The 144,179-nt window shown below is 44.2% G+C and overlaps 3 protein-coding genes across 3 annotated transcripts in view; 1 reads left to right on the forward strand and 2 right to left on the reverse strand.

The window, feature by feature from the left end:
• Positions 1 to 3,976: 3,976 nt before the first annotated feature.
• Positions 3,977 to 100,560, reverse strand: cfap46 (cilia and flagella associated protein 46; the record flags this gene model as incomplete). Its single annotated transcript, XM_080537398.1, has 59 exons — positions 3,977 to 4,107; positions 4,525 to 4,623; positions 6,608 to 6,726; positions 7,184 to 7,265; positions 10,080 to 10,192; positions 10,389 to 10,488; positions 11,317 to 11,349; positions 11,957 to 12,017; positions 12,368 to 12,447; positions 24,626 to 24,793; positions 29,291 to 29,367; positions 29,858 to 29,964; positions 30,248 to 30,405; positions 31,332 to 31,408; positions 31,694 to 31,791; positions 32,314 to 32,487; positions 33,130 to 33,312; positions 33,537 to 33,644; positions 33,829 to 34,017; positions 35,398 to 35,595; positions 46,250 to 46,385; positions 47,760 to 47,942; positions 48,039 to 48,145; positions 48,230 to 48,430; positions 49,019 to 49,171; positions 49,843 to 49,918; positions 50,021 to 50,119; positions 57,919 to 58,067; positions 59,164 to 59,310; positions 60,040 to 60,174; positions 60,888 to 61,117; positions 62,060 to 62,207; positions 62,974 to 63,160; positions 63,967 to 64,108; positions 65,138 to 65,249; positions 66,454 to 66,619; positions 67,198 to 67,329; positions 67,972 to 68,153; positions 73,054 to 73,164; positions 75,741 to 75,890; positions 77,400 to 77,631; positions 79,924 to 80,136; positions 80,563 to 80,675; positions 81,482 to 81,615; positions 82,500 to 82,624; positions 82,853 to 82,982; positions 85,909 to 86,029; positions 89,449 to 89,677; positions 90,178 to 90,368; positions 91,376 to 91,474; positions 91,995 to 92,094; positions 92,675 to 92,818; positions 93,423 to 93,511; positions 94,049 to 94,172; positions 94,315 to 94,479; positions 95,262 to 95,326; positions 96,373 to 96,504; positions 100,277 to 100,395; positions 100,512 to 100,560. 59 exons carry the CDS (start codon positions 100,558 to 100,560, stop codon positions 3,977 to 3,979), a joined length of 7,875 nt encoding a protein of 2,624 aa, XP_080393524.1.
• Positions 100,561 to 113,287: 12,727 nt separating this feature from the next.
• LOC308163315 (F-box only protein 47-like) lies at positions 113,288 to 116,556 on the forward strand (the record flags this gene model as incomplete). The annotated part of the gene is made up of 9 exons (XM_080537512.1): positions 113,288 to 113,417; positions 113,673 to 113,749; positions 113,915 to 113,992; positions 114,078 to 114,186; positions 114,361 to 114,534; positions 114,732 to 114,872; positions 115,813 to 115,955; positions 116,109 to 116,268; positions 116,447 to 116,556. The coding sequence occupies 9 exons, from the start codon at positions 113,288 to 113,290 to the stop codon at positions 116,554 to 116,556; spliced, it is 1,122 nt and encodes a 373-aa protein (XP_080393638.1).
• A 26,957-nt stretch (positions 116,557 to 143,513) lies between these two features.
• The window catches only part of LOC308163424 (double-stranded RNA-binding protein Staufen homolog 2-like), a gene marked incomplete at both ends in the record, with an annotated part of 4,348 nt that continues 3,682 nt past the window's right edge, over positions 143,514 to 144,179 (reverse strand). Inside the window, one exon of the mRNA XM_080537609.1 lies at positions 143,514 to 143,675. Coding sequence (XP_080393735.1) covers positions 143,514 to 143,675 — 162 coding nt within the window. The remainder of the gene's footprint in view (positions 143,676 to 144,179) is intronic.

Here is a 144,179-nt window from a genome sequence, read left to right on the forward strand (position 1 = left end):
AGACCACATCAATCAGCCTTGCTCTGTCAGGCTCAGTTTGGGTTACAGTCACGCTTGGCATTGGAATTCCACACGCTCAAATAATAATAATAATAATAATACACTAAGTCCAGCAGCCTTCATTGGAATTCCACAGCAGCCTTCAGCACTCACCTGAGGTGAACTCGACGACTCAGCAGAAACTAGAGTGCCTCCCGAGCCAGAACTGTTTTTCGAATCTGTATTCACTTTACATTTGACTTTTACAGTATCTCTAGCTAATGAATAATAATCAGGGTGTTGTACAGTACCTCTGTCTGCAGATCATCTCTTGGCTCTTTCTCTCCTGGGCTCTCTTCGCTGTGTCCAGTCTGAGGTAGGTGCGCTGCAGAGCAAGGACTTCACTAGCCTCACCTACACACAGGGGTCAAAGTTCAGGCCTCAGCAACATCCTGGGGCCAAGGCAGCTTTAATGATTTCTCTTGTTTGGAATAACAAAACGACAGTGGGCATCTGAGGCTAGGGGGACTCATACAAAGTCATATGTGACTTTTAACAAAGTGTGGTGTGCATCTCAACTACCAGTAGTGCGATATCTGTAAACATACTATCTGTAGACTCTCCGCTGCTTCAGACTCTTCCACTTGTTGCGCAAAATGGGCCAGGGTTTGTCAAATACTTTGTTGGGCATCTCGTTTCTTAAGTCCTGGTATATTGTGGCATTTCTTTGCTGTTTGCCATCTAAGACATGTTTAGCAGACAGACACCGTCCTGACTCCTCTGGTTGAGTGAACGCTGACGCGACTTGCTGCCGCTGCTCTCTCGCTGTTCCAACCCTTCTTCATAGTTTTTTCTTTCCATCATTCTGGTACAGGTTAATATTAGTTTCATCTGTCCAAAGAATGCTCTTCCAGAACAGGGCTGGCCTTTTTAGTTGTTTTTTGGCAAAGTCTAATTTTGCCATTCTATTCTTTGAACCCTCTGTATTTGTTCATGTGAAGTCTTCCCTTTATGGTACACTTGGATAATGATATGCCTACCTCCTGGAGACTGTTCTTCACTTGGCTGGATGTTGTGAAGGGATTTTTCTTTACCATGTAAAGGATCCTGCGATCATCCACCATTGTTGTCTTCTGTCCAGACCTTTTTGTGGTGCCGAGCTCATCAGTGCGTTCTTTTTTTCTCAGAATGTACCAAACTGTTAATTTGGCCACTGCTAATGTTCCCGCTATCTCTCTGATGGATTTTTGGTCGTTTTTGCAGCCTAAGGATGGCCTGTTTCACTTGCATTGAGAGTTCCGTTGACCGCATGTTGTGCGTATACAGCAACAGCTTTCACAAGCAAATGCCACACTTGGAATCAACTCAGTTTGAACTCAAGTTTTACCTGCTTAATTGATAAAGAAATAGTGAAGGAATAGCCCAAACTGGCCCATGAAACAGCTTTTGAGTTAATTGTCCAATTACTTTTGTGTATCTCTGACCTGGGCTTCTCATTGCTTGAACCTGAGCCTGAACATGAACAGAGCATTTATATGGCTCTAACTGTTGCTATGGAACAGGTGTATGTTTGTACTGCATAAGCAGCACTTATCAGTAAAGACTTGTCTTAGCCCTCCATTTCACTGTTATCTGACAGGCCATCAAACATTTATTACCGTAACCAGAGTTATGCAGGGACAATCTGTGGGCTTGTATGGCACATAAAACAAGCATATACACATCCTGTAATTATTAATTCAGACAATATATTGAATGGCTGAACTGTACGGTACCTTGGTTATCACATCCAGTGCCCTCCTCACTCCTATCCCGCCTGGCTCCACCAGGCTCATTCTTTGAGGGGCCTTCAACCAAGATAAAAATACAATTATCCACCCGCCTGAAGTCAACCATTTTTGGGGAGAGCAAACATGTTTACCAATTAAAGAATCCTTTGATTATAAGTCAGCAAGATATAAAAACAAATAGTTGGGAAACGGAGGATTACAAGCTTATGGGTGATATTCTGGTTGCACTGCATAATCTGAATTAGCCTGAATTAGAAATGAACAAACCCGCCCACCGACCCATTTAATTGAAAGGAAAATCAGCGTTTCTCTGAGCAGGCATGAACTGGCACAGACTTTTGCGTTGTTTAGATTGACATACTGTATGTTCAATTGAAAAGTGAACTTTACTCCTAAGAGCATGAAATCATCGTGTACATGATCATTTTGATAACATGATTGGAGGGGTGACATCAAATACAAATCTCACAAGTATAGTTCAAAGAGGCCTCCACACTTTAAACAAACAACATATCAATAACAAACCAACATCAAAGACACACAACATACCTGCTTTAAGAGACATGGACTTTGAAGAATCTTTAGACTTGACCATGGCTCCACCAAATTGGTTTTGCGTAGGTTCTCTCTCCAACGAGTCTTGATCATTCAACCCTGTAATCAGAATGATCTCCACACCACCACTGGTCTCCATGTCATATAGTTTTATTTTGGTGAGTGCCTCTTAGATACCAGATAAGAACTTTCACATCCCAACACTTATCAGCCAACCAGACTGTTAGGGTATCTCCAGTAAACACACAACCAAAGTAGTATCAGGAAGAGTGATTCTACCTAGTTGACAGCCATTACAGCCAACAGCTTGTTGAAAATGGTGGAAAAACCAAGGTGTGGTAGTGCGATGGTGGATGTTTCAGACAGCAACAGACACATCCACTTGATCAGCACCTGACGTAAAAGGGTACAAATATCAGTGTGTCTGTACCTTTCACATCAGGTGCTGATCAAGTGGATGTGTGTGTTGCTGTTGCGGTCTGAAACTTCAACAAGCTGTTGGCTGTAATGCCAATGTGTTCTGCCCTCTAGTCCAGCGTCTCGACCAGTGTTCCTAGCACCTCAGAGAGGCCTTATGGCACATTTCCACCAGTACTTAAAGCCCTAAAGTTGCAGACGTCTGTGTTTCCATCTCTGAGGACAGGACCAAAACAGTTACCAGGCATGGTCTCTGTGGACCTACCCCGATATTTTGGGACTTCATATTTGGGGGGATTTTTTGGGACCTCCCTGCTCGCCCCATGTCCTAACCCTGGGTGATGGAAACACAACTCCCCCAAAAATCACAGCAGTGCTTACACCCCAAAAAACGGATGAAAAAACCTCATCAGAGAGCTTTCAGGGGGTCCCAAGGAAAGGAAACACTAACAAAGAGAAAACCATACTATCGCAGCAGGGCCAAACGATGCAACATTTGCTATACTGTAAATTTACCTTTTTCGGGCATTGACAACATACCTAGTTTCACATGTTAAGTGTTAACAATCAACACGGTTTTACCTTCACCAGAAACTCACTGAACCAGAGCTGTCTAAGCTTGTACACTAGATCCCTGTGTTTCCACGGCATTACAACCTGCCTTGCAGACCTCCACAAGTAGGCCACCTCTCTCCTCTCTCCTTGGGGCTGGAGTGACCCGTCACTTTAAAGTCATTGTTTCTGAGTGGGGCAGTCCCACTCCTATTTGTCTTTTCTTTGTGATAGAGACAGTCGAGATTTTGACAGGAAGGATGGGTGAGAGAGAGAGAAGGGATGACATGCAGGATATATCCGTGGCCAGAATCGAACCGGGAACCCTGCGGTTACATGGTTGACGCTTCGTGTGTTGCGCCCCTGGACCATTGTTATAAAGAGTGCCCCTCTGTTAGACAACTCTGTGCCATTGCTGGTGCATTAGATGGCTTACTTAAAACAGACGGTTAACCCACCGGAGATATTTTTTATTTCACTCAAAGCAGGCAAAACATGGTGATCTGTCTCTAGTCTAGAGAACTGAAGACACTCATGGGTAAATGATGCCTTCTTTGTAATTCTTTCTAGAGTCACATTTGTATTATCATATACTGTAATGTTTGTTTTCCTCCAACAATTTCACAAATCCGTCAAAAATGATACATCAAACAACACAGGAGGAGTGACAGAAGTGGACAGTGTCATGTCACAACTAAGTTAGGCAGCCCATAGATGATGCAGTTGAAAGCCGACGGGGAAGGGGCCACTCTCTGCTGAGCATCAGCTGAACTCCCATCTCTCTTCACATCAGAATCCTCCTGGAACACAGTGCCTGTAGAATAAACACAGAGGGAATATGAGAGGTTTGATTGTAGTTTCCCTCTTTATTTCATACACAAACACACAAATATATTTTTTGAAAGTGCTCAATCTCCTATAATAATAATAACATTAATAATTCATTGTATTTATATAGCGCTTTTCCAGGGAATATGGGGAAAACAGAAGACACAGAAACAACAAGCAACAGATAACATGAGCACATAGAACACAGAGTTAACGAACAGGCACAGGGAACAATTAACACGGCAATGTCCAGGGGGGGGGGGGGGGGGTGGCAGGGTTAGGGGAGATGGTTAGGGGTAGGGAAGGTTGTATGCATGGGAGGCAGGGTCAGGGGAGATGGTTAGGGGTAGGGAAGGTTGTATGCATGGGAGAACAGGTACAATTATGTTGTAATAATGAATACCGTTCGGCCCTGCGGTGTTGACCCTGTGTGTGGCCTGGACCTCTCCCTTCCTCAAAGCGTGGACCGTCTGCCCCGAGGTCAGCCCCACTCTCAGGAGATCTACAACACAACACGTGTGGATATTCCACAGGATTATCACACGTCCTGTAATCATTATTAAAGCTGCTGGCAGAATTGAATGGTGTTCAAGCCATCATAAGGGACATCATCAAGTTCACCGAATTGCATTGAAAAGGTGCAAAGCAGTAAAGCAAGGAAAGAGAGAGGCTGTTGGTCTTGGTAAGGGTAATGGATATTGTAGTTTTTAACATGTATTGTATTGTACCAGACAGATAAGATAGCCAGACTGTGTTTACCACCTCAAATTAATGAATTAATGTCCAGCCAAATCCATGTTTAGAGGTAGCTAGCTAACATTACATTGATCACACTCGTAAGACTTTTCACTTTTCAAAAAATGCCGGTCGAGAGAGGACGCTGGCGTTGCTTGTTCTCAGATTCTCCGCCTGAAATCTAGATATACTTGAAGTAGACAGAGTAGATTGTCTTACAAAGACACTTAGATTTAGATTTAGTAATCTAAAAATTAATAAGACCCCTATACTTTCTTTTATTTCTTTTTGGGTTTCTTTTTATTATTACTACTTGATCTTTTCAGTTTGTAAAGCATCTTTGAGTGTCTAGAAAAGCGCTATATAAGTCTAAGGTATTATTATTATTATTATTATGATTATTATGATTATTATCATCATCAAGTTCACCAAATTGCATTCAAAAGGTGCAAAGCAATAAGCAAGGAAAGAGAGAGACTGTTGGTCTTGGTAAGGGTCATGGATATTGTAGTGGATGTTTAACATGTTTTCACACAGAGTGTAACAGTAGAGTTTTGGTGGGATTGTTGAATTGTTGAGAGTCTGTCTGGTTGTCCTGTTTATGAACACAGGGCCCAGGTTGAGGACCTTGTGTTCATGTACAGTGATGGAGTGCAGACTCGTTATCAATGTCAGAGGTGCAAACTGGTGATGGCCCAAAAAGGTGACACTTTTCTTTTTTTTTGGGCCTGAAAACGAAGAAAATGATTAATGAGCTGCTAACGTTAGAGGAGAATTTTTTTGACGGGGGGGTGGGGATATCGCTAGCACTAATGGTGCTAAATGGATAGCGCTAGCACTAACTGTGGTCTAACAATGATGCGTGTGTAAGTAGCGGCAGCCCTGACCTTAACACCTGCAGAATTACTTCAAAAACAGTTCACCGTGACTGTGTTCTCCACGCTGTCTGGAACTGTACCTAGCTGCCTGAAGCTAAAAGTTATTTCAACAGCAGCGGAGTTTAGCAGACAGGAAGATCAGTTAGCTCGTGCATCATGTGACTTGGATGAGACTTAAACCCCCCCCCGATGATCTACAGTCTACACGATTCACATGGATGACCTATTTTGAGTTAAAAACAGCTAATTTAGCAGAAAGGTGAAAAGTTTGCAAGCCTGAATGTTGTGACTATGTTGACAGTATACCAAGTGTACAATGTGGAAGTTTGGTGTCAGTCTCTGACAGCTTCCCATTGTGAGGCTTTTGACTGGCCAACTCACCAGTTGTTAAAGACCATTTCTTTAATAAATATTATATTTGATTTAAAGCAAGTTACTATCTTGAGTCTAATTAAAACCCACAACAGTAGCAATCATCACATTCACCAATATCAACTCCAGGCTTGGTACAGTTGTCCAGGGTGACGCCCTTGATTCCCACCACAAGTTTCAGGTGAATCGAACGAAGTGACATGGAGTTATAAGTGTTTTAATAGGGCTGTATGGAAATTGAATTTGATCACATGTGTGTGTGTGTTTGTGGGTGTGGGTGTGCATGTGTTTGTGCGTGTGTGTGTGTGTGTGTGTGTGATTGTGTGTGTGTGTTTGTGCGTGTGTGTATGTGTGTGTGTGTGTGTGTGTGCGTTTATTTGTGTGTGTGCGTGTCGGTGTGGGTGTTTGTGCGTGTGTGCGTGCGTGCGTGTGTGTGTGTGTGTGTGTGTGTGTGTGTGCGTGTGCGTGTGTGTGTGTGCGTGTGTATAACAGAACACCCACTCTCCATGATAGCCTCCATGTTGTGGGAGTTCCTCTGGGGGCTGCTGGGCCACTGGTTGAGCATGACGCAGCGCACTCCACTGAGGCTCAGGAGCACCACCGTCTCCAAGGGACTTCCACTGGCACAGGAGTGGAGGGAGGGGGGGGGGGAGAGAGAGAGAGAATCAGTTGTCTAAAATCCATGTGTTATACTGGCACAGTGGAGGGAAGGGAGGGCGAGAGAGAGAGAGAGAGAGAGAGAGAGAGAGAGAGAGAGAGAGAGAGAGAGAGAGAGAGTGAGAGAGAGATAGACAGATAGAGAGAGAGAGAGAGAGCGAGAGAGAGAGAGAGAGAGAGAGAGTGAGAGAGAGATAGACAGATAGAGAGAGAGAGAGAGCGAGAGAGAGCGAGAGAGAGAGAGAGAGAGAGAGAGAGAGAGAGAGAGAGAGAGAGAGAGAGAGAGAGAGAGAGAGAGAGAATCAATTGTCTAAAATCCATGTGTTATACTGGCATTAATGGGAAGGAAAGGTAAGAGTGGAGGTTGAGATGGTAACTTAATGAACCTCATTCAACACGTTCAGTGACAGTGGACCTTACCTCTTCTGGACCTCCAGCTCTGACGGGCGGAGCCGGCTAACACCGTTCTGGACGCGGTCAAACAGGATGGCCATCTGGCACTCTGAAGGACAACATGACACTGTCTTCATCAGCTCTGGAACTCCCTCCCCATAGTGATCCGCAACGCCCCCACCCTGGACTCCTTCAAATTAGCCCTTAAAACCTGTCTGTTCACGAAGGCCTTTGGCCCCTAGTCACTGTTTCTGTTTTGCTTTGTTTGTTTTCTGTTTTGTCTGTCCGATCATTTCCCTTAGCATTGTAAAGCGTCCTTGGGTTTTTTGAAAGGCGCTATAGAAATGAAAGTTATTATTATTATTATTATTATTATTAGCTGATGGATTGGATTGTTTTTACTTGTCGTTTCTGTTATTTTCTGTCTACTACTGAATAACACAGAGATTAATAACATAGAAATACAGTCTATGGTATTACTAGAACAGCCATGCACTCGATCAAATTTCAGGACCCTCATTTCATGACTTTTCCTAGATATGTGCGTTCTACCACCCAGTATCCTTACATTTTCAAAATCACATCAGGATAAGCTAGTATGAAGCTATTTTGCAGTTTTTCTGTGTAGGAGGCAGGCTGATTTACAAGCAGCCAACTAGTGGTGGTTGTGTGTAAATAGCAGCTTGACCATTGTAAAGAGGGGTTGTCTTTTACACATTGTCTTTTAGTAGGTAAAAAAGGCACAGCTGTTCTAGTGTTAAACTACTATGGGAGTGGGAAGGTTAAATGACATTGGCATAACTGTTGAATGTTGATATTTTATACATGTTGAGTGGCAGGAAGCCAAGGAAGGTGAGCCAGGATGGGAGTTAGTGGGCAGACTCTTTTGTTTTAGTCAGAACCCTGGCAGCACTACTTTGGAGCAAGACATAATAGATAAATGATAGCTGTAATTATGGTGTAATTAACACTACGGCAGTTCTAAGGCCAGTTCTGCCGTGTGGCGTTATAATGGCCCATGGTGATGCTTAAGGTCAGCCTGACTTCCTGTCAGTCTCATCAAATAAACTGAGCCCCCCCCCCCCCCCCCCCCCAATCTTCCTTTGTGGGTTGGAAAAAAGGAAAAAGAAAGAAAACGTGATTTTCTTTTGCGAGACGTGTTTGAAAGGTGTGAAAAGTTGAAAGGCAGTTTGGGGGAATGTGATCAAAACGAATCGAGACAGCAGTTGACGTGGAGAGGGCGGAGGATCCTTGTCCCTAAAATACCAGGGGAACTGTCAAACGGACATGATGAGAATCTAAATGTTCCAAAATGTTCTTTGAATGTCCCTCAAAATGGAAGACGGGGGGGGGGGGAGATTTCAGATTGAAATCGGTTGTAAACAACCCCTTGGTCAACATGAGTAGGGTGGTGAGACGTTGAAGGTGTTTGTTAATGGAGCTGCCAGGGTCTGACACCCAGTATCAGGCCACAGGTGGTGACTCTCTGCTGCAGGCAGACTGGTGGGCTGGACAGGAGGGGGGCGTTGTTCCTGACAGCTGAACACTTCAAAACAGGATTAATATTTATTGACAGCTTTGCTCTCTTGTATCTGCAGTAACAACTACTTCAACTTCTTCAAAAAAGGACCATTATCATCTGATTACCATACCTATTCAATGCACACTATGTTGAATTAGACTACTATCAAAACAATTGTACTACTACTACTACTAAATTCCAATTCAATTGTACTTAGTGTTTTAATTTCGTAGTTAAACTCTGTACTGGAAAATATTACAGCAAAAGGGCCATAATAAAGTCACTGGCTGCGGAGGGAATTTTAAATGAAACCACTCTGGGAATTAAAGATTGATGTGTCTCCTGCTCCATTTACTGTTTATATAAGCCACACGCAGTCCTATTTAAAATTAACATTTTTTTTTTTTTTTAAATAATATCCGAGGCACCTACATTTTGACTTGACATGGTCATTTAAAGGGATCCTTGGTTCAGAGTTGTTTTAAAAGTCAAACTAAACTAACCTTGACATATTTGGTTCTCAGTTCTAATAACAGTGCTACTGAAGGGTGCTTCAGAAAGAGTAATAAAATCATTTTCTATTTCATTTTCTTAGGTTTCAATATTTTAGTAGAAACATATGCTGTAGATGACGAGGCTCTGACAGCTGTGTCCCATGTCTCCCAATTCCCAATGCACAAGTCCATAGAGTAACTTAGGAGAAGGGCAGGGTGGAGAGATGGGAGGCAGCAGTCCATAGAGTAACTTAGGAGAAGGGCAGGGTGGAGAGATGGGAGGCAGCAGTCCATAGAGTAACTTAGGAGAAGGGCAGGGTGGAGAGATGGGAGGCAGCAGTCCACAGAGTAACTTAGGAGAAGGGCAGGGTGGAGAGATGGGAGGCAGCAGTCCATAGAGTAACTTAGGAGAAGGGCAGGGTGGAGAGATGGGAGGCAGCAAGTCCATAGAGTAACTTAGGAGAAGGGAAGGGTGGAGAGATGGGAGGCAGCAGTTCAAGTCCATAGAGTAACTTAGGAGAAGGGAAGGGTGGAGAGATGGGAGGCAGCAGTTCAAGTCCATAGAGTAACTTAGGAGAAGGGAAGGGTGGAGAGATGGGAGGCAGCAGTTCAAGTACAGTATGAGGGCTCAGAAGGTATAGACTATAAATACTGCAACACTGACATTATTTATGAGACCAGTAAAACTGTGAGAAATAGCTGACATGGCAGATTTTTTTATGTACAGTATCCATGTTCTGGTACCGTATGGCACTCTGGCTTCGGTTAAGGCCCTGCTATTATTATGATTTTTAAAAAATACTAGTAGTATTAGTAGGTTATTTGATAGGAGAGGCTGATACTATAAAATAAATCAAAAAGTCTTAGTTTGCTGCTAAAACAAACATGAAAAAAGTAGATATATTACCAGATAGGTTGAGGGAGGCGAGCTTGGCTGGTAGGATGTTTGCAAGAAAGCATTCCATTCCGTGGAAGATGAAAGCACTGCAGTTTGTTAACAGCTGTTCCACCTCGGCAAGACTGGCTCACACACACACACACACACACACACACACACACACACACACACACACACACGCACACACACACACACACACACACACACACACACATCAGCGGCCAATTGCATAAAAATAGACTTAACTTTACTTGACATGACTGGGAAATGTAAAGCGACTTCTGATCTGTGGAATGAATGTGACCCCTGAGCCCTTACCTGGGGGGGCGCTCGCTGCCCATGAAGCCCTCCCACAGAGGGGTGCACTGGCCATGGGCCTCCAGAGTCAGCTTCATCTTCTCTGCAAACACGCCCCCTTCTGACCCAGAGGAAGAGTCAACTAAACACGTTCTCTGACCCAGAGGAAGAGTCAACTCAGGAAGACTTAAGCCGGGTACACACATAAAGATAATCTGGCCGATTTTGGCCCGATTTCCCCCCTTCCGACCAAGGACAGCAAATGCCTGATTATCGGATGGCTCTAAAGATTATCCTACAGGATTATCCTGTGGTGTGAGGTGTGTTAAGAGTCCATTTCTCCCGACAATCTGCTCCGACGTCTGGGCCGACGATCGTGTAACTTGTTCAATATTTACGATCGTCGGCCCTGACCATTTTCCGAGCAGATCAAAAGTCCTCTTGTGTGTGGGCGAAACTGACAACTTGCGATCAGGGTTCCCCGATAGGATTGACAATTTCCAGCCTAACCACAGTCTAAAAACCGCTAAATCCACCAAAAACCAGCCCAAAACCTATATTGTCAGAAACCTGCTAATTACTATTGGGCAGGTGCCCATCTCGTGATTTGCAAACGAGGATAATGTCTGAAGAAAAAAAAGTACGAAAAAGGATGTGATGGGTGTTTTGGGACGTGGTAGTCGAGAGCAGGACAGTCTGCTGTTTTGACAAACAGAACTTGAATCACTGCAGAAATCTTCTAGTCCAGCACAGGGCCCACAACACCTGCCCATACAGGCACCGACTTAACACAAGGTAAAGGCTACACATTCTGTCAATAAATGGGTGTAAAAAAACAACTTAGAATCATTCATCTGCTACTACTGCAATTCTCCTAGAACTTCAAATCCCTTTGGAGAGGCTGTGGTGCCGGTCCATGAGGACAGTCACTAAGGTCACATGTACTTACCCGACTCCCCTTCGTTGTCTGGGTCGATGATATCTTAGAGGGTGCATAAGGACAATAATTCTCCTCTCTAAAATAAAAAATGTTTCCCCTCTGCTATAAGGACTCTCAACACCTGACTCACTGCGCTAACCCTGCCAGATGTACTGCACTTTATAGTTGTAAATATCTGATTTTATCTTGTGGTTATGTGTGTACATTGTCCGTTGTGATAGTGTGTATGTGTAATGTGTGTATGTTTGATGTTCTGACACTGCTGTATTGAGTTTTCTTCCATCTGTACCGACAACAAATTCCACCGACCCTGGTCGGGTGGTCATTAAACGATTAATCATTCATCATTCATTAGGTAAAAAACTCAAATCCAATTTAATAAACGGCTAACACAAAAACAATCTTCCCCACCACACCCCCTCGACGGAGGACAACTTGATCATTTGTATTTGTTTTGGCTTTCGTCATTTATTAGGAACGTTCCCCATCTGGTGAACACATCTTTCCACTTATCTATTCTCTAATCCACCCCGGCCCCCTCTTTCCCCAAGGGGCCAACAGAAGACAGCTACTGTAGTATCCCTAATGGCAACATACGGAACATTATCTAACCATTAATAATCCAAAACGTTTAGGTGTAAAAGGATACATTTGAAGTTGTGTGTGTCTACTGGGAGGGCATTTGGAGGTAGGACACGATTTAAGGGGACCTAAGGAACAAAATCCAGAAGAACATATGGACGCAGACTTCCACATAAACTAAAAGCATGCAAAAAGAGAGAGAGAGAGAGAGAGAGAGAGAGAGAGAGAGAGAGAGAGAGAGAGAGAGAGAGAGAGAGAGAGAGAGAGAGAGAGGTGGAGGGGACTAGCTCATGTCAAAGGGAGAAATACTTAGAACCCCTGAAACAGAATCATTACAAAAAACACATTACTGTAATTGATTGAGACGCTACACTTAAAAGCGGCAAGGGGACCTAAGTAATTGCCTGTGCTGACAGGTAGGTAAACGTAATATGTGGCGTCTCTGTCTGGCGAGCCCAGATTAATTTACTGAACTCACCACTTTGATGGCTTTGCTTTGATCCCCCTTCCCCTTGGCTCCCTTGCCACCTTTGGGCTCCTTCTTGTTGTCACTTTCAACTGCAACAAACAAGATGCAGAATTAATACAGGAAGCAGTTGTCTGGCTGGAAGTTGAAAATACACATACGCATTCTGACAGTGTGCAAAGTCATTTCCAAGAAGGTTGACTTCAGATATATTTGCATACTCAGTGACATTTTAGTATCATCGACTGGCAGAAAGTTCTATTGCAAGCCTACAGCCATTGCCCTAGTAGTGACCATTTGCAAACCTACTGTAGTGAAAGCATTGAACTTCAAGGCATAGCTTCTAAAATGACATTTGAGTAGACATAGGTTGTGATGGAATTAAATGTCGTAACAGGAACCCAAAAACATGACCATTTCCTTCATAAATGGTATTTGATTTATTTATTTATTGTACTCGAATTCATCCTGTGCATGTTTCATGCAAAGTACTAAGAAGCATAACAAATAGCCCTTTCCAAAGGTGGCGTTGGGCACTACATCTTCTTGACACAATGGTAAACTGTAGATGTCAAAATGATGGTAATGTTGGTCCTAGGTGAGGAAAGTGAAAAAGTCACTTTTTCTTTCTAAATTCAAGCCATACAGTATATCCAGTAGCACCCGCATCCCAACCGTGCACCCCCAACTTCCCCAGACATATGTACATGCATGTGTGTACACAACAAATCAAACACCACACATGCAAGCACACACACACACAGGCAAGCGCACAAACATTGCCTGTGGACTACAATAATATGAGCTGGGAAAATAAGCTTTCTCGCCCCCCCCCTGTGTGTGTGTGTGTGTGTGTGTTCAGTAATATCCCTTGGCAGGCTGGTGATAGGACGACATACTCAAATGGGCAGCCTCACTACAGGCCAGAGGGCTGACTGGCTGCAGCACCTGGAGAGTAGCCTCAGCAGGTCAAAGGTCAACTCAGCCCACCAGATGTCTCAGTCTCACGCACGCACGCACACAGAAGCATTGATGAATTCAACTCATGAACACTGATATAGGCTACGCATGGTTTACACACCTCACATCCCATCTGTAACCCAATGAAGAGCAACAGACAACGAAGAGCAACTGGGGCGGCTGTGTCTCAGGAGGTAGAGCCGGCATCTAATGATCGCAAGGTTGGCAGGTCGGCGGTTCGAGCCCCGGCAGGCCACATGTCGAAGTGTCCTTGGGCAAGACACCGAACCCCAAATTGCTCCCAATAAGCGGGCCGCCGCCTTGCATGGTAGCTTGCCGCTATTGGTGTGTGAATGTGTGTGTGAATGGGTGAATGAGAGGCCGTTGTAAAGTGCTTTGGAATATGGCGCTATATAACTCAGTCCATTTAACTGGAGTAGCCTACTCTACAGAAGATTTGATGGAGATGCTACATTTGTCGTTGATGCTCTCAAATACTGGGTTGTGTGCTACAGGAGATTGGAAACACACCGTTTGTCAGCCTTGACTTGTTTGAAGGAAACACTTCTCTCTCGTCAAAGCTGTTTGGAAACCTCTCCACAAAGCTTTTTAGATTAGTATTCACTATGTGTTTGTGCGTGTGTCCTGTAACACACATTCATATTAAGTTCTAAGTTCTGGGCCCAGGACAGTCCGGACGGATTGTATGGCAGCTAGTGCTGAGGCACAAACATGTACATTTTCAAGCCTGCAAACTGTGACACTTTAAAATAATGTGAAAAAATACTTTTTGTGCAATATGACAACCCTAGTTGACTATCTGTGCAGTATAGTACAGTGGATTGTGTACATAGCCTTTATTGATGTAAACCAGCTCCTTACCTTCTTGTGATTTTATGCATCTATGCTCTTTCTAAAATGTGTTTTCTTTTTCCTTTCCTAAACACCAGGGGAGCCACCCCTCCTAAATTTCGTTGTTTGGTACCTGTACTGTAGCAATGACAAATAAAGTCCATTCCATTCCATTCCATTCCATTCCATTATGTTAATTACACTCTCTAATCTACCCCTTGCCAGTAGCATATAGCAGGCTAATTAAATGAATTAAGGGTCTTCTTTTTTTTTTTTACGTCTGTAATTGATTTGATTGATGGCCCATGTGTCTCAGCTCCTTTATTGAGCATGGGGATGACACACTTGTCTTATTCAAATTGGATTCAGCAGGAAAACGGTCTCTTGTCAATTATGAAAGGGGCAATACAAGGGCGAAAGAGAACTTGCTTCAGACACCATTGAATTTCGAGATCAGGAAAATTAAAGTAACTACAAAGGTAAGTTTCAACAAGCTATAGGCACTAGGCTATAGGCTTAATGGTAATGGAAGACAATGAGATTTTAATGGTAATGGGATTTAGTGACATCAGTGTAGCAAACAGCGAACTCTCTCCTTTCCGTTTAGAAAACCGACCATGCTAGCTACCTGATGAAGGGTATCGCTGGATTATCGCTGTAAAACATTTAGATTTGGTTAAATTTGGTTTCCTTTAACACTAGAACAGCCATGCCTTTTGTATCTACTATGAGAGCCACCTCTGTGATCAAATGACCATAGTCTTTACAATGGAAAGCTGCTATTTACACACAACGACCACTAGTTGGCCGCTTGTAAATTAGCCTGCCTCCTACACAGAAAAACAGCAAAATAGCTTTATACTACCTTATCCTGATGTGATTTAGAACATGTAAGCATACTGGGTGGTAGAACGCACATATCTAGGAAAAGTAGGGTCCTGAAATGTTAGCGAGTCCCATTTGTTTTACTCACAGGGTCAAATTACCCCACTCATGGCTGTTCTAGTGTTCCAGTGGCCAAGCATACTGCAATAGCTGTCTGCACAAGCAAAAGAACAATGAATGATACAATCCTGCAATGCATACAATCCTGTCGTCATTATACAACATCTCATTATACATCTCATATCTCATTTTGGAAGTATAAATCGTCCTGTTTGCACTGACAGACGGATGAAAAGTCATTACCTCATGTCACTTTTACAGTGGTATTACATTGTTATAAATTGAACACTTTGCACTTCACAAGTGAGGCTACAAGGCTCAGTAGAGGCTGCTTGTCATTGAGACACTTGGCTAGGCTCTACCCATGGACAGGTCCTGTCTGACCACACACCACCTGTTCCAGTTCATGGGGCAACAGCGACCGGTGGTTCCAACAACAGGAACCACCCCCCCCCGAGGCCCTGGAGTCCAGTGCACCTTAACTGAGCTCCAATGACTCCCACCGCCCTTCAAATCCACTTTTCTCAATATCTGATTGGTATTACGACCTGACAGTCATTTCATGTTGAACATCTACAGCGCACCCACATTTGACTTAAATTGCAATTGAACACAGTGACCTTACTAGACTCGTCTGGACATGGGGTTTCCTCTGTCAGTACAGTGCATGCATACATACAGATAGCCCCTACCTCTTACCTCTACCTCTTGACCATGGTCAAAATATTTCAAAACATAAAGAAAACTCTGATTTCTTTAACCCAACTTGTTATGTGAACAGTTTGGTGTTTCTGGTCCTTCTTCCTTATCTTGCCCATGTTTCCTCTATTGATTCTGCACATGAAACTTGGCCTGGAGTGTCAGATAGATGGATCACTGTTAGCCCAAGCTGGCGTAGCTCTGCGCCAGCGACAGATGGCAGAATTCTGGGTGGAACAAATAAATACAGATGCGAAGTAATTAGTTGTGCTCCCAAGGAGCCCGTCGACAACACACTTAAGACGGGACGGATTGGCTAGCCATCAAGCTATAGCAGCTTGTATCAACCTACAAAGGAAACAGGAACTCAATCTGGTCTCAATCCATGTGACTGTTAGTTGTCGTATGTACAAGATAATAGATTACACACCCTGTCTACCACCCTGAATAATCTATTATTTTGTACATACAACTAGGTTTGGGAAAGGACAACTACAGTGCCCTCCTTAAGTATTGGAAAGAGGAATACTATGCAAAAAACTGGTCTTCTTTTATATCTATACTCCTAACAGTTTGTTTTGAAATCAAATAAAGGATTCATGTTTAGTAGTTTCTAGACAATCCTTTGCATGCAATAACTGAAGCATGTTCAATTGGATCTACAGTGGGGGAAATAAGTATTGAACACTGTGGGGAGCATGGCGCGTTCTGGCCTGCAGAGGGAGCCAGACTGTTGGTGGGGGATGGATGACGGTCTGATTACGGACAGGTGTCAGTTATCAGTTAACAGGTATCCAACTGGGGCCCGTTCCACTAAGCGTGATTAACTCTGATCAAGGCGATTAACTCTGATCCAGGTTTAAATAAGCTTGCGGTCGGTTCCATCAACGTGGCTCAAATAATTCGCAGCTTGGTTGCTATGCAGTAATTCTGGTCCCGAGCAGACTTACAGGCTGGTTTAGGTAATGCGTGCGTCAAAAAAGGCTCACAGGCGGAAACTCTATCCCGAACGACAGTTCCTCAAGTGTCTTTTAGGAAATATTAGTTCCCACTTCACACGAGATAGATAGATAGTTTGACTGTGTGATAGATAGATAATTTGATATTTTGAAAGTGTGATCGATCGATAGGTAGATAGTTTGATTGTGTGATAGATAACTTGATATTTTGAAAGTGTGATAGATAGATAGATCGATAGATAAATACATTAAAAAGTGTAAAAATAATAATAAAATAGGTATGTCTATCAACTTGCATTGCCTTCATTACAGCGGTGTGGCTGGCTGGCGCAGGGGTTAAGGCAGCCAGCTAGAGTTCCGAAGGCTGCGGGTTCGAGACTTGATTTAACTTAACGTTTTTTTTTTTTTACATTTAACCGAAGCCTTCATGCAAATCGATTTACAATATATATATATCTGTCTAAGTGAATCATCTATCCATCAGTAATCATAAGAAAAAATAATCTATGCCAAATCCAGGGTCCAGTTAGAAGAACATAATTTACTCAGAAAGGCTTCAAACACCATTGTAATCGTGTCAGTTCTTGTAAATTAGCCTGCACCATCATTGTATAGCCTATATACTTTTTAGATTAGATTTTAGATTAGAATCAGACAACGAAATGCAAAAAAAAGTGTGTCTGAAGAGGGATTTGAACCACCGTCTTAAAATGACGAATAAATACCATGGCAGCGGCCAATACCACTAGGCCATCATGGCGATATGACGGTTTGTAGCCTGCTGCTGATATCACCACAGTAGTAAATATTAATTTATTAAAATATGAACATATAACAATAACTGGGGCTAGTATGACCTACGCATTTAATCGGTCTGCAATATCTTGCCAAACCATTTCCCTCGCCTTGTTAATTGCAGCAGTATTGCACTATTTTACATCTTATTTTTGGTCTTCATAAAGTTCAATAATTAGGAGTGCTGCGCAAAAAGAGTGCAGTATCTTTTCGACAGTTTGACTCTTCAGGGCTCTTTATGTCTGCGTGCACGCACCCATATCGAGGATTTCGAAGCCGGTGTTCTGTGAACACTCATGACACAAGCCTGATCCTCGTTCGAGGAATCACCTGAGGCTTGAATTCCAATCCCGAGTTGCCTGATCGCAGGATTTATTTTTATCGCCGATATACTAATCAACGTTCGTGGAATAGCCCCCTGGTCTATTTAACCTGTGTGTGTTTGTTCCCCCGGGAGAGTGAAGGAGGCGGGGAAAACCTGCCTAGGTGGTGGAGAGAGAGAGAACAAGTGAGAGAGAGCCAGAATGACGGCAGAGCAGCGGCAGAGCAAGCTGAGACCCGAAAGGGGAATCAGCGCAGTGTGCAGTGGATCCTGAGCGGGTAAACCGGTGGGCGTGACGGCCGCACACCGTGGTTATTCGTTGTTCTTTATTGTTTAAAAGACTCGCTCAGCACGTCAGTGACGTTGCTGAGCTGTGCAGGACGTAATAAATACGTGTTCTACAACCGTTCCTCTGTGTCGACCTCCCTCTGTGCCTTGAGACTCTTACAAACACATCAACATTTTGTCCAGTAAATGCCAATTCCAATAAGCCTATTCAAGTGAAAGTGAATATTAAGTGAGTATTAACTCAAACAACAAAAACATCTAAACATTAAAGTGTAAATAAAGTTATGTGTAATAAAGTGGAATGAAACAGGAAAACATAGCAGTTTGCATGCATTGTTTTAACACAAAAGTGACCAGGTTTCTTATGTCTATTTATCCCACCCGAACACTTTCCTAAAGATCTCTCTTTCAACTGGATCATTTGGTACTATTTGGTCATTATTTATCCACCTGATTCTACTTACCTACTTGATTTAACCAAGGCAACTTGGGGTTCACTTATTTTTGCACCTGCACTCATTTCTTTATAATTTAGTTTTCCTACTATACGCATGATTCCCTTTAAACCAACATATGGAATTGGTAAATATAAACCTGTTATGTCAGATAAGATTAGTTGGTTCTGAATAGATAAAGATTTCATGGTAAAAACAAAAATAATCTATAATTGCACAAGGGGTTCACATACTTTCAAGCAGCACTGTATATGTTATCTTGTATATCTTGTATATCTTGTGGTAATCTCTCATGCTCTTGTGGTAATCTCTCATGCTCTTGTGGTAATCTCTCATGCTCTTGTGGGTCACCCTCTGAAGAACCCTTTTGGCTTCATCATGGAACCCAAGATATACACTCACTGAACACTTTATTAGGAACACTTGTACACCTTCTCATTCATTCAGGTGGTGCTTCTCACTATTAATTGATTTATCATGCCATTGAATTAGTAGGGATGCACCGATACCCATACCAGTACTCGTACCCGATACCATGCTCCACAAACTCGTACATAGTACGGTAGTTTTTTGGACAAGAAACCAATCAAAGTGACTATTTCACTGGAAATGACCTTCCACTACAGTATCAGAAATAAATATACAGTATTTAGTATGAAACATCTAAACAAGTTTTCTTACTAGCAAACTACTCTGTTACTAGCATATACATGGCCATGAAGTCTGTGTGAGCATAATCACTAAAAAAGAAGCAAATACTCCCCGTAGTTGCTTCTTTTTTAGCGATTATGCTCACACGGACTTCATGGCCATGTACAGTATATGCTAGTAACAGAGTAGGAGTAGGAGAGTAGGAGAGGAGAATGGCACACCGTCACCACTTCACAGAACCGGTATTACCAAAGCTGTATGACTTCGTGGAAGAAGCACATCAACAGCCTGTTGCAGGACATTTCGGCGTTCAGCTTATTTGGACTAGCAACGTCAGCTCAATGTCTGTCATCAGTTTAACTGCGCAGTGGATTGACAAGGATTTGACTCCCCAGAGAGTCCTTCTACAAGCAAAGCAGTTTTGCGGTGGGCACACTGGCCAAGTCATAGCAGGTGCGTTTGATATAATAATAATAATAATAATAATAATAATAACAACTTTATTTGCATAGCGCTTTTCCTGCAAACGTTGCAGCTCAAAGTGCTTTAATCATTATATAATCTTAATTTAATTATTTGGGTAAAAAATGTTATACGGTGCCAGTACAAATCATGTTGTATTTTGTCTAAATTTGGACAAATACTAATTCCATTAGGTTTTTCATGTATAGTCAATTGTTATTTATTATGAATACAATGATATGGGCTTCTAAGTTGTTGTTTTCTACATTTTAAAAGCTTTGGTTAAAGATGTAAATGGGATTTTGCATGGGATTTGGGATGTCCCCAGTGTTGTTCATTCAACTTCAATCCAAAAAATAACTATTAAAAACATACACATTTCCAAATATGTTATTATTATTTCATTTTCCTGATCAATATCTATTGAAATCAAATATAGTTTTTCTAAAAAATATATACATTTTGTACAAAACATTAAGGTTGTATGCTTGTCCCTGCGATCACTGTCCACCCTGTTATGCTGTGTTAATGTCGCTTTTAAAAGAAAACCATATTTCTCAATCACATCACTCTCATGAGGTGACATCACATCAGTGGAGGGGATTTCAAATGTTGTAAGCTGTGTGATTTTCTACCTCTTTTACCATCTGATTTTTATGTTTTTATCCAGTGAGTTTAATGTGGTTGACCATAACGTGTCCACCCTGTTATGCCTAAATATTGAGGAGATCAAATTGAATAATTTCAAAAAAAGTATATAGTGCAAATTAGATTCCTCATCAAGTATTCATGGTCATTCTAGGCATTATGCTAACACGGGCAGGCTAAAGGCTAACTTTAACTCAAAATGTCCACCCTGTTAGTGTCAACCCTGTTATGTGTCCACTCTGTTCTGGAGACACTCGCCCTATTCAACTACAGAGGGTATTCTAAATAAAATACAATTTAGCTGCCTGAGCTCGACCACTATGTTTTTCAGCAAGCTAGATATGTCCTTTATATAATAGAACATTAAAATATAGATAAATCAAGTTTTTCACAAGTTATGAAGTCCAAATGGCACCGTATTTTTTTTAACCCATTTAGTAATTTAAATGCAATATTAAAACGATGGGTTTTTATAATCTTAATTTAATTATTTAGTCATTTAAAGGCAATATTAAAAATATATCTTTTGTACATGTGGTACACAGAGAAAACCAGCATCAATAGACCTGAGAGCTCTATTGGGCTGATATGCTAGCAAAAGGTCTTTCAAATATTCTGGTGCTGTGCCAGTGAGAGCTTTATAAACAAGCAGAAGGATCTTGAAATCTATTGTGAACTATTGATGATGTGCTTCAGACATGGGGCAGGTGTAGAACCTTAGCTGCAGCCGTCAAGAGACGCTTCACTAACACAGAGAAAAGCTCACTCTACTGCATTGCAACTGTACTCAATCTGAGGTAAAGCGTGTGTGTGTGTGTGTTTGCTGAGCATGTGAGAAAGATAGAGAGAATGATGAAAACAAAACTTTGTCATGATGACCAACCTAAAACCTTTTACTATTTAACTTTTACATCAATCAATTTACTTTATTATGTGATTTGAAGGCAATATACTGACATTCATTCTGATTATTTAATAATAATAATAATAATAATAATAATAATAATAACTTTAATTTCTATAGCGCCTTTCAAGAAACCCAATGACGCTTTACAAGGGAATGATCAGACAGACAAAACTGAAACGATGACTAAGGGCCAAAGGCCTTGGAGAACAGATGGGTTTTGAGGGCTAGTTTGAAGGAGTCCAGGGTGGGGGCGTTGCGGATCACTATGGGGAGGGAGTTCCAGGTTCCGGGAAGGGGTATGCTGGGGGAGGAGGTCAGTTAGGTACTGGGGGGCGCAGGCGTGGAGGGATTTGTAGGTGAGGAGGAGGATTTTGTATGTGATGCGGGACTTGACCGGGAGCCAGTGGAGGTGAATGAGGGTGGGGGAGATGCGCTGCCAGGGCTTGGTGTGGGTGAGGACCCTGGCAGCTGAGTTCTGCACGTACTGGAGCCTGTCCAGGGCTTTGTTGGGAACCCCAAACAGGACTCCATTACAATAGTCCAGACGGGAGGTGACGAAGGCGTGGATGAGAGTTTCGGCAACGGAGACAGTGAGGGAAGGTCGCAATCTGGCAATGTTTCTGAGGTGGAAGAAGGCAGATTTAGTGATGGATTTTATGTGGGACAGGAAGGAGAGGGTGGAGCAGCCGTCGACCTCGAGGATGAAGTCCCCAACCTTCCAGAGCAGCGCCTTGGGTGCTACAACCATGAGCTCTGTTTTCTTGGTGTTGAGTTTGAGAAGGTTAGATGTCATCCAGGTTTTTATTTCGAGCATGCAGTTGATGAGGGACTGGGGGGAGAGCGGAGAGGATGGGGTGGAGCTGAGGTAGATTTGGGTATCATCGGCGTAGCAGTGGTAGTTAAGGCCGTGACGACGGAGGATCTGGCCGAGGGGGAGCATGTAAATGGTGAAGAGGAGGGGTCCGAGTACAGAGCCTTGGGGGACGCCTCGGTTGACTGGGGCTGGGGGGGAGCTTGAGCCGTGGATGGAGACAAACTGTTCCCTGTTTGAGAGGTATGATGTGAACCAGGAGAGGGCTGAACCAGTGACACCCAGGTGGGTGGAGAGGCGGTTGAGGAGGATGGTGTGGGAGACAGTGTCGAAATCAGCAGAGAGGTCCAAGAGGATGAGGATACTGAAACGTCCCGAGTCAGCAGCAATGAGGAGATCATTGGTGATTTTAATGAGGGCGGTTTCCGTGCTGAGCCCCTACAATCTGAAGCCGGATTGTAGGGGCTCATAGAGCTCATGGTTGGACATATACTGATGGATTTGACCGGCGGCTGCTCTTTCCAGGGTTTTACTCAGGAAGGGAAGGTTGGAGATCGGCCGGTGGTTGTGATCAGGGTCCAGACCAGGTTTCTTGAGGATGGGGGTGACTGAGGCAGTTTTGAAGCTGGTGTGAACTATGCCAGATAGCAGGGAGGTATTAATAATATCCACCATGTAGGGGCAGAGGGTGGGTAAGCAGTCCTTGACCAAGGCAGTGGGCATGGGGTCCAGTGAGCAGGTTGAGGTCTTGGCCAGGGTGACCAGCCTGGCGAACTGGGCAGCATCCACTGGAGAGTAGGAGGAAAAGCAGCATTGGGGGGGGCACGGCGCTGGGGCGGGGTCGTCGTGTGGCTGGGGTGCAGGAGGAGCGGGAGGGATTGGTGCCCGGAGCTGCTGGTGGATGGAGTCAACCTTTGAGTGAAAGAAGTCCAGGAATTTGGAGCAGCGGTCGGGAGCACCAGGACGGTGGGGGGCGTTGGGGGGGCGGAGTAGACGGTTGATGGTGGTGAATAGTGTTCTGGGGTTTCAGACTAGCTTGTCTGTTACCATACAAGGGCCTATCTTCTGCAGAAGGACCTAGAGAAGGTGATCCACGCCTTCATTACAACCCAGCTGGATTACTGCAACTCATTGTATGTTGGCATCGACCAGTCCCTGCTCCGTCGGCTGCAGCTAGTTCAAAATGCTGCAGCTCGACTACTCACCGAAAGCCAAGAAGCGTGACCATATTACCCCAATCCTGGCATCACTCCCCGTATTGATTTTAAATTACTTTTGATTTTTTTTAAAGCACTGAACGGGCAGGCACCCCCATACTTGGCTGACCTATTGCGCCACCACACTCCATCCAGAGCCCTTAGGTCAGCTGACCAACTGCTTCTGGAGGTCCCTAGGACCAAACTAAAAACAAGAGGGGACAGAGCCTTCTCCAAAGCAGCCCCTAGGCTCTGGAATAGTCTCCCCCTCCACATCAGATCCGCCCAGAGCATTGGGACTTTTAAAAAACTAGCTAAAACACATCTCTTCTCCCTGGCCTTTGACCTGAGGTGAGCCTGCCTCCCATCGGGAGGCTCCCGACACTGCACTTTTTGCACTTCTATTCGTATTGCACCTTGTTTTTAGTGTATTTTATAATCAGTTTTTGTATCTGTATTTTATCTATTTTATATCTGTATTTTATCTTGCTTTTCTCTTTCACCAGTGTTTTCTCTTTCTATCTGTTAAGCACTTTGGGCGGCTGCTAAAGAATCCTGCGGAGAATCCTGCGGAGGTAAAAAACTATTGAGTTTAGACTTCTGTTTTTCACAGATGTTCAAATTAAAAGGACAAAAGTATACACAAATTCAAATAACAAGTGACAAAATGTGCCCCAATAAGCCATACAAATATGTGTCATTTTACCTTAAGTTAAAACAGATTATAGAAGCAATGTAAGGTAAATCTGAACTTTATAAGCCTTATGTCATTAAAACAGCATTAGTATTCAATGCTTTGGATGAAGGAGTAAAAATAGAATCAATGTAGAACAAAAACCCTCTGGATGGTCCACCTACCCTCTGGAACTCCCTCCCCACAGTGATCCGCAACCCACCCTGGACTCCTTCAAACTAGCCCTCAAAACTCATCTGTTCTCTAAGGCCTTTGGCCCCTAGTCATTGTTTCAGTTTTGTTTTGTTTGTTTTCTGTTTTGTCTGTCCGATCATTCCCCTGTAAAGCGTCCTTGGGCTTTTTGAAAGGCGCTATATAAATTAAAGTTATTATTATTATTATTATTATTATTATTATTATTATTATTAGGCCTAAAATATCTGACTTGACTTCCATGGCCACAAGCAAACAGTCGGGATGCTCATTTGCACTTGAAAGTTTGAAAGTTCCTGGGGTTTTTATAAACTTCTTTAAATCATTGATGTATTTTGTTCACACTGCTACAGTAGTAAGGGCATGCAAATGAAATGTAGTGGGTTCAATTTAGATGGAAAAGTGTATTTGCAGAGTTTGTGAGGGTGTTTTACCTGGTTCTTCCCTCTGCAGGCGGGAGTGGAGGAGCTGCAGTGAAAGGTCCCGGGACACTGAGCTGAGCCCTGTCTCCTGCATCACAGCCAAGGCTTCCAATGGTAGTTCCAATAGCATCCGATCCGCCAGTATCACTACACACTCCCCGAGCTCTGCAGGAGAACCCACTGCAAACATTCACGCACGCACGCACGCACGCACGCACGCACGCACGCACGCACGCACGCACGCACGCACGCACGCACACACGCACGCACGCACGCACACACACACACACACACACACACACACACACACACACACAATCCTATTATCCCATTATCCATTATTAACATTTTTATTGCCAATATGCTGTTTGTGAAGTGAAGTGAAGTGAAGTGAAGCGCCTTTCGTACATGAATGCAACTCAAAGCCCTTTTTTTGTTGTGCCAAACTGTCTCTTTACAGAGTGAATGCTGAGTCAGTGGATGTTTGCCACTTTCTTATCTACAGTAGATTACAGTGAAAATACATTGTATATCATTTAGTCAAAAGAGAAATCAGAAAAATGAGAGAGGGCTTCTGGTTTGTCTAATAATACAGTAATAATAATAATAATAATAATAATAATAACTTTATTTGTATAGCGCTTTTCCTGCAAACGTTGCAGCTCAAAGTGCTTTAATCTTAATTTAATTATTTTGTAATTTAAAGGCAATATTAAAAGGATGGGTTTTTATCATCTTAATTAATGGCGGAGTAGGTTGCATTCTGGTAGATCTCTGTTGAAATCCTTTCTAAAATCGATACATATTTTCTTTATTGCTACCAGTAACCTGTGCAAACCTGTACTAGAGGCTAATAATCATGGGAAATGTTCTAAAAAGCAACCCCAGAATCCAGATGAACAGTCTTCTGAAGGTGATCAATACACCACACGCTTGCTAGCCAGAATGAACAACAGGCAGCTAGCAGCGCCGCTAACTCATGGCTGACCCAGCGACCATTGACAGACATGACCAGACAATTCAACATGAGGAACCGTCACTTAGCGACATGGAGACCAGACTGGCTACCCTCGAATCCACCTGCTCAGCCCTGGCCAGAGAAAACCAGGGCCTAAAATTAAAGACGGATGAGCTGTAAAATAGGTCGAGGCGCAACAATATTCGGATAACCGGCTTACCTGAAAAAATTGAGGGCCCGCAGCCTTTATGCCAGGTTTATGAGGGGATTCCTGAAGGAAACTTTCTGTATCGAGGCCTTCCCTACTCCTCCAGTAGTCGACAGGGCACATAGAAGCACCATTCCCCGTAAGAAACACGACAACCCACCCATGTCCCTTCGTTGCACAAATCCACCATTACCAGACCAAGTAGCGTATCCTGAAGCTAGCCAGAGAGGCCGGCCTCTTGACATGAAAAGGTTGCGTACGTACGAACCCCAGAAAGTTTACGAACAAAAATATTCAGATTTATAACTAAGGAGAACCGGTTCCAATTGAGAACTGGTAAAAATGTTTTGATGTATCGGAATCGTATGCCTCTGAGGTTATCGATTCCTCTTATTGATGCCGGCAGGTTTTGCGCATGCGCTGACAGTTGTCTGAGCGTCTGGACATTCCAATCTAAAAATGGCGGAGCAAGTCGTTACAAAATGTTATGGTTACGGCTTGATTGGTACTCTAGAGAGTATTTATCGATCTTGGGATTTATGAATCGATAATCGCTCATTCAAATTAAGATCGATTTTTTTCGAAATAGGTGTGTTACGGTACATGTGGGAATACGGTACATGTGGGAAAACTAGGATTAGGGTTAGGTGCTACGTCCACTTGGTACATGCTGGCATGTCTAACCCTACCCCTAACCCTAATCCTACCCCTAACCCTAACCCTAACCTTAACCGTAGCACCCTAGCACCTAACCCTAACCCTAGTTTTCCCACATGTAACATTTTCTCACATGTACCGTAACATATATATATATACATTGATCCAACACCGGCCTAAATAATCTCATTAAAATGATTGTATTGCCGTCTTGTCTTTTTCAAAACATCCATAACATCCAAACATCCATCGTTTTTCCATAACTTTCCACCCTGTCTCCGTTTCTACCTTCGGGTTTGGTCCTCAAAGGGTATTAAATCCATTTCTAATTTATATGTTGTGGCAAGTTTGGATCGTTTGCACAACTCTCTCAATTATTTGAATTACATCACTTTTTCAGATGCCTCCAAATCAGATATTTTATCCAGAAAAGTCATGTTTCATTCCCCGTCTTCCTGAAAAACAACACGGTAGTTCACATTCTCTCACTATCTCCAAATAGCAAGGGTCTAATTTCTGTTATCTATAACAATATGTGATATCACCCCGCCCGCACTCACTGCAAGATGTTAGGAGACTCTGGGAGAAAGACCTTGGAGAACAACTGACAGATGATCAATGGGGGTTGTGCCTGACTTAATACACACATCTTCCCCTTGTACCAGGCACAGCTTGATACAACAACAACATATTTTGAGAGCACACCTGACCAAGGCAAAACTGGCAAAAATGTTCCCTAATGTAAACCCTTCATGCCCCCGCTGTAAAGGTCAACCAGCTGACTACATACATACTTTTTTTTCTCTTTTTTTCTCCCTGCTCTTTTCTTTTCTTTATATTGAATGTGCTTCTTTTCTACTCCTTGGTTAGACAAATGTCTCAATGGACAATCATTCTGGTGAATATTTGGACGCAAACGGACAACGAGGGTTGAGAGGATCAGGGAGGGATGGGATGGGAGGGTTAGGGAGGGATGAGAGGGTTGGGGTAAGATGGGATACCCTTCATAAATGTAATTATTTTGACAGTGTAGCTGACCAACAGTCATGGGAAAAAGTTACAATCTTTCTCTTAGATTAGATTAGATTCAACCTTATTGTCATTGACAAGTACTAAGACAACACAGTTCATCATCTAACCAGTGCATTATTGAAAAGCCATGAATGTTTCAAGTTTATTGTTTTTGAGAGTAATATTCTTAGGATATTGATATTGAGAGTAATCTTAGGCTTCGGTTCCTGACATTGCAGCACAAGACATAAGCCAATAGGCATAATACAAGATAAAGGTGACAATATTACAGGTAAGACAGGATACACTAGTGGTGCAACTATTAAAAATTGATAGTTCAGTAATAAAGTGTCTGGTCGCTTAAGGTTTTCGTAGTCCATATACATGGGGTGTGCTTGGGGATGATAGTCAATTGTCTACAGTGGGCTTGTTCATGTTCTTTAATGTATGGACATTGCAATCATTGGACTTATGGGGAACGTTACCCTTATGAAGACGTTCATTACTGTGAAGTCAACTTGTTCATGTCTAGCCTCACACTACGTGCAATGAATAGGAATGTAAAAAGTAAATATATTGTATTGCCTACAGAACAAGGGCGAATAACATATGGGCAGTGTGCACGTACAGGCTATTCTTTGTGTGCACTCATAAGAGGTAATAAAACGTGAGAGGTAATATTTTGATTTATGTTGGTGGAAATGGTATCCATTTCAAAGCCTTTCTCCAGTTTCATCCTTCTGCTAGCGAGTTGCAGTTGCTCAATTGGGTCTCAGTGTGCGTAGAGGTGCGCACAGTTTCACACCGAGCTCTCTTTTTATACATTTTTATAAATCCCAAAATTGCGGGAAAATATATATTGTATAAATAAGGCCCCAGGACTTCTTTGGCCTCAGGACTTCTGACATGTTTGGGGCAAACCAAAGGCAGCATTTGAGCATGAGAACCTCATACCAGCTGGGGAGCATGGGAGGGGAAACATCATGGTTTGAAGCTGCTTTGCTGCAGCAATGCCTGGCCAGCTCACCATCATAGGATCCACTATGAATGATTTAGTGTATGAGAGGGCGCTTGAGGAAAATGTGAGACCATCTGTCCAAAACTCGAAGCAGAAGCTGATGTGGACCATGCAACATGAAAATGACCCAACACATTGCAGTAAATCCACCAAGAAGTGGCAATTTGTTTTTTTGAGATTCTATAGGGTGATTTGAATGGGCTGTGTATGCAAGACTCCCCTCAAACAGCACACAGGTGAAAGAATTCTGCATACGGGAGTGGGAAAAATCTTCTCCCAGTTGATGTCAGACACTGGTAGACAGTTGGGGAACAATTAGGGAACATCTAATTGAAGTTATTTCAGCCAAAGGCAATATCAGTTATTAGGGCATAAGGTGTCCTAACTTCCTCAGTAGGAATTGGCATCTTTGTTCATTTCAATTCAAGTTACATTTGTATTGCTTTTGGTTCAATTACATCACCTTTATCTATGGATATTGTTTGAAAGAAGATGATGTCCACATTTGATGTCCACATTTGAATCATTTGATGTCCACATTTCTTAAAAAAGAACTAAATATGTTATGGGGTGTCCTAGTTGTTTTTGTTACAATGTCATCTCAACTATATGCTGCAAATGAATGTGTGTTTAAAAACCAATAAAAACTGTAAAAAAATGGAGATGGTAGGGGGAAAGCGTCATTTGTGTCGATCATGTTGATACAATATAACAGTGGTGGCTGTGCTGTTCTGAACATCAGTCCCCTACTCCAGATACTGTAGAGACCTTCCACTGGCTACAGGGGCGGCCTGACCAATAGGTGGTTGAGGATGAGCATCCAACCTTTGTCTGGGCCTGTTTTCTCTTCCTTCTGTTTGGGCTTGGTGGACTCTGGGATGGGGATGGATGGTGTCTGGAGCCTGAGTACAGAAGATAAGCCCAGGATCAGTAGGCAGTAGACAGAGGGATCCTGGTCTAGACATGAGAGAACCAACCAGAAACATGAGGAAAACATGATGTGGTGTGTGTGTGTGTGTGGGGAGGGGGGGGTGACAGACCGGCACTCTCTCTCACACACGCACACACACACACACACACACACACACACACACACACACACACACACACACACACACACACACACACACAATGAGTAACTTGAAAAAAAACAATTATAGGTTATCACTTTTATCACTTTTAAATATCTTTCTGAGATATGATTGGTTTAAAGACATTCATAATTACTGTCAACGTCAAAACGTCATGCAATACATATCACTTAACTATCTAATATGAGGCACCACAAATGTTTGCGTCAAAGTGAAAAAAAAACGGGATATAACATTTAACTTCTCAAAAAAAAAAAAATGCACAAAAAAGGGGCAATATGCTGACCAGGTGCTAACTTACCTGCGGCAGGAGAAGTCAAACTGAGAGAGGATTGGATGCAGGTAGTTCTCCATCTCCTGTACGACGTCCTGGAAATGAGATTCCATTTTCTGTTCCGAGTCAGATTTCTTTACAGGGATAAAAAAAGAAAGAAAAAGAAAAAAAGAAGCCAGGAAGCTTAAAATATAATTGGAACAACATTTCTCTTGAAACCCTGTGTCAAGCCGTTGAACACACACAGCTCTAGCACTAGAACAACGTTAAGACATCAAAATATCCCCCAAGAGTGAGAATGAGACCTGAGCTGAGGATTATTGCTCCAGACGTATGTGTTTATTTACAGTACCAGGACCAGTAGACTGTGTCAACAGCGAAGGAAAGACAAGGGCTCTCAGGGAGTTCGGGACCTACGTGCCCACACTCGTCCCTGGCTCCGTCGCCATGCCAACGTGCCTCCTTCAGGAGGGCGTGTCTGCTCTCATGGCCCAAGGCTCGTGTCTTGTCCCTCAGCCGGAGCAGAGCCCTGGGGTGGACCGAGACCTTGGCGACCCTGGTGCAGACCAGCGTACCTACGAGCAGAGCAAAAGCTCATGTAATTGGTCCCCCTGAGCCACCGTATTCCTTTATTCTCCCTTTGACTCTCTTTCTGTGATTCATTTATTCGCTCTTATTTTCTCCATTCTCCCGGACCTCTGCAGTCCAGAAGTCCAGATGCTAGCCGGGGTTCTGCTTTGAAGACGGTCCCCAGAAAGGTAATTTGAGGAACTAAAATATGCAAATGCCTAGTTTGTTGTTTTGGACTAGTGCAGGCTGGGTATTCCCTCCTGGGCTGGAGCTGAGAGGTCACGGGGTCAGACCAGGCTCTCATCTCTCCTTCTGTCCCGCTTTGTCTTCATTAGCAACTCAACTATTGATAGGCTGTTGTTATGTGAATACATCTGTCTCAATAAAACATAGTTCAAATTTGAATGCTGACAACTTACAAGGTTGTATGGTCGTATGTCATACCCTTTCTTTGTACTATGGAATATTTATCCAGTATCCAGTATGGAGAAATGAATTGCATTTTTTAAAACCCTAACCTCAAAAAAGTCTACATTGCTGTGACCAACCATCCTCTTCTCCCATAAAATAATGGTTATATTGGTTAATACCACACACAAAAATACTTATAACATATCTACATTTTTGTCAAAATTTAGTTTTTTTTACATAATCTGATCCATTAGGTGTTTATTAATGCCTGTGTGGTGTAATTTTTAAAAATGTTGACATTTTTGAGTTAGTAATTCATCAAATACAAAGGTTCCATCTCACAAAACATAATGGAATATAAAAACTTTGACGCTCAATTATCTCTGAACTACCCTAAACGGAGATAGAACCTTCAACATTCTAAACTCACGATATGCTGAACAGATATGAGAGTAAATATGTCAGATATCAGATATAGAGCATATGCTAAACAGATAGAGAAGTTCAATAGAAAGCTCACCAGGAACCTGCATGGCCTTCCCTTTCTGGCTCTCTGTAGGTTTACTCCCCTCATAGAAGGCTCCATACAGAGCTGACCTAAAAACAGACAAACACACAGTACGTACGGGTGGCAGTTGGATAAGAGAATGACTTCAGTTATTTGAAGTCATCGGCCCTCTAGTGGCATCTTCACACATTGCAGGGACTTGTGCTGGAGAGCGATGCATGCATACTAAACCTAATGTGACATGTGACCCCCCCACGGCCATGTACTCAGAGACTAGGAGACGCGGTAACAGATGAGGCCAGAGAGAACACACACACACACACACACACACACACACACACACACACACACACACACACACACATTGACAGTACCCCTCATCTGTGTGCTGCAGCAGCAGGATTCTCAGGTGAAAGGGCAGCTCTCCCAGGAAGTCCAGGTGGTTGGGTTCGATGGTCAGGTAGTTGTAGGCCTGGGCGAACAATAAATATGCCTGCTTATGAATGTCTGTATGATTTCAAGCTCTAGGCACCCCAGGGCATACATTAGGCCATGCAATGAAGGAATTTAAAATGAATATATCGCTAGCCTCATAGCATGTAGCCTCTTAGCATAATTGCCTAAGTCATGCTTCACTTGTGGTCAGCCGAGCCATCTTTGTATGTAGTGTCAAAAATGCCTATGTCAAAGAGATGACATAGTGATTTTGGAATGTAAACAAGCATTCTGATATGCAATAATTTTCACAGTGAATCAGCAGTGTTAGGAGAGTAGAGTTAAAGTAAGAGTTAGGCTCAATTCAGCCAAAATATGACTCAGGCAATTATGCTATCAGGCTAACGATATAAAAAACCTGTGTTCCATACAGACATCACGACCCGAATGTAGACAATCTGAACCCTATTCAGAGGAAGAAACAGAACCAAACGATGTACGCCTGGGACATCCTTGGGGCTGATGGAAAACATCTGGTAACAGTTTGGAGGAAGGGTACCTTGGAGAGGCTGTTGAGGGAGTCCTCCACCCCCCCCAGGATGCTACTGGGCCTGTCCTCCTGTCCAGGCAGCAGGGTTCTGTGCAGACTGAGCAGAGCCGAGAGCTGGGACGACCCGGCGTCAGAGCAGGAGGACCTCAGGACGTCAGCCATCATCGCCACGCAGGAACAACTCTGTGATCAGAGGTGAACGCAAGATGACGCGGAACTGCGTTCGTCTCCAGGGGAATAATAATAATAATAATAATAATAATTCATTGTATTTATATAGCGCTTTTCCGGGGGCTCAAAGACGCTGAAAATGTTTCGTTGTTTGGTACCTGTACTATAGCAATGACAAATAAAAAAAAGACCATTCCAATATGGGAAGAACAGAAAACACAGAAACAACAAGCAACAGATAACATGAGCACATAGAACACAGAGTTAACGAACAGGCACAGGGAACAATTAACACGGCAATGTCCAGGGGGACGGGGGGGTGGCAGGGTTAGGGGAGGTGGCTAGGGGTAAGGAAGGTTGTATGCAGGGGAGAACAGGTAGGTTTTGAGGTGGCAAGGGACGTTCGGACTGAAACACGTCACCAACAATGGATTCTTGTCAACAAATATTCTTGTCATCATGTCTATTACTTGCTGTGGTAAATCAGAAATTTGCCAACTCCCGCCATTGTAAGTCATAGAATGTCATTCAGTCACGGTCGGTCAGTCAGTCACTGTCAGTGAAGCGTTGTTTGTTTGTCCGAGTTTTCAAAGGGGGCGTGGCTTAGCGATAGGTCAATTGAGTAATCACACGCACGCACGCACGCACACATACCTGGAGCAGGGCGAGGTATTGGCCGACAGCGGCGGGGTCGAATCGCCCGTGACACTCCAGCATATTGAGACAAGCCTCTGAGAGGATGTGGCCAGGGAGCTTGTGTTGGAGGCAGAGACTGATGGCCTGGGCCAGAGTCTCACTGGCTTGGGCCAACAGCAGCCGGGACGAACCCCTCTTCCTCTGCAGAGCAAGAAGAGTTCACGCTGATATAGGGGAGCTACAGAAGACATACGCTTATTCATCTATGACACGTGACATCAACATGTCCTGGATAGATTTGTGATTCTTCGCTCTCAGTGCTTTAACACTCGAACAGCCGTGCCTTTTTTACCTACTAAAAGAACCGCCTCGCTTTACAATGGTCAAGCTGCTATTTACACACAATGATAAGGTATGAGGTATACCTGCAGCTCGCTTGACTTTCCGCTATTCTCTTCGCATAAATCTTCCTCCTCCTCCTCCTCCTCCTCGCCTGGTGCAGCTTTAGTTTCCAGCCAGCCCTCCTTCTCATCCTGCTCAAGAGTTCAGTTCAAGACTACGTCAATATTGGTGTAACAATCTGGTCACGAACACTGACAATCAAAACCGGAGCTCCTCGGTTTAAATTAAGTGAGTTGATAAACCCCCTCCTGGTGGTGCTCTAGATAGTGTGTGTGCGTGTGTGTGTGTGTGTGTGTGTGTGCGTGCGTACTATACCATGCTACAGCCGTCCCACAGGGTGGAGGGGTAGAGGGGGTCTCTCTGCAGGGCCAGCAGTCTCAGGCTCTTCCCTGCCAGACACAGAGAGCGGGCTCTGGCCTCCACACTGTCCAGGGACAGGGAGTTGACTATAGCCAGCTGGCCCAGGGCCACCTGACCCAGAGTCTGACCCACGCACACCCACTCCTGGAGAGACAGGTAGAGAGAGGAGAGGATGGTTAGAGGGGGACTGCCAGAAAGTCACTGGATAATAAAGTGTTCTTAATTGACCTGCCTGGTTAAATAAATGTTAAATAAAATAATAATAATAAAAAAAAGAAAGGTGATGGTTAAATGAATGTTAAAAAAAGGGAAAAAAAGGTGATGATGGAGGATTGGGGAAAGGAGGGAGGAGGACATGTACCAGGTGGAAGCAGATGGGGAAATGGAGAAGGAGAGGAGTGGAAACAGAACGGTCAATGCCTTCGACTTCTTCTAACTTTGAGTTTATCCTAATACCGTTTTGAGAGGTTCATGAGAAACGCCTCGTGACGTTTTCCCACAATTGAAAGCACATTTCAGAAGATTCGTGTTTCAGTCTTGCCTACCGCATACTATATTTCATTTAATATATATATCATATTTGTCAAGTAAAGCCTCTTACAGGTTGTGCAGAACAGAACGAGACCTCCCATCTCCAAAAACAACATTTCATTACTCACAGGAGAGCCCCTTGTTCATGAGATAGGACCAACAGAGAGAGAGAGAAAAACACAACGTAACGAGTCGAGTCCGCTCGCAAGTGTGTCATCATCGCCACTATTGGTCCTGCTGTGGTATATATGATTTCACTATTGGTCCTGCTGTGGTATATATGATTTCACTACTGGTCCTGCTGTGGTATATATGATTTCACTTGGGAGAAAAGCCCGTTACTATCAGCCAGACATGATTACTAGTGTGAAATCATGTTCTGTCAGTATGCCCATGTCCCCCACCATGCCCCATCATATACGCAAATGAATATTAGACAAATTCCCAAATCCAGTGCTGCTAGTTGATAATCGGCTCACCCAAACATGGCACTGACTTCTAATGAGCCGGTTTCAAAGAAATGGCTAAATAACTACTGAATGTAGTGTAGTGTATGGTAGCTCTAGTAAAGGATGTCTACTCTACAGGATGTGTATCTGTGAAACGTTCTAGTCTTTTGGTCCCCATATCGGCAACCATTCAAAATGTTCAGACTTTTCTGACACGGAACTACGTTTCAACGTTGTTGAGAATCACGACACAAACTCGCTAGTCAAGCCAAAATACTGCAACGCAATGGATTGGGTGAGTAACCCCCGCCGCTACCTAGTTAACTAGAACACTACTTTACATTGTTAGCAGGCTCACAAAACAAGCTGTGTCAGTTGACTAGCGATGTCATTGATTTTCAACAATGCGGAAATGTGTTCACATTTTTCGAAAGAAAAGTCCGATCATTACATCGGATCCCGACATGAGGACCAAAGCATTAGAACGTGTCACATACAGTATACTGTAGTAATGAACATTAGAACGTGTCACATATGCCTTTACCTGTTCCGCTGAGGTGAGGTCCGGTGTGGCCCGTACAAACTCTTCCAGGGTTCTTTCCACAGATGCCTTCCTGTCCTGGGCCAGGGCCTGTGTCTTCTCCTCAGCACACACCTGCTCCAGCATGGCCAGGGACACGTCTGCCAGGGTCAGTCGGAGACGCAGCAGCTTCCTCATGGCTGGCAGAGTCAGGGGCCGACACTGGCAAGGGCCAAGCAGACAGACACAAGCAGACAGACACACACCAACATTTATACCAAGCATACGCCATAGACCAACCAGTGTACTGGCTGATTTCATTTGGGGCTTTAGTGTTGTTTCTATCTTATTTCTATCTTTAGTGTTAGTTCTATCTTATGTGCTATTTCTATCTTTAGTGTTAGTTCTATCTTATTTCTATCTTTAGTGTTAGTTCTATCTTATTTCTATCTGTAGTGTTAGTTCTATCTTATTTCTAACTTATGTTGGGACACCAGCACCATCTACAGGCCAAAGTGCCTCTCTGAGGCAGAATGGAAGGAGAATCTCCATAACTGGATATCAACATGGGATTTACAGCCAGGTGGCTCATTAAAGTTCTATTTCAAAACAAATCAAATGTCTTTTCAAGATTCGATTTCAAGATGGCAGTGCCCGTCATGCCCCATGCTCCCATCTCTGACATGGCTGTACCATCTGGTGCTGCTGACAAACTACCAAACACATCTGTTTGTCTGTCTGTCTGTCTGTTTGTCTATCTGTTTGTCTGTTTGTCTATCTGTTTGTCTTATTTGTCTGTTTGTCTGTCTTATCTGTCTGTCTGTTTGTCTTATCTGTCTGTTTGTCTTATTTGTCTGTCTGTTTGTCTTATCTGTCTGTCTGTTTGTCTTACAAACGGGTTATGGCCTGAGATCTGGAGCCAACAGGTGGGTCCCCACATGGTAAAGATTTGGCTGAGATGCCGTGCACAATAAGTCCAGATTAGGAGGTTATTGGGGGACATGAACAGACAGAGACAGTTGATAGGCGTCCTACACGCTGTGCAATAAAATAACCCAGTTGTGAAATGCAAATCTGTAATGAAACGAAGAACGAAAATGAATTCAATAAATAATTTAGCAGAGCATGCACACACCGGCAGGCCAGGATAGTACAGGAGGCCAAGATAGCAAAAAAAATAATAATTTGTTTTCCATCTATGGGCCGGTTTCACAGACAAGGCTTAAGCCTAATCCTGGACTAAAAAGCATCTTCAATGGAGATTTTACATTGAAAGTGTGATTTAGTCCAGGACTAGGCTTAAGCCTTGTCTGTGAAACCGGCCCTATATGTCCTCCTTTGAGAGCCAAGAGAGACAGCCATAACTCCAGAGTTGTATTCACTTTAACAACTCATTTATATTCCAATGACATGTCATTCCAAGACCAGGATCTCAGGATATAACAGCATTTTGAGTCAGGTTTCTTATGGAGCTTTTCCACTACCGTGCCGTACCGAGCCGGGCTGCGTGAACCCGGTTTGTTTTCCTTTCTCCACCTCCAACCGAGCCGGGCCGAGCCGGGCCGTTTTAGCTACCCTTCCTGACTAGGAACAACTAGGAGCTAACGGTACTTTCGGGCCAGGCTGTGTGTGACGTGCGACGCTGCAGACCGTTGATTGGTCAATGAAAATCGTCATCCCATGTTCATAGACTTCTTCGCTAGCTGCCATTTTTAAATACCACAACAGATTTCTCTCTCGGAAAACGTATTAATAAAGATTTGAAAAATGATGATAACCATCTTATTATGTTAGTTTAATGTCATTTCAATGCATTATAGAACTTTTATTTACAACAAGCATAAAAATAAAAAAAACGCTATTATGGCGATGTGCTGTGCCTATGCTAGACCGTTCCTCAGTCCAGCGCGCTTCATCATCCCCCTTCTAAAACTGCCATCTCCCCTTTTCATCCCTTATGCCATTTTATCATAATCATGATATAATTTCCATGGAATCCCAAGCTGTGCCGTCCAGGCATTTTCGCCGTTCACTCATGAGCCAAATGCCGGTAGATTCGTGTCTTGCTCCCTTTAACACATGTCGGCATTTCCCTGGTTGCGCAATCTACTAGAACTACTACAGGGTATATACAGGAATCTTGAGGTTAATTTCAATACCTTTCTAAGACTTTTTAAAGACCTTGTCTATCTTTTTCCAGACCTCACCGCCACTTCAAGCTGTAACCGTTTACATAAGTGACACCTTTAATAACAGTTTTAGTTTGCAATAGACTAGACCACTATCATACTGTCGTGTTTTGTCCGTCTGATGTGCGTGGGTATAATGACTCACACGACAAGGGATTCTCCGTTTCTGGTTCTTTAGTGAACTTCTTCAAAACACAATACACAATACAAGATACAACTAATTGTGTCCCAGATGGCAGGTTAATAGATGACGGGAAAACTAGCTCTGGCACAGAACAGCAGCTTTGCTGTCCATACCGATGAGCGTTGTTCCCTTCACTGACTGTTTACGTAACCAAGGTAACGAGCTATCTCTCTCTCTGGGTGATCATGTGACATACAGTAACCAATCAACAATAACGGTAACATAAACACAACAACAACAACAGGGAAAGCCACCCATGGTGGACTGTCTCACACTATCCCCCTCCAAGAGTACTGAGTCCCTTCAGTACAGGTGACTTAACATTAACATGTCTAGGAATAGAACAGTTGACTCAATGAACATGTCTAAATTATTTGATTACTTACATCACATTCTTTGCAAACTCGTAGGCCCTATAGCTAAACAGCAGTGAAACAATTAAAACACTTAACTACTTGTAAACAGTTTTTACAGTAAAACAATTTATTTTATTTTTTTATAATGCAAAACTTCTTGGATGAAGTAACCAATCTGCCGATAAACTAAACAGTCTCTCTTTCAATAACTAGTTCCTGAATCTCTCTGGCTTATTAACCATGCGTCCCTTAGATGTTTTAACAGTATTTTTTGGAGTGTCCTCTTGTCTTTTTTCCTGCTGACACCTTGGAGCTTTGAGATGAGGTTTCTCCTCTTGATCACATGACTCTCGAGAAGCTCCTTCCCCTGCTGGATCTTTATCATTGTCTTTCTGTAGTGGCAGCTCTGGTACCAACGGGACATCCTCTTCAGGTAGCTGTGTAGCTGGGTCTTGGCACTGCTGCAGCACTTGACTCCTTTGACGTTTAATCCCAGCAGGGACCACCTCACTATTGTATGGTTTAAGCCGATCATGGTGCATTATCTTTCTGCGCTTCAACCCTTGAATATCGTAGAGGACAGGACCACGGCATCCAGCCACAATCAAGGGGCCCTTCCAAGGTGCTTGAAGCTTGGGGCTTAATCCCTTCTTTTTCGTGTCATCCTTTACATACACCAAATCTCCAACGCTGTAAGAATGTTCTCGTGCTCGGACATCATACATCTTCTTCTGACGTTCTTGTGCAGTGCGGAGGTGCTCCCTCGCTGTGCTTTGTGCCTCCTTAAGTCCTTCTCCCAGGTTATGAAGGAAATCTGCTACCTCCATTCGGTCAGATTTGAGTTCTGCAGCCCCAGACTGGATATCCTGTGGTTGATGAACTTCTCGGCCAAACATGAGCCTGTTAGGTGTGAACCCTGTGATTGCATGGCGTGAGCTGCGGTAGGCTGAGGTGAGTAGTGACAGATGCTCATCCCAGTTCTTTTGGTTCTGGTCCACGTAGCACCGGATCATCTGGAGTAAAGTTCTGTTGAACCTTTCCACCTGTCCGTTAGAGGCAGGGTGGTAGGGGGTGGTCCTTGTCTTTGTGATCTGTAGGAGCTTGCATACATTCTGGAACAGGGAACTCTCAAAATTGCGACCTTGGTCAGTGTGCAACTCGAGGGGGGCTCCAAATCGGGCGATAAAGTCATACACAAGCCTCCTTGCTGTTGTTTCCGCCCCTTGGTCAGGAACAGCAAAGGCTTCGACCCATCGAGTAAACTGGTCAATTATGACGAGAATGTACTTGTTTCCAGAGCTGGATACAGGGAATGGCCCGAGGATGTCTACGTGGAGACGGTCCATGGTGCTCCAGCTTGGTAGCTTTGCAACTTGGCTCGTTTCACTGGTCCCGTAGTTTTGCATGCATTGCAGTGCTGGCATCTCTTCACAAACAGATGGACTTCTTCACCCATTCCATACCAGTGATAGCTCTGGCGTAAGCGCTCCAGTGTTTTTGCTTCCCCAAGATGACCAGATTGAGGAGGATTATGGCAAGCCTGCAGGACCTCTCTTTGCATGGAAGCTGGAACTAGTAGCAACACGGTTGGTTGTTGGGCTCCTACTCTCTCCCAGGAGTAGTAGAGAACTCCTTGCTGCAGCATGACCTGAGGCCAGCAGAGCCAGAACTTCCTCACTGCAGGGCTCTCAAGCATCACCTGATCTTTAGTAGGGAGTGTTCCTGATTCTTTCCATGTGTGGAGGGTGGAGAGGACAGGATCAGCTTTCTGAAGTTTGGCAAGCTCTTCCAATCTGACTGACTGCAGCCAGTTAACTACTGGAGTCTCCAGCATGGTTGTATGTGGTGGATCTGTTTCCATCGACTGAGTGTTATCACCACTGGTCTCACCAGACTCAATACTCCTAACTGCCAGCGGCACAACATCATCAACATCGTCTTCAAATCTTGTCCACTGCTCATGAAGTCTTCGGCAGTACTTACATCCTTGACGGTAGATTGATGGTAGATCAGACAAGTTCTTTCCAGCTTGGTAACAGTCACATTTGTCTGAATGTTCTCTGGTTTGCCTTGACATGGCATCAGCATTGCAGTGTTGCCGGCCCGCTCGATGCTCTATGTCAAAGTCATATTGGCTCAACTCTTCCAGCCAGCGAGCCAACTGACCTTCAGGGTTTTTGAACCGAAACAGCCAGGTGAGACTGCCATGATCTGTTCGTAGCAGAAACTTCTTGCCCAGTAGGTAGTGGCGGAACTGACGAGTGTAGCGGACGACAGCAAGTAACTCACGTCTGGTAACACAGTACCTCTGCTGAGCTGGTGTAAGATGGCTGCTGGCGTATGTTAGGACTCGCTCTTCTCCCCACTGGAGTTGTGACAGAACAGCTCCAATACTGTGGTTCGAGGCATCAGTGTCTAGAATGTACTTGCCTCCAACAGTGGGGTATCCCAGCACTGGTGTAGTTGTCAGTTTTTCTTTCAGCTTTGTAAAAGCATCTTGGTGCTCATTTGTCCACAGGAATGTAGCCCCCTTCTTTGAAAGGCTGTGGAGAGGGCTTGCCAGTTCTGCAAAAGCTGGAACAAACTTGCGGTAGTAGTTACACAGTCCAAGAAAAGCTTGCAGCTCCTTCAGGTTGTTGGGTGGCTCCCAGCGCTGTACATCCTTGACCAGAGCTGGGTTTGGACAGATCCCATCTCCACTCACAATGTGGCCCAGGAAGAGAACTTCCTCTTGAAGCAAGTGACATTTAGAAGGCTTCAGCTTCAACCCATAGCTGTGGAGACACTTGAAGACCTGTGCGAGCCGGTCCAGGCTTTCATCCACTCCCCTGCCAATGACAATGACGTCGTCAAGGTAGATCAGCAATGTTTCCCATTGGAGTCCCCTGAGGACGAGCTCCATTGCCCTCTGAAAGGTGCTTGGGGCATTGCAGAGCCCAAATGGCATGCGGGTGTATTCATAGAGGCCCCATTTGGTGATGAATGCTGTCTTCCCGCGGTCTTGGTCATCCACTGCTATCTGCCAATAGCCAGACTGAAGGTCAAGTGTTGAGAACATTGTAGCTTCCCCAAGAACATCAAGACACTCTTCAATCTTGGGCAAAGGATATGCGTCCTTTACCGCCAGACTGTTCAAGCCGCGGTAATCTATGCACCACCGTACTCCTCCATCCTTCTTGCGTACTAAGACGACCGGAGAGGCCCACTCCGATGATGATGGTGTAACGACACCGGCTTTAAGCATGTCTTGAAGATGTGTTTGCTCTTCACTTTGAAATCCAAGAGGTGCCCTTCTCACTCGCTGGCGCACAGGCTTAGCCGATCCTGTGTCAATCTTGTGTGTGACAGCAGACATGTAACCCAGGTCGGAATCACTTTTGGCAAAGAGGGATTGGTAGGTCACTAGCAGTTGGATAAATTGTTCTTGTTGCTCCTCACTGAGTGCCTCACTAGTAGCACCAACCAGGCTTTGAAGATGTTCAGGTAGCTCAGAGATTGCTGCTACTCTTCCAACCACCAGTGATGGCACACTCTCTGACTCTGACTCTATGATGGGCTCTACACTTTGCTCAGGTGAACATGATGGCTCCTCAGGATAAGCTTCAACTAAGAGTCCAAGGCATGCTCCTCTTGGCAGGGCCGCTTTGCTGGTCGAGAAGTTGCATAGCCGGACTGGCACCCGCTTCTCCATAGTGGTAACAACACTCCCGGAGACTACATTTTCTGTGATGTTCAAAGGCTCTAGTACAGCTGGAACACCTGGCCTTGGTTCTTCCACCTCGCCCCAGACCACACATTCAGATGTAGGTGGTATGGTGGTGGTCTCTCCTAGGGTCACTCTGGCAACATGATAGTCTGATCCATCCCCTCGTACTATTTTGGAGGGCACAAGTTCGTTACCGATGAACACCTTACCACGGGTGTGGATGACAACATCATGAGTCTTCATCAGATCCAATCCTATGAGGACAGAGTCACGTATGGGGGCTACGTGTACGTCCCAGTCGATTGTTTTGGCTGCAATTTTAAAGGTGACGTTCAGTCCACGTTTTGCTTCCATGCCATCTCCAACTCCCGCATTTAGAAGGTAGGTCTTACGTAGGCTTGTCGGATCACCTCCAGAGAAACTCCTATACAGCTCCTCTGAGATTACTGTTGTCTGGGCTCCCGTGTCCACCACAGCCTGTGTTGGAATGCCGTTTACTGTCACCGGAATCTGTAGACTCTCACCCTTGTTTTTGGTGCAGCCAATCTGTAGCCCTTGTGGTTTGTGATCTGCATGTAGTCTCCCTTCTGACTGCCCCCGTTGGTCTGGGCCTTTGTCACCGCGGTTACGTGCAGCTGTTGGGCTCGGCGATCGACTGCAGTCCCTCCTGAAGTGTCCTTGTTCTCCACATTTATAACATGGGCCAGCTGCTCCCCGGGTTGGGCTTGGTGACTGGGAGCGCATCCGGCCGGGCTGCACCTGATAATGGTTCTGTGTCCTCTCTAGTGACAGGGGACGTTGTGTTGTTGCTCTAGTTTTATGATGTTCAAACTGCAGCTGTAGATTCCCTACTGTATGTACGAGGGTCTTGACTTGGTCCGTTAGTGTAGCAAACTGTTCAGCAGTTACATACTGAGGGGTCTGTACCCTACGAGAGGTAGGAGTAAAGTCCTCACAGATGTCTCCATCATCAGCCAAAGAAATGCGTCGTGTTCTGTTCTTTATTTCTGTTTCACGTCCCACCGTAGCTTTGAAGTTGTGTTCATGAGCCTCTACACACTTTTGAGCCTCTGCAAGGGAGCATGGATCTCGGTTCATAACTTCATAGGCCACTTTTTGATTTTTTAGACCTTTAAGAAAGGCATCAGTTGCAAGTTGATCTTGCAGCTGGAGATCCACTCCTGGATATGCAAGTGTGACGAGGCGTCTCACCTCTTCTGCAAATTCAGCTGACGCCTCTCTACCTTGCCGAAGTTCTCCCAACTTTCTCCTTACTGTGGTAGGGGGGTCTCTTTTCCCAAAGCGCTGAGTAAGCTCCTCCACTAAGAGAGCATAATCCTCCCGTGTACGTTCTGGCAGTGAGCAGACATATCGTATTGCAGCTCCTCTTAAGCATTCATGCAGCCTGTCCACTCTTTCTGTAGTACTCCATCCATACTTCCTGGCCTGGCGCTCAAATGGCAACAAGAAAGAGTCCCAGTCATCATTTCCTTCAAATGTGGCAAGTTTAGGTCTACGCACTTCTTGCAGAGTGTGCTGACTGTTGTGACCAGAACTATTCAGTCTCTGCTCACCATAGGGAAATGAGCGTTGGGTTTCATTCTCAGAGTCTCTAGTGTCTCTCCATCTACTGTCAGGTTCAGCATTGCCGCCCCTCCTGGTGGGACCAAAGTTGCGAGTGCGCTGATTGATGACATCCAACTCAGCTGCAAAGGGGGCACCAACACGAGTTTTTGGTCTTACTGGTATATCCCAAGAGGCTGAAGGTATAGCTTCAGGCTCAGAAGCATGCCTGTCCAATGTGGGACGCTGTAAGATCTTATCCCCATTCCGACTGGAAGCAGCAAGTGGTGGTGAGGCTTGCTGTGTAACGGGATTTCCTCCTGTTATGTGTGTTAGTACGGGGGCTAGCATCATTTGCAGGTGTTTTGTCTGCTGATTTTGGCTATCCAACAAAGCTTGTAGCCATGTTGGGGCTCTATCAGGCTCAGTAGGTCCTACTGTAGCTCCTTGTTCCTCTGTCATTTTATTGAGTTTTCTGTTCATGTAATTGTCCTTTTATTTTCGGTGGATTGTCTGTTCCACTTGTCTTGTTCTCATTCATGTAGTTGTCTCTTTGTATTATTTAGTTGTTTATTTATATAATTGTCTCTTTGATTTTGTTGAGTTGTTTATTAATGGAATTGTCCGCTTAATTTAGTTGAGTCTAACGGGAGTACAGTCTGCCCAAACACCACCAGGTGGCAGTACTCAACCAGTTGTTGTAGTAACTCCTGAATCCAGTCAGCTGGCTAGCTAGCTGTCTCCTGTTAGCCCCTATTAGCTCCCGTTAGCTTTGGCTCTTATAACTTTATTATCTTCCGTTAGCTTCTGTTAGCTTTTCCTCTGTCAGGTGGATGTACTCACGGATGATCGCTACTTCTGATACCAGTTGTCGTGTTTTGTCCGTCTGATGTGCGTGGGTATAATGACTCACACGACAAGGGATTCTCCGTTTCTGGTTCTTTAGTGAACTTCTTCAAAACACAATACACAATACAAGATACAACTAATTGTGTCCCAGATGGCAGGTTAATAGATGACGGGAAAACTAGCTCTGGCACAGAACAGCAGCTTTGCTGTCCATACCGATGAGCGTTGTTCCCTTCACTGACTGTTTACGTAACCAAGGTAACGAGCTATCTCTCTCTCTGGGTGATCATGTGACATACAGTAACCAATCAACAATAACGGTAACATAAACACAACAACAACAACAGGGAAAGCCACCCATGGTGGACTGTCTCACAATACAACAGAATTTCCGGTTCATCTTTGTTTTTTAATAAAACTAATAAATTCACGAACTTTTACAAAACAAAATTAGGACTCAACCTCTTTGGACAGAGTCCAAATTGTGTAGGTAATTCAGAAAAATACCTACAAAATTCAAGACCTCATAAAATCATGATAAGACTTTTTAATATTTATTAAGGGTCTTGATTTTCCCAAAATGTATTTATCAACTTTTAACACTTTTCAAGACACCGCGGATACCCTGACATACACACACATGCACACACACACACACACACACACACACACACACACACACACACACACACACACACACACACACACACACTGTAGATTTGATGCCATCACAATCATTTAGAATCTCTGAATTTAGAATTAGAATGTTTGGTTGCTGAGTGCAAAATATGATTTGAAAATATTCAAATTTGACAAACCGTATTTGCCATAGAAACTAAGAATTATAAAGATGCAATTACTTTTGAATATGTTGATGTCACAATCAATCCTAGCAACTTCAGCAGAATGTTTGAGATTAGAATGTTGGTGGCTACAACCCCAAGACTAGACGTGTGACTTATTTCTACAAGCTAAAATTAAAAAACTATCTAAAATGAGCGTCCATACTCAACAAGTTGACCGTTCTGCCACACTCCAGGTGCTCTCTGCTGCAGGGGAGGGAGGCAGGTGTGCAACCAAGCCTCGGCTCACATCTCCAGTGAGTACCTCTCTCTCGCCCAAAACTCTCTACAACTCTCTAAGTATTTGTAAAACTGCATCATTTGTGAAGAAATGACATTGTAACAAGAATTATTCAGAAATGTATCATGACTTCTTCTACAGCCTCCCTCTCCTCAGCCTCACACACCTGTGCAGGCAGCCGCCCCTGGTCTCCCACCCTGGGACACCTGGCTGAACTGGGAGCAGCGGTTCAGACACAACATGACCGTGCTCCAGCACCACTGCTACCAGACCATGCACGACCACAACATGTGGTCCACACACACACACACACACACACACACACACACACACACACACACACACAAACTGTGTGGGCATGATGACACACACACAGTACACGCATGCACGCACACACGCACGCTACACATACACATCTACTAGAACTGAAAGCGGCAAGTAACAGGCATGTAACATCCATATGCTGTATAAATAAATATATTTGACTACCAGAAAGACAGCACAGCACTCGTATCTATAACAAACGCAGAGATTGTATGAGCCCCGCATCAGTCCAATGGAAGCGTCAAGCACAGCCTTTCCGTAGAAATACATTGCTCCCTGTCTAACGTTACATATCTAACGTTACATGTTTTAAGGCTGATCTGTGCATGATAGTGCTGCATTTTGACATAATTCTTAGCGCATTTCCCGCCGTTGAGCTGTATAGCGGCACTTATTAAAGTGAAGTGCTCTTATGACACTTAACTCCTCCTACTGTCTCGACTCGCTCCGGGTCTGTTGTGTATAATGGAGAAGCGTTTCTGAAACTACAGCACGGGTAGGATACAAATGCGTGCCGTACCGAGCCGTACCGGTCTGGTCAATGGAAAAGCGCCATTAGTGAAATGTCTGCATGCAATGGAAGAACCATAGCCAGTGGAGGGGTGGGGGTGGGGGGGATTACCTCTAGAGATGGGAACAGACTTTGGGCATTCAACACCACATGTTCTTGCTCAGATACAGCTTGCTGCGTAAGGGAGTAAGCATCCAGCAGGTGGCGCTGTTTCCCCTTCTGGTTGTCAGTGTGTTTGGCCAGGATTCTGAAGGGGATGACACAAGAACAGTTAACAGGCTGGGACAAACATACGTTATACACCTTGATGTTAGGTGTCATATGAATAGAATTGAGGGGAAGAGGTCTCATTGGTTCTCCTTGCAAACAGCTCTTCATTTAAATACTATGGTGGGAAGCCAGATATAACAAACAGAAGGTGAAAAGTGTGTAGCTGTTCTGTGAGTACAGTAACAGATCAAGTGGTCTGTCTTTGTTTCTCTCTCTCCCTCCCATCTCTCTCTCTTTCTACCATTTACCATGAGAGTAGAATGTCAAATGTTTCTATGATGTATTTGCCTGAGATAATTAGAATTAATTAAGTCTACTGTATTGTTAAAGCCTCATTTGATTCATTCTAACGTGGCCATTCTTGCACTAATCAACACAAACAGAGTCAGATTATTTATATTAATTAATTAATATTATGAATATTAACTAATATTAGTATTAATAATTAACATATGCTTTGCTATTAACAGTACATAGCCACATTTCCTTGCCAACCCTTGGTATTGTAACTATTGTAAGGCCCTACAACAGTGTGAAGTGTCCTAGAAGGTGGGAATGTTTTGCAAGTCTGACAGTCCTAGGCATAGGCGCCAGATTCGTCTGAAACGGTGAAGATTTGATATCGTTTGCACCTCACGGCTACATGACTCCGCCGAATTCGTGAGCTGAGACGATAACGCTGGGAGGGTGTTTTCATTTCGTTTTCTGAATCGTGTGGTCGGCAATTGGGTGCGTTTTTGGATAACGATGTGGTAGTGTAGCCTAGGCCCTAGTTGAGCACCTTTTTCCCCCTTTCCATTCTTCAAGCTGGGCTGTAGTGTGTTGGGGAAATGCTTTCTTCCAGAGGTAATAAACCCACAGAATGAAAGCTAGAAAGAGAGAGGCCCTGGCCCTTTGAGTAGATCACTCAGGTTTGGATAGGTATAAGCAAAGATGGCGAAGACTGATCAGAAGACAATGTGGAGCCATGACCATCTATACCTATCCAATCCTTTTAATATCTTCACAATTGTCAAGGGGCGGTAGGGGCTAGGGGTTGTTTCTGGACAGGGCCAGAGTATAAAGACGGGCCTAAAGACAGGCCTCTGTTAAGACAGGCCTAAAAACCTTTTTATTCAAAAAGGCCTTTGACTGTTGAACCTGTGTTCATTCTTGTGATTTATTTTGTGTTTTTAACTTATTATGTTTTTAGGCATTTTTTTCCCCTCTGTAGCACTCTGAGATTCTTTTGAATGAAAAGTGCAATACAAATAAAATGCATTATTATTATTATTATTATTATTATTATTATTATTATTTTTTAAAGACATACAAGTGTGTGGTGTGTAATGGGTATGGATGTGTGTCTGACCTCAGTGCGTGTGCGTGCTCCAGGAGAGCCTCGGCCGCCTGCTCTCTGTGGCCCAGCTCAAGGAACTCCGTCGCTGTTTCTCTCAGGGTGTCACAGGCAGCCAGTAGCCTCGGCACTGCCCGTGTGCACAGGGTCTCCCCAGGCTCCGCAGGGTTGGCTAAACGCACACGCTCCACCGCCCCTCTGGAAAACACACCACAGCGACATCTAAAGGTGGTGCCACAGCCGAGACCTGGCAGAGAAGCGCCGTGCTCACGTTTGACCTCAGGAGAACCTTACCTGGTCTCCAGACGCGCCATCAGGAACCTGAGGGCCGGGGCACGATTCGGCCTCTGTTCTAGAACGATCTTCAGGGCTCCGCAGCCTTGCTTTATGATTTGGTCCACCTTCAGAAGAAGGGAACGGTCGTTATAGGTATCGGCAGGTTTGGTTGGTTGAGGCTTTGCAGGGGGGGGGGGGGGGGTCCTGACCTTGGTGTCTGTATCCTGGCCCCTCAGGGCCACCGTAGTTTGGACCAGGGTCATGGTCAGGTGGTACCAGAACTCCTCGTCTCCGCCCACATCCTGGGCCTTCTCCAGCAGTGCCAGGGCCTGGGGATGGTTCTGCTCCATGTTGGCCAGGACTGCAAGACTATGCAAACTTCTGGCCATTGCAGCCTGGTCACCCAGTTCCTGACGAAGACAAAACCAGAGGGAATGCTCTAGTCTAGGGAGAATTACTGCTTAGGTTAACCTAGCAGTTAGAACCATTTATTAGTGTTAAAGAACATGTATAGAAATTATGAAGTAGAACAGAGGAGGAGATATTTTGGGCATCTGTCTCTGTCTCTGTGTTGCTTCTCACCTTGTTCAGAACCTGTGTTAGCTAGGGACACATAGAACGTGCCAGACACACTCCCAACCAGCCAATAGGCAGCAAGAAACGCAACAGCCAATCAATTCACGGATCCCCACATGGGTAGTGTTCCAACAACCGATTATAATCGCAGGAAAAAGAAAACCACTTCAATGCCCATTTAAAAAGATATATATCTCTATCTTGCTAGCAATGTTAGCTAAGTTTATTGGCTAACACTGACTAGTTTGCTCTTTTCAAGAGCAACGTAAAGTCAGAACGTGACCATCAAAATGTGATCTCTCGCAGCCGGTGCTCCGTTCAAACCCGATTGGCTGAGAACAATGTCTCCAGACGTCCTGGAGAGTGAAAAGCCAGCGTGTTGACAAACTTGCACTAACACAGTCAGGCTATCTGCCACTCACCTCTGCCACCAGACGAGCCTCTGCCAATAGCTGTCGAGCTGGTTGGAACAGACCCATATCCAGGCAGATTTCTGCTTTGTCAAGCCAGATATCCTGAGCACACAGATCACCGCCCTGCCTCACAGACAGACCGATGTGATCGACCGCAGACTTCTGCAAAACACAAAGACCCCAAAAAAAGAGACCATTGTCAGAATTTTTGAATCAAGTGCACCTCCTGCACCACATCATGGAAAATATATCATGGCATAAACTCAATAGATTTCCTCATAAATCTGAGGCTGTTCATAGATGAAGGTAGCTGGGTATGAAAAGAATAATTACAACCATTAATAATGATCATAAGAAATAATGATCATCATTATGCAAGATTGACATAAGCGATTCGAAATGGTAAAATGAATTAAACCCACATGAATGAACCTGTGATAATGACACCAGTGTCACATTATGAAAGTGCAGTTAGGATATAAATCCCTGTCGGCATCGTAACTCAACCTGCACCATTTGCCAACGATCTTCTCTACCACAATAAAACTAAGAACTAGTAAAAAGGTATTAATTTCATGGATAATTTCCCTCCTCTGTAACTCTCGGTCTATAAACCCTTACAACAGTAATACACCTTGAGGTCTCGTACAGGGATTCTGTCTTTTCTGCTCAGATTCCTTCTCTATTGCCGGCTCCCATTTGACCACCCTTCCCCTGATTGGTGCACTTCCAATCCATTTCCATATAAATCCATGTGCAAAAGTGCACAAGAGCATACAGTACTTCAGTAAAAGGGTAGAGAGGTGGGGACGCAGTATGAGAGCTCAACCAACCTCGTTGGCTCTGTTGCCGTTAGAATCCATTCGAAGGCTGCTTCTTTCCCGTTGCAGGGCTATAGCTTTGCGACACCTGCAAATCAAATACTGGTTATCAATTTGTTCTAACATAGCACTTAATATCTTAAGAGGACCCATACACACATCTTTATGGAAACGTTTGCGGCACACATACTCCATTTGTTCGTTCTCGTGGACGACAGTCAGGCCCAGCAGTTTCTCCCTGTATGCTGCAGACGCCTCCATATCCAGCTGACAACAACACTGCACGATTCTAAAGAGATAAAATAAGGAAGTGGGAACACTGTGAGGACAACAATCGTAAATGGACTGACTTACATAGCGCCTTTATCCAAAGCGATTTACAACGGCCTCTCATTCACCCATTCACACACACATTCACACACCAATGGCGGCAAGCTACCATGCAGGGCGCCGGCCCCGCTCACTGGGAGCAATTTGGGGTTCAGTGTCTTGCTCGAACCACCGATCTGCCAACCTTGCGATCATTAGACGGCGGCTCTACCTCCTGCGCCATAGCCGCCCCAATGCAATGCAATTGCAATGATTAATTATTTAACATTTATATTTACATTTTTGGCATTTAGCGGACGTCTTATTCCAAAGCGACTTACAATCGATACATTCGACTAAGCAAGTAAACCATCAATTCACCAGTTGTAGCAAGAAGAAGAGTAATCTAGCTCAGGAGCCCAGCCAGGAGTGTGTTGCAGTAGTCAAGGCGGGAGATGACCAGTGACTAGGGTCAAGAGTTGCGCTGCTTCTCTGGTGAGGAATGGTCGTATACTTCTGATGTTGTAAAGTAAGAATCTGCAGGAGCGTGCTGTCGCTGCGATGTTCTCCGCACAGGATAGGCGGTTGTCCAGGATCACTTCAAGGTTCTTAGCTGTCAGGGAGGGGGTTACAGTAGAGCTCTCCACTGTGAGGGAGAAGTCTTGGAGAGGGCAGGCTTTCCCAGGGATGAAGAGTAGCTCAGTCTTGTTAAGGTTGAGCTTGAGATGGTGGGCTGACATCCATGTAGAGACACGTGTTGCCACATGTTGGTCAGAGGGGGGGAAGGACAGGAAGAGTTGAGTGTCATCTGCGTAGCTGTGGTAGGAGAACCCGTGTGAGGAGATTACCGAGCCAAGAGACTTAGGTATAGATGTTTGGCTAATCCATGGGAGGGTATTTGATTGGGAGTTTATTTTATTGTTTGATTCATTTGATTGGGTAAAAGTATGCATGCAGAGAGTGATTGGCTTAGATAGAAATGGGGGCGGGCTTAATGGAGGTAATCTGGGTGGCAGGGAATCGGAATGACAGTGTGAAGAGAGATGGGAGTTGGTAAGGAGTTCTGTATGATTGTGTAGCTTGTTAAATCTTTTTCTGGTAGTTTGTTCACTGTTTATTTACATGTACTGATATCAATGTGTTGTGTTTAGTTTTACAATCTGTTTAATAGATGAAGAAGGAAATCAAACCGAATTGTGTCAGTCTCATCATTTCACCCGTACTGCCGGAGCAAGCAGAGGATTCGCCATCAGCTAACTAGAGGGAGAGCTGAACAATTGTAAAACACCCGCTGACGACCGCAGGAGGACGGACCGTCAGTTAGCTAAGGAATACAAGCCCGGTTGGACGCAACAGAAGCTCCGGGAGGACAAGGATCCATTCACCGGAGATAAGAGCAAGCTAAAGCCTGGTCAGGTTAGTGACGGAGCCGCGGCGCCCGCAACTGTAGCTAACTAGCCACTTGCTAGCCAGCGTAGCATTAGCAAACTAAGCTAGCGTTAGCCCTGTTGTTGCAATAGCGCAGCAGGCACGCGGTAGAGCTTATAGCACTCAAAGCTACAGCTAACTAGGCCGGCAACGGAGCCGGGGCGCCCGCGACCGTAGCTAACTAGCCACTTGCTAGCCAGCGTAGCATTAGCAAACTAAGCTAGCGTTAGCCTTGTTGTCGCAATAGCGCACAGGCACGCGGTAGAGCTTATAGCACTCAAAGCTACAGCTAGCTAGGCAGGCAAGGAGTGAAACAATCCACGGCTAGCTTCAACTGGTTAACCTAACTGCAAGAATCCACAGCCAGCTAGGCTAACCTACAAGACCCACCAAGAAAGGAATTGCGAGCTAATAGCAGCTACCCAGAGAGCTACCCACACCCAGCACTCTTCTCTGTGACTCTATTGACTGTTTGCATTAAAATAGGTTTGTGTGTACCTGGGTATTAAGTCGTCGGGGGGAGGAAAATCCTCTCCCACTTTATTATTTTATTTTTAGCAGTATCCCTGGGATGACCTCACGGTGAACCTGGTTCCGCTGCCGAAGACTAGTTAAGGAAGTGCAGGGACCAGCGCAAATCAGCTCAGGGAGTCAGAGAGGGCTGAAGATATAAGATAGAAAGACGAAACAGGTACACACAAGTTATTTCTGAGTCACAGGCAGAATGGAGGCACTAAGGACCGAAAGGGAAAAGTTGGCAGTCACTTTTGAGAGAGGATACCGCCACATCATCAGGTCAGTGGCATTGATGGGCGAAGATGACATGAAACGCGAGTGGATAGCGCTCCTGTCAAACGCGAAAGACCTAAACTCTGCAGACGACAATTATGAGGAAGGTTTGCAGGCCAAAGCAAGTCAGGAACCTGAGACAGGTAACAGTCAGCTTCTTCAAGACATCACCAATGCCGCTGAGGAGAGAGCTCAGAAGGTTGAACAGGTCGGTCACGTTTTAAAGGCCAACATGTGGACAAGGTTCGCGGGGGTCGAACTTTCATCCACAATTAGACGAGCAGAAAGGAGTCACGAAGGCGCGAAGAGGATCAGTCTAGGGGAGGCAACCTACGACGTTTGTAAAGAACGAAGCACACTCACAGATAACCTCATCATCAAAGCGCGAAGTCTGCTATCAAGCTGGGGGGAGTGGATCCCTGTAGTTGAGGCGTGCAACACGAGAAAGTCACTAGAGGAGCTGGAGGACAAAAGGGATGAACTTTGGGAAACGTTTGTGACTGAATTTGGAAGAGTTGAGAAGGAGAATACTGACAAAATGGCCGACAAGGCCGCCGCAGCAAAGCAAATGGCCACCGACGCTCTCGCCGAAGATGAGAGGAAAAGGGCCGACGTTCTCGCCGAAGAAGAGGCCAAAGATCGAGCGACGAATAGAGAGAGGGCCGACGCTCTCGCCGAAGATGAGAGGAAAAGGGCCGACGTTCTCGCCGAAGATGAGAGGAAAAGGGCCGACGTTCTCGCCGAAGAAGAGGCCAAAGATCGAGCGACGAATAGAGAAAGGGCCGACGTTCTCGCCGAAGAAGAGGCCAAAGATCGAGCGGCAAATAGAGAAAATAAAGAAGCCATTGCCAAGCTGGAAAGGAAAGCCGCTGAGGCAAGACTGAAGTCAGCTGATAGCGTGGCCGAGTTTGAGAAGGAGACAGCGAAGGTGAAATTGGGGGCCGAAGAAGAGATCGCTGAGGCAAGGCAGAAGGCGGCCGTGATTGAGTTGAAGGCAGCAGAAATAGCCGCTCAAGAGCGCGCCAAACTACTGGAGGCTCAGCGGGAAGCATGGGAACAAGCCCGGGAGGCAGGGCTGGAGAGCGCCACATATGGAGGCAACCGCTCTAGAGCCAAGATCAAACTCCCTCCAACAAGGCTGCCCGTGTTCAGCGGGTGTATGAGAGATTTTCATCGCTGGCGGAAAGATTGGGAAAGCCTGCAGCGGCAGGGAGACCCATCGGGGTCGCCAGAGGTGAAGAAACTCCACCTCCTCGAGAGCATAGACCGAAAGGTTTTCGAGGAGCTCAAACTCTCGAGCTACCGCTCAGCGGAAGACGTATTCACAGCTTTGGAGAATCGGTTTGGAGACAAGGCAACCATCGCGCTGCAAATTATTGAGGAATTGGAAAGAATACCAGCGGTAAAAGGAAACCAGCCGAGGAAAGCGATCGACCTTATTCAGGCAGTGGAAAGAGCCCTCATGGACCTGACTGACTTAGGAGAAGTGGGCGCTATGAAGAACCCACTTGTAATTAAGGCCATCGAGAGCAAACTGCCAGATCGCGTGCAGGAAGGCTGGTTTACCTTTGTAACCGAACCCGAAAACCAAGTCACCCCAGACAAGCAATTCGATGCTCTTCTTCTGTTTCTGAAAAGGCAGGAAGTAATCCTCGAAAGGATGGCGCGAATCCGAGGCTCCACAGAAACCTCTGGGGGAACACCGGAGAGGCCAGTCAGATGGGAGAAGAGGGCATTCACGAGGGCCACGGAGAAAGACTCACCGGTAGATGAAGAAGAGGAGGAACATCGAGGTGAAACCAGAGTCACAGGCAGGAACTCGGAAAGAAGAGAAGAGTGTGACATCTGTGGAAGCGACCAGCACGGTGGCAAAATATTCTTCTGCCGTAAGTTCAAGAGTCTCAGTCTGGCAGAGAAGCGAGCCACAGCAAAGCAAAGCAAAGCCTGTCAGAAATGTTTGGGCATGCACGGTGCCGACGGAGAGTGTAGTAACCGGTACCTGTGCAGAAATATGTGCAAGCAGAATGAAGGAAGGGCAAGTCATCACTACCTTCTGTGTCCCGAGTGGAGTGAGGGAAAGAAGACAGGGCCAGGGTTCGCTGACAAGCAACGAGAATTCCTGTATTCTTTGGGACTCAACCCTGAACAGGAAAGGAGGGCGAACGCATTCACCAGTAAGGCTTCGATGACGCTGAGCACGGGCGCAGAAGGCGGGGGTCTCTTCGCGGAGAATGGGCCAGAGGAACATCCAGTACTAATGATGACATTGATAGTCAAAACAGAAGCAGGAAATGCCCTGGGAACCCTCATAGACCTCGCCTCCGACACAAATTATATCACCAACCGGGCCGCCGATCGTCTCCAACTGGAGCGGAGGCAAGTAACACTGACCGTGCAGGGGGTCGGTGGAATGAAGGTCAGGGTCAAGACTAACAAATACCTGCTAAAGGTCAGGGCGTGGAGCAACAACAGATGGAGTCCCCACGAGATGGTATGCTACGGGCTCGACACAATCGCTCGTGCAGACAAGGTCATCAGTCCAGAGCGACTCTGTAAGTTCTTCCCTGGGGTCGAGAAGGAAGAGCTGGTCCGACCTAAGGAAATCGAGCTTTTGATCAGCCACCGAGAGGGACGACTCGCTCCACGGTGGAGAAGAGGGACGGGAGACTTGGTGCTGTGGGACGGGCCTCTGGGGAAGACCGTGGGAGGAACGCACCCAGACCTGTTTGAAAGTTGGGAAAGATCCGCACACAACTCCCAGACGCACTTTGCGCGTTCTCTGAGAACGGAGGCAGTAAGATTTGAGGAGATCCCCTGCAAGACGCCCAGCGCAAAAGAAGAGGATGGAGACCAGAAGCCGCAAGGTCATGAAAAGACCGGGAGAACAGCTGCAAGCAGCAAAGAGGTCCTCGAGTGGTGGAGCTGGGATAGCATCAGCGCCGCGTGCGAGCCAAAGTGTGGAGGGTGTCGCTGCGGAAATTGTCAGCCGGGCGGGAAAGAGATGACTCTCGCAGAGGAAAAGAAGATCAAAACCTACGCAATTACCCGCGTCAACATCGGGGACAAGCCAGCCGGATGCATCGCCCAGCTGGCCATGAGGAAGACGGCAAGGCTGCCAGAGGTCGCCCACCTAAAAGAAGAGCGGAGAGCACTTGAGGAGGACACCTATGTAGACGACATTCTAGCGTCTCATGGCGACAGGAGAGAGCTGAGGAGCATCACGGAGGGAATCGAGAGGACGCTCAACGCTGGAGGTTTCGCTTCGGAACCACGGATCCAGTCGGGTCAAAGTGGGAGGAGCAAAGAGGGCCAGCCTGCAGAAACGAGGGCCAATGTGGAGCCAGAGTCAGAGGTGTTGGTGCTGGCTGATCAGCTGAGCGAGGAAACATCCAGGGGAGTGGCTGTAAGTGCTCGAGACAGCGTGAGCATGCTGCAACGGAAAGCGTTCACTGCAGCTGTAACACGCGCTCAGGCGAGGAAGGGGCTGGACCCGAAATGCGGCATTGAGGAGGAAGCAAATGCAAAGGGGACATCCACACCGGTTGGGAGTTCCAGGGACCCCGAGCATGAGAGGGAGAGGCTCTGGGGCGCTGCTCTCATGGACCTGATTGAGCCAGAACGCTTCAGTGAGATAGGCAGGCTCATTCGGGTAGTTGGGTGGGTCCGGCGAGCTGTTAGGCAGTGGTTGGTTTGCAGGAGGGCTCCAGAAGACGCAAAGTGGGAGGCTACACGCCCGAGGGAGACAAGAAGCGGAGTTAGCCTCGGCGTCCAGGAGCTGAACGCAGCTTTCCGCGACCTGTGTCTGGCTGCACAGGATGGAACAGAGTTTCCTAAAACGACTTGGGACAGACTGGTAGTTGAGAGGGTCGAAGGGCCGGGGCTGCTGGTGTGCTCCGGAGGAATCCAGGAGGCGAAGGAGGTGGGAATCCCACTTGTCCCCTACACTGCATGGATCAGCACTCTGTTGGCAGGGGAGGCCCATGGGGCGAGCCACGAGGGGTTGGCTGGCACCCTATTGAAGATGCGCAAGAAGGCGTGGGTGATTCAGGACGAGGAAGGAGCGAGGGCCACGATCTCTTCCCAACGCTCGACCGAGACGTTGGGCGGGTGGTCGTGCTGCTTCCCGTGGAGGAGCAGTAGAAAATAACTGTATTAAAGAGAGGGAAAGTTGTGGTCCATTTAGGCACAAAGGACCAATGGACCAAGTGGGAGGTGTTTGGCTAATCCATGGGAGGGTATTTGATTGGGAGTTTATTTTATTGTTTGATTCATTTGATTGGGTAAAAGTATGCATGCAGAGAGTGATTGGCTTAGATAGAAATGGGGGCGGGCTTAATGGAGGTAATCTGGGTGGCAGGGAATCGGAATGACAGTGTGAAGAGAGATGGGAGTTGGTAAGGAGTTCTGTATGATTGTGTAGCTTGTTAAATCTTTTTCTGGTAGTTTGTTCACTGTTTATTTACATGTACTGATATCAATGTGTTGTGTTTAGTTTTACAATCTGTTTAATAGATGAAGAAGGAAATCAAACCGAATTGTGTCAGTCTCATCATTTCACCCGTACTGCCGGAGCAAGCAGAGGATTCGCCATCAGCTAACTAGAGGGAGAGCTGAACAATAGAGGTATAGAAGGAGAACAGTAGGGGCCCTAGGACAGAGCCCTGGGGTACCTCAGTGGTGAGGGTTCATAGAGAAGACAAAGATTCTCTCCAAGTCACCTGGTAGGAGTGACCCGCCAGGTAGGAAGCAAACCAGGGGTGTGTGGTGCCAGAGATGCCCAGTTCTGAGAGGATAGAGAGAAGGATCTAGTGGTTGACTGTGTCGATGGCAGAAAACAGGTCCAGGAGAATGAGAACAGAGAGGGAGGAAGCTTGAGCAGAGTGGAGGGCCTCCGTGACAGCAAGGAGAGCAGTCTCGGTGGAGTGCCCAGCCTTGAAGGTGGATTGGTGGGGATCCCAGTGTTCCATCTTACGGAGATAGTCAGTCACTTGTTTAGATGCAGCACAGTCAAGGGTTTTGGAAGGGAAGGAGAGTAGGGATACCGGACAGGTCAAGAGTTGGTTTCTTTTTTTATTATGACAATGTTATGATTCTGCAATGGGTATGCTTTGGACAGTACATTTGGACATCCTTTCTTATGACACATACATCTAACCCATATTCAGTGTTTGACCAGATAGAGAAGAGGAGCCTAAAATAATACATCTTCCCAGTTAAAGTACAGGGTTCGACATTAACGCTTGCCCGCTTGCCCGGAGCAAGTAAAAAAGTCGCCGGGTTTGTTTGATCGTGGAGCGTGGAGTTATACGCTTTAATAATAATTATCTTCACTCCACGATCATCTAGTCTGGTCTGGTGCCTGCGCCGTCTGTTGTTCTTCCTGCACACCGATAAACATATCCAGGATCCAGCAGTGTCGTCGGGCTCGCGCAAACAAACCCGGCAAATGTTTTACTTGCTCCGGGCAAGCGTTAATGTGGAACCCTGAAGTAGCTGTCATAAACATTGGCATTTCCATGTGCAAGGCAACCACACATAGTATCAAACCTAAACATGTTCTACCTGAGACGATAGAGAGCAGAGAGGCTCCTTCTGTCCAGCAGGTCGTGGGCAATGACCTCAGCCAGGTGCATTATGGGTAAGGTCAGGTGCGTGAGGGAGAGGGACTGCAATTCCTTCACCAACAGGTCCAGGAAGAATAGGCTCTGAGTCTGCCAGCAGCCAATCACAGGAGAGGAACAGAGGGAACAACAACACCTTACACTTAGGGTCTTTTCACACGACAGGGCTGACCCGAACCAAAGTGTACCAGCTCGGATATCTTTTCACTTTCTTGCATTTTTTCAGCAACTACGGCGGGTAGGTAACAGCTAAATTTGACCCAGTACAGCTAAATTTGAAATTCGAGTTCAGCTCTGTAGTGTGAATTATGGTTTACTGTTTGTTTGTGGAACAGGCAGGAGTCATTTAATGTTTTTTTTTTCTCTCTGAAAGACTTCAGGCCATTTAGTTTACACATGAGGGTCTATGAGTGTGAGACAAGCGCATCCCTTGGCACATTTGACGCTACGAAAGGCTGAAACCGACCATTAACCCACCGGGTTTACTTTTTCATTCGCGTAAATATCAAAACACGCAAATTCCACCGAAATGCAACGAACTGAATCAATCACTACGGCTCATTCATGAATAATCAAACTGTGCCTTCTGTCAACATTCACATTTCTCCCCGTAATGAGTCAACGCTGCCAAGCTGCAGAGCCTTCCCCCCTCCTCAGCCACGGCCAGCAGACAGACACCACGTCCTGCTCTGCAGGGCTCGACATTAACAGCGTTTTACTTGTCCGGAGCAAGTAAAACTTTCACTTTCAGCGTCGTCGTGCTCGCGCAAACAAACCCGGCAAGTTTTTCTTGCTCCGGACAAGTAAAACGGCGTTAAGTGGCTCAGTGGCTCGTCTGGCTCTGGGCTTCATGACAGAGGTGGTCTGAGATGCTTGTGTTGTAAGTCTGTATCTCTACATTCTGGGAAATTGTAGCTAACAATTCAGTCTGCCTGGGGACAGTGCCGATGACTTGTTGAGAAATAACTCTCTGTGTCGCGCCGACTAAAGTCGAGCCTTTCCTGTCACCACGTTTGTTTGCCAAGATTAGTGATCTCAGAGAAGGAGGGGGCTCGGGTTTTGCAAACTCTAGACTGAGCTCATGTGACTTTATGAATAAAAGGCTTCAAGCTAAGATGATCAATCTCCTCCTGTTCAATATTCAATATCAATAGAGAAGAAACCAGATGAAATCCACTACACTTGCCTGTTGGTTGATGCTCTGTGTGGCGTGCCGTCTGAAGGCCTGGCGTAGATCCTCTGGACAGCGGTACTGAGCCCAGTCCTCTGGGCTGGAGGGACAGACGACCTCCTCCTGGAGCCTCCGCCTGGGCTTCTCCTCCACAGGAGGCGGCTGCTCAATCACATTACAAAGTCGTGACGTTAGCATTATAAGGTTCTATCTCCATTTTTGTCAAAATTGAGTTTTTTACATAATCTGATCCATTAGGTGTTTATTAATGCCTGTGTGGTGTTATTTTAAAAATGTTGACATTTTTTAGTTAGTAATTAATCAAATACAAAGGTTCCATCTCACAAAACATAATGGAATGTAAAAACTTTGACGCTCAATATCTCTGAACTACCCTAAACGGAGATAGAACCTTATCATTCTAAGCTCACGAAGTGTTGCCGCGGTTACTCCTTAACACTAGAACCGCCGTGCCTTTTTTTGCCTACTAAAAGCGCCGCCTCTTTTCAATGCTACTAGCTGGCCGCTTGTAAATTGGCCTGCTTCCTACACAGAAAAACTGCAAAATATTTTCATACTAGCTTATCCTGATGTGATTTAGAAAATGTAAGGATACTGGGTGGTAGAACGCACATATCTAGGAAAAGTCATGAAAGGAGGGTCCTGAAATTTGATAGAGTGCAAAGATATTTTTAAAAACTCACAAATGACCCCTCATGGCTGATTAAGTGTTAAAATGCCATCATGATGATGAATCATGGTGGATGCGTTATATTTCATTGCCGTTGTTACGCAATCGAATAATCCACTGTCCCAACAATCCACTCAGTCTGAGCATGAACAACGCTGGCCAACATGTCTAGTAGAAGAAGGCTGTCAGAACAGACGCACCTCTTTCGACTTTTTGCCTTTGTCCTTCTCCTTGTCTTTCCCCTTCCTGGACGTAGCAGAGAGGGAGGGCTCGGTAGGGATAGGGGGATTATTAACCGTCTCCCTGATCGCCTCACGCGCAGTTTCCATGGACACCTGTGATCAGAGAACGCTGCTATCACCTTGTCTGGGCTAGCTAACACGCTCCTAATCGCTTATGCAATACGTGGAGATTACATGTCTGACATTTCAAAGCAAGGCTTGGATTTGGAGCCTACAGAACATGTACAGTACCAGTCTAAAGTTTGGTCTGTATGTGACAGAGCAGGGTGAAATAGTATTTGAAACACCTCTCAAATAACAGGGTATATACAGGAATCTTGAGGTTAATTTCAATACCTTTCTAAGACTTTTTTAAAGACCTTGTCAATACTTTTCCAGACCTCACCGCCACTTCGAGCTGTAACTGTTTACATCAGTGACACCTTCATCTTAACAGTTTGAGTTTGCAATAGACTAGACCACTATCATACAACAGAACTTCCGGTTCATCTTCGTTTTTTAATAAAACTAATACATTCACGAACTTTTACTAAACGTTTTTAGGACTCAAACTCTTTGGACAGAGTCTAATTCAGAAAAATACCTACAAAATTCAAGACCTCATAAAATCGTGATAAGACATTTTAATACTTATTAAGGGTCTTGATTTTCCCAAAATGTATTTATCAACTTGTAATACTTTTCAAGACACCGCGGATACCCTGAATAAGCAGAGGTCCGTATTTGACTATTTGAACTAGCTGTGTGTACCAGGCCCACTGCATGGCCGGGTCATACGGGTGCTGGAGACCGAGAGAAATCCCTACCTGCCAGATCTGTAGTACCAGGCTATAGGCCCTGATTAAGTTCTGTTGGTGCTGGGGGGATGCCCTGCCCACCATGGCGGCCAGCAGAGTGTGTGCTCGGACCAGGCCGTACAGGCGCTTCACCTCCCTCAGGTCGGTGAGAGAGGGCGCGGGTTTCACCCCCTCCGCCTTCACCCCGATGTGGGACTGACGCTTCACTGGGACCAGGGCTGGCCCCGACGCACACGCCTCTGGAGGGAGGGAACACATTATCACAGACACACACACACACACACACACAGACACAGACACAGACACACACACACACACACACACACACAGACACAGACATAGACATAGACATAGACACAGACACAGACAGAGACAGAGACAGAGACAGACACACACACACACATACACACATACACACACAGAAACAGACACAGACACAGACACACATACACACACACACACACATTATCACAGACACACAAACACACACACAGACAGAGACACACACACACACAGACACAGACACACAGACACACACACAGAGACAGAGACAGAGACAGAGACAGACACAGACACAGACACAGACACAGACACACACACAGACACACACACACACACACACACACACGCACACACACACACATACTGTAAGATAAGTAAGACAAGAAGACTTAACTGTCATTACATTTTCATCAAATGTCTTTGGTACAATGGAATATGAATATGAATATGGTACAATGGAATATGAATGTACAAACTGACAGACAAACAAAACACAGCACAGAAACACAGGGAAAGGCACATGCACACCCACACCCACACCCACACGCACACACACGCACACGCACACGCACACCCACACCCACTCACACTCACACACACAACCACACACCCACCCACACCCACACCCACACCCACACCCACACACACACCTCACACCCACCCACACCCACACCCACACCCACGCCCACGCCCACGCCCACGCCCACGCCCACACCCACGCCCGCACCCACACCCACACACACACACATACACACACACATTGAAACCAATACCTCCTGTGGAGTTCTCTCTCACTTCCATCTTTTACAGTTTAGTCAAGTTTGAAAAACGAGTGTGAAAACCGTTAATGGGTTGAACACACTGTAGGGATGTGTGAGGACTGAGGATGTGTACAGTACCATCGCCCTCTCCCTGGACAACGTCCATGAGCAGGAGGATATCTATGGCCCACTGGACCTGGCCCAGGGTTTGAGGGAAGTGATGACAGTAGAGCCACTCCGCAAACTCCAACAGGTAATCCACCTTCTGCCACTGACCCTCCACACTCTAAACAACACAACAACCAACAATACAACCAGCTTAATAATCATAATAATAATAATAATAATAATAATAATCATACGTTAGACTTATATAGTGCTTTTCTAGACACTCAAATTGGGCGGGTGGGTTGGAGGTATTTGGCGGGAGGGACATTTGTGGGAGGGGGTGGGGGGAGTTTTATGGGAATTTTGTATTTCGACTGGATTTGTGTTATTCTATTTCTCTTCTGTTCATTTATTTGTTACCACTCCCTTGTACCATTCCCTGAAGAATTTATAATAAAAAATGTATCACAAAAAAATAATAATATAAGAACAGATAGCAGTGTGGTGGACTCTAACTCCACTAGATGATGCTAGAGTCCTTCAGGAACTCAACATTTCCACTGTGATGGAGACCTCCAGCAAATCCTTAACCCAACAGATTTATAAGAATAATTTACTCATAATATACTATTTATAAGGATATCACTATGATCTCTGTGGTTTATACCTTACATTGCTGTACACGTTGCACATTTATGATCAAATGTGTGGACTCTAGAGCAGTGGTTCTCAAACCTCTCCTCTGGGACCCCCAGCCGCTCCACATATCTCATCTGTTCCACCACCAGCACACCTGATTCAACAAATCAAGTACTTGATGCTGGTGGTGGAACAGATCAAATATGTGGAGCGGCTGGGGGTCCACGAGGAGAGGTTTGAGAACCACTGCTCCAGAATGCTTGAGGCCCAAAGGTGACAATGTGAGACGTTTCCGCCAGCCTTACCAGTAGAGAGGTGATTGAGTTCTGGTAGCAGGTCAGCTGTTGGATGGTGTCCCCAGTGTCACACAGCGCTACCCGGCGCCACATGCGGGAGCAGCAGAGCTCTCCTTCATCTGTGAACTTCTGCATGTCCATCAGGACGCTTTCCCCCAGCCTGGCTCTCACCAGCACCCGCTGCGTAAACAGCAGCCTGGGCCCCACAGGGAGTGGACAGATTGTTAACACTTCATCAGCCATGAGGGGTCATTTGACCCCAGTGAGTAAAAATACATGTTCTATCTTTGCACTCGATCCAATTTCAGGACCCTCCTTTCATGACTTTTCCTAGATATGTGCGTTCTACCACTCAGTATCCTTACATTTTCTAAATCACATCAGGACAAGCTATTTATATAAAGCTTTTTTGCAGTTTTTCTGTGTAGGAAGCAGACTCATTTACAAGCGGCCAACTAGTGGTCGTTGTGTGTAAGTAGCAGCTTAGCATTGTAAAGAGGCGGCTCTTTTAGTAGGTAAAAAAGGCACGGCTGTTCTAGTGTTAATGACCATGACCACAGTTTGTTTGTTTGTTTATTAGGATCTATTTTAGTCTACAATTACTATCAGTATTAGTCAAATATCTTCAGGGCCTCCAGCCTTTTAGTTTTACAGTCTCATGTATTTTGATGGTGTTTTTAGTTGCCCTGTTAACATTATAATAATGATAATTTCAAAATCAGGCGATAGATGACGTACATGCGTTTGGTACGTGCATGCATACAGGCATATGATCTCCACAGAAATGTGATCCTGACAGTCCACGATCACTGCATTACTCTATGACATGATGAGGAAATTGTTTTATTAGGAATAATCCCTTGAGATATGATATCTCGTTTTCGAGCGGGGTCCTAAATCTTCACCTAAATCGACATCTTCTTCCTGTTATCTTTTCTCCTTTTCCTCCTCTCTGCTCTAGCTGCTTGACCTCCTGACCTCTGAGCTGCGTGCGGTACTCACAGTCTATGTCTGGTGTGGGGCATGTCTCTGATAGCCTGGTCCAGCACCTGCAGTGCGCTCTTCCAGTCGCAGCGGTCTGCGTGGATGTGGAACAGCAGGCCGTGCATGGCTGCTCTCAGGGCCAGGTCATCCTCAGGGCCTCCTGTGCCTCCACACACAGCCAAGCAGGAAATAACACAAAACCACATTCACAACTTATATGGAGTCCATGGGGACAATCAATAGAGTGCATAGAGTAGGTTAGCTACCCAAGGAAACAAAAATGCTTGATGCATTGCTTGAATGTTAATACCAAAAACCGAATGGGCTATACATTCATAAGACTATGACCTCTGCTATCCTCTATGGTAGAGCTCAGAGCCATGTTAGAAATGATCAGGGTTCCCACACCTTTTGGGGTTGTCGGCCTTTTCGGTTCATTTCTTTTTTTTTTTCCTTCCTTCCTTTTTTTTTTTTTTAAATCACTCACTCAAACTGTTAAAACAGTGCCTCTTGCTTTTTGCTGCTATGCCCCTTCATTTGTGTTTCAGTTCATTCACTTTTCTGTTGAGTAGTGTTTCTATTTCAGCTCTTTGTGTTCTTTTATCTTTAGCACCCTTTCTCAGGCTATTGGACTTGGCAATAAGAGTAAGGTTGCCTGTGCTCTCCGCTTTGAGTGCAAATTTGAATTGACATTTTCCAGGCATAGCTGAAGGTTCGCTTAACATTAGCTTTCTCACTTGCTTGTCGCAGTTTAACCTGCATCATTCCACTTGGATCACTTATGCACGCACGTGACTGTCGCACTTTCTTGAGGCAGGTGGCGCGTGAAACAAGGATGCACAGATGGTGGGAGACACATATGCAGACAGCAGAACGTAGTCTGTTAAAAATAAACTAAACATTTTTTTTCAGAAGAACTGCAATTTCTATTCTTGCACAAAATATATAAATTCAAGCACTCTCAATGTCTATTTATGTCTATTTTCAAAACCTTTTTTTTTCTCAGAAATTCACATACTTTCAAGGATTTCAAGGACCAGTGGGAACTGTGTTCTAAAATGATAAGTATGGCTCTGGTAGAGCTGTACATGAGAACCATACAGGTCTACCTTTTGGATTCAAGTGAGGTGAAACAGCAATCAAAGGTGTATGTGGAATGAACCTTAAAAGGTTTGAGTTGGGGACTCACTTGAGACTTCCAGCTGTGGGGCCACAGAGGGCATGTCATTCAGGGTAACGCCTCTCAGCTGTGGGGCCACAGAGGGCATGTCATTCAGGGTAACACCTCTCTTCCCTTTGCCCTGTTCAAACCACCAAAGACAAAAACAAAGAGGGTCAATACCCAGCTGACATGGGCCAAATACCTATTTGAAATATTTGAAAAACTTCTGTGCTTGATTCAGTTTGCTTTGCATGCCGTGCCGACTATTCTGAGACTATTCCGTTGCTTCCATGGTGCCAAACAAGTTAAATCAAGCACATTTCAAATGAATATTTTGCCTATGCCTGATACCCAGATTGCTGATTTGATGAGACGATGGTAAAGTAAGAGCACTGTCTGTGACAGCATCAATGACATACAGAACATAACCATGCAGAGTGGGCAGTGCTGAGAGGGGTCTAACAGAACATAACCATGCAGAGTGGGCAGTGCTGAGAGGGGTCTAACAGAACATAACCATGCAGAGTGGGCAGTGCTAAGAGGGGTCTAACAGAACATAACCATGCAGAGTGGGCAGTGCTGAGAGGGGTCTAACAGAACATAACCATGCAGAGTGGGCAGTGCTAAGAGGGGTCTAACAGAACATAACCATGCAGAGTGGGCAGTGCTAAGAGGGGTCTAACAGAACATAACCATGCAGAGTGGGCAGTGCTGAGAGGGGTCTAACAGAACATAACCATGCAGAGTGGGCAGTGCTGAGAGGGGTCTAACAGAACATAACCATGCAGAGTGGGCAGTGCTAAGAGGGGTCTAACAGAACATAACCATGCAGAGTGGGCAGTGCTGAGAGGGGTCTAACAGAACATAACCATGCAGAGTGGGCAGTGCTAAGAGGGGTCTAACAGAACATAACCATGCAGAGTGGGCAGTGCTGAGAGGGGTCTAACAGAACATAACCATGCAGAGTGGGCAGTGCTAAGAGGGGTCTAACAGAACATAACCATGCAGAGTGGGCAGTGCTGAGAGGGGTCTAACAGAACATAACCATGCAGAGTGGGCAGTGCTAAGAGGGGTCTAACAGAACATAACCATGCAGAGTGGGCAGTGCTGAGAGGGGTCTAACAGAACATAACCATGCAGAGTGGGCAGTGCTAAGAGGGGTCTAACAGAACATAACCATGCAGAGTGGGCAGTGCTGAGAGGGGTCTAACAGAACATAACCATGCAGAGTGGGCAGTGCTAAGAGGGGTCTAACAGAACATAACCATGCAGAGTGGGCAGTGCTGAGAGGGGTCTTACAGAACATAAACATGCAGAGTGGGCAGTGCTGAGAGGGGTCTTACAGTTGGGGGTTTGGTACAGGTTTGGGCGCAGGCCCTCAGGATCCTCTCTAGGGGTTCTCTGAGGTGCTGTCTCTCCAGCGGGGTCTCTGTCAGCGGCAGACAGCTGTTCCAGTAGTGCCGTGCTGCAGCCATACATAAGACAGGGTCCCCAGCACACGCTGCATAACTGTAGAGGAGATCAAGCATTAGTCAGGGTTCCCACACCTTCTGAAACATCAAATTCAAGCACCTTTCAAGGACTTTCAAGACTCAATTCCCTCAAATTCAAGGACCGAACACGACATTTGAGACAGATCTAGATGAGAATTTATATAATATGAACTATCCGGTCACAGACAACAATTATACTACTGTATTTTCCGGGGGCATTGAATCGCCCTCGTGGTCATTGCTAGCATTAGGAGAGTTGCTATGACTTTTTTCGTTTGGTAACTGTAGCTGTAGTTGCTGAAATTCTAAGATTGAGGGACTTTCAAACTGTATTTGAACAGGAGAGCCTTCTTTATGCTGCCATCTTGTCCGTGTCTCAACCGGAAGCCGACCCATGTCTATTTTCAAAAATGTGTAAGACTTTTTTTCTCAAATTCACAAACTTTCAAGGACCCGTGGAAGCCCTGATTAGTAGTAGTGACTCCTCCGGTAGCATTAAGCATGACAAGGATTGACGTGCAGACATAAAAGGATTAGAGGTGAAGAGAACGATACCTGAGGTGGAGAAAGAAAAGTTCCAGAAAGCCAACCAACCTCACACTGGACTGGAGCATGTTCAGGGCTTCTCTGTAGCTGTGAGGGTGACCACTCGACTTGTGGACCATGCTCAGTCCCCTTAAACACGCTACGCTGCTTAACATCTCCTGCACCGCTGAGGGGCTGTACCTTGGAAGGATGAAGAAAAATCAGTCAACAAGACGGCAATCCAAAACATGACTTCCACAGGATGACAGTGACACACCTTCATTCCACATTTAGACAGAAACATAAGCAAGACTAATCTGATGTCAACATATCATGACGTTAGAATTATAAGGTTCTGTCTCAATTTTTGGTCGAAATTGAGTTTTTTACATCATCTGATCCATTAGGTGTTTATTAATGCCTGTGTGGTGTTATTTTTAAATTTGTTGACGTTCTTTTAGTTAGTAATTCATAAAATACTAAGGTTCCATCTCACAAAACATAATGGAATGTAAAAACGTTGACGCTCAATATCTCTGAACTACCCTAAACGGAGATAGAACCTGATAATTCTAAGCTCACAATATGCTAAACACACTACAAAGTTGGTGCAGGACAGGTAAATAAAAAAAATGATCCATGTCATTCTATGTTGTCATGTTTTCTCCAAAACACTAGGTGTCACTGGCACTTCATCTTCCTCTGTAATCACACCTCACATCCATCTATTGACACCATATTTCCAGCAGCACTATCCACAAAGATCACCCAAAACTGCAGGTGGGACCAAACGTTCCAGCTTTTAACTGGCAGTTTTGATTCACCGCAGTAAGGGACACTTACAGAGCGTAGGCCGTGACCTTCAACCTCTGGCTAGCGGGGCCTTCCAGCTGCAGTGCATTGTGGGTGCAGGTCATGACTAGGTTGTGATCCTGGGCCTGCTGGGAGAAGCAGGCCAGGTGGGTCCAGACGTGTAGCTCCACCACCGGGTCGCTCCATCTGCAGTCTGACGCCATGCGGACCAGCTGGAAGAGAGCAGGGAGCCAAGCCAGCCGTGAATGACTTACCTCTGGACCCATCCAACGCCTGCTCCCCCGTGTCGCTAATGTAAAGCAGGACTAAAACGTTCCAGGGCATCATAACAAGTAAAGCACAATGGTGTACTCTATCCTCTAACCCTAACCTTAACACTAACCCTCATCCTAACCTTAACACTAACCCTCATCCTAATCTCAACACTAACCCTCATCCTAACCTTAACAATAACCCTCATCCTAACCTTAACACTAACCCTCATCCTAACCTTAACACTAACCCTCATCCTAACCTTAACACTGCTTAACACTGCTGGGATTCACTGCTGAACCCTCTGGAGGTGTCGTGGGCTTATCAGCGAAACATTCATGAAGGAGGGCGCCCACTTGACAACCCAAAGGATGCCATCGCTCATTTGAACACCACAGAGTCTTATCGGTGCCTTAAGTATGTATGTATCGAGGGATATCAACATCTAGTCCTACATAACAGATCTGATCATCTGGTGAACCAGTGACTGCTGTGAAAGTGCAGCTGGCAACAAGGGAAAGACCTTGCGACAGCATGGAAAGACAGCTGACAGGAGGGAATAGACCCCAACGGGGCCGCCATGGGCTAGCTACCCGTGGCGGCGGGATCCAGCACGAACAGTGTATGGGTCCCACCCAAACTTGGCTACGAAAAATTCTAAGAAGAAAATACCCCCTGAGCCTGCGAGAGCGGGGGCGGAAGATGGCTCATCGGCAGACTACCCGGTAACGAACACAGGAACGGAACAGACTACGAGATTGATGAACAGCATACCTGAGGCGCCGACAGCTACAGCAGGACACACGCTCCAGAACTGCGTATGTGGTTGGACAAAGGTTACTTCCACCCATGGCCTGAAGATACACCAGGGCAAGAAAGGGTGCCTAAAGAAGGGTCAACAGGGAAGTCGCATCGACAGCTACTTTTTGAGAAGCAGGCCGAGTCAGTCGACTGAAGTTCAGCAGCAGGACACACACCACAGTCTGCAGGACATCAACACCCCTGTCCCAGAGGAGGAAGAACAAGGCACAGGAGAGCAACCTGAATCCAACACATCACGACCACCAGCAGAGAAGAAGATCCAGGGGCGAAGGCCATTAGTCAAGTGGCCAAAGTCCTGCAACAAGACGCTGTGGAAGGAGGTCAACACTGATCTCTGCAACATCCTAGAAGGGATCAGAGGCACCACCATGAAGAAGTTGGAGAGAATGGGCAACCTCATCTATGCCTATGGAGTGGAACAGTTCGGAGTGGTCGAAGGCAAACGATCTACTCAGTCAATTCCCACCAAGTCCAGAAGGCAGACAGAAATAGACCGACTAGTCAAGGAGAGGAGGCAGCTGAAGAAGCAATGGAGGAAGGCCACAGAGGAGGAGAAGGAGGGAATAAACCTGCTGCAGGAAGAGATTAAGAGCAGGCTTGCAACACTGAGGAGAGCTGAAAACCTCCTGAAGAGGCGCAGAAGGAAGGAGCAAACAAGATCACGCTTCTACAAAGATCCTTTCAAATTTGTGAAGACTCTCTTCACAAAGGAGAAGAGCGGAAGTCTCTCTGTGGCAAAGGCCCACCTGGAAGAACATCTGAAAAAGGGCTGCACAGATGACCGACACCAGGAAGAGGTCACGCTCCCACCTGACATGCCACCAGTCAATCCACCAGAGCACGAACTAGATATCAGTCCACCCAGGTGGAGTGAAGTAGACAACACTGTGCGTAGAGCAAGGGCCGCGTCAGCTCCAGGTCCCAACGGAGTTCCATACAGGCTCTACAAAAACGCACCAGATGTCCTGAGATTCCTCTGGAAGCTGATGAAAGTTGTGTGGCAAAAGAAGGCGATACCAACGTCCTGGCGGAGAGCCGGAGGGATCCTTATCCCCAAGGAAAAGGACTCAACAGAAATCGGACAGTTCCGGCAGATCAGCCTTCTAAATGTCGAGGGAAAAATCTTCTTCAGCGTGGTCGCTCATAGGCTGGCAGGATACCTGCAAAGAAACAACCTGATTGACACGTCAATCCAGAAAGCAGGCATCTCAGGCTTCTCAGGGTGTGTCGAACATGCTAGTGTCATCTGGCATCAGATCCAGGTCGCCAAGAAGGAGGGAACGGACCTCCACGTGGTGTTCCTGGATCTTGCGAATGCCTTTGGCTCAGTCCCTCACAACCTCCTGTGGACAGCCTTCGACTACTTCAGGATCCCACCAGCTCTCACAACCCTTGTCAAGGCCTACTTCCAGGACGTCCAGCTCTGCGTGACCACAGCAGAGTACACCACAGCATGGCAACATCTGGAAGTGGGAATCATGGCCGGCTGCACCATCTCCCCGCTGGCCTTCACCATGGCCATGGAGGTCATTATTCGGGCCTCTCGATGGGTGGTTGGCGGACAGCGAATAAGACCTGGGCTGAGGTTGCCGCCGATCAGAGCCTACATGGATGACCTCACAACACTCACCACGACCAAGGCTTGCACAGTACGGCTACTAAGAAAGCTCCAGGAAAACATTCAGTTGGCTCGCATGAAGATCAAGCCGAGCAAGTCCAGAAGCATCTCCATTGTCAAGGGGAAGCTGTCAGACCACCGCTTCCACATTGGCAAAGAACCCATTCCAACGGTCTCCGAGAAGCCTGTGAAGAGCCTAGGTCGTTGGTATGATGCCTCCCTCAAAGATAAAGAGCAAGTAGAGCAGCTCAGGAAGGAGGTAGCCAGCGGCCTGGAGAACATCGACAGAACCCTGCTTCCTGGCAAGCTGAAGCTCTGGTGCATGCAGTATGGACTACTTCCACGTCTCCTGTGGCCACTAACCCTCTATGAAGTTCCTCTCTCAAAGGTGGAAAAGCTGGAGAGACTGGTCAACTCATATGCAAGGAAGTGGCTTGGCCTTCCCAGGTGCCTCAGCAGCATTGGGCTCTACGGCAAAGGGATGTTACACCTGCCCATTTCCAGTCTGACAGAGGAGTACAAGTGTGCCAAAGTCAGACTGGAGATGATGCTTCTGGATTCGAATGATCCATTTGTAGCCCAAGCTGCCCCCATCCTGGCCACTGGGAGGAAGTGGACCCCATTGGCTGCAACTGAGCAGGCAAAGGCAGCACTCAGACACAGGGACATTGTGGGCCGAGTGCAGGAGGGGAGGAGTGGTCTTGGCCTCGGGATTAGTACACCGGCCTGGAGCAAGGCCAATCCATCTCAGAGACGCAAGCTGGTGGTCCAGGAGGTACGTCGGGAAGAGGAAGCAGGAAGGCGCGCACAAGCTGTGGCGCAGGCAAAGCAAGGGCAGTGGATGGCATGGGAAGGAGTGGAAAAGAGGAAGATCTCCTGGAAAGATCTGTGGGAGATGGAGGCATTCAGAGCGAGCTTCACCATCAGGGCTGCCTACGATGTCCTGCCTTCTCCTGTAAACCTAAGCCAGTGGTATGGCGAAGACCCCACGTGCCCTCTATGTCAAAGTCCAGCAACACTGAAGCACATCTTAGTGGGATGCAAGACCAGCCTCACCCAAGGCCGTTACACCTGGCGGCACGACCAGGTGCTAAGGTGTCTTGCAGCAGTGCTGGAAAGTCAACGGACAAGTGTGAACGCCCTTCCTCCCCCATCATCCCGGTGGCAGCCAGCACCATTTGTTCGGGAGGGCGAGGGTCAAGCCTGCCTCACCACCATAAGACCAGACACTGGGCAGCTGGGCAGAGCACGGGACTGGAAGCTGCTGGCAGACTTGGACAAAAAACTCTGCTTCCCAGCTGAGATCGCAGCCACCAACCTGCGACCAGACCTTGTGCTGTGGTCAGCCTCGCTCAAGCTCGTTTACATCATCGAGCTCACTGTGCCCTGGGAGGGTGCAGTGGAGGAGGCCTACGAGCGGAAGAGGCTGAGGTACACTGAACTTGCAGCAGATGCCCAACAACAAGGCTGGACAGCGAAGGTACGCCCAGTGGAAGTAGGCTGCAGAGGGTTCGTAGCCACCTCAACATCCAGGCTACTCAGGGAGATGGGAGTGCGAGGGAAGACCCACCGGCACGCAATCAAGGACCTCTCCAGGGCTGCTGAAAAGGGGAGCCAGTGGCTGTGGATGAAGAGAAAGGACTCGACCCGGGCGTTCAAATGAGCTGATCGCATCTAGGGAGTGAACCTGGGACGCTGGGATTCACTGCTGAACCCTCTGGAGGTGTCGTGGGCTTATCAGCGAAACATTCATGAAGGAGGGCGCCCACTTGACAACCCAAAGGATGCCATCGCTCATTTGAACACCACAGAGTCTTATCGGTGCCTTAAGTATGTATGTATCGAGGGATATCAACATCTAGTCCTACATAACAGATCTAGAACAGACGTGCCTTTTTTACCTACTAAAAGAGCCGCCTCGGCCTCTTTACAATGCTCAAGCTGCTACTTACACACAACGACCACTAGTTGGCTGCTTGTCAATTGCCTGCTGCTGCTTGCCTGCTTCCAACACAGAAAAAAAAACTGCTAAATAGCTTCACACTAGCTTATCCTGATGTGATTTTGAAAATGTAAGGATACTGGGTGGTAGAACGCACATATCTAGGAAAAGCCATGAAAGGAGGTTCCTGAAATTTGCTCGAGTGCAAAGATATACATTTTTTCTTTCCTCACATGGCTGCTCTAGTGTTAACTGTTATAAAGCTCAACTTCAATGGGGTGACGTCAGAGTAGGGCCATCCCAAGGATCCTGGTTAGTGCTTAGATACTTCAAAGACATGGAGACAGACGCCAGACATGGAGACAGACGCCAGACATGGACAGATGCCAGACAGTCACGGCTCTGAGGGCTCGTGTGTTCCTGAGACATCTGCCGCCGCCTGGCCGACAAAACAGGAAGCGACGGCCCTCTGACTTACGGTAGAAAGAGCGGGGACAGAGAACTCCATCTGCCCAGGGTCACTGTTGCACCGGAGCATCTCAACCCCGACGAGAACACGCGTCATGGCCGACACTGACTCATTCTTACACTGGAGAGACAAATGAAGAAGAATGAAGAATGAAGAATGAAGAATGAAGAATGAAGAAGAAGAATGAAGAAGAAGAATGGACTTTATTGTCATTGCTACAGTACAGGTACCAAACAACGAAATTAAGGAGGGGTGGCTCCCCTGGTGTTAGGAAAGGAAAAAAAAAAAAAAAAAAAAAAACTTTTAGAAAAAAAAAATCACAAGAAGGGAAGGAGCTGGTTTACATAAATAAAGGCTATGTACACTATCCACTGTACTATACTGTACAGACAGACGACTAGGGTTGTCATATTGCACAATAGTATTATTCCACATTTATTTAAAGTGTCGCAGTTTGCAGGCTTGAAATATACATGTTTGTGCCTCAGCACTACACCTGATTTTTTCATGTGAATAAGTAAATATAGAGAAAAGCATGTTTGCGCACAGCTACGATCAGGCACTCTTCCCTTGGCCCTTGAAACTGAAAATGAAACTGAAAATCCTATTAGAATGTATAGATACAGATACAGATACAGAATACTTTTTATCCCTGAAGGGCAGTTCATGGCCACAAACACAATGCACAATCACACAACAAAATCATTCATCACTGGAGCTCAGCACCCAGTCCACGGTTCACAAGTGACAGTCCGACAGTTCAAGCTTAAGAACAGTTCAATAAATACATCAAAAGTGCATACGTTTACAATTCAAGTTTAAGAACAGATTCAAGGATGCAAAAAAGAAGTGCATAAAGTACATAAACAAGTCAAAAGTGCATAGGAGATGGTAGGACCCCCTCTTTCCCTGCTGGGTCTGCTCATTTAGCAGCCGAATGGTTGAAGGAATAAAATATTTGGCGTAACGGAGTGTAGACTGTTTATCATGTGATCTTGGGGAAGTTGAAAAATGTCCTTCTGTGACTTAAGAAGCAACTACCAGCACTCCTTTAGGGAAGGGCACACAACCTGCACAGCACTCACTCAAATGACAGATGATTGGCTAAAAGATATTGAGCAACAGATTATTGTAGGAGTAGGATTTGTAGGGATTTGTACTATTGTAGGATTGTTCTATTAGACTTCAGTGCTGCCTTTGATGTCATGGATCATCATTTACTATTAAGGAAACTTAAGTGTTATGGCTTTACTCCATCTGCCTCAGCATGGATGGAACGCTACCTGACTAACAGAACACAGAAGGTTCTCTTTAACGGAAGCCTCTCAAATGCCAGACAGGGTCAAACCAAGACTGAGCACCAACAGTGGAGAGGCAGCATTTATTGATTGATTGGACTTTTAAATTGTTATTGTATTGCAGTTCTTTTGTTTAGCTTTTAACTTCAAAATGTTGACCATTTAGGCTCGGTTTTTAACAGACTAATTTGTTTTTAACTTTTTAATTGTTATAACTCAGGTAAGTTCAATCGTTCAAGAAAGATTTCTGGGGAAGACCAAACTCTTTAAACTTTAGATTTCTGATAAAGAGTTTTATAGTATTCTGCAAATGTGCTGTTCACTTTGTTGGGGCAAGATGTAACTAGGCCTTGAACATTTCTAATAGCTGCACTTCTTTTCAGTTGTAAAGCAATGAGTTTACTAAGTATGAGTATAATACTTATTTCTAGCAAATCTAATAGAACCTTCAGACTCACAGGTAAGTAGTGTTAAACTTGTCCTTTGCTGCTGTCAGCTGAAATAATACAGCTTCACCTTTACATTCTTTATGTTTGGCTTCTAAAAGGGCAAGCTTGACCTCCCTCCTAACTTAATTTGACCCCTAAAGCAGTATGTTGCACTCTCCCATAATAGCTTTGGGCTGGTCCCTTCGCTGGAATTAAATTCTAAAAACGTTGTAATCTCAGTCTTGATACATTGCTGAAAGGGTTCATGATGATCCAATCTCTAGGTGGACCAATGATCCATTTAGAAGATCTGAAAGATGTTGCTTCTGCAACTATGGTTCTCAAGCTGGTCCACTTTATCTTGCATTATTTTCACCTGTTTGACAATAATATTATTATTATTATTATTATTATTATTATTATTATTATTATTAATAATAATAATAGTTTAGTTTATTTATTGCCATGCAATCAACTTATCAGTAAATTGTTGGTATTTGGTATTTTATGCTCTAGGCAAGGGGTCTGCCATAGACGGCGACCCTGGAGCAATTAGGGGTTCAGTGCCTTGCTCAAGGACACCTCGACACGTGGTCAGCCAGAGTTTGACCCGCCGAGGTGCCGACCTTGCGTTCATTAGACGCCGACTCCACCTCCTGAGTCACAGCTGGTCCAGACACTGGAATTCCAAACCGGACGTCCATATAAGCTAGTTTGACTCCATGGTTTGTAAATAATGTAACTGAGCAATTATTAAAACTATCATTTTCATCTCATGGATGGTCAGTCCTTGCATCCACACCTCAGTCTATCAGTCTAAGAGTGAATACATTTCTCCAGCCCCATCCCTAAGCTGTTTACCAAAGAGAATGGCAGCGATTTGTCAGATTGCCCCGTTAGAAACAAGCCCCTTGTTTGTATTCATAAGCAGCTCATCAGAGTGACTAATTGGACTGAGCTGGCATGTTACCTCATCATCAATGTCCAGCTTCTGCCCGACCTGCTGCTGCAGCAGCCTCTTGGTCCACAACCATGTGGCGATGACTCGTCTCCTCGCCGCGACGGGGACACTGTCTCCTGGAGTGTTTCCATTAGACTGGTGGAGCGCATAATCACACAGCTATATTCAACAAAGAGATAAAACAGTTAGCATATTAGAGGCATTACAATACAAACTCAGCATGGCAAAATCTATCTATGGCTCTCAAATCAACATACACCCACAAACATAAGGTTTTGTAAAGACAATCTAAGCCACGGGGCATGCACGCTTTTAGACTTAACGACGGACCGTAGCAAACATCCGTCCAGCTTTTTTATTTATTCTTAGCCAGCCCTTTGAGCCTCTGAAGCATCAGCAAATCAAGTGAACCGACTGAAACAAAACCCTGTGCACTGGAGTCCATGGCCTGAGGGTTTCCAGCTCAGAGTTGCAGACTATAACAGCATCTCAAGAACAGTCAGAGCCTTATCTGAGTTGGTTGAAATGAGCTATCTTAGTTTTACACAGAATTAAGGAAAGGAGAACAGTGTGTTTTATCTTGTGTCCTAAAAGAGAACCATTAAGTAGACACTTAGTTAATAATTCACTGATACATCGCCTTTCATCCAGACTTTGTGCTGATGTACACGGCGGACCCTTTAAAACAGGGTGGAGATTGGAAATTGCATTTAATTGGACACAAATGCAGCGGAGAGAACAGAGAAGATATAAGACTTTCTGGAGTGTGTGCCTGTGTGTGTGTGTGTGTGTGTGTGTGTGTGTGTGTGTGTGTGTGCGTGTTCTGTTTTAACAATAGAACAGCCATGGGTGGGGGGCATTTCACCAAGTGAGTAAAAAAACAATTATACCTTGGCACTCGATCAAATTTCAGGATAAGCTAGTATACAACTATTTTGCAGTTTTTCTGTGTAGGAGGCAGGCTAATTTACAAGACGGACAACTAGTGGGCTTTGTGTGTAAGTAGCAGCTTCCCATTGTAAAGGCTCTTATAGTAGGTACAATGGGCACGGCTGTTCTAGTGTTAACAGAAAACAAATGGATCCCCTTCGGAGGAAGACTCTTGACAGCTCCGCTACCAATCACCAGGGTTCCCACACCTTCTGAAATATCAAATTCAAGCACCTTTCAAGGACTTTCAAGACTCAATTCCCTCAAATTCAAGGACCCAACATGGCATAGTTTAAGACAGATCTAGATGAGAATGTATATAATAGGAACTATCCGGTCACAGACAACAATTAAAAAGATTAAAAAGACTCTTGCCTTCTCTACCACAGCACTAGCAAAACAATATATGTGTAAAGTTAAGCAATACAGAGACTTATTTACTAGTTGACGAGCGAAGTAAAACATTTTTGAATATATATTTTTTTTTAGAGAGAGAGAGAGGGGAATTCAAGCACTTTCAATGACCTATGTCTATTTTCAAAAACTTTTAAGACCTTGATTTTTTTTCTCTCAAATTCACAAACTTTCAAGGATTTCAAGGACCCGTGGGAACCCTGAATCAAATACACCACGGTAGGGCTGCCGACAAACTAAATCAACTCAGTCAAATTGCCTGTGCTCCCCACAGTTTCAATCAATATCTGACCACCAACCCCCAGCCCACCAACACACACCCACCTCCAGAGCCTTCCGTACATCCGGGAGGGCCGCCGGGTCCAGGGGAAGGACCTGGATGCTGCCTGTCCTCTCTATTCCCTTCCCAGCTCCTCTCTTGGGCTTCTCTCCAGGTGGAGCTCCCCTGGCACCGCTGTCCAGCCTCTCCTGGCTGGCCTTGGTGGCCATCTCACACCAGGGCTGGATCAGGCCCTGGGCCACGGCCTCACACAGCAGCACCAATAGCACCGGCTCTCTGAAAGCACAACAAGATTGCAAACTGGACCCAGCTAATGAAATAGCCCCAGCCTCCGACTGGAGTGTGTGTGTGTGTGTGTGAGGTAGGTAGGGGAAGACAGAAAATAGTAGGACCCTCATCCATCCACACTGATGTCAATCAAGCGAAGCGGCGTTGTGCTAGAATGATGATACGTCAGGTAAGACGACGGTAGGCCCCTAATTTTAATTTTAATTTAATAATAATTTTGCCATTTAGCAGACGCTTTTATCCAAAGCGACTTACAATTACAAATTACAGGGACATTCCCCCTGGAGTAACTGAGGGCTAAGTGCCTTACCCAAGGGCACACTAGTAGTGGTGTGGCTTCAGGCGGGATTTGAACTCACAACCTTCCGATCCCAAGTCCAACTATCCACTAGACCACCACTACCCCCAAGTAGTGGCCTAGAAGGCGCTACACTCTGCATGTCACATCTCATACTACAGGAGGCATTACACTCTGCATGTCACATCTCATACTACAGGAGGCTACACTCTGCATGTCACATCTCATACTACAGGAGGCGCTACACTCTGCATGTCACATCTCATACTACAGGAGGAGCTACACTCTGCATGTCACATCTCATACTACAGGAGGCGCTACACTCTGCATGTCACATCTCATACTACAGGAGGAGCTACACTCTGCATGTCACATCTCATACTACAGGAGGCGTTACACTCTGCATGTCACATCTCATACTACAGGAGGCGCTACACTCTGCATGTCACATCTCATACTACAGGAGGCGCTACACTCTGCATGTCACATCTCATACTACAGGAGGAGCTCCACTCTGCATGTCACATCTCATACTACAGGAGGTGCTACACTCTGCATGTCACATCTCATACTACAGGAGGAGCTCCACTCTGCATGTCACATCTCATACTACAGGAGGCGCTACACTCTGCATGTCACATCTCATACTACAGGAGGAGCTACACTCTGCATGTCACATCTCATACTACAGGAGGAGCTACACTCTGCATGTCACATCTCATACTACAGGAGGCATTACACTCTGCATGTCACATCTCATACTACAGGAGGAGCTACACTCTGCATGTCACATCTCATACTACAGGAGGAGCTACACTCTGCATGTCACATCTCATACCACAGGAGGCGCTACACTCTGCATGTCACATCTCATACTACAGGAGGCGCTACACTCTGCATGTCACATCTCATACTACAGGAGGCATTACACTCTGCATGTCACATCTCATACTACAGGAGGCGCTACACTCTGCATGTCACATCTCATACTACAGGAGGCGCTACACTCTGCATGTCACATCTCATACTACAGGAGGCATTACACTCTGCATGTCACATCTCATACTACAGGAGGCTACACTCTGCATGTCACATCTCATACTACAGGAGGCGCTACACTCTGCATGTCACATCTCATACTACAGGAGGCGCTCACAGAGGTGGCCACTGGCGGGAGACACAAGAAAAGCAGGGTGGCGTACTTGTATGGAAACTTCCGCCAATGAAATGCGTACTTCCTTCTCACCGTTTGGCTCTGTCCATCCACAGAACATGAAGGGGAGCTACTCTGCCCTCCTACATTGAGAGCCCCTTCCCCTGAGGAGACAAACGGCTGTGAGCTCTGTGGGATGTCTTGAGAGGTGTCTGAGCTGTGGCGTCATCAGTATAGAATATAGTGATAAGATGAACTCTGGTTGGATCTCCTTGCCAACAGCTCCTAATTTAAACACTGTGGTAGCAGAGTGATATAAAAGCAGAGGTCCTCTTTTCTTTGTCCTGTTTTTTCGTTCTCGTCATAAGCTGTGAGTAGCATTCTGTCTCTGTCTCTCTCTCTCTCTCTCTTTCTCTCTCTCTCTCTCTCTCTCTCTCTCTCTCTCTCTCTCTCTCATTTATCATTAAGGGTAGAATGTAACATCTTCCTATTTGCCTTGTAATAATGTATAAGTATACAGTATTATTAAAGCCTCATTAGATTAATTATATTTGACCATTCTTGCACTAAGTCAGCACAAACTCAACAATTCTTTGCACTCTTTGATAATTACATTACTTGGACAGGGTTCCCACACCTTTTGAAACATCAAATTCAAGCACCTTTCAAGTACTTTCAAGACTCAATTCCCTCAAATTCAAGGACCCAACACGGCATGGTTTTGCAGCGTTCCCGCCAGACAGGTGACTGGTCACCTGGTTGCGTAATTTGTGTGTGAGTGTGTTGTGTGTGTATCACCCTGTAGTGATTGCCAGCTGCTCACACCCACCCTGCGTGTCCCGTCTGCCTCAGCAGCTCCACCAGCCTGTGGAAGGTGGGCAGTAGGCGCTGCTGCCCCCCGGAGGTGAGAAGGTGGCTGTTGTAGTTCCAGATGTACACCGCTGCGTTGGCCGCCAGCCAGGCCTCCCCGATCTCCGCTCCCAGCTCAGCTGCCCGCAGGAAGTTGGAGGTGGCGTGAGCAGACAATTCCTGAATCCAATCTCTGTAAGAGGAGGTAGCACAATAGTTGTTTTGTAATGATTTATGGTAATATGATTAATTCATTTTTTGGGGGGGGTTTCCAAATGAACCACGGTCGTTAACACGTTAACATTGACAGCCCTAGTTTAATTGCACTGCCAGTTTACATTAGGGATGCAACCTCAACAAATATGTTCAAGTCAAGACTAAAAACCCATCTTTTTAATATTGCCTTTAAATGACTAAATAATTAAATTAAGATTATAAAAACCCATCCTTTTAATATTGCCTTTAAATTACAAAATAATTAAATTAAGATTATATAATGATTAAAGCACTTTGAGCTGCAACGTTTGCAGGAAAAGCGCTATACAAATAAAGTTATTATTATTATTATTATTATTATTATTATTATTATTATTATTATTATTATTATTTGCTTCCTCACCTGTAGACGGCCCAGTGTGGGTTGTCCTCAGTGAGGCGGACACCTCTCTCCTCAGGAGGGACAGCCGGGCTGTTGAGCTGGACTCCCTCAGAGCGCAGCTTGTGTATGGTGGCCTGAGAGGCACAGGAAAGCACAAGTACCGTAACCATCTCAGATGGATATCCAAGGTGACTTCTACGCTCCTGGTAACACTGTCTCAAAGGAGACAGTTCCCTTCCAACTCAATATCAAAGAGTGAAAATGGCAGCCACAGTCATCGGAGCTCTGGGAGTGGATCAAAGGTACCTAAAATGATTGGTGAACTATGAGAACAATGTTTTTGAATCCCGTAGCTGGCAACTGAGGTGACAGCAAAATGAGAACATTTAAGGGGTACCTTTTGAACAATCAACCCCTCAAAAACAAAAAGGAACCCATTCCTTTTATTCGAGCAAAGAGCTGGATATCACAAACGTGACTGCATTTCAGATTTGGTTACAGTCATCTTTTCCCCTAGATTGTTATGTCTTGCCTTTTCTTCAAAGACCTGTCAAGTTCATATCTCTTAAGGCTAAATCAAGACTCTGTGCCGAAGGTCGGCCTTTGAATCAGTGTGCCGAGGGAAAATGTGAACATTGCTAGTAAGCAATGCTGTGTCTGGCAAGAGTGAATGTCTGTACTTGCATCTCTGGAATGTTAGTCTAGACAATTCCTACACACACACACACACACACACACACACACACACACACACAGACACAGACAGACACAGACACAGACACAGACACAGACACAGACACAGACACAGACACAGACACAGACACAGACACACACACACACACACACACACACACACACACACACACACACACACACACACACACACACACACCCCTAACCCTAACCCTAGTGCATATTCAGGGGGGTCAGAGATGCTCACCTCTGCATTGATAAAGCAGACTTCAGCCAGGAGGCCAAGCAGGTCCTTCTCCGTGCTTTGGGCCAGTCGCCCTGCCAACAGACGGCCATCACCATGGAGACCTTCCACAGGGCTCTCGTCTTCCTTGCTTTCACCTGCAGGGTCGGGCGGTACAAAGTGGTTGTCACAATTAGCCATGCTGGCTAAGCAGGAAGTAGAAAATTTTCTCTCAGTATGATTTGAAACACTTCTCACTAACCCCTCACTCTAACCTTAATCTCACTCCTAATCTTATGCATAATCCTAACCCCAAAGTCAAACTAAAATATATCTACATCTAATTTATTATGATATACTGAAGACCATTTTCACTTGGCCATATAAGGAGGGGGGTGAGGACAAAGGATAGAGTGCAGTTGCGGATCATTAACAGCTCTCTCCTCACCCTCCCATTACATTTTCTTACCTTCCATTTATCAATGAAAAATAACTAATTTGAATCACCTGAATAACCAGGTAAGATGATTTTATATCACTGTAATGACTTCAGTTTAAGTATTTAAGTGCTGTGGATGGACTGAATCTTTAAGCAGATTTAAGCAAGTTACATGTCAAAAGTGCTACAGTACAACTGGTTCCTCTTTGGACATTTCTGTAACAACGTTCTTGTTGGATACATTTGCCCTCCCACCCTGCTCACCACCTGTTACAACTGTTGCCTTCTGGACGGCGCTACCGATCCCTGGCCACCAAAACATCCCGTTTCAAAAACAGTGTTTTCCCCTCTGCTATAAGGACTCTCAACACCTGACTCACTGCACTAACCCTGCCAGATGTACTGCACTTTATAAGTTGTAAATATTGACTATGTTCTTGTCTTGTGGTTATGTGTGTACATGTCCATGTGATAGTTATGTGTAATGTGTGTATGTTTTTGATACTGCTGTATTGAGCTTTTCCACCTGTACCGAAAACAAATTCCACCGACCTAGGTCGTGTGGTCATTAAACGATTCATTCATTCATTCAAAGTTCCTCACAGTGGGTTTTGGGTGTTGTCCAGCGTCCGTCATCATACAGCAGGCAGAAGCGGCAGGCAGCGCGACACACATCCCACACCTCCTGCTTCCTGGCTGTCTTTGCTAGCGCTGCCCACAACCTCACTCTGAACAGGAAAAGACAAAACACACCATTACTGATAGGTTGGGAGCATGAATTGCCAACAGAATTGTGCATGTGTCATACCCTCTAACTTTCCTTCAAGCTTGTAAGTAAAATGGTTTAAAACGTTATATATATATTTTTATTTTTATTTTTTATAGATCGTGGCTTTAAAATCCCATAAAACCTTGGCATCCTTTGATAATTCCCAGCACGCGCACACAATTCCCACCTCTCTCTGTCGTTGTTGCCGTCCCCCTGTCTGGCCAGGTGTCCCTCTACCTTCTGCACACATGCAGCGTGGTGCTGCGCCTTAGCAGAGAGCTGAGCCACAGGACCCGTTCCACTGGCGCCTGTGGGGACTGAGACAACAAGCATCGTTTTTTAATACGCATTGGACATGGTGATGGCCCTCCCTCCATCATTGTTATTCTGTACAGCCGTTATCGTCAGCTAACTACACTGAACACAACATAGAAACGCAACACTTTTGTTTTTGCTCCGATTTTTCAGGAGTTGAAATCAAAGACCTAAGACACTTTTTCTATGTACACAAAAGGCCAATTTCTCTCAAATTGTGTTCACAGATTTGTTTAAATCTGTGTTAGTGAGCACTTCTTCTTTGCTGAAATAATCCATCCACCTGACAGGTGTGGCATATCCAGATGCTGATTAGACAGTCTTTGATTTCAACTCAGTCAAGAAGGCCACTCTAGAATTAGCAGTTTTATCACACAGCACAATGCCACAGATGTCGCAAGTTTTGAGAGAGCGTGCAATTGGCAGGAATGTCCACCAGAGCTAATGCCCGTGAATTGAATGTTAATTTCTCTACCATAAGCCGTCTCCAAAGTTGTTTCTAATTCCAATTCCAATTATCGGAAACGCCTTTGGCGAGAAATGAACTTTTGACATTCCTGCCAATTGCACGCTGTGAACACAATTTGAGAGAAATAGGCCTTTTGTGTCCATAATGAAAAACTCATTAAAAATGTTAGCAAAAACAAGTGTTGCATTTATATTTTTGTTCAGTGCACTTATGAAACCATAATAATGCATTACACCCTATCAAACAAGTATGAAAATGAGCACACATTCAATAGGAGAAATTTGAAGAATATGAAATAAAAGATAAAACATAAGACATACATTTATTCCCAATAATGACTTCTAACAGTGGACATGATGAATCCAACTCAACACATGTGGTCACATGATCAACTAACACAAGTTAACACGTAATATCTGACTCCAAAATACATTTCATGGTTAATAATGATTGACAATGTTTTGCTAATCCCTGTGTGACAGACAATCCATCATATTGGATCCTAGATTAATTAAGAATACCAAAAATGCTATTTCACCATGCCCTCAAGTTAAGATAAATCGTCTGCAATTACTTTATGCTCAGGTCAATATCTGAAGCTGATGACTCACTCTCCGTCTTGTTTAACCATGCATGTGAACATTAGACATTAAATGAGAGAACCTGGTCACGATTATGTCACGCTGTACTAACAGAACCTCTCTCGCCCGCACAACGTCACATTAATGCACACAGGAATAATGATAATAGAGTATCAACATAATAACCAACAGTTTCAAAGCAACATAAACTCCTCAGAAAAAGTTCGGAAACGTTATTTCGCTCGATTAGTCCTCCCCTTTAATAATACCAATTGGCATTGTATTTGATATTGTTGGAATGCCTGATTGGTCACCTTTACAACGAGGGACAACTTGTAAGGATCATGCATTTGTGGCAATACCAACAGAAGAATATTGCTGGGGATTTGGGGAAAAAATGTTGGGTCGCTACCCACACGTTTAGCTGTGTTGCTCATTCCACGAATGCATGATCCTTACAAGTTTTAACCAGGCGTTAACATGTGTCACAGACAACACAGGAGACCTGGCAATGGGCCTAACCCAGTAACTCAATGTACATGTTCTCTTTAAGTATCATTCCATTCCCAACAAAGGACAAGGTGCGAGATACATTACAATCGCAAAGGAATTGACAAATGGTGAGGGTGCGATTCCTTCAGGATGTCCGCCAAGCGCGCTCATTGAACTGTAAATAGGTACAGGTGTACACATTTAAGTCAAGGCTGGTGCCACCAAAATGTGTCGACACCAGATCTACTACTTCCTTACCAGCCACTTAGGTACAATCAGGGTGTGATTAGCACAACATCTTGAAAATGTGTCAATTGTAGATGCTAAGATTTTGATGATGATGACTTGGGTAACAGTGACGGCATCTTAGCGTTTGTTTGTGTTAGGGCTTAAATAATGAAAATGGGTCTATGCCTGCAGCCTTTTAAAATGCTGGTGCTCTGGAGGTTGGCCCCTCTGCTCACACACACAAGCACGCACACACTCACTCACACACACGCACACACACACACACACACACACACACACACGCACACACACACACACACACACTTACACACACACACACACACACACACACGTCTCTCCATTACTTATGCTTTATTTTATCTTGTTTTTCTCTTTTACCAGTGTTTTCTCTTTTTATCTGTTAAGCGCTTTAGGCGGCTGTTTGTCGTTGTAAAATTGTGCTATATAAATAAACGTTACTTACTTACTGACTATGACAGTCTGGGGGCAAATAAGGGATGGCAGGGAACATTGCCTGCTATGACTTATTAATTTCTTCTGCACAGATTGCTGTAGCTCTGAGAGGTCACTTAGTTTGCTTTGAAGTTCAAACACCATAGTGTTCCTCAGTCTCCACTTCTGTTCTTGAGGTAGATACTGTATCGCCAGGGAACAGAAGTTCAGGCAGGCAGTTCAGGCAGTTGCCCCATATATCTGTGTCTGGTGTAAGTAGCTCTGATCAGACGAGGCCTGTCAGGGACTAGTCAACCCCTTGCCTGGGTCATTAGGCAGGGCTTATTTGATCCTGGGCACCAGGGAGCCGAGAGGGGAGAGAGATCAAACAGTCCTATCTACCAAGCCCTGGGGTGATAGATCCATGGTGCATCAAGGTGATGGGAGTTTGGTGTGACTGACAGACAGCCAAGTGAGACATGTAGAACCGCTTCCTCGTCAGAGCTGGCTCTGTTAGCTGGTCTTTTCAAATCACCCGACCAACTGCCTCCTTCCCTCCCCAAAAAAGCTGCAAGGCTTTTGCCCTGAGGTTACTGTACCTTTCCAAATCATTGTGAACCTCAGAAAACCTTGAGTGGGTCAAGTAAGGTCAAACATAAATGGTATGCATTACAAGAAACCAAAGTGAGGGGGAATAGTTGGTACTTTTCACTGTGCTGTCTGCATCCAGCACCGCCTGGAAGGTGTCGGGGGCCAGGAGGAGGCCTGCGTCCACCAGCATGGGACGTCTCGCTGTCACCTCTTCCTGCGGCTGCCCGTTCTTAGCCTTTCAAAGAAAGACAGAGTGGGAGAGAGAGAGACAGAGAGAGAGAGAGACAGAGACAGAGACAGAGAGAGAGAGAGAGAGAGAGAGAGAGAGAGACAGAGACAGTGAGAGAGACAGAGACAAGAGAGACAGACAGACAGAGAGAGAGAGACAGAGACAGAGACAGTGAGAGACAGAGAGACAGAGACAGAGAGAGGGAGAGAGAGAGACAGAGAGAGAGAGAGACAGAGAGAGAGAGAAAGAGAGAGAGGCAGAGACAGAGAGAGAGAGAGAGACAGACAGACAGACAGAGACAGAGACAGTGAGAGAGACAGAGACAGAAAGAGAGACAGAGAGAGAGAGACAGAGACAGTGAGAGAGACAGAGACAGAGAGAGAGAGACAGAGAGAGAGAGAGAGAGACAGAGAGAGAGAGAGACAGAGAGAGACAGAGAGAGAGAGAGAGACAGACAGAGACAGACAGCGACAGAGAGAGAGAGAGAGAGAGACAGAGACAGAGACAGTGAGAGAGAGAGACAGAGAGAGAGAGACAAAGAGAGGGAGAGAGAGAGAGAGACAGAGAGAGAGAGAGAGAAAGAGAGAGAGAGAGAGAGAGAGAGAGAGAGAGAGAGAGAGAGAGAGAGAGAGAGAGAGAGAGAGAGAGAGACTTTAAGCCACCAACTTTTCACCTATTATGATCTACTCTTAGCAGACCCACTCTGCTGCTCCTCAAAGCCATCACTGGCTGATCATCACATAGACAACAACTACAAATATGTCTTTCAAAAACTGTAATGGTATAGTTTACTTCTGGAATACAGCAGAGTTTACAGTAAAACTCTAATTGCTGAGCACCACTCATATCTCATATGTATACACACATAAAGTATATATTAAATTGGTATATATTGCTATATATTAGGGATGAAGATAATATATTTTTTTTTTTTTTTTTTTTTTTGCAAAAACAAAAGTGTTGCATTTATATTTTTGTAAATGCAACACTTTTGTTTTTGTTTTTGCTAAAATCTTCTCTAAGGTCATGTTCTCACATGAAAATCTGAAACATGACCCGGAGCAAGTGGATGAGATTGCAACATTGTTGCATAAATTATTTCTCTGATTTGCGTTCTCACAGCCCTTTATGTAAACAAAGTAATCGAATACGCAATCGAAGCATCAGACGTGGTAGTTGATTGGTCAGACATTTTTTAAATTGCCCGTTCGCCCTGCTCTTATCCAGATCAACACACATGTGCTGTTGTTTTCCTATGGACAGCCTCGAGCAGTGCTCTCACCAAAAGCGAAGCGAAGCGAAGTGATGCATGCGCCGTTTCTAACCGGAGCGAAACCACCCTTTTCAAGCGGAGCATGTGTCGGTTGTTTGCTCCGGGAGTGACTTCGAATGCGTGTTCTCACAGCTCCAAACGACGCAGAGCAAAGCAAATTTTATCCAAAACTCAGATTCCAAGTGAAGCAAATGTTCTAGTGAGAACACACCCTCAGTTGAAATCAAAGACCTAAGACTTTTTCTATGCACACAAAAGGCCTATTTCTCTCAAATTGTGTTCACTTGTTTGTTTAAATCTGTGTAAGTGAGCACTTCTCCTTTGCCGAACCTGACAGTTGTGGCATATCTAGATGCTGAATAGACAGCATGATTATTGCACAGATGTGCCTTAGGCTGGTCACAATAAAAGGCCACTCTAAAAAATGTTTTTTGTTTTGTCACACAGCACAATGCCACAGATGTCGCAAGTTTTGAGGGAGCGTGCAATTACAAATTCACAGCAATTCACAGCGTGCAATTGGCAGGAATGTCCACCAGAGCTGTTGCCCGTGAATTTAAAGTTAATTTCTCTGCAAAGGCGTTTCCGAGAATTGGCATTGGAATTGGAAACGACTTTGGAGACGGCTTATGGTAGAGAAATTAACATTCAATTCACAAGCAACAGCTTTGGTGGACATTCCTGCCAATTGCACGCTGTGAACACAATTTGAGAGAAATAGGCCTTTTGTGTTCATAGAAAAAGTCTTAGGTCTTCAACTCGTGAAAAACTCATTACATTTTTTTGCAAAAACAAGTGTTGCATTTTATTAAAACATATTCGAGTTACAGTTATAGAATGAATATGGGATTCATGGGAAAATGCGGACTGTCAGCTTCAATTCAAGGTTATTCATATCCAAATTGGAGGAAGAATTACAGTTCTTTAATATGTAGCTCCCTCTTTTTCAAGGGACCAAAAGTAATTGGACAATTAACTCAAAAGCTGTTTCATGGGCCAGTGTGGGCTATTCCTTCATTATTTCTTTATCAATTAAGCAGGTAAAAGTCTGAGTTGATTCCAAGTGTGGCATTTGTATTTGGAAGCTGTTGGAACCCTAACCCTAACCCAATGACTTTCAAGACTCAATTCCCTCAAATTCAAGGACCCAACACGGCACGGCATCGTTTGAAACAGATCTAGATAAGAATTTATATAATAGGAACTAGCTGCTCACAGACAACAATTAAAAAGAGAGGCTTGAATGACTAGATGGTCTAGATGAAACACTAGATGGTCTCTTGCATTCTCTACCACAGCACAGCACAACAATATATTGTGAAATATGTGTAAAGTTAAGCAATAGAGAGACTTATTCACTAGTTGACGAGCTAAGTAAAACATTTTTGAATATATACATGTTTTTTTTAGAGACAGACAGAGAGAGAGAGAGAGAGAGAGAGAGAGAGAGAGAGAGAGAGAGAGAGAGAGAGAGAGAGAGAGAGAGAGAGAGAGCGGGGGAATTCAAGCACTTTCAATGACCCATGTCTATTTTCAAAAACTTTTAAGGCCTTGATTTTTCTTTTCTCAAATTCACAAACTTTCAAGGATTTCAAGGACCCGTGGAAGCCCTGAGTATTAGGGTGTGTTCTCACTAGAACATTTGCTTCACTTGAAACAGAGTTTAGCATAAAGTTCGCTTTGCTCTGTGTCGTTTGGAGCTGTGTGAACGCGCATTCGAAGTCGCTCCCGCAGCAAACACCCCTCGGATGCTCCGCTTGAAAGGGGTGGTTTCGCTTCGGTTAGAAACGACGCATCCATCACTTTGCTTCGCTTTCGCTTTTGGTGAGAACGCTGCTCGAGGCAGTCCATAGGAAAACAACAGCGCACGCGTGTTGCTCTGGATAAGAGCGGGACGAACAGGCAATTCTCAATTTTTCTGACCAATCAACTACCACGTCTGTTGCTTCGATTGCGTATGTTACTTCGTTTACATGAAGGGCTGTGAGAACGCAAATCAGAGAAATAATGTATGCAACAATGTTGCGAACTCATCTACTTGCTCCGGGTCTCGATTCGGACTTTCATGTGAGAACATGACCTTACTCTACTAAAATGAGTCCCCCAGGATCCCCTCCTCCCTCCTGCGGCGTGGTGTGGTGATGCAGCAGACCTGTTGGATGAGCATGGCAGCCTTGTCCTCTGTCCCAGCGGGGGTCTGGTAGAGGGTGGCGCGGAGCTGCAGGAGGTTGGCGGCGGAGGCCAGGCGCTGGCGGTGCGCCCCCTTCTGGTCCAGCAGCAGGGCCGTCTGCAGCTGCAGCAGAGCCGCCTGCAGCCTCCCCTCCTCCTCCTCCACGGCCGCCAGCTCTGTGTGGATCTGACACCGCATCTCCAGCTGCACGCTGAGACCCACACATACATACACACATTTACTGTCATGTAGATTACACACACACACACCATACACACACACACACACACACCATACACACTATACACACACACACACACACACACCACACACACACATACACACACACACACACACACACACACACCGTACACACACACACACACACACACACCGTACACACACCGTGTACACACACATACATACACACACACACACACACCATCACACCCACACCACACACACATTAATCGGTATATCATGCTCCATTTGCCAGGGATAATTGAAATGAACAGACTGCACTTATATAGCGCCTTATTCCAAAGACGCTTTACAACAGCCTCTCATTCACCCATTCACACACCAATGGCGGCAAGCTCCCATGCAAGGCGCCGGCCCGATCTGCCGACCTTGCGTTCATTAGGCGCCGGCTCTACCTCCTGCTCCACAGCCGCCGACAAATGCCACAAATGCCGCCCATAAATGAGTCACCTGTGTGTGTCCTCCAGTACTTTGGCCACTCTGAAAAGCGTCCCCTTGACTTTCTTCCTGAGGTTGTGCTGGAGGAGGGGCAGACAGGCGTTCCACTGGATGGCACACACGGCCTGCGTCACCTGGGCGTCCCCCTCCTTCACTGCACTCTGCAGCCACTGGTCCAGCCTGCCTATCACCTTCAGCCGAGCCTGTCAGACATCAAGCACAGTGGATGGATGAGTGTCTCTCTCTGTCATTTATGTGTCATATACGTATGTGTGTCTGTATGTTGTCTGAAACATTGTATCCCGTCTGTACCTGACCAGGTTTTTCTTGAAAAGGATATCTCAACGAGACTACAGTAGATAAGGGATGAAGGGGAAATGAAAGATGGAATAAGGCTTCAATGAGTCCAGTTAACACTACATGTACAGCATTGGGGTGATGTGACTATTGTTGGAGAAAAATATGGTTGCTGTATGGTCAATTAAAAGATCTGACTGCGTATGGACATTGTTGAGAATAATGAGTGTTGTGTCCATTTAGACGTCTCTCTACAATCTGGGGAATTGAGCACTAAAGGAAGGCCTTTCCCTTCCTGTAAGAGATGTGCCAAGAACTGTGGCGCAGATGATTATGATTGGTTAAGCAAGAGTAGTGACCTCATCAGGGAGGAAACTTCTATAAATGTGTCCCGCCCCACGTGGGAAGCTTTTTGACGCTGCTATTTTCCCTCTGTGCTCATGTAACTTTGCTTAATAAAAGGCCTAATTTGAGCCAATTGATTTAAGCTCTCTGTGCTTTACTCCCTGAAGAAATCAAACAGGCCCAAACCCTTAAAATATTTAAATCTAAGCTAAAAACATTCATGTTTTGCACCAGTTATGATTAAACACAAACACTTCTATCAATGTCTTTTTTTTTTAAACTATTGTCTTTTTAAATGTTTTATCTATTTACTTCTTATATTTGCTTTTATTCATTGTAATTTGTATTTTCTTACTATGCTCCTCTTGCTGTATTTTTAAATAATGTATGTAAAGCACTTTGAATGTTGTATGTAAAGCACTTTGCCCCTGTTGTATGAAATGTGCTATACAAATAAACTTGCCTTGCCTTTATAATTTCTACTCAATCTACTAAGAATCAATTAAATCCACTACACTATACTCTGTTTTCGATGGGCCAACGGAAGCTTATGCACTGTAGAGGGCACCTCAACATTGGCTTTGGAGTAGTCCTTCATCTTCCCCTCTTGCATTTGAAGGGCCAGGTCACACTGGACACATTCCATCATGATGCCCTGTCCAACACTCTGCAAAGAGAGCACCAGAAAATGGCACAAAAGAAAGTCAATACATTGTCCTTAATGTGTAATAGTAGATATGGCATGTTACTAATGATCTTCTTCTGTCAAGTATCATTATTTTCCTGCAAGCATTGTGTATATATATACTGTATATATATATATATGACTATATAAATACTAAGCTTGGATGGTTAATTATCTCTTGCTGAGTGCAACTGGGAGAGGGGGTCCCCATGTCAATGCAGATTTGCATAATTTGTTTAAATATCGATGCATGTTAATAGAATTGAGAATGTTCCATTTAGCAGACGCTTTTTTAAACCAAATTCCCCCTGGTGTAACTGAGGGCTAAGTGCCTTACTCAAGGGCACACTAGCGGTGGTATAGTTTCAGGCGGGATTTGAACTCACAACCTTCCGGTCACTAGTCCAACTCACTATCCACTGGAGCACCACTACCCCTGTTAATTACCACTACTCCCTGTTAATACATAGGTTATTAAGTTAAATGATTATCAGTCGCTCACAGTCACTCCCGCAGTCTTCAGCTCTCTCAGACAGTTAGCTGCAATATGGTGATGCTTGAGCTGCAAAGCCAACAGAGATAGCTCCAGGAGGAAGGCAGCTCTGTAAAGACAGGTTAAAGTGGATTTGGAAGGCATTCACAACCCTTAAGAACAGCCATGAGGGATCATTTGACCCCTGTGAGTAAAGAAAAATGTTATATCTTTGCACTCGATCAAATTTCAGGACCCTCCTTTCATGACTTTTCCTAGATATGTGCGTTCTACCACCCAGTATCCTTACATTTTCAAAACCAGGATAAGGCTAATAGGCTAATATAAAGCTATTTTGCTGTTTTTCTGTGTAGGAAGCAGGCTAATTTACAAGCTGCCAACTAGTGGTTGTGTGTAAATAGCAGGTTGAGCATTGTAATGAGGCGGCTCTTTTAGTAGGTAAAAAAGGCACGGCTGTTCTAGTGTTAAATAATCTGTATTGTAAATTGAAAAACCATACTGTACTGGCCCGGTATAGCTCAGCTCGGCTTAGTTCAGCTCTGTAGTGTAAATTAGCTATTAGAAGAGCGTCAGTCTATGAGATATACATTGAATAATAGGTTAGTAGAGAGGTATTAAAGAATGACTAGGACTAGCTCTAACAGCCTATTTGTAGCTATAATGAGTAAAGATGAGTTGGTGTGGCAGACCTCTCCACTGAAGGGATGAGTGCAGTGCTCTCTGCAAGGCGAGGGCTGGAGGGGGACTGGGCTGAGGCAGACGTTGTGAGGAGAAGGAAAATCTCTTTCAGTTTGGCAGCATCCTCCTTTCTGGTCTCGCAAAGTTCAACCCTACTGTGGTCCACAAAACGAACACAAACACAGACACACACACACACACAGACACAGACACACACACACACACACACACACACACACACACACACACACACACACACACACACACACACACACACACACACACTCAGAAACCTCAGGCATGATAATGCTAGGGCCTGGGTGAGTCACGTTGTCAATGCCTATGGCTCTGCTTTTAAACAACGAGGAGCTGATATATACACGGTATATACCGTCTGTTTTAACCAGGGCCAGGCAACTGCCTATTAAATCAAATTGATCCCAATGAGTTTGTGTGTCCACAAACAGTACATGTGATGTTTGTGTAATTCTTACATTTCATCATACATTTTCAAGGCTAAATTGATTAAATAGCAAAACCGTATACCAAATGACCACTTTTAAAACAGCTCCACTACAGTAGCTCCAGTGTTACTTGTTACTTCTTGGAACATAAACTGCATGATGGTTGATCTCTGAGAGGAAACTTGCAGCAACAAACACATTTAGGCTACCAAGAAGCACCATAAGGTATGTTAAACATTTTGTGATAAATGTATAACACTAGATAATAATGGTAGATAGAAAAATAAATACTTACTGTTTAAGTTGCTGCATTTTGTAAATAACAGATAAAATAGGGTTTGCTTCAGTTTTCTTTTTAGAGAAATCAGACAGCTTGTGTCGTACCTATGGGGAACAGAATTCCATTATTAGATAATCCAACTATGGCAGTAAGATTTGTAGGACCAAAGATTGAGAGCAAAAGTATTTACCCACAAGATATTCCACTTCCCTACAGAGTTCTATAAGAATTTCCCCCCAAAATTAAGTCCCTTACTTGCAGCCGTGTTTGAAGACAGTTTAAATTACTTCTTTAAAATGGCTTTGTATTATATATGAGAAGTACTCTGTGAACTGTTATTTATTATTTATTATATTTTTTTGGTTTCTGTTTTTGTCTGTGTGCTTATGTCTGTTGTGTACTGTAATGTCTCTGAAAACTAAATTAAAAACACATTGAGTAAAATAAATAAAACAAACCATATTCCACTCAACAACAAAAAAAACAATGGAGAACATAGTTGTATTTTATCTGAACTGTGAACCACATTGGATAAGCAGTTCATGAACTTAGCCATCTAAACACATTCATGAACTTAGCCATCTAAACACATTCATGAACTTAGCCATCTAAACACATTCCTAAAGAGGTCAAGGCTTTACCTGCAGGGAGAAGATTTGGGGATAAAGATCTGGAGTCTGTAACTCCATGAAGTCTGATGTTGCCTTGGCAACACTGGAAGCCTCTTGTCCTCTCCCAGCATCCACAAGACATTCTACAAGGTGTCTGCATACACAAATATAATCACAGATACAAAACATTAACTGATACACGGATCCTCAACACATGCAATCGTTATTAAATGGCCAATGAGTCTGAATAAGAGTCTGAGACTACCAGATGATGACATTAGGGCTGTGCCACCTACAACATGAGCTGAGCCCTCCATCTGTAGTCTGGGTCGCCAACCTCTTCCAGGGCCTTGACCACCTGTGTGAGGGTGGGCACCAGGTGCTGCCGAGCTCCAGGCTGAAGGAGAGGCCGCACGGTCTGGAAGTAGAGCACTGAGGCATTGAACACTAAAAAGTGGTATCTGATAGAAAATATAGAAGAGGGGGGGAACAAATGATTATTCACACTGCCACATAATCTATCTATCTGATCTTTTAGTATATCTCAATTTAGACCAAGTGTCGACTTCAAACCTTGAAAATGAACATACTGTAACAAATTACTGACCAGAGAGTTAGTCCTATGGTAAATCTCAATAGAGATTTGAAATAAAGCATTTATTGGGCTACAGGCACAAGAGGCACACCATTACTAAAAGGGGTTGATGGGTTGGGGGTTGAGTCTGTTTGTTGCTAATTTATCCACAAGAGAGCATGTCATACATTATTGTAGTCACATACAGTATGGATTCCCTTTAGTGTCAATTGGGATCAATTAGAATATAATCTTTAATCTACCGTATTATCTACTATCATTTGCCCTTAAAAAGTGAAAAATATATTTTCCACTTCATTAGTAGAGATAATTATGCTATGGTGAACGAAACACAATTATTTTGTGATATATTTTGTGATATATATCAGTACACCGAATCACAGTATTCCGAAGCCAGCGGATAATTCAATTTTATGTTTCTACTGTATTGTATATCATTGCTATGTGCTTAGCTAGCCTTTTCACCTTAGCTTAGCCTGATATCCCTATACTATAACTCAGTACCAGAACCATTGTGAGCATCTATCCCCAACTCCCCATCTAAACCAATACACATCATACTCATTATTCATCTTTTCCAAAGCTCACCTGGTCAAGAAGGTAGACAGAAGAATTAGAAACATGTTCCCATTACTATAGATTACATACCTTGGTTTGTCCTTTGAAATTTCAATAGCCTTCAGATAATAAATCACAGCCTTCTCAATGTCTTCCTGAGGAAATTGAAATATTTTCATGAAATAATGAGTTTCAGAGAGGCAGAAAAGCAATAAAAGCACTAGCTTAATGGCTACTTATTTTAACGATGTAGAATACATTATTAATGTATAGTGTAACAAAACTCAGGGGAACATAGGAAGCCAGTAGACACATCCGCCACTTCGCAGACCACGTGAGCCAGTCCATGAGGAAGTCTCTTTAGTGGGCCAGAGGACCCTCTGGCTGGACAAGTCCAAGATTACAGACAGTCGACCTGGTTGGGCTGTTTGGGGCTTTCGAGGACCTGAAGGTGAGAGTCGAGTCGAGACGCAAAGACAAGGAGGTGTACACCACCTTCCTCCCGCTCAAGGACTAATCGAGTCGAAACACCTCGATCATGAGACCTCCTCCTCTGCACTTCAAGGTCCCGAAGTCGCCCTTGGCAGCCCAGTTTCCCCAGGCCAAGGACCGGTTCAGCCCAGACCAGCAAGCCCAGCTGAGATAGCGTCCACAGCCTCACAGCCTCCCCTAGCCACTCCAAACAGGCCCCTCCTGGAATCGGGAGGTGGAGCCAGAAGGTAGCAGGTGCATGGACCTGGGGGACACCTGCACCCACACCTACAGCTGCACCTACACCTGCACCCACACCTACAGCTGCACCTACACCTGCACCCACACCTACAGCTGCACCCACACCTACACCTGCACCCACACCTACAGCTGCACCCACACCTACACCCACACCTACACCTGCACCCACACCTACACCTGCACCCACACCTACAGCTGCACCTACACAAACCTGCACCTACACCTACAGGTTGGTGGTGTCCTGGGCCCTGTTCAAAGGTGTCTTTTGGGAGATAAGTGCTGCTGCCAGCAGCTTTAGTTCTACCTAGCACCAAAGACGGTAGCCCTATGGGGACAAACCTAAGGACTCTATATGGTTCTACTTAGCACCTTTTTTTCTAAGAGTGTAGAGTCAGAGAGAGGTTGTTCTTGTTCTTCATAATTATGAACAACCACAAATAAGCAGACTTTTTTAGCAGTTGATCCTCACCACACTTCCAGCGGTCTGTGGAGATGTCAGCTGGCCTTGGCAGAGGTACGCTCGGCATAGGAACTGATTAACGGGCGGTTTCCCTTCAAAGTACATCACTAAGCAGTCGCTGCTCATCTCAACGCATCCCAGCTGAAACACAAAACACAACAATCATGCACAGTATTAACATATACATATTTTTTATTTTGCCTTTATTTAACCAGGGTCGGTCCCATTGAGATACAATGATCTCTTTTTCAAGGGAAGCCTGGCCAAGACAGCAGCTTACAAACATAAAGTTTCAACAGTTAAAACAAACAGCACAATTACACAATAAAACAACACCAGATCAACAATAAATAGACAAAATACAATTCGATCAGAGCAATAGGATAAAAATAATGGGACTTTCATATCAAATATAAAACAGGAGCAAGAACGATATGAATAAATAGAATAAAATAATGGGACTTTCATATAAAACAGGGGCAAGAACGATATTTCAGAACCTACCCTCAAATACTGTATCTAACATGCTGTAACATTTAGACTGTTAGGAGACAGGAGCTACACAGACCCACCATTTGGAATTGTTTTTCAATGATCAGGGTGGTATGAAGATGTTAATGCTTTGTATACTGCTTCAGACTGGGTGATAGGTCAAAGGGCAATACACTACAAGAGCTGAGGGAAAACTCAGTTCTTGGCTAAGATCACACAGTTGGACCCAGAGTATGGACTTGCTTTGCTGCCTGATATCCAAGTAAAAGATTCCTTAAACACAGAAGTTGTCACTGCCCTTTCATTTTCTTACAACGTCTATACATTGGTCTGCTTTAAATGTATAATTAGTGGCCTTGCTTCAGCAAGGCATTAGACAAGTAGGCTCTGCTCGAAGTCAGTTTCACTGTCTTTTTCCTTGTACGTCTTTTTACTGTTTGGACAGACTTCTCCACTAGTCCATTGGATTGTTGGAAGAGTGGACTTGATGTTGTGTGAATGAAGTCCCATTCCTTGCCAAGGTTGTGGGATATTACAATGGCAAATTGTGGGCCGTTATCCGAGAAGACCTTGCTTGCCACGCCATGTCTGGAGAAGATGGCTTTCATCCACGTTATCACGGGGTCTGCATTGGTGGTAATCAGTCTCCAGACTTCCTGACCGACCGCCCCCAGAGGGTGCGGGTGGGCCCCCACACCTCCACAGCCCTCAGCCTCAGCACTGGGTCCCCCCAGGGCTGCGTGCTAAGCCCCATCCTCTACAACCTCTACACCCACGACTTCACCCCCGTCCACCCCAGCAACTACATCGTAAAGTTTGCAGAAGACACCACCGTGGTGGGATGTATCTCGGGGGGGGGACGAGGCGGCGTACAGGGATGAGGTAGAGCAACTGAGCAAGCTGTGCAAGGTTAACAACCTGCTGCTAAACAAGTCAAAGACCCAGGAATTCATCGTAGACTTCAGGAGGAAAAAGTCCGAGATCCAGCCCCTGCTCATCGACGGAGAGAGCGTGGAGAGAGTCTCAACCCTCCGATTCCTGGGACATCACATGCGGGATGACCTGGCCTGGAAGGACAACACAAAAGGCACCATCAAGAGGGCACAACAGCGGCTATACACCCTGAGATGCCTCAGGAAAGAACACAACAAGCAGGAGATACTGGTGGCCTTCTACCACGGCGCAGTGGAGAGCATCCTCACCTACGGCATCTGCAACTGGTTCCACAGCTGCACAACAGCGGAGAGAAACGCGCTACAGAGAGTCGTGAGAACAGCACAGAAGATCACCGGCGCCCCCCTCCCCTCTCTGGAGGAGCTGTACAACACACGCTGTCTCAGGAGGGCCTCCAAGATCTCCAGGGACCCGACCCACCCTGGGCACGTACACTTTGTCAGGCTGCCCTCGAACAGGAGGTACAGGACCCCGGCCGCTAAGACAAACAGACTGAAGAACTGCTTCTACCACAGGGCCGTCAAGGCCCTGAACACAGAAAAGGCCTAAGTTCTGGGCCCAGGACAGTCCGGACGGATTGTATGGCAGCTAGTGCTGAGGCACAAACATGTACATTTTCAAGCCTGCAAACTGTGACACTTTAAAATAACGTGAAAAAATACTTTTGTGCAATATGACAACCCTAGTTGACTATCTGTGCAGTATAGTACAGTGGATTGTGTACATAGCCTTTATTGATGTAAACCAGCTCCTTACCTTCTTGTGATTTTATGCTTTTATGCTTTTTCTAAAATGTGTTTCTTTTTTCCCTTTCCTAACACCAGGGGAGCCACCCCTCCTAAATTTCGTTGTTTGGTACCTGTACTGTAGCAATGACAAATAAAGTCCATTCCATTCCATTCCATTCCATTCCATATTGGAAGTAGTAGTCTGTGACTATGAGATTAGACTTGAGTTGAGTCTTTCCCCCTCAACATGTAAATAGGTTAGCTCCAACCTTCTACAGTAAGGTACAGTATGTTTGGTGATGGATACTGCTTTTGTGGTTCCAATTGCAATTTGATACTTTTGTTCCATCCTGATTGATTCTTGGCCAGAACACCACCTCAGGTGCTCTTTTCCTACACTTCCCAGGTGTCCTTGGTGGATATCTTAGCATCTCTTTTCTCCCTCTAGTTTGCTTCCTTTGTAGATGACTACAATCTCTGGTGAGCAGTCTTGCTTCATGTTAGGCCATCCATCAAATATGGTTTTCCTCAGTTTTCTTATTGTTTCACCTTTGTTTCCCTCAGTATGATTTCCATTTTGGAGTCTGCTACATGCAGTGCAATTGTTATCATTGTCCACATTTGTCCACAGCCTCATTTAGTGGAACAATGGAATCAAAGGCTTGTGATCAGTCTCTACGCTGACTGTCCTGATACGCACTGATGAAATCTATCACAGGCGTATGTGATGCTATTGGTTGCCAGTCCTGGAAGAGCAAGTTAAGCTTTGGTGCTCAGAAATAGATACTCGTCAACTGCTTGCTACATACACTGTAGCCTTATTCTTCAATCATAGATATTACAATTCACTCTAAAAGTTAGAAACTAGATGTGTTCAGTTAATCGTTTTATGCATATGGTGATTCATAGATGGAACGAGAGAGAGAGAGAGATCTGACATATTTATTTTTTCATAGGTGTCCTGACTTTCCTCTGAAAGCAGAGTTAAGGGAGCTCTATGTAGCTGAAGAGCCATTTGAAATACCCTATTTGATTTTATTTAGTACATCAAATAGCGTACTTATTTTTTTAAATCTAAATCTAAATATTAAACTTGTTTTCTTTTGTAGTTGAATGTATTATGATACAGGATGTACATTGGTATTATGTACACTACAGCATATACAGTACATCATAATCATCATTCATGTGCTTCAGGAACCAGCTATAGAACGAGTTTTAAAATTATGCTTTACTCTGTTTCTTTACAGTTGAGGAGAGCAGTGACTGTCATGTCAGGGGACGTGGTTGCTGAGCCCTCGTCTGCCACCAGAGACACTGAGCTACATATGGCCTGACAACACCAAGGTGGAGCTGGAACCGCTCCTTCAGAAGACTGCCCAGGTGGAGGTGAGCAGGTCTATCCAGCACAAGGAATGACATTGCATGAAGACTGCATGACTGTTTTCAAACATGATTTGAAGCTAGGCCACCTGCATAATTTGCAGCCTTTGACAACAAGATCATGATGCGATACGACAGTTGTTCTAACAAACTGATACATTTATTTATGAGCCATATTATTAATCACGATCAAGGAGGAGTATTTCAATATTTGAAATTGCTCAATGACTGACAGTGGCTTTGAGGTCAACTGGTTTGCCCATGACATGATTTTAATACAGATAAATGGTAGAACTAAATATGTCTTTTAATTATGAATCTCGACCAAAATGTGTCGTCTTGGTTCGTGACCTTACCTCGAGGGCTTGTTCTGCGCATAGAACATACAGGTCCGGGCAGAAGCATCGTGGTGATGAAGCCTCTTCAGGTGTTCCCTCTCTGATCAGGTCATAGGCAGCCCGGAGCGCATCGGTGTCTAGAGAAACCACAATGTTAGAAAACAAGGTTAGATTCATTCAACTTGCAAGCAAAACAATGTCAACCAAATTGCAGGTTGTACTGTAAGTAACTTATCTGACACTGCATCATCACCTTTGTCTTTCTGCGCCTTGGTTAAAGACTGACGAATGTGAAGATCCATAATAGCGAATCCCTTGACAGCCTGTCAGCTGCAGTAAGAGAGTTAGCGAGCTACGCTAGCAAATTAGAACTATCAGGAAACAACTTTACGTTAACCTGTTTAACATAGTAAACTGCCACAACTACAAGCTACCTATTACTTCTAAATGACAGAGGGGCTGTCTACTTTTTAGTGTCCTCCGACGTGTCTTCGCACAAAGCTTGCGTTCGTTTGTATGAGTTTGAAGCGTATCTTAGCAACAAGAAGCGGAAACGCCTCCACGGTAGCCACAGAGGACCAAAAGTCATTTTGAAATTGGCTCTGACAAGCACATCGCTCCTGACATTGACATCCATCCCAGATGGAAGCAACATGTTAAAACAACTGGAAGAATCTTGATAGTGGTGAAGGTAAGATCATGTAATTAGGTGGGCTTGGACATTCATTCAGTCATCTAACGGTTTTGCATCAATCACAATTTATTTGACACCAATCAATCTATATACCGCCTAAACCTCTTTTAATAGCACTTTCTGTTTTTAAGTAGCTCATTATTACAATATTAAAGTGATCATTTATTGTTCTTTGTCATGTAGGTACATATTCTCACATTACTAAAGCTGGCTTTTACTTAATTATTTCTGTGTAGAATTATGTTCGAGCTAAATCACTCTTATTCTCTAGGACTTGTTTTGTTTAATCATTCAATGAAATATATGTGTGCCAATATCAACAGTATGTGTTCAGTTAATCGTTTTATGCATATGGTGATTCATAGATGGAACGAGAGAGAGAGATCTGACATATTTATTTTTTCATAGGTGTCCTGACTTTCCTCTGAAAGCAGAGTTAAGGGAGCTCTATGTAGCTGAAGAGCCATTATATCTGGTTGTATTTAGTGGTGGTCCATTTGGTATTGATTTTTAAAACCATTCTAAAATCAAAATCTTAAACTTGTTTTCTTTTGCAGTTGAATGTCTTATTATACAGGATGTATACAGGATGTATATTTGTATTATTATGTAATTATGAATAATAATTAATAAAAATATTATTAATACATATTTGGAGGATTCTTGTACAGATGCGAAAAAAGGAATCAAAAGATTAATAAATTATTTATAAAATGTTAATTATAGGACAATTATAGGAAATCTGGTAATTATGCAGGACCTTGTTAGGGAGCCTAATCCGGTTAGCAACCTGTTTCTCAACGGTATGGCAGCTCACACTGGTATGGGTGGAGAGATCACACAAACCTTCTTTCTTATCTTATTCTAATCTTATTATAAGTTAGTGATAAGATATGGACATCTTTAGGGCAACAAACCTTCTCTATGTAAGGGGGTTTTGAATGTGAAATAATGATCGCCTGATGAAGATGAGCTCCAATGACTAGTCCTGAAGCTAGGAATCATATTCAATGAACTCTTATCAGTGTAAACACATGAACCAAGTGAAGACTAATGTTAGCTATGAATCAATTACCACCATAGGGTTATGGTTCCATAATTGTCTTCATCTTTTCAGAATTAGAGCTCAATTGAATACTTTGGCAGTAAGAGGTAGGCCTATCCAGTGGGGGACAAGGGATTTGGAGCTGCTATTTGCACATCACATGCGACCAGAGGTCCTTAAGAATTGGGATCTTGATGACATCATCCTGGAGTTTTGCAACCTTGCTCTGATGAAAAACAACCAGCCTGATATGTGGTCTCTCTCTAACATCATCCCAGTGCCTACATCTGGAGATCTCTTGAAACCAGACAACTACAGAGGCATCAGTCTGACATGTATCATTGCGAAGATGTACAATCGCATGATTCTGTGCACCATCGACCCTCACCTGAGGGAAAACCACCTGGAGACGAGAGGACCACCGTGGCCCAGATCTATTAGCCTAACAAATATGATGTTCACGTAACGTAATGTTCACATGATTGTTTTTTGCCTGAAAACATTCTGCACATTCAAATTCATAATTCCCCCATAATAATAAGCTATACTGTACATATAGGGGAGGAGCAATTAGTAGTGTGAATCATTCTCTTGGCACATTGCTTGCATTTGTTATGCATCATTTACCAGCCTTTGTGAATGATGTCCCTTCTCACCCATCAGCCCTCTGTGGAGACCAATCTTTCTGCTGACTCATTGTGAGCAATTGTAAAAGAAAAAAAAAGAATTCCATTTATTTAGGGTTAGGGTTATTATCATAACACTTAAGTTACCGTCTTATTGTTTTTAGTCAGGTATGTATTTTGCTGCAGCACCCCAATATATCAAAAACTAATAAAAAAAAATATATAATAATAATAATAACATAATAGGCTACTCTTTTAGTATGCTGTTTGGAACACTCAGCCGAGGCTAGTAATGTCGGGACAGTTTTCAGGTGTTCAGGCGAGACTGAAAGAACTATGCCCGGAGTCTCTGTTCGTCCACTTTGCTAACCACTCACTTGACTTAGTTCTTCAAGAGGCCGCCCGTGAGGTGAGACGTAAGCCTGATTTATACTCCTGCGTCGAATTTACGCGCGTCTACGCCATATCCTACGCGTGGGCTCTCCAAGTTTATAGTTCTACGTTTGTCCGCGGACCGCGGACCGCGTCGCGTTGGTCGGTGTACTCATAGCGGCATAATAGCGATCAAAAAACTTATTTTTGTTATGCTTGTTGTAAAGAAAATGTCTATAATGCATTGAAATTACAGTAAACTAAGATAATAAGATGGTTATCATACATTTTCAAATCTTTATTAATAAGTAATTACAGAAAAAGTAAATGACATTTCTGTCATGACTTCCGCATTCCTACGAGAGTCGGAATGTGACGCTACCAAGCGGACCAATCACAGTTCTTATAGATAACTTAACATTAAATATGTCTAGCATAAATATAATTTAAACCCAACGAACAGCCATGGGGCTCCCTGTAACTAATCATTTATTTCTAAATAAACAGGATTGTACATCTCGTAAATGTGAATCGCGCTCCTTATAGGAAGGCTGTGCCTGACGCTTCCATAGGGCGCTCTACTCAAAGCGGCATAATAGCGATTTTTTTTTGTTATGCTTGTTGTAAATAAAAGTTCTATGATGCATTGAAATGACATTAAACTAAGATAATACGATGGTTATCATAATTTTTCAAATCTTTATTAATAAGTAATTACAGACAAAGTTAATGACATTATTGTCATGGCTTCCGCATTTTGGTGGACGAGAGAGTCGGAATCTTTTAGTTTTTTTTCTTTTAGTGTATGGGTATGTCTAATAGGCTCTATACGTCTGGGTTACACCGTGCCCAGGATCAGTCTGTAGCCCTTGCTTCAGGCCCAGAACCCAGCACGGTCTATAAGGCCGCATTTACACTGCCAGGGACGTCATTGAAAATGTGACGGTCTTCGAATTTGATGACGTTTGACGTTAGTTTCACTCACAGCAGCTGTTCAAAGTGAAGTCCTCTTTCTTCTCCGCCTTAAAATGTGTCCAATATTTTGCGGACCTCTAAACACACTTCGGAAAACAAAGGCTTGGATTATAATTTCAGTCTCGCTTGTGTCCATTGCAAGTGCCGACTGTCTGTATACTTTTGTTTCCGGTAACCAATCCCTCATGTACGCATGCGGGTTGTTTCAAGTGAATGTAAGCACAGGTATCAGATATGGGTCATTTTTAAAAGTGTCAGCAGGCGTAATTTTTTTGGGGATATAGACAAAAAAAACGGAACTAGGCATTACGACCTGCAGTGTAAATGCGGCCTAACAGAACATGCACCTTATCTTCGGCTCACACCAAACTAGTTTGTATCCAACCACGCCCAGGTCCTTCTTCAGGCAAGGCCCCCGGTCTCAGTCTATAATAGTGGAATGCGATTTCTTCAGATCGTAATCTTAACTGAGTTAATAAATAAGCTCAAGTCCTCTTCAGGCTGAATGTTAATGTTCGTTTGCACACAGTCACACACAACAGAGTCTTCAGATCTTTAGACCTAGACCTAGAACTAGACATATTGTGTATGTGTCACCAGAGGGAGTTGAGAGAGCGACACGACCAGACTATAACTAGGTGCCGAACACCGGCTCAGTCCCTCTCTCTCGCCCTCAGGGCCTTGTGATCCCCCACGTTCACAAACAAGACACAAACAGACAGGGGTACAAATAAAACACAAACTTTATTCCAGATTCTAGTTCAAAACAGTTCACGTCAGGGGGGTGCTGTTAGGAATACAGGAGTGGAATAGGGCTTCTCCATCAACTAAATTGGCATTCCCCAGAGCAGACCACCCACCTCTGTCCTCTGTCAACCCAAACCCCAATCCCTTCAATGATTAAGCTACCACTCTAAAAAGCACTGCAGGCGTGACTAGGAAAACTCAAACGGAGCACACTCAAGCTCAACAGTAGACAGCAAAGGCCCCCCTTTCACACTCAGGGCAACCTGGCAAGCACCCACACAATTGCATTCAGCAAATTAGATAAAAGCAATGGTGGTGGCGGCAACAAGACAGTTTAGGTTCCCGTCCTGGGGCTAAGCCAAATGTTCATGCACAGCCCTCCTATCTCCCACCCGGTCCCTACACAGTCCCCAATCAAATACTATTTAGCCAATAGTATGGCAGTCACAAAATCCCCCCCCCCAAAAAATAAAGCAAGAAGGCGTTGCGAAACCCTCTTCTCTGCCATAGCTCTTCGTCTCTCACGGTGGGGGAGGGGGAAGGAGACAATGATGATGATGATGATGAAAACCTTTATTGTCCCCAATGGGGAAATGTTGTCGTCAAACAGCTTAGTAGGGCAGACAGAAAACATTCAATAAATAAATAAATAAAACAGTGCAGGCTCAAGAACATGAACATGTATCAGGAACAGAGACAAGAACATGTATCAGGAACAGAGACTAAATACGGCCCCAGCTCACATATATAGAACCCCTTCATAGGGTGAGGTGTCGACCGGCCCGTCTGTCTCTGCTAGCGAGCGTGGTTAGGAAGTCAACAGCGATCTGCGTTCCGGCGGCGTTATGTTCAGCGGGCTGCTCCCCTTTCTCTGGGTCTGCTCTCTGAGCGTCCACTTCCTGGTTCTCTCTCCCATCCACCTGACACGTGTCCCACTCTTATACACCTGAAAAGGTCGTCTCTCCGACTCCTCCACCAACCAGCATCTCCCCTCGCCTGCCTATTATGGGAAAGAAGCGCGCTCCCACACATGCTCGCGCCTCATTCATTCTCACACACCCTCATCATTCATTCATTCATTCCCACACACACTCCTGTCTGTGCACCTCGTTCACACGTGACATACGCCCAAAACAGTAACACGTACAACATATCGACTGAAAATCTGTCTGAATAATCTGTTTTGAAAGCAGTTGTGGGACTACATCAGGGGTGTAGAAGGTCCAAAAACTGCTCAAGGAGAGGGACAACGCCTTCTCAGCGAAGGACACACTGCTGTACAGCACCACCAGGGCTAACCTAAAGCGTGGCATCCGGGAGGCCAAGGCAGACCACAGAGAGAAGATTGAGGAATGCTTCCTGAGCAAGGACTCCAGGCGGGTGTGGCAGGGGGTTCAGCACATGACAAACTTCAGAGCCAACAGGCTCACAGCCGCGGAGGACGACCCCCTGCTGGCGGAAAAGCTGAACTCCTTCTACGCCCGGTTCGACGAGGGGCGAACGGAGGTAACCACAACACAAACACCACTCTCTCCAGCTCTCAGCAGCCTCACCCTCACAGAGCATGAAGTGAGACGCGTGCTGAAGGCGGACCCCAGGAAAGCCTCAGGGCCGGATGGCGTCCTGGGACGGGTGCTGAGGGACTGCGCCGACCAGCTGGCCGGGGTTTTCACCAACATCCCAGTCCCTGTCCCAGGCCACCATCCCACCCTGCCTGAAAACCTCAACTATCATCCCAGTCCCGAAGAAAAGCACGGTGAGCTGCCTAAACGACTACCGCCCGGTGGCACTCACACCAATCATCATGAAGTGCTTCGAGAAACTAGTCCGGGCCCACATAGTCACACGCCTCCCGCCCAACCTGGATCCATACCAGTTCGCCTACAGAGCCCACAGGTCCACAGAGGACGCCATCGCGACGACTCTCCACTCCACTCTATCCCACCTGGAGAGGGGAAACAGCTACGCGAGACTGCTCTTTGTGGACTTCAGCTCTGCCTTCAACACCATCCTTCCAGACAGGCTAGTGACCAAACTACTAGACCTGGGACTATCACACTCTATATGTGCATGGATCAAGGACTTCCTGTCTGACCGCCCCCAGAGGCCTGTAAAACAGGTTTAGACACAGACCGCATCTATCTGGGTTAAAGGACAGCGACGTATAGACGCAATTTAAACCACCACTTCTGCTAGGATAACTATGCTAGACTATATTAATCTCATACTACATGACGTCTGGGACGTATTCTGACAGTTTAGAGGGGTTTAATAACGGTTTTCATGCATTTAAGATAAGTAGAAAATATAGCCGTAATATAGCTGGTTTATATGATGGCCAAGCGTAGACGCGAGGTTGAAAAGACGTCTATTGCTCAGAGGGTTGTTATCGTGTAACATTGTGGGAACATTTTATAATCTGTTACCTAAACAATGTCCCCAAAACATCCTCAGAATGTTGCACCTAAAACGTTCTTACTTTGTTAACATTTAACGTTATAGGAACATTATTTTAAATGGTAAACATCCTTAAAATGCTCTTTGAACATTAGATGAAAACGTTTTCTAACATTAGCAGAACTTGTAGGGAATGTTAGCCAATGTTGTGGGAACATTCCCTGCTAGCTGGGAATAAGCCACGGCTTCAGCCTACACCTTTTTGGTCCTAGTGTTATAAATTGTGACTGTGTACATTTTTTTTTATTTTTTATATCTGTATTGTGAATTGCATAGGGCAGTGGTTCCCAACCTTTTTTGTCTTGTGTACCCCTTGAGCTGTTTTGCCATGCCAGAAGTACCCCCTCACTCATGCGTGTTGATTATTTCCAAAAATGTTCAATTAAACACTAACTTGCAAATATAACATTTATTATACAACAGTTAGTTCCGACCAAGTCATTTGATTGGACAAGAGGCATTCCATGAGTGCCGATATACAGTATAACAGCACTGGGACTTTTAACTATATGTATCTGTATCTGTCCACCGCACATGTGTTCTATTACAGTTTTTTCCAATTGCTAACACAATAAAATGACATGCATAGCACAATTATTTAAACTGACACACAGAGAGCAAAACCTCTTCTCGAGTCTCCAAAACTCTAAACACATTTTCTGCTTTACACACATTTTGCTATTCAAAATGGCACTTTTTAAATGCACTAAACATGGTTCTCTGCCTAAGACACAACAATCTGACATAAAGTCACATGTTTGCCATTTCAAAACACTGCCATTCAAAATTAGACTACATGAGCTAATTGGCCAATACATGTGCCACCTGGCCACCTCAATGTTTAATTCATTCATCACACACACACACACACACACTGCCTCGAGACAGCCAGCGAACGTCTGTGTGAAGCAGTAGCTGCTCATGCTCTGACCCGCTGCCATGACAAAGAGTTTGAAACAGTCTGTGGTTCATTGGCCGGGACTGAATGAAGTTAATCACCTTAACTGCGTCGTCCATAACTGCACTTAACTCGGGGCTCATCCTTTTGCTGGCGAGTGCCTCCCGGTGAATAATACAGTGTATCCACTTAATTTGGGGGTTCACCTTCATCACACGCCCAAGCAGCCCACGCACCTTATCCGTCATTGCTGCCGCTCCATCGGTACAGATGTGACTGCAGGATTTCCACTCCAGATCGTTGTCTTTGAAGAAGCTGTCAATAATCAGAAATATTTCCTCGCCAGTTGTCTTTTCTGGCAGCGTCTTGCAAAACAAGATATGCTCATTTATGTCCGACTCTACTTTATAACGCACAAAGCAGCTGAGCCTCCTCACTAACGTCGGTCATTTCATCTAATTGCAAAGCGAACTGACCTGCTTGCTTCATTTGATCCACCACTTGTCCGACAATATTTATGGACATATCATCAATCCGACGGGAGACGGTATTGTTTGATAATGGTACCAACTTGAGCGCGTCAGCTGCTTTCTTGTCCAGCATAGTTTTAGCCAAAATCATAGCGGCAGGCAAAATCAGATCTTCGGCGATTGAAATTTTTTTTTTTACTTAGCCACCAGTAATGAAACAGCATAGGACGCCTCCAGTGCTTTGCTTGACACACTCGCCGCTTTCTTCAGTGTAGCCTGACTTGACTTGAACTCTGACAGTTTTCGCTTGAAAAAGTTTGTTTGGTGCTCTGGTGTCGCTGTAAATGGGATGGCTTCATTGAATTATTAGCCAGGACTTCGCCGCAGAAAAAGCACTGTGGCTGTGGTGGATCAGCCGATGTACATGTAAATCCCCACAAAACATATGTTTCCAAATAATAGCGGGGTCCTTTTTTTTTTTTTTTCTCTGATCTAACCGTCTGATCTGCCTCTGATCTGACCGTTACTGTAGCTGGTCGTCTTTGCGGTATACTGACAGGCAGTGGTGTAGTCTAGTTTTTTCTAGTGGGTATACTGTGATTTTGCCCTCCCAGTCAGAGCGACACCTGTCCCGTAGCGACACCCCATAAGCACCACCACAGCCACACTCACTTATGCATACAGTATGCATCTACACCGGTGTTTGCTGCCTTGGGGGGGGGGGGGGGTGGCATGGACTGTACTTGTACATCAAGCTGCCTCACGCTACAGAAACAGGAGATAGGCTCCTGCCCCCTAAGGGCCGTTAGGCTCGAGAACCATCGGTTCTCAAGGCTACTTACTTATCCTATCTAGATCCAAGATGGCGGCGCGCTTAGACGCGAGGCTCGGAGTGGCTTCCACGCTGGTGTTTTTTAGTGTTTTTAAGAATATTTGTATGTACATTTTTATTTTAATACTTATTAAAATAACGTGAAAAAATACTTTTGTGCAATATGACAACCCTAGTTGACTATCTGTGCAGTATAGTACAGTGGATTGTGTACATAGCCTTTATTTATGTAAACCAGCTCCTTACCTTACCTTGTGATTTTGTGCTTTTTCTAAAAAAATAAAAATAAAATCCCTTTCCTAACACCAGGGGAGCCACCCCTCCTAAATTTCGTTGTTTGGTACCTGTACTGTAGCAATGACAAATAAAGTCCATTCCATTCCATTCCATTATGTGGTCTTGACTACCTGTCCACTTTCTCACCTGGTTCTTGCTCTCTCTCTCTCTCTCTCTCTCTGGTGTGCCGACACCATCCTGCTCTCTCTCCTTCTCTCCCTCTCTATCCTCCTCTCTCCCTCTTTTGCTGTCAACCAAAAGGCAAATATAACAACCAAAGTATTTATAATTTAATAAGAGGTATACATTGAATTCATATCAAATCATAACATCATTCTAATTGAATATTGGGTTGCTGTGGGCAATGCAGTCAGATACTGTCTTTACTTACTCTCTCACCTGTAAGAAAATCGTATGTCCAACTACAAAAAACAGACATTTCCAATGAGTGAGGGTTTGTTCCAATGCTTCAATCCACTGTCCATGTACTGTAAATATACCATTATGGTATTACCATAAAGCCCAATTCTAGCAGAATAAGAAAGATTGTATATCTACTTTAAGTAAAATAATAAAGTGCCTCCAGTTAGCTCTTTAGCTGGCAAGTGTGCAGCAGACTAGCTCATCTCATCACCTCTGAGCACGCTAGCTAGCTTGCTAGTTCTTTGACACTATTATTCACACCATGAAACTATAATCAGACACTTTCTAATCACAATAATAACGACTCATTTGAACCAACTTTCTCTGTCAGAACACAGTAATTATATTTGCTAACGTTTCAACTTGCTTACTTTCTTCTGCAGAGCTTTCACCCTGCAAAAACTCTCTCGCGTCGCACGCGCACACAAAACAAAAACAAACCATTCTCCCGCGGCACGAAGCTGTGTGTGGAGGTCTGGCCCGCCCGCGGATTTGCGAAACCTAGGATGGTAAGGGGAGGCAGGGCAATACCGCTACCTGATTGGTTGGCGAAGCACTCCCTCATTGCCCGGCGAGATCCTACCATCCTAGGTTTCGCAAATTCGCGGCCCGCCCACCCCAAGGCTCTGTAGGGGAAATACTGAGACATTCTGAACGACTGGTTATGCGATAACAAACATGTCAGAAAGTTCGAAGTAAGTGCTTCGTAACACAGACGGGGTGAATTTTATGAATGAAAGTGAAAGTTCTGTCACAAAACGCCGTTACGTATTCTCGCGCATTTTTTTGTGGGTGACACGCAAATCCTTGGCCGTTCCTAGTGGGTATACGCAAATCCTTGGCCTTTCCTAGTGGGTATACGGCGTAGTCCTGCGTATCACGTACACTACACCAGTGACAGGCCTAGCTGACTTGCGTGCGAAAATGATCGTGAACATGATTTAAATGTGACGTGACTACCACTTGTGTTACAGTCCTCACCTGTCGGGGAGGAACTTAAGTTGCAGCGTACCATTTTAACAACAGGTTTATGAAATTACTTGTATATTTATTTATTTTTTTGGAAGGGGAAATAAATTATAATTCCAAATCTTTCCACGTACCCCCTGCAATCCCCTCACGTACCCCTAGGGGTCCGCGTACCCCCGGTTGGGAACCACTGGGGACCAAAATAAACATTCTCAATCAAGATGACGGCGCGAGCTGATCGTATTTCGCGGTAGCGCTCCTTGGGTGCGTTCGTACATTTACTCTGAGAGCGCCGGAACGCACACTGGGTTCAACGTCATAAACGGACCAAGTAATTTGATTGGACAACAGGCATTCCATGAGTGCTGATCAGATTTCCAGAGCGTATTTACCAACGCACCCCTTGTTGTTCAGCGAGTGTCCTCGCGAGGGAGCAGGAACTGTGCAGCACACAAGCTCAATAGCAGCTCGCTGGCTGAGGTAAAACTGTCGGTGACTTTAGTTTAGATATATTATAGTTTATTATTATATTGTCTCATGTCAGTGGTGTCAATATTTACCAGAACACATAACAGCATGTGAAGGAGCATTTAAAGCTCAGTAAGGCAACAATTTCAAAGGTTTATTGACAAGTGCCATTCTCCTCAGCTGGGTAAGTTCATGCAGCTAGCCTAGCCAGCAACTTTTCAGTTTGTGGCTAACCACCAAGTTTAACTAACTAACTAGCTATTTCCTTTCGCTTCTAGATCATTTGTGGGACAATAAAGGCTTGACAGTATTCCAGTTATTATGGCGAAAGTGACAAGGAAATTCACGGTGACGGCGGCCGTATCCCCCAGACGCCGGTAAGTATCACCGCAGACGCCGGCCGTATCCCGTCAGGACCATCACGACCCGCAGTCAGTGTCATCAGGTTCGGGCCAGCGACTGTTTCTTTGAGCGGCTGGCCCCCGAGGTCTTTGACATGATCCTGGACAGACTCTCTGGTGGGTTCTGTTTGCTTTGGACATTTTTCAGGATGGGTGAATTATGATTATTTAGATGAGACATATCTATGAGGCTGAACTATTCTGATTGAAGCCGTTACCAGGGGCAGGGTACTAAATGGTCTTACATATGTATAGCTCCAATGACGTGCATCTGAATTACAGTTTTTCCCAATTGCTAAAACACAAAAGCCAATTCTCTAAACCAAATCACCAGTTCTCTAAACACATTTAATAAAACTAGCTCCCATTTGCCAAAACCATAAACACATTTCACATGAAGACACAATTCACAAAACACAATCCTCCTTTTCTCATAAATCTAAACACATTTTGTCTTGCTAAAACACAAGTTGCAAAAAACTCTGCTCAAATTCTCAAATTAAAGCTCATGTGATGCAAAATGCTTGCCACAGTCAGCAAAATTTGAACACAATGAACACACCTAGCTTCATTCATTAAACATAACGACTCAAAATTTAAGACACTTGTTGCAAATGATTGTGGTGTGTGTGTGTGTGTGTGTGTGTGGTATAGTTCCATAAATAAATAAATAAACATCACACCCTGAACATTGTTTTCAGTGAGTATTGTTGTGTGTAATGGATCCTCTGTAGTGTTTGCATTGAGTTGTGATACAGTACAGTAGTGTACATGTTACGGTACATGTGGGAATACGGTACATGTGGGAAAACTAGGGTTAGGATTAGGGGTATGGTTAGGGTTAGGATTAAGGTTAGGGTTAGACATGCCAGCATGTACCAAGTCACCCTAGCACCTAACCCTAACCCTAGTTTTCCCACATGTACCGTAACATACTGTATTTTCTGTAGATTTACATACTGTTCATATGAAACACACAAACCCATGAATGCCCAATACTCTACAGTGATATATTCTGAGAACAGATACTGTAAGGTTTCTAAAAATGTGCTTTGGCAGTTGTGGAAAAAAAAGAACATTCTCACACACTGAACATTGTGTTTTCAGTTGTTTTGTTGTAGTCTGTAATGATGCTTATAGTGTTTACATTTTTGCAGGCTTTGAGCAGCTGTTTTGGTGTGAAAGTTTGAGTTTTGAAGAGAGAAGGTGTGGTTTTGATTATGTAGCTTTAGAAAAGTGTGTTGTGTTTAGAGTTTTGGGAAAATGGAGGAAAGTTTTGTGAAATGTGTTTTAGCAATTGAGAAAAACTGTAATGAGATGTTTCTCCCTGCCTCGTTGTTTGTTGTGGTAAAGTGTTGCAGATCAGTGTGTTGAGCATGGTGTCCAAGGCCATCAGTCGCTACATCATGGGCTATGTCTCCACTCAGACCTGGAGGAAGAGGATCATCGTACAGGGGTGTCATCTATCCACCGAGGTGTACTCACTAGAACACTACACATCGCTGGGTGAGAGGCTCCTCAACAGCTTTATTTGATTAATTTACCTTTATTTTACTTAGTTGGTTGGCCAAGAACACACATGTTTATAATAAACTAATATTCAGAGCCACATTATTTCTGCTGTAATTCTTTATCAGGTAGATAGACCAAAGTATTATTTCTATCTCCTTTCATAGGGGGTCCGATGAGGAAAGCAAGTGGTCCTGGTTGGCAAATATAGTCACTATGTTACATTCTTGTGGTTTTTGCTTATCGTTTCAGGTTTATTGTTCAAGAGATGTACCCTCTTGCTGCCAACAAAGGATAGGCTAACGTTCATATATAGCAAGTTTTCACAGGTAAGACAGAGAGGTGAGGGAGGACAGATGAGGCAATGTTTAGCTGTGTGTGCTCTACAAACATTCTCACATTTCTAAACAAACCAAACAGTTGACAACATTGAATAGATTGTTATTTTCTAGTTAACCTTACTTAGACTAACACAGTTGTTACCTCCCACTCAGGTTCCTTGCTTCATGATGGAAGAGTGCATTAAATCAGTGCAATGCCAAGGCTTCTCCAGCTATGGAGCGTTTCTACAGGTGAGAGCCTAGTTACAAAGAACATCAGACAATTTAATATCAAAGGCTGAATCCTGTATTGAGATGGTTAATGTTTGACTGACAGACATTGATAGCCGGCTGGGATGAGCTGGAGTGGCCCAGAGTTTTCAACTTCCTGTGCGACTTCACAAATCTACCCCAGAAAATCATGTCAGTGGTCACAGGAAAGCCAGGTGAGTGTCTGTCCCTATAAGAGAGAGAGAGAGAAAGAGAGAGAGAGAGAGGGAGAGAGAGAGAGAGAGAGAGAGAGAGAGAGAGAGAGAGAGAGAGAGAGAGAAACAAACAAAAAGGCTAATTGAAAGAGTGTGAGAGACGTAAGTGATCCGTATGTCTTTTTTCTCCCTCAGGTTCATGTCAGCTGTTGGAGCAACAGATCCGTCTGTTCTGCAGACAGGTTCTGTTGGACCCCTGGAAGAACAGCAAGGACACTCTGTTCTGGCTGACCCGCATCCTGAAACCCTGGCCCATTGTCAGCCAAGCCCGGCTGCTGTTCATCCTCTACGGACCACTGCTACCAGACGGTGAGAGGGACAACATGGGCCTTCTCGGTTTCTACCTTAAAAAAACTGGTTGCACTTTTGTACAGTATATAAATCACTTGTTAGTAATTACATGGTGAAATTCTAATGTTAATAATAACAAATGAAATGCTTGTTTTTTGGTTGGCCAGAGTTGCAAGGCAAAGTGTATGTGTAGTGTAAGGGAATGTTCTTTCCAGGTTCGCTAGGCTGGCAGGAGCAGCTGCGTGCTGGGGTGGCCCAGTCCGACCTGGCCAAGGCTCTCATCCTGCTACACAGCGACCTGGAAGCCAAAGATTGGACCACCGACACCATAATGGCCATCCTGGAGGAGCTCATAGGTAACTGCAGTAGCCCAGAGGACTTGGCAACTTTGAATGATTATATTTTACACACCCAGGAATGGTAGACAAACCTTTTACACTCTTTTGTCTGTATACTGTATATACTGTATGTCTGGTCAGTCCACACGTACAGTATGTACCATTACCATAGGATTATAGATTTCACTAAGCAAATGGTGAGTGCACCATCATGTGCGATGATGACTGATGTATAGATGATTCACTTACCTTAAGCCTGGTACACATATAAGGATTTTCTGATTATCTGAGAGAGACCCCACACATGAAGATAAAAAATCATGGATTGAACAGTCTTGATCGTATTGTGTGTGGTGTGCTCCAATATACAACCACATGCATAAAGATCTGTCCTCCGACAGTCTGGAGTCTCGCGTGAACAGGGTAGTAGTACCCTGACTGACCTGTAGAGGCAGCCATGTGCTACAGGGAAAATAAAGTGCAGAAGAACGAAAAGAAGAAGACGCGTCAGTCAGCTGGCTTCTTGAGTGGCTACATTCCATTCCACGTCACAATCGGACTTGGGAGTTGTCAGTTTTGACCACAGACAAGAAGACTTTTGATCGTAAATATTGAACACGTCTAATATTTATGATCGTCGGCCCCGACCATTTTCCGAGCAGATTGTCGGGAGAAATTGACTCTTAACACACCTCACACCACAGGATAATCTTGTAGGATAATCTTTAGAGCCATCCGATAATCGGGCGTTTGCTGTCCTTGGTCGGAAGGGGGGAAATTGGGCCAAAATCGGCCAGATTATCTTTATGTGTGTACCGGGCTGCGATAAATGTACTGCGCTTGTAAGTCGCTTTGGATAAAGGCGTCTGCTAAATGTCAAAAATGTTAATGTAAAGTGTGAATGCTGTGTGTATGAATGACAGTTGTTTTGTTTTGTGCTGGTTCTGTTGGCCTCCAGTCCTTCCCCAGGCATGGCACATGGAGAATGTGGCTCGTCTGTTGTTCCTGTGTGGGAACAGCGTGTGCTACAGCGTGCTGGCCAGCAAGGCCCTCAATGGACGCCTGTTTGAGAGCTCACGACTCATTGTGTACCTCGTACTGGTCAGTCACTGCTGCTAAATAACTTTATTATCTGCTCTAGGGTTCCGGTATCTTTTAACCTAAGAGACACATTTCCCCCATTTTGTGCCCACTTAACGGAAGGTACTGCCTGAACCGGCCTGAGCTACTGACATTTCTGGTTACCCCTCTCAGGTGTGTGAGAAGGACGGGTACTCCATGAACTGGTCCGTCAAGATGGTGCAGCAGGTGTGTGAGGTGTTCTCCTCCTCTGCTTACAAGTGGTCCTTCATCCAGGCCGTGGAAAACATGTTCTCAGACGTTGTCATGGAGATGTACGAGATTATGGTGGCTGGTGAGTTGTTATAGGCACTTAGACTATCGTATCAGATCAGGGTCCAGATTCCTTCAAGCTTTGTAGCACTAAAATAATCTTAAAGTTAAGGGCATATTATTTGGGAACACATTAATAGAAAAACAGTTAAAATAAGTAGACATATGCGGATTTCTAACTGTCAACGATCTTGTCACAGATAACCATCAAGAAGACTTTGAGATCTTCCAGAGCCAGATCTGCAGCCTCCTCAACGCCAGTGCTCACTTCCACACTGTGATTCTCGACATGTTCCTCACAAAAGAGTGAGATCGAGGAGAGGAGTAGTGTGTATATAGCTTACAGCTCCTGTCAGAAGAGACTTTGATTTGGGAAAACGAGTCTGTGTTTTGACCGCGCCTGTTCATTTAATGTAAAATACTTTATCTACCTCTCCGTACGTACGGGGGTAGAATGGGGAAAAAAAGACACATTTGTTTTGCTTTGTGTAATATTAAACTTCTGTGTATTTCTCTATTACCTGTGTACTTTATGAAGGTTCAACAAATACAAATAATAAAGGCCATTTTAAGGTATAAATAATTGGGGCAAAGGGGACATGGGACCTTGAATGGGTCCTAAACATTGTTACCAAATTTAAAGTTTGTACAATTTTGGTGAATGTACAGTTTTTACAAAAAATTAGGCAAAACATACTATAAAGGTACAATCTAAAGTGATTGCCCCATGAAGTGGCAGTCTTGTTGTGTACACTATGTACAACCATTTCATATTCTAAACAGGTCAGAAGAACAAATTGTGATTTTTAGTCTTGCTAAATTGTATGTAGTTAGATGATGTGACATTCTAATATTTATCTAATACATATGTATTCAGATTAAACACATGCATTGTGGTCTTGATGTCCTTTAATGTATTTGTATCTATGACTTCAACCACCAGACCGACCCATGGTAGGTACAGTACAAGAATGGATCCATGTAAACAGAGACCTAAGCATCGTTAGCATCAAGAAGACGTTAGCATTGAGCAACTTTCAGGTTGGGTGGCACCAACAAGGATTCACAAATCAAGTTGTATCCATTAATCCTTTTGTACCCAACTTTAAACCTAGTTTAAGACTGACCAGGATTAATTTAAACATTCATTTAATCTCTGATTAAATGTCTATAATAACTTAAATTACGATTTAATTTTAAACTGACACTTGAGGTGGTTTAAGTTATCAAAATAGCACAAACATATTCTGCACTCACTAAGTCCATTGGGGAATGCAAGAAAGCAATCACTCCAACACTTTCTTTGGTAAACAGCAGAGAGATTAGGCTGGAGAAATGTAACCACTCATAAACTGAATACACAGCTATATGCAAGCGAATCAGATTTCAGATCTACTATGCCCATCCTTTGCAATTATAGCTTTTGGTTGTTTCCTTCACAAAGCATACAAACAGTAAACAATAAAAAAGGACAACTGGTTAAAAAATAAATCAAAGCAAACAAACAAGACATGTTGGGTTGTATTCATTAAACTGTTACAGATAATATAGAATAACAAAATAAAATAAAAACAGAACAAAGAAGCAACCCAACACATCAAACAAACCATAAGACCTTATTGGAAAAGCTAGTGTCACCATGCCTAAAAGCTGCTGCGTAGTATTTTGTACGTCAAATATATTTTAAAAAGTCCCAGTTTACGATTTTCTTTACTTCCCCAAAGAGCAAAGGACAGTAGATCTGTGGCTTCAGGCCATCCACAGAGAGTGGGACCCCTTCCAGTCAAGTTGCAGACTTGCCGTGTCCCTAAATGAGTGTTACATACGGTAGAATAATGAATATTTTTTTTCAATGGGCATAGATGATGCATTTGCCAATGTGATGAATTGTTAATAAGTATATAGCATGCATAGTATATGAAGAGGTTGCAAAAGCTAGAGACTTTTTTGACTAGTTGAGCAAACTCAACATTCTGAATTGAGTGCACTACTTTAATTTGACAGACAGACAAATAACATCGCTTGTTCACTAGAACTACAAGCATGTGCTTTCCATCAGTGGTATAACTACTACTATGCAGGCAATGCAGCTGCATTAGGGCCCAGAGTCATGTGGGGCCCACAGCCCTCGGCTCGAAGTCGGAACTATCTGCAGATCTGCCTGAATGACACCTCATGGCAGGAATATGAGCATGAGGACCTGGAACAGTTCACGTCGTCGGTTCTGAACCACATAGTGAACTGCACCAACTCAGCCACCGTGGACAAACGTGTCCGGGTCTACCCCAACACGAAGCCATGGATGACTGTGCTACCCCTGTGATCTGATTGCCATCCCAACGCCATTAGGTGTTGAGAGCTGTCAATCAGTAAGACGTTCACATTTTGCGATATTTGTGCTTTGCAAAGTTTCCATAAGTGATGCGACGGAGAAACGATGCGATATGCAATGTTGGTTCTCCATTACTTGGTTTGAGATGTACCAACATTCAAATAAGCACATCTTCAATTATTTTCTGGTTTCAATGTGACATCATATAATGCAACATTAAAAGTCAAGGAAAGTATCATTTTCAACCACTCAAATTGAAGTTACTTTGTAATTGTTCTCAAGGTAGACTTGAAGGGGAGATATTCAAGAATTCTTCAGACACAGAACAGTGAAATATCAGTTTCAGAAAATGTCAGTTTTCAAAAACAAAGTCAACATCAGCAGATATGTCTGTGATCTGAAAAATGTTCACGAGTTGATTATCATTATTTAAAAAGAATAGTAATACATATTGCTATATTTATTGACAGTGCTGTAAATAGTGCTATTCTTGCACAATACATTAAACCCACCTCATCTGACTTAGGCTACTGTTGGTGAGTTTACTAATTGCACATAAGAGCCAGATGCTGATCAGAATCATAAACATGGGGGCATCAATCAGAATGTCTATGTTGACCGTGCAAAATTAAAACGTCATATGCACCTTCCTTACACGGTGTAGCCAACATCAACAGGATGAAGACATAAATACACTGTGTAGCCTAAGAAAAGTTTTGTTTCCACTCAGTAGCCTAAGTGTTTTAATTGTTGTCCCCCCCTGTGCCATCCTCCTGAAAATGATCTGACTCCGCCCCTGGACTGCACAAGAACAAGTCTAAAAGGAGATCCTCCACACTGTGAACTCATTTGCTGCTCCAGCTGCACTGTCGCTTTCATTACCATCAACCCCCCTCCAGCTAACAGTCTATTATAGGAAATAATGTTGGGACATTTGGAGCAGGAGAGGAATGTCTTGCTCCTTGTGTTTTGCCTGTTTTACTATTTGTTTCCAGATATTCTATCATTGGTTGTTTCTTTTGGAACGAAAGCAAAGAATGTATTTAAAAGGCAAGCCCCACCCCTGAAGACAGCCAAAACAACGTCGATCAATTAAGAAAGATCGACACATAGATCGACACATTATTTCGATGATAAAGTTTACTTGCAATATTAAGCTTCAGTCAGCGTTTTTATTTATCAAAAAGCATGTACTATACTTTTGTCTTGAAAGAACTAAAGATGATATCTTGTCCTCTAACTGACTGAAGGTCATTTGAAGTTCTTCAGTTAGAACAGTTAGAATTGTCATTTGGGTCTGTCCTTAATTATGTGGCTTTGTTAACTCAAAAGAGCTGCCTCCAAATAGCTTTTGTTCACTAACTATGATTGCGTTAAGCAAAATGTGACAGGATTTGATGAAAAAGTCTGCAAGTCTGGAAACGTACTTTTTCAGTTTTTCTGGCCTCCAAATCACTCTGATAATAGCTGTCTATATTCAAATGAATTCAGTGATGGACCAGTGTCTCGTCTTTCCTGCTATTTAAATGTTGTAACTGACAATTATGTTTTACAGGCTTGGAATGCAGAGACGTCTACCAAGGATGGCGAGCCACTGAGCCAGATGAATTGCATACGAAGACATCCCTGTTTTTTTTACTTGAAGCCTCAATTCACGCGCACACACACACACACCTGTACTATACCTTGCAGTGTAGTTTCAGATACTTTCAGTATCTCACAAATTTAAAATACTGATTGGGGTTATTGTGGATTGATGTTTGTTATTTTCTATAGAAGATTTGATTCTGTTGATTGTGACTGTAAATTGTATTTGGTAGTTTTCAGTATACAGATAACCCAGGGTGCAACCATAGAATCTTAAAGGTATATTAACCAAATAATTGTAATAGTATTTTGATTTCACCATTGTATGGTACCATTAACTTTTTGTATTTCAATACATGACTGCTTTACTTTACCTTTTTGCATTGGAGTCTGGTCTCATCATGTATCCCTCTGCTCCAGTAGTGGACCTAGTCTGGTCCATCCCTTTATGCTATATTGATATATCAAGAAATAAGTGCTCAAGCAGCATTGCAGAGGTAGCTGGTTTCTGCAGCAGAGAGGCAGCAGCAATCCGAGTGGCAGCTGGATGCAGTAGCAGTGAATACTTTGTGATGATGAACTTGGATTCATATATCATGATGAGAAAATAGTCTTATATGACTCACTTTTCAACAGATTTGATCTTATCAAACACAACGTTTCTTTGATGGATAGACACAGATTCTAGTTTTCAGATGATGGGGATAACATGTTCATTATGAAGAAGAAGAAGAAGAAGAAGAAGAAAAAGAAAAAGAAGAGTAGGAAGTTGGGGGTTCTTCCAACTCCTTGGGATGTTCTTGACCTGCTCCACTGACCTCCCCAAAGAACAGTGAAATGAGCCTCACCCCCAGCACAGCAGTAGAAAAGTAACGAATGTAGTTTTCAACAGTCAAATTCATCACAAAATCTTTCTGGATCAGGAGAGGCTGGGAGAGACTAAATGAGTGTATGTAATGTCATGTGGTCCTGAGTTGATAGGCTATACTGTTTCCATGTTAGGCAGCTCGTTGATGAGCTACTGTTGCCTGAGGCTGTTTGGTTACTGTTTCCAGGTCTGCCATATCTTTACTATTGCTTTCCCAAAGGGTCTGCTGCATGTATATTGGACTCCTTCAATATATGTTTTATCTTAATCCTAAAATCTATTCTGCTAATAGGCTATGTCTTGATGTAGGCTACAGTATATCCAACTGCCTTTATGATGGGTCATGTGTTTGGTTCCACTGTGGTTCCACTGGCATGCATCTGAGCATTTTTGTGGACTCGCCAACATTTTGGGGGTTAAAAACACCACTGGATAGCACCAACTGATCATAAAAAGGGCAGACTATTTCCCAGTCCTTCTCACCTTATGTTTGCTGATTTGCATCTCCAATGTTAGAGTTATCTTTATTGATGTATGGCAAGGTGACATGATGTAGGCAAGGTGACATGCTGTAGGCAAGGTGACATGATGTAGGCAAGGTGACATGATGGCGGAATGTTCTTGATCATGGATTTGGTCTTGGCTTGGCTTTATTGTTGTCTTTAAAACATATCAGCACTGTGTAAATATTACTACACTGTTTGTCCAGTAATGCTTCACTCAAAGTGGCATTTAACACTTAATCAGCCGTGAGTCAAAAAATATGTTATAAGTTTGCGCTCAATCAAATCTCATGACTTTTCCTAGATATGTGCATTCTACCACCCAGTATCCTTACATTTTCCAAATCACATCAGGATAAGCTAATATAAAGCTATTTTGCAGTTGTTCTGTGTAGGAAGCAGGCTAATTTACAAGTGGCTAACTAGTGGTCGTTGTGTGTAAATAGCAGCTTAGCATTGTAAAGAGGCATTTGACCCCTGAGGCGGCTCTTTTAGTAGGTAAAAAAGGCACCGTTGACACATTTCAATCAGCACTAGACAGCTCAAGTGCGTATTCAGTGTTAATTCCTCAATATCCTGTGATTAAAGAACCCTAGTGTCTCTGACGGCCAGTGACTGAGGCTCCATTGGGCATCTATTCATCATCTATTCATCATCTATTCATCAGCTGCCAGGTCAAGTGCTGCAATGATAAACGAGTGTGGTCGTCGGTGCATTTCATTCAGAATCCCCAGAGATGAGGCGCATTTGATTGATATGCTCGTTAAAGTAGTTCACCAAACACCTTCTGCTCAGTCCTTGGCTCTCAGTACGCTCACACGTTGTCAGTGGTGATTAACCAGTGAACTACCCACTACCACTCTTCCACATACAGGAGCACCTCTCTTTTTCATTCTTATCCGTCTCTCACTCTTCTTTTATTCTCTCTACCCATCTGCATGATCTGTACAGATGAAAGAGTTGAAAGTCATGTGCTACTGTGATGTTTGTTTTGTAAGTGAGCACACTCATCGGATGATGTTCAAACCTGTATGTAGGCCTTTGTATGATTCCTGACACCCTACTGCACTCCTAATTGGGTTTAGATCAAGGCACCATGTATGTACATACATTGTATGTAATGTTCTCAAAAATGGAAACAGAAAGACATGAGAGTAAACGTCAAATATGAATGAAGGAAATGGGGTCTGACTGTATCTACCTTTCCTGACTTGCTTTTATCAAATCACAGTATTTTGATCCTCTCCATCTATTGATAACATTTCATATCTATTTCAGGAACAGCTTGTAAATCATAATGGGTTAGGGTTTGAAGTCTGTCTGAAGGATGATAAATACATGCGGCAGATGTGCGTTCATTTTAGAAGTATCTCTCTTTTTTGGCTGTTCTGTTCTGACGGCAGTGTCAGTCCTTGCCAGGCTGGGGAGGAGGAGCAGGCTGCGTCTTGAGGAGCCGGATCAAAAGCATCAGGATCTAGAGCGATCTTTAAACCCCTGAAACAGGCTGAGCTCAAGCTCCATGGTAACGGGCAAGGCCGGCGGTAGCTATGGGCAGGGGTGGAATCAGCCCACCCAAACGTGCGTCTTGCCCACCCCATCAAAAGTGAATAATTTTTTTCGGAATTGTTGATATTCCGGGGGCGTATTTGAATGTTTAATCTCATATTTGTATTTACTGTAGGACCATCAATTTAGCGCTGCCAATAGCCACCGCCGGCCTTGCTATGGCTAGCGCCCCCCCCTCTCCCCAGTCAGCTCATCAGCCTTGCTACCGCTAGCAACCAACCCCCCACCCCCCCAGCCTCTGCCCACCCATGGTGTTGGTTTTGGGGCCGGGCCCTGCTCTCCACTCCATGTAAAGTTTGCTGTCTCTACTGTCTGCTATTACATAATGACTGCAGGCCTACACACAGTCTCCCTGTGTCTCTGCTTAGTTATACGGTTATACAGAAACAAATGGGCCATATCAGCAACTTGACATCAAACTGTCTTAGTTTGAGCGTTTCACACTAATTGAGGGGAAAAGAGACAACGTCATGTCCATATCCAGCAGTCAAGTTCACACCACGGTCACACTATCAAAGCAAAGCAGAGAGGCTGCTAGCTTTCTTTTTTCTTTGATCATATGGAAAATAACCTGCTCATGGGGAAATGTTAATGATGTTATGTCAACTAATTACCATGCAACTCCTGAATATGTATGAAGGGGATTTGAAATATAATAAGAACTTACCAGTTATGTACAGTATATTGTCAAGATATATGGATAATTATTTTGCAGCTGTTTGTTTTACAATGGTCAATACTGTATACAGTGCCCTGCATAAGTCATGGGACAATGAAACATTTTTTGTTATTTTGGCACTTTTACGGTAAACCAAACAGTTACTATGACGTTAAAGTAAGGATTCTCAAGCTTTTATTTGAGGGCATTTGTGTACATATTGGTTTCACCATTTAGAAATGACAACATTTTTATACAGTATATAGTCGCCCTATTTCAGCACCAAAAGCAATGGGAAAAAAGCAATGTTGGCTTGACAGGTGTTTCTGATAAGTCAGATGTGTTCTGCCACATAATTTGTGCAGAATTTGTGTAAGAAATCTGTCAATGTCTAGTATTGATTCTAGATTCTTCATTTGCCTTTGAAGTCTGTTATCAGTGTCTGTCAACATGAGGACCATAGGTTTGCTAAACAGTTTGGAATATTATTAAAAAGAAAGAAAAGCACCGGTGAGCTCAAGAAGATGCATCTTGTTAGCTGAATTGGCATGGTTTTGTTTGTTGTGTACGAAGGTACACACGGTATTTTGTGTGTGTGTGTGTGTGTGTGTTTACTATGCTAGCCAAACAAGTGTTCGCTTGCTAGCTAGCTAGGGTTAGGGTTAGGGTTAGAGATATATTATAGAAAAGGTAAATGCTTTATAAATTAACGGTAATATTGTGTGGAATCAAAAATAATGATTCATTCACGAACAGCACATCACTCATATTTGTAGATTTGCTGTAGAATAATAGTGTGGATTGAAATGATTTCACTAGCCTATTTATTTCTGTGCAGTATGTAGGACGACTTCAACAAGTACAGTAGACTATGTTCATGAGAGTCTATGGAAAGCATGCAAGCCTACACTATAGAAGTGTCTGACCTGACATTTGTCTTACAGAATGACGAGGTGAGAGGTTCTGAGATATGAGACCTTGATGTGAGTCACCAGCACTTCAGGTATTTGTCATTGTATTAGCAATTCTATGTTATGAACATAGTAGTATTTTGTAAAAATGGTATGTTGATAACAGTGGGCAATCATTTTAAATGTACTGTCTTCTATTTTTATTACAGCTTTGGTGCCCAGATGGGATGGGAAGGAACTACACAAGTCCCACTAGATGCTTTATGGACTATAATGATAAATGCATACACTGTGGTGACCACCACGTAGGACCAGGTATAATGAGCACAAGGTAGGAACAGACACCGACGACAGGGAGCAGTTTAGCCTCGATGGGCACATTTACTAAAGAAGAATCAACACAGGGAAATAAAAGTCCAACTCAGGTCTCTGCCTGGCCCTTTAAGGGTCCAGGGAATATAAGTCACTAAGGTCTCTGGGCACGGATCAGAGGGAGCTTCCACTCTATGGGCTGTGGGGGGGGGCTCTTTCCCCCTTCTCTCCGAAGGCTAGACCCAGACCGGCCTGGCAACAGACAAAACACACGTCAATATCTTCTACTATACATTTGCTGTGCCGGAATGAATGAATGAATGAATGAATGAATCGTTTAATGACCACACAACCACACAATTTGTTGTCGGTACAGGTGGAAAAGCTCAATACAGCAGTGTCAGTTACATCAAACATACACACATTACACACATTGCACATGACTATCACAATAGACATGTACACACATTACCACAAGACAAATAGACAAAAACATAAATATTTACAACTTATAAAGTGCAGTACATCTGGCAGGGTTAGTGCAGTGGGTCAGGTGTTGAGAGTCCTTATAGCAGAGGGGAAAACTTTTTTTTTGAAACGGGATGTTTTGGTGGCCAGGGATCTGTAGCGCCGTCCAGAGGGCAACAGTTGAAACAGGTGGTGAGCAGGGTGGGAGGGGTCAGAGGTACTTTGTGGGGGTCACTACAACACAGACACAACATTATTATTGTTTCCTTTTGCCATTTTTTCCATTGCCATTTAGTTTTTCTCTTGCTGCTGCAATGTTGACTGAAACTGAAGCCATAAGAATTGTACTCTCTTGTACTTGTATAATGAGATGTAATAAACTTTTGTTACACATGGCAATAAAAAAATCATGAATCTTGAATTAGTAGTATTATTGAGCAATTTAAACATGTCAGCCCTGTAAGTTTGTTAACCAGTTAACCAGCTATTGTTCCCACCCATTACCTGCTGGTGAAAAGTGTCTGTGAAAATGTTGAGGCTGAGTTTCTCGATTTGTTGATTTGGGGGGCATCAACATTAAAATATGCATGACTTCTTCAACTTGTTTCAGATTTCAATGTATGACACATCATTTGAAATAATAATAATAATAATAATACATTAGACTTATATAGCGCTTTTCTAGACACTCAAAGATGCTTTACAAACTGAAAAGAAAACCCTAACCCTAACCCTATCACATATAGCACTAGTGATGTGTACAGTATACTGTATGAAATAGCACTAGTGATGTGTACAGTATACTGTATGAAATAGCACTAGTGGTGTACAGTACATATACTGTATGAAATAGCACCAGTGATGTGTACAGTATAAATATATACTGTATGAAATAGCACTAGTGATGTGTACAGTACATATACTGTATGAAATAGCACCAGTGATGTGTACAGTACATATACTGTATGAAATAGCACCAGTGATGTGTACTATACATATACTGTATGAAATAGCAGTGATGTGTACAGTATATATACCAGTGATCCTGTACACTACAGTACTGTATGAAATAGCACCAGTGATGTACATATACTGTATGAAATAGCACCAGTGATGTACATATACTGTATGAAATAGCACCAGTTATGTACACTAGTATACTGTATGAAATAGCACCAGTGATGTACATATACTGTATGAAATAGCACCAGTTATGTACAGTATACTGTATGAAATAGCACCAGTGATGTGTACAGTATGTATACTGTATGAAATAGCACCAGTGATGTTCAGTATACTGTATGGCATTAGGAGGGCAGGGCCTCCAGCCTGTCACCACTGTTAGCCATTGGCCTGTTGAGACATGATGTAAGGGCCTGCAGCTGGTCTCACAAGGGTGTCTCCTGACCTGCAGTATCTGTTGACTCATCACTTTTGATTACATGCTAAAATAAGGATAAAAGAGTGAGAGAACATTCTTAATTAGCAATTGCAGTAGAAGGTAATTAGCTCAGCTATTAGCTTTGGCTGGGGCTGGAGGGAATGTTGCACATGTGTGTGTGTATGTGTGTGTGTGTGTGTGTGTGAGTGTGTATACAGTTAGGTCCATATATATTTGGACACAGACAGACTTTTTGTAATTTTAGCTGTTTACCAAAACATCTTCAATTTACAGTTATATAATGAATATGAGCTTAAAGTGCAGACTCTCAGCTTTAGGGTAAGGGTATTCACATCCAAAATGAAGGAATGGTTTAGGAATTACAGCTCTTTAATATGTAGCTCCCTCTTTTTCAAGGGACCAAAAGTAATTGGACAGTTGACTCAAAAGCTGTTTCATGGGCCAGTGTGGGCTATTCCTTCATTATTTCTTTATCAATTAAGCAGGTAAAAGGTCTGAGTTGATTCCAAGTGTGGCATTTGCATTTGGTAGCTGTTGCTGTATACGTACAACATGCAGTCAACGGAGCTCTCAATGCAAGTGAAACAGGCCATCCTTAGGCTACAAAAACAACCAAAAGATCAATCAGAGAGATAGCAGGAACATTAGGAGTGGCCAAATTAACTGTTTGGTACACTCTGAGAAAAAAAGAACTCACTGGTGAGCTCTGCAGCACAAAAAGATCTGGACGTCCATGGAAGACAAGAGTGGTGGATGATCACAGATCATCCTTGACATGGTAAAGAAAAACCCTTTTACAACATCCAGCCAAGTGAAGAACAGTCTCCAGGAGGTAGGCATATCATTATCCAAGTGTACCATAAATGGAAGACTTCGCATGAACAAATACAGAGGGTTCACCACAAGGTGCAATTCATAAGCCTCAAGAATAGAAAGGCCAGATTAGACTTTGCCAAAAAACATCTAACAAAGCTAGCCCTGTTCTGGAAGAGCATTCTTTGGACAGATGAAACTCTGAAAAAGTATGAAAGTATGAAAACAGATGAAAAAGTATGGATAAGGCTTGGAATGACTCATGATCCGACGCATACCACATCATCTGTAAAACACATACGGATGACTTCTGAAGAGTTTAGGGATATTCTGTCTGCTCAGATTCAGACAAATTCAGCAAAGTTGATTGAATGAATGAATGAATGACTGGTCTTTATTGTCATTGATATAGTACAGGTACCAAACAACGACATTTGGGAGGGGGGGCTCCCCTGGTGCTAGAAAAGAAAAAAAAAACTAAAAAAAACAAGAAGGGAAAGGAGCTGGTTTACATAAATAAAGGCTATGTACACTATCCACTATACTATACTGTACAAATAAAACACTGTGCTGTACTCTATGCTATGCTATACCTATTCTAACATTTCCTATTCTCTGCAACCTTGTGTACCCTAGGGTTGTCATATTGCACATAGTGTTATTGCACATTCATTTAAAGTGTCGCAGTTTGCAGGCTTGAAATGTACACATGTGTGTCTCAGCACTACACCTGATTTTCAATCCAGCAGCTGCCATCAATCCGTCCAGACTGTCCAGGGCCCAGAACCTAGGTCTTTGCTGTGTTCAGGGCCTGGATGGCCCTGGGGTAGAAGCTGAGCTTCAGTCTGTTTGTCCTTGCGAACATGGTCCTGTACCGCCTGTTCGAGGGCAGCCGAGCAAAGTGTTCGTACCCAGGGTGGGATGGGTCTCTGGAGATCTTGGAGGCCTTCCTGAGGCAGCGTGTGTTGTACAGCTCTTCCAGAGAGGGGAGGGGGGCGCCGGTGATCTTCTGGGCCGTTCTCACGACTCTCTGTAGCGCATTCCTCTCTGCGGCTGTGCAGCTGGAGAACCAGTTGCAGATGCAGTAGGTGAGGATGCTCTCCACTGCGCAGCGGTAGAAGGCCACCAGCATCTCCTGTCTGATGTGGTCTTTCCTGAGGACTCTCAGGAAGAAGAGCCGCTGTTGTGCCTTCTTGATGATGGCTGCTGTGTTGTTCTTCCAGGACAGGTCATCCTGTATGTGCACCCCCAGGAATCGGAGGGTTGAGACTCTCTCCACGCTCCCTCCGTCGATGAGCAGGGGCTGGACCTCAGATGTTTTCCTCCTGAAGTCCACGATGATTTCCTGGGTCTTTGACTGGTTCAGCAGCAGGTTGTTAACCTTGCACAGCTTGCTCAGCTGCTCTACCTCATCCCTGTACGCCGCCTCGCCCCCCCCCCCCCCGAGATGCAGCCCACCACGGTGGTGTCGTCTGCAAACTTTACGATGGAGTTGCTGGGGTGGACGGGGGTGAAGTCGTAGGTGTAGAGGTTGTAGAGGATGGGGCTTAGCACGCAGCCCTGGGGGGACCCAGTGCTGAGTCTGAGGGCTGTGGAGGTGTGGGAGCCCACCCGCACCCTCTGGGGGCGGTCGGACAGGAAGTCCTTGATCCATGCACATATAGAGTGTGATAGTCCCAGGTCTAGTAGTTTGGTCACTAGCCTGTCTGGAAGGATGGTGTTGAAGGCAGAGCTGAAGTCCACAAAGAGCAGTTTGAATGGCGCTTCACAATACAGATGGACAATGACCCAAAACATACTGCGTAAGCAACCCAGGAGTTTTTTAAGGCAAAGAATTTGAATATTCTGCAATGGCTGAGTCAATCCCTTGATCTGAACCCGATGGAGCATGCATTTCACTTGCTGAAGACAAAACTAAAGGCAGAAAGACCCACAAACAAACAACAACTGAAGACTGCTGCAGTAAAGGCCTGGCAAAGCATCACAAAGGAGGAAACCCAGCATTTGGTGATGTCCATGGGTTCCAGACTTCAGGCAGTCATTGCCTGCAAAGGATTTTCAACTATTAGTATTACAAATGTACATTTTATTTATGATTGTGTTAATTTGTCCAATTACTTTTGAACTCCTGAAAATAGGGGACTGTGTATAAAAATGGTTGCAATTCCTAATCATTTCATACAATATTTTTGTTCAACCCCTTGAATTAAAGCTGAAAGTCTGCACTTCAATTACATCTCGATTGTTTCATTTCAAGTCCATTGTGGTGGCATACAGAGACAAAATTATGGAAATTGTGTCACTGTCCAAATATTTACGGACCTAACTGTATATGTGCATGTATGTGTGTGTGCCACATTCCTGTATTCCATGCTGTACTGTACTATTGAATGGGGAGAATTTATTTTGTCCTTTTGGTCTCCTTGCAAAACAGCTAATTTAAATACTTAAGTCTATATAACAGGGCCAAAGGGATAGATTCTTTCTATTTCCTGTTGTGAGGTTCTCATGTTGTGAGTAGCATCGTTTTGAATGTGGTCATCTCTCTATCTCTCTACTCTTTCTCTTTTATAATGTAACATTTCTCTATAAAGAGCCTTATATATAGCTTTAATAATAATAATAATAATAATAATAGTTGTATAAGTATATAGTATTATGACTTGAATCGCACATTTTAGGACTTGCTTAACTAACATTGATAGAAGACTCGACTTTGACTTGAGAAAGATGACATTTTTTCTTATTACCGGTAACTCTATTGAAATGTTTGAACTTGCATTGATTACTGTGATGCAGCAAAAGATTTTGGAGTTGGTCGATATAGTATCCAAGTTACTGCAGAGGAAGGATATGGACCTTTTTCCATGCAGCAGGCCTACTGGGCCCTGCATGCAACACCTTAACACAGCTAAGAGACGAGTTGGAAGACATCAAAAGCACAGCACAGGGACTTGCAGCTTTGTGGGGCACTAACTGTCAGTTCACTCAGAAACACACACGACGCACAAAGCGACAGTTTGATGAGCTCTGCGAGGATCAGCGGCCTCACAAGTCCGGAGGAATGTTGGTGACTTTTATGTGTGCATTGATACTATTCTTACCCAACTCAGACATTGATTCAGAGGGATGGATGCAATTGCAAAGCGATTCCGTTGTTTTAAGTCCCAGTGAACTCATACAAGCAAACGATGATGCATTGCAGCATCCGCCGAGACACTGACCTTGATTCTACAAGAATTACCTTTCGTCTGATTTTCCATCACAGCTACTTTCGTTTCGAAATGCTGAGGTCAGAATTTAAAAAGTATTGAAAAGGGTTCAGTTAAAGATCTGACCGACCTCCTGCTGCTGAGACATGCTTCTATTCTGCCTAGTGTCACAGACGTGGCTACTGCTGGCTACTGCTCTCAAGCTTCTTTCTTTTTTTAACCATACCTGTCACAGTGGCAACTGCTGAGGGATCTTTTTCAAAACTGAAAATCATTAAAAAAAAACTATCTGAAGAAGCACCATGTCCCAGGACAGACTCTCTGGACTAGCGCTTCTCAGCATTGAAAGCTAGGGTGCGTGCTCGCCAGCTGGATTTAACACAAGAGATTGTGAAGGAATTCGCACAGAAGAATGCAAGGAGGAAAGGACGATTGTTAAAGGTAAGAATATGTTTAGTTCTATTAGGGAGATTTATTGATCACGGTGGCCTAGCCTTAGGCCTATTTGTATGCCTGTTCTCTGTGCTCGTTTGTGTATGGATTGATGTGTGTAGCTATGTGTGTGTGTAACGCCCCCACACTGGACTCCTTCACATCAGCCCTTAAAACACATCTGTTCACCAAGGCCTTTGGCCCCTAGTCACTGTTTCTGTTTTGCTTTGTTTGTTTTCTGTTTTGTTTGTCTGCCCATTTTCCCCTAGAATTGTAAAGCGTCCTTGGTTTTCATAAAAGGCGCTATACAAATCCAAGTTATTATATATACCTGTTTTTAGTTTATATACTATTCTTGTTGTTCATTTATGAGGCTTGTTATTGATTGCCATTGATTGATTACTGCCTCTTCACTGATTTAAATATTGAAACTGGTGGAGTTCATCAGAACCTCATATGGCTTGACTTGTGACTTGCTTGACCTGCTTGACTTCTCACCACAGTAACCTGGGACTTGCTTGAGACTTGAGACTTGAAGGTTAAGACTTGAGACTTGAAGGTTAAGACTTGAGACTTGAAGGTTAAGACTTGAGACTTGCACATGTGTTACTCGCACCTCTGCTCATTTGATCCATTCCATGTTACCTTTCTTGCACTAAATCAGCACAGAACCAACAATTCTTTGCACATAGTGATAATCATATTGGAGTCAGATGTGCTTTGCTATTAACAAAATATAGCCACACAAAAAATATTAGATTTATCAAATGCAGTAGAAAATATATTTCACTTGCAACCATGACCAAATGCCAGTCTCTTTTATCTACTACGCTCTCTTTATTCCTCCCTCTCTCTCTGTTCCTATGACACATCTCTAAGTGATCACTGTGCATCAGTGAGTTCATGCTGACACTCTCTTCTTTATTCTCTTTCTGTCTATCCTGCTCTGTGTCTGTCAGTAGCAGCAGCGGTCAGGCAGTTTTCTACTCAGCAACAGCTGGATGCTCATGTGATCAGACTGTTGCGGTGCGGTAAGCTTTTTCACTCACAATGAAAAGCGTTGTGATCCTTCATATACAGTTTAGGTAACATGGAAGTTAAAAGTGAAATGAAATAATCAAATACAGCAAAAAATAGACTTCAAAGGCCCCACAGGCCAGTTCCCCCCCCCCCCCCCCCATCTTTAATACATTTAATTTGAGTGAAATTGCAATTAGTATTACGGTTTGTCAAGCTGCAGACTGCACACAACATTGATAATGATGAGAGGGGACGCTGTCACTGGCTCAAGACAAGACTTCACAAGACCTGGTGAAGCACAGTAGACCAGTTTGGTTTTACATTGGTTGTGATGTGAGGGATCTGGGACAGAGAGAGGGAATGGGTGGCACAAAGTACTGATGGATCCCAGAATGTGGGTGAGGGGGACAGGGTGATTATTTCTGAGTGCCCCCTGGCATATGTCCCCCCGCGCCTTCCTCCTCCTCCTCCTCCTTCTTCTTCTATCCTCCAGTGATATCGACAGCAGCTCACATGCCACATGGCCTTGGGACTGGCTGTGCTTCATGGCGCATGGGCGGTCCCCACCGCTGTGAGGGAGCATTTCACTGAACGACTATTCCTGTCATTAGGGCTGTTTCAACAGATGGGGATTTGAAATAGAGACATTTGAAATAGAGAGACATTTGAAATAGAGACTAAAGCTAAAGTTTAGGTTGTAGAAGCCAACGACAGGGTGCTAACAGGGTGAGCCTGGCTAGCTATGAGAGCATAGCAGGAGATGTGAGGTGCTGTATGGCTGCGTCCCAACAGTCTTTCCTATATTTCTGGCATCCTCTCTCCTCTTTTTCTTTTTAAAAAGCATTGGAGGATATATTCTAACGGATAAAGGGAGGAACCCTAGATCTACTCTGCCAATGCATTTTGAGAAGGAAGGAAGTACGGAGAATGCATGGAATATGCCCGTAAAGTGATTACATCACAATCAATGACAAACCAACATATCTGGGGACAAACAGAGCAAACTTGTATAGAAAGCTCCATAGGATATTGCACTGCTAGTTTAGCTAGATTGATCATTGATCATGATAAAATATTTGGATTTGATATTGGAGACAGGTGTGTTAGTACATATGTGACACGGTTTCATTAAAAGGTCCGCATCTCAGCAATTGTGAAAGCTCGCAATCGAGCCAAACAAGTCTTGTTGTGAAAACATTTGTTTTACGGTTTTTGGCATAGGATGACAATTGAAGTGATGAAGAACCCACTCGATATCATATCCAACAGTTTTACATTCACTAAATACCTACATTTAGTTAGCAAAGTCGGGTGGGGGGTATTAGTGTGGCAGTGTGTGTAGCCACGCCCACTCCAGCTGTATTTAAGTAGCCATGTGCGTGTGGACCTGTTGAGAGTGACAAGATGGATGCTGACGCTCTAGCTAACGCTATAAACAGAATTTCTGAAGCCGGTAGAAATATCGACAGTGGCCAATTAATGAACTCATTCATATTGGACTACATACATAACGGGAACTCGGAATCGGAAGATGACGAAGATGATGAAGAAGATGACGGAATTTCAGATATTGATCTGAACATCAGTTCTGACGAGGAGGCAGAAGATGACTTTGGCACTGTGGCTGTGAGCATCGAAATGGCTTTACAGTCAGTAGATGCTATAACAGTAGACGCTGATTACAAAAAAGAAATGGATAAAATAATAAACTTTGATTGCAAGTGCCAGCAGAGACGGAAAGTGGAGTCCCAACAACAGGCTGCCTCTTGCAGTCAAAGGCTGTCTCCAGAATTGATATACAGTACCAGAATTAACACAGCGTCGTTGTCAACCGACAACAAAGACATGCTTGTTTTGGGAACTATACTGACATCTACGAAGGATTCAGAAATGACACAATGCACAAAACAAGTTTCCACTAAACGACGCTTTCGGCGAACAAGCTACAATATTCATGGCACAGTCGTCTGCAGACAAACCTTCTGCTTTGTTCTTGGGTAAGTTTTAACGAGTTACATGTGTTGTTTACTAGGCTAGCGTAACCTAGCCTAACCTGTTTGTATAGCCAAACAGTTATTTGTTTTGTGAGTAAGGTAGATAGCGCCTTTGTTTGCATCAGCTATCAAACCATTGAAACTGTGTGTTCACCACAACTATGACTCCCCTATACTTTGAATTCTACGAAACTAATAGATGTTGGGAGGAAGAAATAGGTTGCCAAAGATTAAACATAATGAATAAATACATTTGTTGCAGACCTACTAAATACTGTACAGTATGTTCCATGCACCAGTTTAGTATGTGTGTGTGTGTGCGTGTGCGTGTGCGTGTGCGTGTGCGTGTGTGTGTGTGTGTGTGTGTGTGTGTGTGTGTGTGTTGGGGTAGGGGTAGGACGGCATTCATCAATCAGATTAGCACCTCTTAGCACCTATTAACACCTGTTTTCTTCAGGATCAGCAAAAACCTTCTGCAATCCATTGCCCAGTCCTACAAGGAGAATGATGCAGTACCACGCCAGAGGAAGAAAAGAGATTGAACGAACGAAAAATTCCTCAACACTGAAGACATCAAAGAGTGGTGGCGTTCATCAGGAACTTTGCCGAAGACCACGCCATTGACCTCCCTGGCAGAAACCCTGGTCACAGAGACTTGAGTGCAAAGTTGCTGCCAACTAATGTCACCAAAGCCTCTGTTTGGCGTCTCTACAAAGTTGCTGTGGAAAAGCTTGGTATGTGTAAAAGTTGTGTATAACACTCATGTTCTGAAGTGTAATAGAAAAATGTAATGCTTTTGTAATGAACGGTAATGTTGTGTGTATGTTGTACACCCCTATTTAATCTCCGCCTCATAAAAATGATGTCTTTGCAGGCGAGCATGTTGTTGGACTGGGCAGCTTCCGAACACTGTGGAAGTCATTGCTGCCACAGATAACCAGCACCAAACCCCGCACAGATCTGTGCTGGCAGTGCCAGAAAAACAACTATCAGCTGCGGCGAACTGCCAATCTGCCTGACGAGGTGAAATCAGCCCAGATGAAAAAGCAGCAACAGCATCTTGACCTTGTTGCGAAGGAGCGTTCTCTATACCAGCGCATGAATGCTGCCTGTGCCAGGACCTGTCAAGATTTGGATCTGTCTCTAGGCACCTCCAGGCCTGCAAGCAAGCAGATCACAATGCACTACAGTTTTGATTTTGCACAACCGGTGAGAATAAGTTCATCCTATGACACTTCTGATTTGGTGTACCAAAACACACTACTACTGCCTAAGTAGGCAGATGTTGATTTTTTATGTATCTAATCTCTCCTTCTCTCTCAGGTGCACTTTCCTACTGACCCTCATCAGCCTGGGCCCATGTATTTTTTGACTCCACGCAAGTGTGGCCTTTTTGGTGTCTCGTGTGAAGGCATGCCTAAGCAAGTAAATTACCTAATTGATGAAGGGATGTCATCAAGTAAAGGCAGCAATGCCGTCATCAATCATTTTTTCAATAACTATGGAGTCGGAGAAACAAACATCGACCTTCATTGTGATAACTGCAGTGGGCAAAATAAGAACAATTATGTGCTATGGTACTGTGCCTGGTGTACTATTCACAAGCTTCACCTGAAGCTGGGCCTCCACTTCCTGATTGCAGGCCACACGAAGTTTAGCCCTGACTGGTGCTTTGGACTGGTCAAGCAGTGCTTTCGAAAGACAAGAGTGGACACACTGTCAGACATTGCCAGGGTTGTGAGAGACAGCTCTCCTGTAAAGCAAGTGAACATCCCCCAGCTTGTAGGACTGGAGTATGGCACAGTGTGTGTTGAAAGCTACGACTGGCATAAGCATCTCCGTGGCTACTTCCGAGTGCTCCCAAATATTAAGAGTTACCAGCACTTCAGGTATTTATCATTGTCACTGTATTAGAAATTCTATTTTATGAACATAGTAGTACTTCGTAAAAAAATTGTTTTGGTAACAATGGACAATAATTTAAAATGTACTGTCTTGCTTCTATTTCATTACAGCTTTGAACATCTGGTGGCGTGGTGCGCTGACAACAACCTGGCCCTCAACACCAAAGAGATCATTGTGGACTTCAGAAAAACTGGGCACTTTGAGTTGCATTTCATGTACGAAAGGCACTATATAAATAAAGCTTTACTTACTTACTTACACTTTTGGTTAGATTTTAAACTGCATTTAAAATGAAGTTGAATTTAATGTAATCTAATTATCATATTGCTCAATTGTATCTTGTCTTATTGTTTCCTGTTCCCCGGGTGAGGATGGGGCACTGATAGCTGTCAGCGGCACCTGGACCAGTACCAGGACCTGCCCCAGGATCTGTGCCCCGCTCTGGACCATGAATTGTCCGGCAGTTCCGACGACGAGGAAATTACTTTATTGACTTGTGGACAGTGTGTACGCTGATAAGCAAACTGGAGGTAGTCGCTCTATGAGTAGAGGGCTGCAAGGGAATTTTCCTGGATGCACAGTGTACAGGTTTTTCGCCCTTGCCTGCTTGCGTGTTCTGTCATCATGTGGTTTAATGTCCATTTTAGTTGTTGATCTTCTTTGCTCTCTGTGAAGCACATTGGGTCACATGTTGTGAGAAATGTGCTATACAATGAAAACTTTATTTGATTAATTTAAAATATATGCTGCTGCAATGTCGACTGGAACTGAAGTCATAACAATGTTACTCTCTTGTACTTGTATAATGGACGCAGTGCATCTTGGGACTTGTAGTATTATGGTGCTGCGGGCACATAATACTGCGGGCCGGTTTTAATAGTAATTAAATATCATCCTGCGGGCGAGAGAGAACTCATTCTGATCTGATCTGGCTCGCGGGCCTTGACTTTGACACATGTGATCTAGGGGGGGCTCCCCTGGTGCTAGGAAAGAAAACTAAAAACAAGAAGGGAAAAGAGCTGGTTTACATAAATAAAGGCTATGTACACTGTCCACTATACAAATAAACACTGTGCTGTACTCTATGCTATGCTATACCTATTCTAACATTTCCTATCTCTGAACCTTATGTACCCGAGGGTTGTCATATTGCACATAGTGTTATTGCACATTCATTTAAAGTGTCGCAGTTTGCAGGTTTGAAATGTTCACAGTTGTGTTTCAGTATTGCACTTGATTTCAATCTAGTAGCTGCCATCAAATGTCTAGATTGTCCAGGGCCTAGAACCTAGGTCTTTGCTGTGTTCAGAGCCTGAATGGCCCTGGGGTAGAAGCTGAGCTTCAGTCTGTTTGTCCTTGCGAACATGGTCCTGAACCGCCTGTCCGAGGGCAGCCGAGCAAAGTGTTCGTTCCCAGGGTGGGATGGGTCTCTGGAGATCTTGGAGGCCTTCCTGAGGCAGCGTGTGTTGTACAGCTCTTCCAGAGAGGGGAGGGGGGCGCCGGTGATCTTCTGGGCCGATCTCACAACTCTCTGTAGCGCATTCCTCTCTGCGGCTGTGCAGCTGGAGAACCACACGCAGATGCAGTAGGTGAGGATGCTCTCCACTGCGCAGCGGTAGAAGGTCACAAGCATGACAATAAGCCTGAGGTTTGATGGGCTATCAAGCTCTTCCAGATAGTGCAAGTCTTGCATGGCATTGTTGCATCCTCTCAAATACAGTGCATAGGCCTGTAGTGACTTTCCATCTTCAGCCTTTATGCTTGGCCAGTTCAAGGCTTTTTCCATGTTCGCACTGGTTATCTTGATTTCATTTCCAAAATTATTTTCAAGTAGCTTCTTAGCTTCAGCATAGCCTCTGTCTGGTTGCATATGCATGCAGCTACGCACCAAGTCTCGTGACTGTCCAGTGGTGTACTGTTCCAGGAAATAAAGCCTGTCTGGATTGCTACTTGTCTTGTCCTCAATACAATGTTCAAAAGCACGCATAAAGGGTAGGAAATTCATTGGGTCTCCATCAAAAGTATTAATTTCCCTCACAGGAAGTAAAGCAAGTTTCTGCTGAGTAAGAAGGATTTCAGCGATGTCATGTTTTTGCTCTACATTGGACATGGTGTCTTGATTGATAAGATTATCCATTGTTGACTGATTATTCATTGTTGACATTTGATCATGTTCTCTTTTACTGTGCAATGTGTTAGTAGGCTTTGGATGCTGCCTTTGAATAACAACCTTTTGAAGTGGGGTTTTAGGCACTGTTCCTATATTAGCATATTCAACCGGTGATTGTTCAAGATTCATAGACACAGATTGTCCCTTTTGCATATCATCATAATAGGCATTCATGTCATCATGTTCTTTTACACTTGGTATAGAAGATGTTTCAAATTTCTGAATGACTTTTAATTTGGCGGTGGAGGCGACAATGTCAGTTCTTATTTTAAATGTATCTTTCTTTGTCTTCAGTTCATCTTCCTCGATTTCCAAAGCACGCTGTTCATCTAATACAGCCTCTCTAGCCACTAGTTCTTTTCGCTCTACCTCCACTTTCATGCGTTGGGCTGAGAGTGAGGTAGAGGCCCTTGATGATCTGCTACTCCTATGAGAGGATCCACCACTCCTATGAGAGGATCCACCACTCCTATGAGAGGATCCACTGTTCCTACGAGAGGATCCAATGTCTGGTGGTGGCAGTGTAACAGAAACGCTGTCCTCAGGCCTGACAGTTGATTGGTTCCTGTCAGATTCAGCAACTTCTGCTTTCCATCCCTCCACTTCATCCAAAAAATTATCAAAATGCATTTTTTTTGTTTCAAACCAATTCACATCATCAGGTTGTACCTCTTGTGATAACATCAAGTGCACAGTTCCTTGGAATTCCTTAAATTCGTTCAATGTGAGTTTGAACCCTTCAACTAGTTCAGTTATATTATTAACATTTCCATCAACACACAGCAATGGTCTTATTTGATTCATTTTCCGTGTACATTTTCCCAGTTTAGCTCTACGGGATCCAATCAATAATATCCAGGGTTCGAGTTATAAGCTGAACTCTGTGGGGGTCTCCAAAATAACAGTGCGAAATGTTCTCATGCACGCGCGAATCATGCCCACACAGCGATGGGACTTACAAGTTTTAATTAGCTATAGGCAGTAGCGGATTAAGGTGGTCAGTGGCCCTAGGCTACTCCTTTGTGTGAGGACCCCCCGCCCCCATACACAAGCCTCCCCCCTCCCCAAAATATACAACTCACGAGCACCCTGCACACACACACCACTCATAATGCTTTACCATAAAACACTTAAACACTTTAATAACACAATAACACAACAGTGTTAATAATGCAAAGAATAAAAAAAAGGTTCAGTGCATTCAGTTCTGTCTCTATTGCTCTCCTCTCCCGTTGTCTCTCTGTTACTGTCCTGTTGTCTGTCTCTCTGTTGCTGTCCTGTTGTCTGTCTCTCTGTTGCTGTCCTGTTGTCCGTCTCTCTGTTGCTCCCCTCAGCTCTAAATGAAAGAAATGAATTAGCTAATTAGTTGGCATGTAAACATATAGTTAGGGTTGGGTACAGTTTGGGTTTTATTCGATACCGGTGACAAATCGATACTTTAAAAACGGTACCGGTACAGAAACATCATCCTCATCCTCAAATCCCAACATATCCTGACGCTACAGCTGCAGGCTACTCATTTCACCACATCAACAGCCCCACATGAAACAACAGCTATAAAAGCGATAGTCACACATGTATCTCGGCCAATCATTTTGTTATTTTTGCTATACAGAAGGAGCGAAAAATACATTAGGTTAGTACACTAGGTTAGTAAAAAGTAAAAGCCACCTTACCTTTACGGAGACAAGATAGCCCAAAGTGGTCTGTTTTCAGTAGGCTGAGTGGTCTGTTTTCAGTAGGCTGAGTGGTCTGTTTTCAGTAGGCTGAGTGGTCTGTTTTCAGTAGGCTGAGTGGTCTGTTTTCAGTAGGTAGCAGAGTCCTCAGTAGTAGCAGCAGTAGTAGTAACAGTAGTAGCAGCAGGGCTAACGTTAGGTGTCATAGCAGGTTTCTTTGATAAAAACCCGACATTTTCTAGGCTTGATGACCCGGTCGGCAGCAGTGGCCTTTTTTTGGGCGGCATGGTAGCTACTGTATGTATATACTCCTGTATAGCTAATTAATGAATGTTTGCTTCTCAATAATAGGCTAGGTGCACGATCTCACTACTTCCTGAAAGGCAACTGGTGTCTCACTCTATTGGTTTAATTGATTAATCAGCTGTGCACTGTGTGTTCCAACGGTTTACCGCACAGCTGATTAATCAACCTTTTGCTGTTGCACAATATTCTACTGCGCCCCATGGTGTCTTGGTGGTGAAGTGCAGGCAGTCAAAGGCATACTGTCATTCACAGGAGATTAATGGTGCGCGTAGTTCTTTTGAAAAACGTGTTTATTTTACAATATTTATAATATAAATTAAATAATATTCATTACATTGACATTTTGATCAAATAATAGTTGTGGTAATGTATTATTAGCGACCCCCACAGATTTTTGATTTTACTGCCTTCATGGGAGCTCAGAGAGCCTCAGACCATCTCTATGGGAGCTCAGCTCCCATTGGCTCCCACATAACTCGAACCCTGATAATATCAGATCTTTATCTGCAGCAGCCGCATCAGACTGGCTGTCCGGTTTCAATTCATCCACCATTCTGATTATATGACGGTGTCAACTCTAGTGCATCAAACACAATATCAAAGCGCAACGTAGCATCCGTAAACACAATGCATTAAACTCCGCAACAAGTCCAACAACAACATAACAATTCCGTAGCACAGCACAAACAGCGCTGTTGAAGGTTTACGTTACTCACGCATCCTATGTCCTTCCAAACGAGCAGTCTGGCTCCGTCTCAAACACAACTGGAAAAGTATGTCCAACTTGGCGAACGTTTCCCAGTATTTCCAACTTGCGCGAGTTCTTCAACTTGCGACAGTTTTTCAACTAGATGTGATGGCTATCATGTCTGTCAAAATTATCAAATTAGCCATGTCCTGGCATGCTTGGGTGTTGGTTTCAACGCAACTGTTGTTTGTTCTTCATCCGTTTGCAACAAGAAACTCTGGACCTTTTCATGAATTGAAGTGGTCTTAAAATCCAAAGTCCAAATAAAAGTAACAAACGAAAGTAATATATGTTGGTGTATCACAAACCTAGATTGGACGTCGTTTGGACAGCGTCTGGACAGCGTCTGGAACTCACCATGTTCAATACTGAAACCACAGTTTCACAACTCTTCATACAGTCTGCATTCGTAACACTCATGTTGGCCAATGACTTCATTCATGTCTCAAAAGAAGCTCGTTCAACCACACACTGTCAACAATGTTCACTCAGAAGCATACACTGTCATTCATAACATTCTGACTTACAAAACACTAACAACAGGGAGCATTACATAGTTTGAATGATTTTCACAAGAATGAATATTTCATTATAAAAATTGTTTGATTTATAGTATTCATAGACAGAATAGTTGACTGTAAAACTGTAAAGTATTAGGCAACAAGAATGAATCAGAAACGCCACAATTTGCTTCTATCCTTTATCCTATCTTTTGCTTCTATCCTTTATATTCTATGTTTTATCCTTTTTTTTCAGTATCTTTGCAGAAAGTAAGTTATGGTACATTTACTTCAAAGTACACTACATTTACTTGTGTAAAATCCAAAGTGAAAAATAAAGTGGAAGATGCAAAGTTCAAATAAAAAATAAAAACTGAAATTCCAGGGCTACAATACAATAGCAATCACACCAAAAATGTCTCACTCCTGAGGGTTTTGGTCCACCCTCTGGTCTGCATCTGGTCACATCTAATGTCTTCCCTGGCAATGCATCTAGTCTATTTCATTTCATTGTATATATTCTGCTAATATTTTCTAGACATTTCAATATGATTACTGCAAATAGTGAAAATACCACCGCTCATCCCTTATCAGACTTTGCTGAGGTTCTGGAACTGAAGAGTATCAATAGAGTACAAAATAACAGCATCTGCACACTCAAACACTGTGCAAAAAAACTGTTTATTGCGAGCTTTCGGTCATATATGATAGGAATATGATTACTGCAAAATTGCACCAAATAATTCAGTTTTGAACGTGTTCTTCAGAGTTTTGAACACAGTATGTTAGCAATGAAAAAATGTGTTGCAAATACATAGTATTTTAGAGTTTGAATGAGAGAAGTGTTATGGCATTTAGAGAACGTAGTCATTGAATGCATTCTGTATGAAAGCAATGCACAAATCACAGAGAAAGAGTCACAGTTTTGTTCACATGGGTTTCTGCTCTGCTGACTGTATGAAGAGTTGTGAAACTGTGGTTTCAGTATTGAACATGGTGAGTTAGCAATCGTAAAAAACTGTAACAATGGTGCCTTATTATGTGCACAAAGAGGCCAAGCAATTCATACAGGCAATGCAATTCGTCATCAAAGATAACAGTGACGACCCTACTCCCCCCTACCCCTTTTCTTTCATTTCAAAATCTTTACTTTTATTTCTGTCACTATGTCTCTCAATATCTTTGTTGATCGTTCATTTTTGCTTTGTGTGTCTTGCTTTGAACCACATTCATAGACCATATGTGTACAGCTAAAATAATGGAAAAAACTGTAGACAAAACATGACATGATTGTACAAGTTGCTGAAACTGAAATAAAAACTAAGTATATATAAAAGAAAAGAAAAAGATAACAGTGACCTTTTTTCAGTACTTTATTTCAGTACGATAATTCACAAGAAGCATGGTCAACTTCAGGCTTCACATGCATTTGCAGGCTGAATTAAAAGACAATTAAAATGGTGCCCTTATATAAATGATAACACTACTGTATGAAAGCAGATGGATGTGTGTTTGTGTGAATGTCACTATAAGGTCCAAACTGCAGGACATGATGCATTATTATTATAAGGGTATGTCTGTATGTATGTATGTATGTATGTATGCATGCATGTATGTATGGTCTTCTTGTGGTCCACCTTTATGCCTGGTCCGTTTTACGTGAACCATCAAAACAAATAAAAAAATCTTCTGTTAGGTTGTACCTATAAGAGAAAATAAGGGGTTGAGACACCAAAAGAGCAATTCTGAGATATGCAACCTATTTATTGTAGGCAAAAGAGGGACTTACCATTGTGTCCATCCTTTGGACTGTAGTCTCACTCACACACACAAACACACACACTCGGAAAAGCTCTACATAAATACAATGAATTATTATTATTATCAACACTGCTGCACCTTTTCATCTGTTTTCAGAGCAGGTTTGGGCGGCTGCGGCTGAGGCACTCTGAACCCCAGCAGCTCCAACATCTTCTCTGCTGCGTTCCTCTTGGCCACCTTCTTACTGGGGCCCATGCCATCCGCACACTGGCCACAGATCGTCACCTGGCGGCACAAACACAGGGCGTACACAGGTCAGAGAGCCAGGGGTGCCAGGGGGAGATAACAAACAGAGGGGGAGAGGGAGGGAGGGAGAGAGAAAGAGGGGACGACGACGACAGAGAGACTGCAAGGGACAGACCGAACAAGAGATGGTCAACGGACAGTAGCAGGGGAACATCCATTGGTCCAGGTGTCGTTTCCAGGCTAGAGGTGAGCTCAAGGCAGGAGTCAACAGGACGTCAGGGTTCGACAGTAACACTGTGTTACTTGCCCAGAGCAAGTAAAACATTCTCTAGGTTTGTTTGCGCGAGCACGACGACGCTGCTGGATCCTGGATATTTTTACCTGTGTGCAGGAAGAACAGACGGCGCAGGCGCGAGACCAGACTAGATGATCGCGCCTGTCGATCACCCGTACGCTTTGATAATATCTTCACTCACGATCATCTAGTCTGGTCTGGCGCCTGCGCCGTCTGTTGTTCTTCCTGCACACAGGTAAACATATCCA

Source organism: Nansenia antarctica (assembly GCF_963989245.1).
Source record: "Nansenia antarctica genome assembly, chromosome: 1".
Classification (NCBI taxonomy): domain Eukaryota; kingdom Metazoa; phylum Chordata; class Actinopteri; order Argentiniformes; family Microstomatidae; genus Nansenia; species Nansenia antarctica.